Below are 144,179 nucleotides of genomic sequence, written 5' to 3'. Positions count from 1 at the left end.
ATGCGGTTTTCTGTAAGAATTTTGATGATTTCGTGCAGAATTCTGCTGTTTTCTTGCAATTCAGCCGTAGAATCTTGGTAAAAAGTGATGATTTTGTAGATCTCGTGCTCTTCTTTGCGAATTCAAGCCAGAAAACAACGAAAATCGGCGAGAAATCGTCGTTTTGCATCGAAATATGCGGTTTTCTGTTAGAATTTTGATGATTTCGTGCAGAATTTTGCTGTTTTCTTGCAATTCAGCCGTAGAATCTTGGTAAAAAGTGATGATTTTGTAAATTTCGTGCTCTTCTTTGCGAATTCAAGCCAGAAAACAACGAAAATCGGCAAGAAATCGTTGTTTTGCATCGAAATATGCGGTTTTCTGTAAGAATTTTGATGATTTCGTGCAGAATTTTGCTGTTTTCTTGCAATTCAGCCGTTGAATCTTGGTAAAAAGTCATGATTTTGTAGATTTCGTGCTCTTCTTTGCGAATTCAAGCCAGAAAACAACAAAAATCGGCGAGAAATCGTCGTTTTGCATCGAAAAATGCGGTTTTCTGTAAGAATTTTGATGATTTCGTGCAAATTCTGCTGTTTTCTTGCAATTCAGCCGTAGAATCTTGGTAAAAAGTGATGATTTTGTAGATTTCGTGCTCTTCTTTGCGAATTCAAGCCAGAAAACAACGAAAATCGGCGAGAAATCGTTGTTTTGCATCGAAATATGCGGTTTTCTGTAAGAATTTTGATGATTTCGTGCAAAATTCTGCTGTTTTCTTGCAATTCAGCTGTTAAATCTTGGTAAAAAGTCATGATTTTGTAGATTTCGTGCTCTACTTTGCGAATTCAAGCCAGAAAACAACGAAAATCGGCGAGAAATCGTCGTTTTGCATCGAAATATGCGGTTTTCTGTAAGAATTTTGATGATTTCGTGCAGAATTCTGCTGTTATCTTGCAATTCAGCCGTTGAAGCTTGGCGAAAAGTCATGATTTTGTAGATTTCGTGCTCTTCTTTGCGAATTCAAGCCAGAAAACAACGAAAATCGGCGAGAAATCGTCGTTTTGCATCGAAATATGCGGTTTTCTGTAAGAATTTTGATGATTTCGTGCAGAATTCTGCTGTTTTCTTGCAATTCAGCCGTAGAATCTTGGTAAAAAGTGATGATTTTGTAGATTTCGTGCTCTTCTTTGCGAATTCAACCCAGAAAACAACGAAAATCGGCGAGAAATCGTTGTTTTGCATCGAAATATGCGGTTTTCTGTAAGAATTTTGATGATTTCGTGCAGAATTCTGCTGTTTTCTTGCAATTCAGCCGTAGAATCTTGGTAAAAAGTGATGATTTTGTAGATCTCGTGCTCTTCTTTGCGAATTCAAGCCAGAAAACAACGAAAATCGGCGAGAAATCGTCGTTTTGCATCGAAATATGCGGTTTTCTGTAAGAATTTTGATGATTTCGTGCAGAATTCTGCTGTTATCTTGCAATTCAGCCGTTGAAGCTTGGCGAAAAGTCATGATTTTGTAGATTTCGTGCTCTTCTTTGCAAATTCAAGCCAGAAAACAACGAAAATCGGCGAGAAATAGTCGTTTTGCATCGAAATATGCGGTTTTCTGTAAGAATTTTGATGATTTCGTGCAGAATTCTGCTGTTTTCTTGCATTCAGCCGTTGAATCTTGGTAAAAAGTCATGATTTTGTAGATTTCGTGCTCCTCTTTGCGAATTCAAGCCTGAAAACAACGAAAATCGGCGAGAAATCGTCGTTTTGCATCGAAATATGCGGTTTTCTGTTAGAATTTTGATGATTTCGTGCAGAATTCTGCTGTTATCTTGCAATTCAGCCGTTGAATCTTGGTAAAAAGTCATGATTTTGTAGATTTCTTGCTCTTCTTTGCGAATTCAAACCAGAAAACAACGAAAATCGGCGAGAAATAATCGTTTTGCATCGAAATATGCGGTTTTCTGTAAGAATTTTGATGATTTCGTGCAGAATTCTGCTGTTTTCTTGCAATTCAGCCGTTGAATCTTGGTAAAAAGTCATGATTTTGTAGATTTCGTGCTCTTCTTTGCGAATTCAAGCCAGAAAACAACGAAAATCGGCGAGAAATCGTCGTTTTGCATCGAAATATGCGGTTTTCTGTAAGAATTTTGATGATTTCGTGCAGAATTCTGCTGTTATCTTGCAATTCAGCTGTTGAAACTTGGCAAAAAGTCATGATTTTGTAGATTTCGTGCTCTTCTTTGCGAATTCAAGCCAGAAAACAACGAAAATCGGCGAGAAATCGTCGTTTTGCATCGAAATATGCGGTTTTCTGTAAGAATTTTGATGATTTCGTGCAGAATTCTGCTGTTTTCTTGCAATTCAGCCGTAGAATCTTGGTAAAAAGTGATGATTTTGTAGATTTCGTGCTCTTTTTTGCGAATTCAAGCCAGAAAACAACGAAAATCGGCAAGAAATCGTTGTTTTGCATCGAAATATGCGGTTTTCTGTAAGAATTTTGATGATTTCGTGCAGAATTTTGCTGTTTTCTTGCAATTCAGCCGTTGAATCTTGGTAAAAAGTCATGATTTTGTAGATTTCGTGCTCTTCTTTGCGAATTCAAGCCAGAAAACAACGAAAATCGGCGAGAAATCGTCGTTTTGCATCGAAAAATGCGGTTTTCTGTAAGAATTTTGATGATTTCGTGCAGAATTCTGCTGTTTTCTTGCAATTCAGCCGTTGAATCTTGGTAAAAAGTCATGATTTTGTAGATTTCGTGCTCTTCTTTGCGAATTCAAGCCAGAAAACAACGAAAATCGGCGAGAAATCGTCGTTTTGCATCGAAATATGCGGTTTTCTGTAAGAATTTTGATGATTTCGTGCAGAATTCTGCTGTTTTCTTGCAATTCAGCTGTTGAATCTTGGTAAAAATCATGATTTTGTAGATTCCGTGCTCTTCTTTGCGAATTCAAGATAGAAAACAACGAAAATCAGCGAGAAATCGTCGTTTTGCATCGAAATATGCGGTTTTCTCTAAGAATTTTGATGATTTCGTGCAGAATTCTGCTGTTCTCTTGCAATTCAGCCGTTGAATTTTGGTAAAAAGTGATGATTTTGTAGATTTCGTGCTCTTCTTTGCGAATTCAAGCCAGAAAACAACGAAAATCGGCGAGAAATCGTCGTTTTGCATCGAAATATGCGGTTTTCTGTAAGAATTTTGATGATTTCGTGCAGAATTCTGCTGTTTTCTTGCAATTCAGCCGTAGAATCTTGGTAAAAAGTGATGATTTTGTAGATTTCGTGCTCTTCTTTGCGAATTCAAGCCAGAAAACAACGAAAATCGGCGAGAAATCATTGTTTTGCATCGAAATATGCGGTTTTCTGTAAGAATTTTGATGATTTCGTGCAGAATTCTGCTGTTTTCTTGCAATTCAGCCGTTAAATCTTGGTAAAAAGTTATGATTTTGTAGATTTCGTGCTCTTCTTTGCTAATTCAAGCCAGAAAACAACGATTTCTCGCCGATTTTCATTGTTTTCTATCTTGAATTCGCCAAGAAGAGCACGAAATCTACAAAATCATGACTTTTTACCTAGATTCAACGGCTGAATTGCAAGAAAACAGCAGAATTCTGCACGAAATCATCAAAATTCTTACAGAAAACCGCATATTTCGATGCAAAACAACGATTTCTTGCCGATTTTCGTTGTTTTCTATCTTGAATTCGCCAAGAAGAGCACGAAATCTACAAAATCATGACTTTTTACCTAGATTCAACGGCTGAACTGCAAGAAAACAGCAGAATTCTGCACGAAATCATCAAAATTCTTAGAGAAAACCGCATATTTCGATGCAAAACGACGATTTCTCGCTGATTTTCGTTGTTTTCTATCTTGAATTCGCAAAGAAGAGCACAAAATCTACAAAATCATGACTTTTTACCAAGATTCAACGGCTGAATTGCAAGAAAACAGCAGAATTCTGCACGAAATCGTCAAAATTCTTAGAGAAAACCGCATATTTCGATGCAAAACGACGATTTCTCACCGATTTTCGTTGTTTTCTGGCTTGAATTCGCAAAGAAAAGCACGAAATCTACAAAATCATTACTTTTTACTAAGATTCAACGGCTGAACTGCAAGAAAACAGCAGAATTCTGCACGAAATCATCAAAATTCTTACAGAAAACCGCATTTTTTGATGCAAAACGACGATTTCTCGCCGATTTTCGTTGTTTTCTGGCTTGAATTCGCAAAGAAGAGCACGAAATCTACAAAATCATGACTTTTCACCAAGATTCAACGGCTGAATTGCAAGAAAACAGCAGAATTCTGCACGAAATCATCAAAATTTTTACAGAAAACCGCATTTTTCGATGCAAAACGACGATTTCTCGCCGATTTTCGTTGTTTTCTGGCTTGAATTCGCAAAGAAGAGCACGAAATCTACAAAATCATCACTTTTTACCAAGATTCAACGGCTGAATTGCAAGAAAACAGCAGAATTCTGCACGAAATCATCAAAATTCTTACAGAAAACCGCATATTTCGATGCAAAACGACGATTTCTCGCCGATTCTCGTTGTATTCTGGCTTGAATTCGCAAAGAAGAGCACGAAATCTACAAAATCATGACTTTTTATCAAGATTCAACAGCTGAATTGCAAGAAAACAGCAGAATTCTGCACGAAATTATCAAAATTCTTACAGAAAACCGCATTCTTCGATGCAAAACGACGATTTCTCGCCGATTTTCGTTGTTTTCTGGCTTGAATTCGCAAAGAAGAGCACGAAATCTACAAAATCATCACTTTTTACCAAGATTCAACGGCTGAATTGCAAGAAAACAGCAGAATTATGCACGAAATCATCAAAATTCTTACAGAAAACCGCATATTTCGATGCAAAACAACGATTTCTCGCCGATTTTCGTTGTTTTCTGGCTTGAATTCGCAAAGAAGAGCACGAAATCTACAAAATCATCACTTTTTACCAAGATTCTACGGCTGAATTGCAAGAAAACAGCAGAATTCTGCACGAAATCATCAAAATTCTTACAGAAAACCGCATATTTCGATGCAAAACGACGATTTCTCGCCGATTTTCGATGTTTTCTGGCTTGAATTCGCAAAGAAGAGCACGAAATCTACAAAATCATGACTTTTTACCAAGATTCAACGGCTGAATTGCAAGAAAACAGCAGAAATCTGCACGAAATCATCAAAATTCTTAGAGAAAACTGCATATTTCGATGCAAAACAACGATTTCTCGCCGATTTTCGTTGTTTTCTATCTTGAATTTGCCAAGAAGAGCACGAAATCTACAAAATCATGACTTTTTACCTAGATTCAACGGCTGAATTGCAAGAAAACAGCAGAATTCTGCACGAAATCATCAAAATTCTTACAGAAAACCGCATATTTCGATGCAAAACAACGATTTCTCGCCGATTTTCGTTGTTTTCTATCTTGAATTTGCCAAGAAGAGCACGAAATCTACAAAATCATGACTTTTTACCTAGATTCAACGGCTGAATTGCAAGATAACAGCAGAATTCTGCACGAAATCATCAAAATTTTTACAGAAAACCGCATATTTCGATGCAAAACGACGATTTCTCGCCGATTTTCGTTGTTTTCTGGCTTGAATTCGCAAAGAAGAGCACGAAATCTACAAAATCATGACTTTTTAACAAGATTCAACGGCTGAATTGCAAGAAAACAGCAGAATTCTGCACGAAATCATCAAAATTCTTACAGAAAACCGCATATTTCGATGCAAAACGACAATTTCTCGCCGATTTTCGTTGTTTTCAGGCATGAATTTGCAAAGAAGAGCACGAAATCTACAAAATCATGACTTTTTACCAAGATTCAACGGCTGAATTGCAAGAAAACAGCAGAATTCTGCACGAAATCATCAAAATTCTTAGAGAAAACCGCATATTTCGATGCAAAACGACGATTTCTCGCTGATTTTCGTTGTTTTCTATCTTGAATTCGCAAAGAAGAGCACGGAATCTACAAAATCATGACTTTTTACCAAAATTCAACGGCTGAATTGCAAGAAAACAGCAGAATTCTGCACGAAATCATCAAAATTCTTACAGAAAACCGCATATTTCGATGCAAAACGACGATTTCTTGCCGATTTTCGTTGTTTTCTGGCTTGAATTCGCAAAGAAGAGCACGAAATCTACAAAATCATGACTTTTTACCAAGATTCAACGGCTGAATTGCAAGAAAACAGCAGAATTCTGCACGAAATCATCAAAATTCTTACAGAAAACCGCATTTTTCGATGCAAAACGACGATTTCTCGCCGATTTTCGTTGTTTTCTGGCTTGAATTCGCAAAGAAGAGCACGAAATCTACTAAATCATGACTTTTTACCAAGATTCAACGGCTGAATTGCAAGAAAACAGCAGAATTCTGCACGAAATCATCAAAATTCTTACAGAAAACCGCATATTTCGATGCAAAACTACGATTTCTCGCCGATTTTTGTTGTTTTCTGGCTTGAATTCGCAAAGAAGAGCACGAAATCTACAAAATCATGACTTTTTATCAAGATTCAACAGCTGAATTGCAAGAAAACAGCAGAATTCTGCACGAAATCATCAAAATTCTTACAGAAAACCGCATATTTCGATGCAAAACGACGATTTCTCGCGGATTTTCGTTGTTTTCTGGCTTGAATTCGCAAAGAAGAGCACGAAATCTACAAAATCATGACTTTTTATCAAGATTCAACGGCTGAATTGCAAGAAAACAGCAGAATTCTGCACAAAATCATCAAAATTCTTAGAGAAAACTGCATATTTCGATGCAAAACAACGATTTCTCGCCGATTTTCGTTGTTTTCTATCTTGAATTCGCCAAGAAGAGCACCAAATCTACAAAATCATGACTTTTTACCTAGATTCAACGGCTGAATTGCAAGAAAACAGCAGAATTCTGCACGAAATCATCAAAATTCTTACAGAAAACCGCATATTTCGATGCAGAACGACGATTTCTCGCCGATTTTCGTTGTTTTCTGGCATGAATTCGCAAAGAAGAGCACAAAATCTACAAAATCATGACTTTCTACCAAGATTCAACGGCTGAATTGCAAGAAAACAGCAGAATTCTGCACGAAATCATCAAAATTCTTAGAGAAAACCGCATATTTCGATGCAAAACGACGATTTCTCGCTGATTTTCGTTGTTTTCTATCTTGAATTCGCAAAGAAGAGCACGAAATCTATAAAATCATGACATTTTACCAAGATTCAACGGCTGAATTGCAAGAAAACAGCAGAATTCTGCACGAAATCATCAAAATTCTTAGAGAAAACCGCATATTTCGATGCAAAACGACGATTTCTCGCCGATTTTCGTGGTTTTCTGGCTTAAATTCGCAAAGAAGAGCACGAAATCTACAAAATCATGACTTTTTACCAAGATTCAACGGCTGAATTGCAAGAAAACAGCAGAATTCTGCACGAAATCATCAAAATTCTTACAGAAAACCGCATTTTTCGTTGCAAAACGACGATTTCTCGCCGATTTTCGTTGTTTTCTGGCTTGAATTCGCAAAGAAGAGCACGAAATCTACAAAATCATGACTTTTTACCAAGATTCAACGGCTGAATTGCAAGAAAACAGCAGAATTCTGCACGAAATCATCAAAATTCTTACAGAAAACCGCATTTTTCGATGCAAAACGACGATTTCTCGCCGATTTTCGTTGTTTTCTGGCTTGAATTCGCAAAGAAGAGCACGAAATCTACAAAATCATGACTTTTTACCAAGATTCAACGGCTGAATTGCAAGAAAACAGCAGAATTCTGCACGAAATCGTCAAAATTCTTAGAGAAAACCGCATATTTCGATGCAAAACGACGATTTCTCGCCGATTTTCGTTGTTTTCTGGCTTGAATTCGCAAAGAAGAGCACGAAATCTACAAAATCATCACTTTTTACCAAGATTCAACGGCTGAATTGCAAGAAAACAGCAGAATTCTGCACGAAATCATCAAAATTCTTACAGAAAACCGCATATTTCGATGCAAAACGACGATTTCTCGCCGATTTTCGTTGTATTCTGGCTTGAATTCGCAAAGAAGAGCACGAAATCTACAAAATCATGACTTTTTATCAAGATTCAACAGCTGAATTGCAAGAAAACAGCAGAATTCTGCACGAAATCATCAAAATTCTTACAGAAAACCGCATTCCTCAATGCAAAACGACGATTTCTCGCCGATTTTCGTTGTTTTCTGGCTTGAATTCGCAAAGAAGAGCACGAAATCTACAAAATCATCACTTTTTACCAAGATTCAACGGCTGAATTGCAAGAAAACAGCAGAATTATGCACGAAATCATCAAAATTCTTACAGAAAACCGCATATTTCGATGCAAAACAACGATTTCTCGCCGATTTTCGTTGTTTTCTGGCTTGAATTCGCAAAGAAGAGCACGAAATCTACAAAATCATCACTTTTTACCAAGATTCTACGGCTGAATTGCAAGAAAACAGCAGAATTCTGCACGAAATCATCAAAATTCTTACAGAAAACCGCATATTTCGATGCAAAACGACGATTTCTCGCCGATTTTCGTTGTTTTCTGGCTTGAATTCGCAAAGAAGAGCACGAAATCTACAAAATCATGACTTTTTACCAAGATTCAACGGCTGAATTGCAAGAAAACAGCAGAATTCTGCACGAAATCATCAAAATTCTTAGAGAAAACTGCATATTTCGATGCAAAACAACGATTTCTCGCCGATTTTCGTTGTTTTCTATCTTGAATTTGAAAAGAAGAGCACGAAATCTACAAAATCATGACTTTTTACCTAGATTCAACGGCTGAATTGCAAGAAAACAGCAGAATTCTGCACGAAATCGTCAAAATTCTTAGAGAAAACCGCATATTTCGATGCAAAACGACGATTTTTCGCCGATTTTCGTTGTTTTCTGGCTTGAATTCGCAAAGAAGAGCACGAAATCCACAAAATCATCACTTTTTACTAAGATTCAACAGCTGAATTGCAAGAAAACAGCAGAATTCTGCACGAAATCATCAGAATTCTTAGAGAAAACCACATATTTCGATGCAAAACGACAATTTCTCGCTGACTTTCGTTGCTTTCTATCTTGAATTCGCAAAGAAGAGCACGAAATCTACAAAATCATGACTTTTTAATAAGATTCAACGGCTGAATTGCAAGAAAACAGCAGAATTCTGCACGAAATCATCAAAATTCTTACAGAAAACCGCATATGTCGATGCAAAACGACGATTTCTCGCCGATTTTCGTTGTTTTCTGGCTTGAATTCGCAAAGAAGAGCACGAAATCTACAAAATCATGACTTTTTACCAAGATTCAACGGCTGAATTTCAAGAAAACAGCAGAATTCTGCACGAAATCATCAAAATTCTTACAGATAACCGCATATTTCGATGCAAAACGACGATTTCTCGCCGATTTTCGTTGTTTTCTGGCTTGAATTCGCAAAGAAGAGCACGAAATCCACAAAATCATCACTTTTTACCAAGATTCAACGGCTGAATTGCAAGAAAACAGCAGAATTCTGCACGAAATCATCAGAATTCTTAGAGAAAACCGCATATTTCGATGCAAAACGACGATTTCTCGCTGATTTTCGTGGTTTTCTATCTTGAATTCGCAAAGAAGAGCACGAAGTCTACAAAATCATGACTTTTTACCAAGATTCAACGACTGAATTGCAAGAAAACAGCAGAATTCTGCACGAAATCATCAAAATTCTCACAGAAAACCGCATATTTCGATGCAAAACGACGATTTCTCGCCGATTTTCGTTGTTTTCTGGCTTGAATTCGCAAAGAAGAGCACGAAATCTACAAAATCATGACTTTTTACCAAGATTCAACGGCTGAATTGCAAGAAAACAGCAGAATTCTGCACAAAATCATCAAAATTCTTACAGATAACCGCATATTTCGATGCAAAACGACGATTTCTCGCCGATTTTCGTTGTTTTCTGGCTTGAATTCGCAAAGAAGAGCACGAAATCTACAAAATCATGACTTTTTACCAAGATTCAACGGCTGAATTTCAAGAAAACAGCAGAATTCTGCACGAAATCATCAAAATTCTTACAGATAACCGCATATTTCGATGCAAAACGACGATTTCTCGCCGATTTTCGTTGTTTTCTGGCTTGAATTCGCAAAGAAGAGCACGAAATCCACAAAATCATCACTTTTTACCAAGATTCAACGGCTGAATTGCAAGAAAACAGCAGAATTCTGCACGAAATCATCAGAATTCTTAGAGAAAACCGCATATTTCGATGCAAAACGACGATTTCTCGCTGATTTTCGTGGTTTTCTATCTTGAATTCGCAAAGAAGAGCACGAAGTCTACAAAATCATGACTTTTTACCAAGATTCAACGACTGAATTGCAAGAAAACAGCAGAATTCTGCACGAAATCATCAAAATTCTCACAGAAAACCGCATATTTCGATGCAAAACGACGATTTCTCGCCGATTTTCGTTGTTTTCTGGCTTGAATTCGCAAAGAAGAGCACGAAATCTACAAAATCATGACTTTTTACCAAGATTCAACGGCTGAATTGCAAGAAAACAGCAGAATTCTGCACAAAATCATCAAAATTCTTACAGATAACCGCATATTTCGATGCAAAACGACGATTTCTCGCCGATTTTCGTTGTTTTCTGGCTTGAATTCGCAAAGAAGAGCACGAAATCTACAAAATCATGACTTTTTACTAAGATTCAACGGCTGAATTGCAAGAAAACAGCAGAATTATCCACGAAATCATCAAAATTCTTACAGAAAACCGCATATTTCGATGCAAAACGACGATTTCTCGCCGATTTTCGTTGTTTTCTGGCTTGAATTCGCAAAGAAGAGCACGAAATCGACAAAATCATGACTTTTTACCAAGATTCAACGGCTGAATTGCAAGAAAACAGCAGAATTCTGTACGAAATCATCAAAATTTTTACAGAAAACCGCATATTTCGATGCAAAACGACGATTTCCCGCCGATTTTCGTTGTTTTCAGGCTTTAATTCGCAAAGTAGAGCACGAAATCTACTAAATAATCACTTTTTACCAAAATTTAACGGCTGAATTCCAAGAAAACAGCAGAATTCTGCACCAAATCATTAGAATTCTTAGAGAAAACCGCATATTTCGATGCAAAACGACGATTTCTCGCTGATTTTCGTTGTTTTCTATCTTGAATTTTCAAAGAAGAGCACGAAATCTACAAAATCATGACTTTTTACCAAGATTCAACGGCTGAATTGCAAGAAAACAGCAGAATTCTGCACGAAATCATCAAAATTCTTACAGAAAACCGCATATTTCGATGCAAAACGAAGATTTCTCGCCGATTTTCGTTGTTTTCCGGCTTGAATTCGCAAAGAAGAGCACGAAATCTACAAAATCATGACTTTTTACCAAGATTCAACGGCTGAATTGCAAGAAAACAGCAGAATTCTGCACGATATCATCAAAATTCTCACAGAAAACCGCATTATTCGATGCAAAACGACGATTTCTCGCCGATTTTCGTTGTTTTCTGGCTTGAATTCGCAAAGAAGAGCACGAAATCTACTCAATAATCAATTTTTACCAAGATTCAACGGCTGAATTGCAAGAAAACAGCAGAATTCTGCACGAAATCGTCAAAATTCTTAGTCGTGCAGAATTCTGCTGTTATCTGTTATCTTGCAATTCAGCCGTTGAAGCTTGGCAAAAAGTCATGATTTTGTAGATTTCGTGCTCTTCTTTGCGAATTCAAGCCAGAAAACAACGAAAATCGGCGAGAAATCGTCGTTTTGCATCGAAATATGCGGTTTTCTGTAAGAATTTTGATGATTTCGTGCAGAATTCTGCTGTTTTCTTGCAATTCAGCCGTAGAATCTTGGTAAAAAGTGATGATTTTGTAGATTTCGTGCTCTTCTTTGCGAATTCAAGCCAGAAATCAACGAAAATCGGCAAGAAATCGTTGTTTTGCATCGAAATATGCGGTTTTCTGTAAGAATTTTGATGATTTCTTGCAGAATTTTGCTGTTTTCTTGCAATTCAGCCGTTGAATCTTGGTGAAATGTCATGATTTTGTAGATTTCGTGCTTTTCTTTGCGAATTCAAGCCAGAAAACAACGAAAATCGGCGAGAAATCGTCGTTTTGCATCGAAAAATGCGGTTTTCTGTAAGAATTTTGATGATTTCGTGCAGAATTCTGCTGTTTTCTTGCAATTCAGCCGTTGAATCTTGGTAAAAAGTCATGATTTTGTAGATTCCGTGCTCTTCTTTGCGAATTCAAGCCAGAAAACAACGAAAATCGGCGAGAAATCGTCGTTTTGCATCGAAATATGCGGTTTTCTGTAAGAATTTTGATGATTTCGTGCAGAATTCTGCTGTTTTCTTGCAATTCAGCCGTTGAATCTTGGTAAAAATCATGATTTTGTAGATTCCGTGCTCTTCTTTGCGAATTCAAGATAGAAAACAACGAAAATCAGCGAGAAATCGTCGTTTTGCATCGAAATATGCGGTTTTCTGTAAGAATTTTGATGATTTCGTGCAGAATTCTGCTGTTTTCTTGCAATTCAGCCGTAGAATCTTGGTAAAAAGTGATGATTTTGTAGATTTCGTGCTCTTCTTTGCGAATTCAAGCCAGAAAACAACGAAAATCGGCGAGAAATCGTTGTTTTGCATCGAAATATGCGGTTTTCTGTAAGAATTTTGATGATTTCTTGCAGAATTTTGCTGTTTTCTTGCAATTCAGCCGTTGAATCTTGGTGAAATGTCATGATTTTGTAGATTTCGTGCTTTTCTTTGCGAATTCAAGCCAGAAAACAACGAAAATCGGCGAGAAATCGTCGTTTTGCATCGAAAAATGCGGTTTTTTGTAAGAATTTTGATGATTTCGTGCAGAATTCTGCTGTTTTCTTGCAATTCAGCCGTTGAATCTTGGTAAAAAGTCATGATTTTGTAGATTCCGTGCTCTTCTTTGCGAATTCAAGCCAGAAAACAACGAAAATCGGCGAGAAATCGTCGTTTTGCATCGAAATATGCGGTTTTCTGTAAGAATTTTGATGATTTCGTGCAGAATTCTGCTGTTTTCTTGCAATTCAGCCGTTGAATCTTGGTAAAAATCATGATTTTGTAGATTCCGTGCTCTTCTTTGCGAATTCAAGATAGAAAACAACGAAAATCAGCGAGAAATCGTCGTTTTGCATCGAAATATGCGGTTTTCTGTAAGAATTTTGATGATTTCGTGCAGAATTCTGCTGTTTTCTTGCAATTCAGCCGTAGAATCTTGGTAAAAAGTGATGATTTTGTAGATTTCGTGCTCTTCTTTGCGAATTCAAGCCAGAAAACAACGAAAATCGGCGAGAAATCGTTGTTTTGCATCGAAATATGCAGTTTTCTGTAAGAATTTTGATGATTTCGTGCAGAATTCTGCTGTTTTCTTGCAATTCAGCCGTAGAATCTTGGTAAAAAGTGATGATTTTGTAGATTTCGTGCTCTTCTTTGCGAATTCAAGCCAGAAAACAACGAAAATCGGCGAGAAATCGTTGTTTTGCATCGAAATATGCGGTTTTCTGTAAGAATTTTGATGATTTCGTGCAGAATTCTGCTGTTTTCTTGCAATTCAGCTGTTAAATCTTGGTAAAAAGTCATGATTTTGTAGATTTCGTGCTCTACTTTGCGAATTCAAGCCAGAAAACAACGAAAATCGGCGAGAAATCGTCGTTTTGCATCGAAATATGCGGTTTTCTGTAAGAATTTTGATGATTTCGTGCAGAATTCTTCTGTTATCTTGCAATTCAGCCGTTGATGCTTGGCGAAAAGTCATGATTTTGTAGATTTCGTGCTCTTCTTTGCGAATTCAAGCCAGAAAACAACGAAAATCGGCGAGAAATCGTCGTTTTGCATCGAAATATGCGGTTTTCTGTAAGAATTTTGATGATTTCGTGCAGAATTCTGCTGTTTCCTTGCAATTCAGCCGTAGAATCTTGGTAAAAAGTGATGATTTTGTAGATTTCGTGCTCTTCTTTGCGAATTCAAGCCAGAAAACAACGAAAATCGGCGAGAAATCGTTGTTTTGCATCGAAATATGCGGTTTTCTGTAAGAATTTTGATGATTTCGTGCAGAATTCTGCTGTTTTCTTGCAATTCAGCCGTAGAATCTTGGTAAAAAGTGATGATTTTGTAGATCTCGTGCTCTTCTTTGCGAATTCAAGCCAGAAAACAACGAAAATCGGCGAGAAATCGTCGTTTTGCATCGAAATATGCGGTTTTCTGTTAGAATTTTGATGATTTCGTGCAGAATTCTGCTGTTTTCTTGCAATTCAGCCGTAGAATCTTGGTAAAAAGTGATGATTTTGTAAATTTCGTGCTCTTCTTTGCGAATTCAAGCCAGAAAACAACGAAAATCGGCAAGAAATCGTTGTTTTGCATCGAAATATGCGGTTTTCTGTAAGAATTTTGATGATTTCGTGCAGAATTTTGCTGTTTTCTTGCAATTCAGCCGTTGAATCTTGGTAAAAAGTCATGATTTTGTAGATTTCGTGCTCTTCTTTGCGAATTCAAGCCAGAAAACAACAAAAATCGGCGAGAAATCGTCGTTTTGCATCGAAAAATGCGGTTTTCTGTAAGAATTTTGATGATTTCGTGCAAATTCTGCTGTTTTCTTGCAATTCAGCCGTAGAATCTTGGTAAAAAGTGATGATTTTGTAGATTTCGTGCTCTTCTTTGCGAATTCAAGCCAGAAAACAACGAAAATCGGCGAGAAATCGTTGTTTTGCATCGAAATATGCGGTTTTCTGTAAGAATTTTGATGATTTCGTGCAGAATTCTGCTGTTTTCTTGCAATTCAGCTGTTAAATCTTGGTAAAAAGTCATGATTTTGTAGATTTCGTGCTCTACTTTGCGAATTCAAGCCAGAAAACAACGAAAATCGGCGAGAAATCGTCGTTTTGCATCGAAATATGCGGTTTTCTGTAAGAATTTTGATGATTTCGTGCAGAATTCTGCTGTTATCTTGCAATTCAGCCGTTGAAGCTTGGCGAAAAGTCATGATTTTGTAGATTTCGTGCTCTTCTTTGCGAATTCAAGCCAGAAAACAACGAAAATCGGCGAGAAATCGTCGTTTTGCATCGAAATATGCGGTTTTCTGTAAGAATTTTGATGATTTCGTGCAGAATTCTGCTGTTTTCTTGCAATTCAGCCGTAGAATCTTGGTAAAAAGTGATGATTTTGTAGATTTCGTGCTCTTCTTTGCGAATTCAACCCAGAAAACAACGAAAATCGGCGAGAAATCGTTGTTTTGCATCGAAATATGCGGTTTTCTGTAAGAATTTTGATGATTTCGTGCAGAATTCTGCTGTTTTCTTGCAATTCAGCCGTAGAATCTTGGTAAAAAGTGATGATTTTGTAGATCTCGTGCTCTTCTTTGCGAATTCAAGCCAGAAAACAACGAAAATCGGCGAGAAATCGTCGTTTTGCATCGAAATATGCGGTTTTCTGTAAGAATTTTGATGATTTCGTGCAGAATTCTGCTGTTATCTTGCAATTCAGCCGTTGAAGCTTGGCGAAAAGTCATGATTTTGTAGATTTCGTGCTCTTCTTTGCAAATTCAAGCCAGAAAACAACGAAAATCGGCGAGAAATAGTCGTTTTGCATCGAAATATGCGGTTTTCTGTAAGAATTTTGATGATTTCGTGCAGAATTCTGCTGTTTTCTTGCATTCAGCCGTTGAATCTTGGTAAAAAGTCATGATTTTGTAGATTTCGTGCTCCTCTTTGCGAATTCAAGCCTGAAAACAACGAAAATCGGCGAGAAATCGTCGTTTTGCATCGAAATATGCGGTTTTCTGTTAGAATTTTGATGATTTCGTGCAGAATTCTGCTGTTATCTTGCAATTCAGCCGTTGAATCTTGGTAAAAAGTCATGATTTTGTAGATTTCTTGCTCTTCTTAGCGAATTCAAACCAGAAAACAACGAAAATCGGCGAGAAATAATCGTTTTGCATCGAAATATGCGGTTTTCTGTAAGAATTTTGATGATTTCGTGCAGAATTCTGCTGTTTTCTTGCAATTCAGCCGTTGAATCTTGGTAAAAAGTCATGATTTTGTAGATTTCGTGCTCTTCTTTGCGAATTCAAGCCAGAAAACAACGAAAATCGGCGAGAAATCGTCGTTTTGCATCGAAATATGCGGTTTTCTGTAAGAATTTTGATGATTTCGTGCAGAATTCTGCTGTTATCTTGCAATTCAGCTGTTGAAGCTTGGCAAAAAGTCATGATTTTGTAGATTTCGTGCTCTTCTTTGCGAATTCAAGCCAGAAAACAACGAAAATCGGCGAGAAATCGTCGTTTTGCATCGAAATATGCGGTTTTCTGTAAGAATTTTGATGATTTCGTGCAGAATTCTGCTGTTTTCTTGCAATTCAGCCGTAGAATCTTGGTAAAAAAGTGATGATTTTGTAGATTTCGTGCTCTTCTTTGCGAATTCAAGCCAGAAAACAACGAAAATCGGCAAGAAATCGTTGTTTTGCATCGAAATATGCGGTTTTCTGTAAGAATTTTGATGATTTCGTGCAGAATTTTGCTGTTTTCTTGCAATTCAGCCGTTGAATCTTGGTAAAAAGTCATGATTTTGTAGATTTCGTGCTCTTCTTTGCGAATTCAAGCCAGAAAACAACGAAAATCGGCGAGAAATCGTCGTTTTGCATCGAAAAATGCGGTTTTCTGTAAGAATTTTGATGATTTCGTGCAGAATTCTGCTGTTTTCTTGCAATTCAGCCGTTGAATCTTGGTAAAAAGTCATGATTTTGTAGATTTCGTGCTCTTCTTTGCGAATTCAAGCCAGAAAACAACGAAAATCGGCGAGAAATCGTCGTTTTGCATCGAAATATGCGGTTTTCTGTAAGAATTTTGATGATTTCGTGCAGAATTCTGCTGTTTTCTTGCAATTCAGCTGTTGAATCTTGGTAAAAATCATGATTTTGTAGATTCCGTGCTCTTCTTTGCGAATTCAAGATAGAAAACAACGAAAATCAGCGAGAAATCGTCGTTTTGCATCGAAATATGCGGTTTTCTCTAAGAATTTTGATGATTTCGTGCAGAATTCTGCTGTTCTCTTGCAATTCAGCCGTTGAATTTTGGTAAAAAGTGATGATTTTGTAGATTTCGTGCTCTTCTTTGCGAATTCAAGCCAGAAAACAACGAAAATCGGCGAGAAATCGTCGTTTTGCATCGAAATATGCGGTTTTCTGTAAGAATTTTGATGATTTCGTGCAGAATTCTGCTGTTTTCTTGCAATTCAGCCGTAGAATCTTGGTAAAAAGTGATGATTTTGTAGATTTCGTGCTCTTCTTTGCGAATTCAAGCCAGAAAACAACGAAAATCGGCGAGAAATCATTGTTTTGCATCGAAATATGCGGTTTTCTGTAAGAATTTTGATGATTTCGTGCAGAATTCTGCTGTTTTCTTGCAATTCAGCCGTTAAATCTTGGTAAAAAGTTATGATTTTGTAGATTTCGTGCTCTTCTTTGCTAATTCAAGCCAGAAAACAACGATTTCTCGCCGATTTTCATTGTTTTCTATCTTGAATTCGCCAAGAAGAGCACGAAATCTACAAAATCATGACTTTTTACCTAGATTCAACGGCTGAATTGCAAGAAAACAGCAGAATTCTGCACGAAATCATCAAAATTCTTACAGAAAACCGCATATTTCGATGCAAAACAACGATTTCTTGCCGATTTTCGTTGTTTTCTATCTTGAATTCGCCAAGAAGAGCACGAAATCTACAAAATCATGACTTTTTACCTAGATTCAACGGCTGAACTGCAAGAAAACAGCAGAATTCTGCACGAAATCATCAAAATTCTTAGAGAAAACCGCATATTTCGATGCAAAACGACGATTTCTCGCTGATTTTCGTTGTTTTCTATCTTGAATTCGCAAAGAAGAGCACAAAATCTACAAAATCATGACTTTTTACCAAGATTCAACGGCTGAATTGCAAGAAAACAGCAGAATTCTGCACGAAATCGTCAAAATTCTTAGAGAAAACCGCATATTTCGATGCAAAACGACGATTTCTCACCGATTTTCGTTGTTTTCTGGCTTGAATTCGCAAAGAAAAGCACGAAATCTACAAAATCATTACTTTTTACTAAGATTCAACGGCTGAATTGCAAGAAAACAGCAGAATTCTGCACGAAATCATCAAAATTCTTACAGAAAACCGCATTTTTTGATGCAAAACGACGATTTCTCGCCGATTTTCGTTGTTTTCTGGCTTGAATTCGCAAAGAAGAGCACGAAATCTACAAAATCATGACTTTTCACCAAGATTCAACGGCTGAATTGCAAGAAAACAGCAGAATTCTGCACGAAATCATCAAAATTTTTACAGAAAACCGCATTTTTCGATGCAAAACGACGATTTCTCGCCGATTTTCGTTGTTTTCTGGCTTGAATTCGCAAAGAAGAGCACGAAATCTACAAAATCATCACTTTTTACCAAGATTCAACGGCTGAATTGCAAGAAAACAGCAGAATTCTGCACGAAATCATCAAAATTCTTACAGAAAACCGCATATTTCGATGCAAAACGACGATTTCTCGCCGATTCTCGTTGTATTCTGGCTTGAATTCGCAAAGAAGAGCACGAAATCTACAAAATCATGACTTTTTATCAAGATTCAACAGCTGAATTGCAAGAAAACAGCAGAATTCTGCACGAAATTATCAAAATTCTTACAGAAAACCGCATTCTTCGATGCAAAACGACGATTTCTCGCCGATTTTCGTTGTTTTCTGGCTTGAATTCGCAAAGAAGAGCACGAAATCTACAAAATCATCACTTTTTACCAAGATTCAACGGCTGAATTGCAAGAAAACAGCAGAATTATGCACGAAATCATCAAAATTCTTACAGAAAACCGCATATTTCGATGCAAAACAACGATTTCTCGCCGATTTTCGTTGTTTTCTGGCTTGAATTCGCAAAGAAGAGCACGAAATCTACAAAATCATCACTTTTTACCAAGATTCTACGGCTGAATTGCAAGAAAACAGCAGAATTCTGCACGATATCATCAAAATTCTCACAGAAAACCGCATTATTCGATGCAAAACGACGATTTCTCGCCGATTTTCGTTGTTTTCTGGCTTGAATTCGCTAAGAAGAGCACGAAATCTACTCAATAATCACTTTTTACCAAGATTCAACGGCTGAATTGCAAGAAAACAGCAGAATTCTGCACGAAATCGTCAAAATTCTTAGTCGTGCAGAATTCTGCTGTTATCTGTTATCTTGCAATTCAGCCGTTGAAGCTTGGCAAAAAGTCATGATTTTGTAGATTTCGTGCTCTTCTTTGCGAATTCAAGCCAGAAAACAACGAAAATCGGCGAGAAATCGTCGTTTTGCATCGAAATATGCGGTTTTCTGTAAGAATGTTGATGATTTCGTGCAGAATTCTGCTGTTTTCTTGCAATTCAGCCGTAGAATCTTGGTAAAAAGTGATGATTTTGTAGATTTCGTGCTCTTCTTTGCGAATTCAAGCCAGAAATCAACGAAAATCGGCAAGAAATCGTTGTTTTGCATCGAAATATGCGGTTTTCTGTAAGAATTTTGATGATTTCTTGCAGAATTTTGCTGTTTTCTTGCAATTCAGCCGTTGAATCTTGGTGAAATGTCATGATTTTGTAGATTTCGTGCTTTTCTTTGCGAATTCAAGCCAGAAAACAACGAAAATCGGCGAGAAATCGTCGTTTTGCATCGAAAAATGCGGTTTTCTGTAAGAATTTTGATGATTTCGTGCAGAATTCTGCTGTTTTCTTGCAATTCAGCCGTTGAATCTTGGTAAAAAGTCATGATTTTGTAGATTCCGTGCTCTTCTTTGCGAATTCAAGCCAGAAAACAACGAAAATCGGCGAGAAATCGTCGTTTTGCATCGAAATATGCGGTTTTCTGTAAGAATTTTGATGATTTCGTGCAGAATTCTGCTGTTTTCTTGCAATTCAGCCGTTGAATCTTGGTAAAAATCATGATTTTGTAGATTCCGTGCTCTTCTTTGCGAATTCAAGATAGAAAACAACGAAAATCAGCGAGAAATCGTCGTTTTGCATCGAAATATGCGGTTTTCTGTAAGAATTTTGATGATTTCGTGCAGAATTCTGCTGTTTTCTTGCAATTCAGCCGTAGAATCTTGGTAAAAAGTGATGATTTTGTAGATTTCGTGCTCTTCTTTGCGAATTCAAGCCAGAAAACAACGAAAATCGGCGAGAAATCGTTGTTTTGCATCGAAATATGCGGTTTTCTGTAAGAATTTTGATGATTTCTTGCAGAATTTTGCTGTTTTCTTGCAATTCAGCCGTTGAATCTTGGTGAAATGTCATGATTTTGTAGATTTCGTGCTTTTCTTTGCGAATTCAAGCCAGAAAACAACGAAAATCGGCGAGAAATCGTCGTTTTGCATCGAAAAATGCGGTTTTCTGTAAGAATTTTGATGATTTCGTGCAGAATTCTGCTGTTTTCTTGCAATTCAGCCGTTGAATCTTGGTAAAAAGTCATGATTTTGTAGATTCCGTGCTCTTCTTTGCGAATTCAAGCCAGAAAACAACGAAAATCGGCGAGAAATCGTCGTTTTGCATCGAAATATGCGGTTTTCTGTAAGAATTTTGATGATTTCGTGCAGAATTCTGCTGTTTTCTTGCAATTCAGCCGTTGAATCTTGGTAAAAATCATGATTTTGTAGATTCCGTGCTCTTCTTTGCGAATTCAAGATAGAAAACAACGAAAATCAGCGAGAAATCGTCGTTTTGCATCGAAATATGCGGTTTTCTGTAAGAATTTTGATGATTTCGTGCAGAATTCTGCTGTTTTCTTGCAATTCAGCCGTAGAATCTTGGTAAAAAGTGATGATTTTGTAGATTTCGTGCTCTTCTTTGCGAATTCAAGCCAGAAAACAACGAAAATCGGCGAGAAATCGTTGTTTTGCATCGAAATATGCGGTTTTCTGTAAGAATTTTGATGATTTCTTGCAGAATTTTGCTGTTTTCTTGCAATTCAGCCGTTGAATCTTGGTGAAATGTCATGATTTTGTAGATTTCGTGCTTTTCTTTGCGAATTCAAGCCAGAAAACAACGAAAATCGGCGAGAAATCGTCGTTTTGCATCGAAAAATGCGGTTTTTTGTAAGAATTTTGATGATTTCGTGCAGAATTCTGCTGTTTTCTTGCAATTCAGCCGTTGAATCTTGGTAAAAAGTCATGATTTTGTAGATTCCGTGCTCTTCTTTGCGAATTCAAGCCAGAAAACAACGAAAATCGGCGAGAAATCATTGTTTTGCATCGAAATATGCGGTTTTCTGTAAGAATTTTGATGATTTCGTGCAGAATTCTGCTGTTTTCTTGCAATTCAGCCGTTAAATCTTGGTAAAAAGTTATGATTTTGTAGATTTCGTGCTCTTCTTTGCTAATTCAAGCCAGAAAACAACGATTTCTCGCCGATTTTCATTGTTTTCTATCTTGAATTCGCCAAGAAGAGCACGAAATCTACAAAATCATGACTTTTTACCTAGATTCAACGGCTGAATTGCAAGAAAACAGCAGAATTCTGCACGAAATCATCAAAATTCTTACAGAAAACCGCATATTTCGATGCAAAACAACGATTTCTTGCCGATTTTCGTTGTTTTCTATCTTGAATTCGCCAAGAAGAGCACGAAATCTACAAAATCATGACTTTTTACCTAGATTCAACGGCTGAACTGCAAGAAAACAGCAGAATTCTGCACGAAATCATCAAAATTCTTAGAGAAAACCGCATATTTCGATGCAAAACGACGATTTCTCGCTGATTTTCGTTGTTTTCTATCTTGAATTCGCAAAGAAGAGCACAAAATCTACAAAATCATGACTTTTTACCAAGATTCAACGGCTGAATTGCAAGAAAACAGCAGAATTCTGCACGAAATCGTCAAAATTCTTAGAGAAAACCGCATATTTCGATGCAAAACGACGATTTCTCACCGATTTTCGTTGTTTTCTGGCTTGAATTCGCAAAGAAAAGCACGAAATCTACAAAATCATTACTTTTTACTAAGATTCAACGGCTGAATTGCAAGAAAACAGCAGAATTCTGCACGAAATCATCAAAATTCTTACAGAAAACCGCATTTTTTGATGCAAAACGACGATTTCTCGCCGATTTTCGTTGTTTTCTGGCTTGAATTCGCAAAGAAGAGCACGAAATCTACAAAATCATGACTTTTCACCAAGATTCAACGGCTGAATTGCAAGAAAACAGCAGAATTCTGCACGAAATCATCAAAATTTTTACAGAAAACCGCATTTTTCGATGCAAAACGACGATTTCTCGCCGATTTTCGTTGTTTTCTGGCTTGAATTCGCAAAGAAGAGCACGAAATCTACAAAATCATCACTTTTTACCAAGATTCAACGGCTGAATTGCAAGAAAACAGCAGAATTCTGCACGAAATCATCAAAATTCTTACAGAAAACCGCATATTTCGATGCAAAACGACGATTTCTCGCCGATTCTCGTTGTATTCTGGCTTGAATTCGCAAAGAAGAGCACGAAATCTACAAAATCATGACTTTTTATCAAGATTCAACAGCTGAATTGCAAGAAAACAGCAGAATTCTGCACGAAATTATCAAAATTCTTACAGAAAACCGCATTCTTCGATGCAAAACGACGATTTCTCGCCGATTTTCGTTGTTTTCTGGCTTGAATTCGCAAAGAAGAGCACGAAATCTACAAAATCATCACTTTTTACCAAGATTCAACGGCTGAATTGCAAGAAAACAGCAGAATTATGCACGAAATCATCAAAATTCTTACAGAAAACCGCATATTTCGATGCAAAACAACGATTTCTCGCCGATTTTCGTTGTTTTCTGGCTTGAATTCGCAAAGAAGAGCACGAAATCTACAAAATCATCACTTTTTACCAAGATTCTACGGCTGAATTGCAAGAAAACAGCAGAATTCTGCACGATATCATCAAAATTCTCACAGAAAACCGCATTATTCGATGCAAAACGACGATTTCTCGCCGATTTTCGTTGTTTTCTGGCTTGAATTCGCTAAGAAGAGCACGAAATCTACTCAATAATCACTTTTTACCAAGATTCAACGGCTGAATTGCAAGAAAACAGCAGAATTCTGCACGAAATCGTCAAAATTCTTAGTCGTGCAGAATTCTGCTGTTATCTGTTATCTTGCAATTCAGCCGTTGAAGCTTGGCAAAAAGTCATGATTTTGTAGATTTCGTGCTCTTCTTTGCGAATTCAAGCCAGAAAACAACGAAAATCGGCGAGAAATCGTCGTTTTGCATCGAAATATGCGGTTTTCTGTAAGAATGTTGATGATTTCGTGCAGAATTCTGCTGTTTTCTTGCAATTCAGCCGTAGAATCTTGGTAAAAAGTGATGATTTTGTAGATTTCGTGCTCTTCTTTGCGAATTCAAGCCAGAAATCAACGAAAATCGGCAAGAAATCGTTGTTTTGCATCGAAATATGCGGTTTTCTGTAAGAATTTTGATGATTTCTTGCAGAATTTTGCTGTTTTCTTGCAATTCAGCCGTTGAATCTTGGTGAAATGTCATGATTTTGTAGATTTCGTGCTTTTCTTTGCGAATTCAAGCCAGAAAACAACGAAAATCGGCGAGAAATCGTCGTTTTGCATCGAAAAATGCGGTTTTCTGTAAGAATTTTGATGATTTCGTGCAGAATTCTGCTGTTTTCTTGCAATTCAGCCGTTGAATCTTGGTAAAAAGTCATGATTTTGTAGATTCCGTGCTCTTCTTTGCGAATTCAAGCCAGAAAACAACGAAAATCGGCGAGAAATCGTCGTTTTGCATCGAAATATGCGGTTTTCTGTAAGAATTTTGATGATTTCGTGCAGAATTCTGCTGTTTTCTTGCAATTCAGCCGTTGAATCTTGGTAAAAATCATGATTTTGTAGATTCCGTGCTCTTCTTTGCGAATTCAAGATAGAAAACAACGAAAATCAGCGAGAAATCGTCGTTTTGCATCGAAATATGCGGTTTTCTGTAAGAATTTTGATGATTTCGTGCAGAATTCTGCTGTTTTCTTGCAATTCAGCCGTAGAATCTTGGTAAAAAGTGATGATTTTGTAGATTTCGTGCTCTTCTTTGCGAATTCAAGCCAGAAAACAACGAAAATCGGCGAGAAATCGTTGTTTTGCATCGAAATATGCGGTTTTCTGTAAGAATTTTGATGATTTCTTGCAGAATTTTGCTGTTTTCTTGCAATTCAGCCGTTGAATCTTGGTGAAATGTCATGATTTTGTAGATTTCGTGCTTTTCTTTGCGAATTCAAGCCAGAAAACAACGAAAATCGGCGAGAAATCGTCGTTTTGCATCGAAAAATGCGGTTTTTTGTAAGAATTTTGATGATTTCGTGCAGAATTCTGCTGTTTTCTTGCAATTCAGCCGTTGAATCTTGGTAAAAAGTCATGATTTTGTAGATTCCGTGCTCTTCTTTGCGAATTCAAGCCAGAAAACAACGAAAATCGGCGAGAAATCGTCGTTTTGCATCGAAATATGCGGTTTTCTGTAAGAATTTTGATGATTTCGTGCAGAATTCTGCTGTTTTCTTGCAATTCAGCCGTTGAATCTTGGTAAAAATCATGATTTTGTAGATTCCGTGCTCTTCTTTGCGAATTCAAGATAGAAAACAACGAAAATCAGCGAGAAATCGTCGTTTTGCATCGAAATATGCGGTTTTCTGTAAGAATTTTGATGATTTCGTGCAGAATTCTGCTGTTTTCTTGCAATTCAGCCGTAGAATCTTGGTAAAAAGTGATGATTTTGTAGATTTCGTGCTCTTCTTTGCGAATTCAAGCCAGAAAACAACGAAAATCGGCGAGAAATCGTTGTTTTGCATCGAAATATGCAGTTTTCTGTAAGAATTTTGATGATTTCGTGCAGAATTCTGCTGTTTTCTTGCAATTCAGCCGTAGAATCTTGGTAAAAAGTGATGATTTTGTAGATTTCGTGCTCTTCTTTGCGAATTCAAGCCAGAAAACAACGAAAATCGGCGAGAAATCGTTGTTTTGCATCGAAATATGCGGTTTTCTGTAAGAATTTTGATGATTTCGTGCAGAATTCTGCTGTTTTCTTGCAATTCAGCTGTTAAATCTTGGTAAAAAGTCATGATTTTGTAGATTTCGTGCTCTACTTTGCGAATTCAAGCCAGAAAACAACGAAAATCGGCGAGAAATCGTCGTTTTGCATCGAAATATGCGGTTTTCTGTAAGAATTTTGATGATTTCGTGCAGAATTCTTCTGTTATCTTGCAATTCAGCCGTTGATGCTTGGCGAAAAGTCATGATTTTGTAGATTTCGTGCTCTTCTTTGCGAATTCAAGCCAGAAAACAACGAAAATCGGCGAGAAATCGTCGTTTTGCATCGAAATATGCGGTTTTCTGTAAGAATTTTGATGATTTCGTGCAGAATTCTGCTGTTTCCTTGCAATTCAGCCGTAGAATCTTGGTAAAAAGTGATGATTTTGTAGATTTCGTGCTCTTCTTTGCGAATTCAAGCCAGAAAACAACGAAAATCGGCGAGAAATCGTTGTTTTGCATCGAAATATGCGGTTTTCTGTAAGAATTTTGATGATTTCGTGCAGAATTCTGCTGTTTTCTTGCAATTCAGCCGTAGAATCTTGGTAAAAAGTGATGATTTTGTAGATCTCGTGCTCTTCTTTGCGAATTCAAGCCAGAAAACAACGAAAATCGGCGAGAAATCGTCGTTTTGCATCGAAATATGCGGTTTTCTGTTAGAATTTTGATGATTTCGTGCAGAATTCTGCTGTTTTCTTGCAATTCAGCCGTAGAATCTTGGTAAAAAGTGATGATTTTGTAAATTTCGTGCTCTTCTTTGCGAATTCAAGCCAGAAAACAACGAAAATCGGCAAGAAATCGTTGTTTTGCATCGAAATATGCGGTTTTCTGTAAGAATTTTGATGATTTCGTGCAGAATTTTGCTGTTTTCTTGCAATTCAGCCGTTGAATCTTGGTAAAAAGTCATGATTTTGTAGATTTCGTGCTCTTCTTTGCGAATTCAAGCCAGAAAACAACAAAAATCGGCGAGAAATCGTCGTTTTGCATCGAAAAATGCGGTTTTCTGTAAGAATTTTGATGATTTCGTGCAAATTCTGCTGTTTTCTTGCAATTCAGCCGTAGAATCTTGGTAAAAAGTGATGATTTTGTAGATTTCGTGCTCTTCTTTGCGAATTCAAGCCAGAAAACAACGAAAATCGGCGAGAAATCGTTGTTTTGCATCGAAATATGCGGTTTTCTGTAAGAATTTTGATGATTTCGTGCAGAATTCTGCTGTTTTCTTGCAATTCAGCTGTTAAATCTTGGTAAAAAGTCATGATTTTGTAGATTTCGTGCTCTACTTTGCGAATTCAAGCCAGAAAACAACGAAAATCGGCGAGAAATCGTCGTTTTGCATCGAAATATGCGGTTTTCTGTAAGAATTTTGATGATTTCGTGCAGAATTCTGCTGTTATCTTGCAATTCAGCCGTTGAAGCTTGGCGAAAAGTCATGATTTTGTAGATTTCGTGCTCTTCTTTGCGAATTCAAGCCAGAAAACAACGAAAATCGGCGAGAAATCGTCGTTTTGCATCGAAATATGCGGTTTTCTGTAAGAATTTTGATGATTTCGTGCAGAATTCTGCTGTTTTCTTGCAATTCAGCCGTAGAATCTTGGTAAAAAGTGATGATTTTGTAGATTTCGTGCTCTTCTTTGCGAATTCAACCCAGAAAACAACGAAAATCGGCGAGAAATCGTTGTTTTGCATCGAAATATGCGGTTTTCTGTAAGAATTTTGATGATTTCGTGCAGAATTCTGCTGTTTTCTTGCAATTCAGCCGTAGAATCTTGGTAAAAAGTGATGATTTTGTAGATCTCGTGCTCTTCTTTGCGAATTCAAGCCAGAAAACAACGAAAATCGGCGAGAAATCGTCGTTTTGCATCGAAATATGCGGTTTTCTGTAAGAATTTTGATGATTTCGTGCAGAATTCTGCTGTTATCTTGCAATTCAGCCGTTGAAGCTTGGCGAAAAGTCATGATTTTGTAGATTTCGTGCTCTTCTTTGCAAATTCAAGCCAGAAAACAACGAAAATCGGCGAGAAATAGTCGTTTTGCATCGAAATATGCGGTTTTCTGTAAGAATTTTGATGATTTCGTGCAGAATTCTGCTGTTTTCTTGCATTCAGCCGTTGAATCTTGGTAAAAAGTCATGATTTTGTAGATTTCGTGCTCCTCTTTGCGAATTCAAGCCTGAAAACAACGAAAATCGGCGAGAAATTGTCGTTTTGCATCGAAATATGCGGTTTTCTGTTAGAATTTTGATGATTTCGTGCAGAATTCTGCTGTTATCTTGCAATTCAGCCGTTGAATCTTGGTAAAAAGTCATGATTTTGTAGATTTCTTGCTCTTCTTTGCGAATTCAAACCAGAAAACAACGAAAATCGGCGAGAAATAATCGTTTTGCATCGAAATATGCGGTTTTCTGTAAGAATTTTGATGATTTCGTGCAGAATTCTGCTGTTTTCTTGCAATTCAGCCGTTGAATCTTGGTAAAAAGTCATGATTTTGTAGATTTCGTGCTCTTCTTTGCGAATTCAAGCCAGAAAACAACGAAAATCGGCGAGAAATCGTCGTTTTGCATCGAAATATGCGGTTTTCTGTAAGAATTTTGATGATTTCGTGCAGAATTCTGCTGTTATCTTGCAATTCAGCTGTTGAAGCTTGGCAAAAAGTCATGATTTTGTAGATTTCGTGCTCTTCTTTGCGAATTCAAGCCAGAAAACAACGAAAATCGGCGAGAAATCGTCGTTTTGCATCGAAATATGCGGTTTTCTGTAAGAATTTTGATGATTTCGTGCAGAATTCTGCTGTTTTCTTGCAATTCAGCCGTAGAATCTTGGTAAAAAGTGATGATTTTGTAGATTTCGTGCTCTTCTTTGCGAATTCAAGCCAGAAAACAACGAAAATCGGCAAGAAATCGTTGTTTTGCATCGAAATATGCGGTTTTCTGTAAGAATTTTGATGATTTCGTGCAGAATTTTGCTGTTTTCTTGCAATTCAGCCGTTGAATCTTGGTAAAAAGTCATGATTTTGTAGATTTCGTGCTCTTCTTTGCGAATTCAAGCCAGAAAACAACGAAAATCGGCGAGAAATCGTCGTTTTGCATCGAAAAATGCGGTTTTCTGTAAGAATTTTGATGATTTCGTGCAGAATTCTGCTGTTTTCTTGCAATTCAGCCGTTGAATCTTGGTAAAAAGTCATGATTTTGTAGATTTCGTGCTCTTCTTTGCGAATTCAAGCCAGAAAACAACGAAAATCGGCGAGAAATCGTCGTTTTGCATCGAAATATGCGGTTTTCTGTAAGAATTTTGATGATTTCGTGCAGAATTCTGCTGTTTTCTTGCAATTCAGCTGTTGAATCTTGGTAAAAATCATGATTTTGTAGATTCCGTGCTCTTCTTTGCGAATTCAAGATAGAAAACAACGAAAATCAGCGAGAAATCGTCGTTTTGCATCGAAATATGCGGTTTTCTCTAAGAATTTTGATGATTTCGTGCAGAATTCTGCTGTTCTCTTGCAATTCAGCCGTTGAATTTTGGTAAAAAGTGATGATTTTGTAGATTTCGTGCTCTTCTTTGCGAATTCAAGCCAGAAAACAACGAAAATCGGCGAGAAATCGTCGTTTTGCATCGAAATATGCGGTTTTCTGTAAGAATTTTGATGATTTCGTGCAGAATTCTGCTGTTTTCTTGCAATTCAGCCGTAGAATCTTGGTAAAAAGTGATGATTTTGTAGATTTCGTGCTCTTCTTTGCGAATTCAAGCCAGAAAACAACGAAAATCGGCGAGAAATCATTGTTTTGCATCGAAATATGCGGTTTTCTGTAAGAATTTTGATGATTTCGTGCAGAATTCTGCTGTTTTCTTGCAATTCAGCCGTTAAATCTTGGTAAAAAGTTATGATTTTGTAGATTTCGTGCTCTTCTTTGCTAATTCAAGCCAGAAAACAACGATTTCTCGCCGATTTTCATTGTTTTCTATCTTGAATTCGCCAAGAAGAGCACGAAATCTACAAAATCATGACTTTTTACCTAGATTCAACGGCTGAATTGCAAGAAAACAGCAGAATTCTGCACGAAATCATCAAAATTCTTACAGAAAACCGCATATTTCGATGCAAAACAACGATTTCTTGCCGATTTTCGTTGTTTTCTATCTTGAATTCGCCAAGAAGAGCACGAAATCTACAAAATCATGACTTTTTACCTAGATTCAACGGCTGAACTGCAAGAAAACAGCAGAATTCTGCACGAAATCATCAAAATTCTTAGAGAAAACCGCATATTTCGATGCAAAACGACGATTTCTCGCTGATTTTCGTTGTTTTCTATCTTGAATTCGCAAAGAAGAGCACAAAATCTACAAAATCATGACTTTTTACCAAGATTCAACGGCTGAATTGCAAGAAAACAGCAGAATTCTGCACGAAATCGTCAAAATTCTTAGAGAAAACCGCATATTTCGATGCAAAACGACGATTTCTCACCGATTTTCGTTGTTTTCTGGCTTGAATTCGCAAAGAAAAGCACGAAATCTACAAAATCATTACTTTTTACTAAGATTCAACGGCTGAATTGCAAGAAAACAGCAGAATTCTGCACGAAATCATCAAAATTCTTACAGAAAACCGCATTTTTTGATGCAAAACGACGATTTCTCGCCGATTTTCGTTGTTTTCTGGCTTGAATTCGCAAAGAAGAGCACGAAATCTACAAAATCATGACTTTTCACCAAGATTCAACGGCTGAATTGCAAGAAAACAGCAGAATTCTGCACGAAATCATCAAAATTTTTACAGAAAACCGCATTTTTCGATGCAAAACGACGATTTCTCGCCGATTTTCGTTGTTTTCTGGCTTGAATTCGCAAAGAAGAGCACGAAATCTACAAAATCATCACTTTTTACCAAGATTCAACGGCTGAATTGCAAGAAAACAGCAGAATTCTGCACGAAATCATCAAAATTCTTACAGAAAACCGCATATTTCGATGCAAAACGACGATTTCTCGCCGATTCTCGTTGTATTCTGGCTTGAATTCGCAAAGAAGAGCACGAAATCTACAAAATCATGACTTTTTATCAAGATTCAACAGCTGAATTGCAAGAAAACAGCAGAATTCTGCACGAAATTATCAAAATTCTTACAGAAAACCGCATTCTTCGATGCAAAACGACGATTTCTCGCCGATTTTCGTTGTTTTCTGGCTTGAATTCGCAAAGAAGAGCACGAAATCTACAAAATCATCACTTTTTACCAAGATTCAACGGCTGAATTGCAAGAAAACAGCAGAATTATGCACGAAATCATCAAAATTCTTACAGAAAACCGCATATTTCGATGCAAAACAACGATTTCTCGCCGATTTTCGTTGTTTTCTGGCTTGAATTCGCAAAGAAGAGCACGAAATCTACAAAATCATCACTTTTTACCAAGATTCTACGGCTGAATTGCAAGAAAACAGCAGAATTCTGCACGAAATCATCAAAATTCTTACAGAAAACCGCATATTTCGATGCAAAACGACGATTTCTCGCCGATTTTCGATGTTTTCTGGCTTGAATTCGCAAAGAAGAGCACGAAATCTACAAAATCATGACTTTTTACCAAGATTCAACGGCTGAATTGCAAGAAAACAGCAGAAATCTGCACGAAATCATCAAAATTCTTAGAGAAAACTGCATATTTCGATGCAAAACAACGATTTCTCGCCGATTTTCGTTGTTTTCTATCTTGAATTTGCCAAGAAGAGCACGAAATCTACAAAATCATGACTTTTTACCTAGATTCAACGGCTGAATTGCAAGAAAACAGCAGAATTCTGCACGAAATCATCAAAATTCTTACAGAAAACCGCATATTTCGATGCAAAACAACGATTTCTCGCCGATTTTCGTTGTTTTCTATCTTGAATTTGCCAAGAAGAGCACGAAATCTACAAAATCATGACTTTTTACCTAGATTCAACGGCTGAATTGCAAGATAACAGCAGAATTCTGCACGAAATCATCAAAATTTTTACAGAAAACCGCATATTTCGATGCAAAACGACGATTTCTCGCCGATTTTCGTTGTTTTCTGGCTTGAATTCGCAAAGAAGAGCACGAAATCTACAAAATCATGACTTTTTAACAAGATTCAACGGCTGAATTGCAAGAAAACAGCAGAATTCTGCACGAAATCATCAAAATTCTTACAGAAAACCGCATATTTCGATGCAAAACGACAATTTCTCGCCGATTTTCGTTGTTTTCAGGCATGAATTTGCAAAGAAGAGCACGAAATCTACAAAATCATGACTTTTTACCAAGATTCAACGGCTGAATTGCAAGAAAACAGCAGAATTCTGCACGAAATCATCAAAATTCTTAGAGAAAACCGCATATTTCGATGCAAAACGACGATTTCTCGCTGATTTTCGTTGTTTTCTATCTTGAATTCGCAAAGAAGAGCACGGAATCTACAAAATCATGACTTTTTACCAAGATTCAACGGCTGAATTGCAAGAAAACAGCAGAATTCTGCACGAAATCATCAAAATTCTTACAGAAAACCGCATATTTCGATGCAAAACGACGATTTCTTGCCGATTTTCGTTGTTTTCTGGCTTGAATTCGCAAAGAAGAGCACGAAATCTACAAAATCATGACTTTTTACCAAGATTCAACGGCTGAATTGCAAGAAAACAGCAGAATTCTGCACGAAATCATCAAAATTCTTACAGAAAACCGCATTTTTCGATGCAAAACGACGATTTCTCGCCGATTTTCGTTGTTTTCTGGCTTGAATTCGCAAAGAAGAGCACGAAATCTACTAAATCATGACTTTTTACCAAGATTCAACGGCTGAATTGCAAGAAAACAGCAGAATTCTGCACGAAATCATCAAAATTCTTACAGAAAACCGCATATTTCGATGCAAAACTACGATTTCTCGCCGATTTTTGTTGTTTTCTGGCTTGAATTCGCAAAGAAGAGCACGAAATCTACAAAATCATGACTTTTTATCAAGATTCAACAGCTGAATTGCAAGAAAACAGCAGAATTCTGCACGAAATCATCAAAATTCTTACAGAAAACCGCATATTTCGATGCAAAACGACGATTTCTCGCGGATTTTCGTTGTTTTCTGGCTTGAATTCGCAAAGAAGAGCACGAAATCTACAAAATCATGACTTTTTATCAAGATTCAACGGCTGAATTGCAAGAAAACAGCAGAATTCTGCACAAAATCATCAAAATTCTTAGAGAAAACTGCATATTTCGATGCAAAACAACGATTTCTCGCCGATTTTCGTTGTTTTCTATCTTGAATTCGCCAAGAAGAGCACCAAATCTACAAAATCATGACTTTTTACCTAGATTCAACGGCTGAATTGCAAGAAAACAGCAGAATTCTGCACGAAATCATCAAAATTCTTACAGAAAACCGCATATTTCGATGCAGAACGACGATTTCTCGCCGATTTTCGTTGTTTTCTGGCATGAATTCGCAAAGAAGAGCACAAAATCTACAAAATCATGACTTTCTACCAAGATTCAACGGCTGAATTGCAAGAAAACAGCAGAATTCTGCACGAAATCATCAAAATTCTTAGAGAAAACCGCATATTTCGATGCAAAACGACGATTTCTCGCTGATTTTCGTTGTTTTCTATCTTGAATTCGCAAAGAAGAGCACGAAATCTATAAAATCATGACATTTTACCAAGATTCAACGGCTGAATTGCAAGAAAACAGCAGAATTCTGCACGAAATCATCAAAATTCTTAGAGAAAACCGCATATTTCGATGCAAAACGACGATTTCTCGCCGATTTTCGTGGTTTTCTGGCTTAAATTCGCAAAGAAGAGCACGAAATCTACAAAATCATGACTTTTTACCAAGATTCAACGGCTGAATTGCAAGAAAACAGCAGAATTCTGCACGAAATCATCAAAATTCTTACAGAAAACCGCATTTTTCGTTGCAAAACGACGATTTCTCGCCGATTTTCGTTGTTTTCTGGCTTGAATTCGCAAAGAAGAGCACGAAATCTACAAAATCATGACTTTTTACCAAGATTCAACGGCTGAATTGCAAGAAAACAGCAGAATTCTGCACGAAATCATCAAAATTCTTACAGAAAACCGCATTTTTCGATGCAAAACGACGATTTCTCGCCGATTTTCGTTGTTTTCTGGCTTGAATTCGCAAAGAAGAGCACGAAATCTACAAAATCATGACTTTTTACCAAGATTCAACGGCTGAATTGCAAGAAAACAGCAGAATTCTGCACGAAATCGTCAAAATTCTTAGAGAAAACCGCATATTTCGATGCAAAACGACGATTTCTCGCCGATTTTCGTTGTTTTCTGGCTTGAATTCGCAAAGAAGAGCACGAAATCTACAAAATCATCACTTTTTACCAAGATTCTACGGCTGAATTGCAAGAAAACAGCAGAATTCTGCACGAAATCATCAAAATTCTTACAGAAAACCGCATATTTCGATGCAAAACGACGATTTCTCGCCGATTTTCGTTGTTTTCTGGCTTGAATTCGCAAAGAAGAACACGAAATCTACAAAATCATGACTTTTTACCAAGATTCAACGGCTGAATTGCAAGAAAACAGCAGAATTCTGCACGAAATGATCAAAATTCTTACAGAAAACCGCATATTTCGATGCAAAACGACAATTTCTCGCCGATTTTCGTTGTTTTCAGGCATGAATTTGCAAAGAAGAGTACGAAATCTACAAAATCATGACTTTTTACCAAGATTCAACGGCTGAATTGCAAGAAAACAGCAGAATTCTGCACGAAATCATCAAAATTCTTACAGAAAACCGCATTTTTCGTTGCAAAACGACGATTTCTCGCCGATTTTCGTTGTTTTCTGGCTTGAATTCGCAAAGAAGAGCACGAAATCTACAAAATCATCACTTTTTACCAAGATTCAACGGCTGAATTGCAAGAAAACAGCAGAATTCTGCACGAAATCATCAAAATTCTTACAGAAAACCGCATATTTCGATGCAAAACGACGATTTCTCGCCGATTTTCGTTGTATTCTGGCTTGAATTCGCAAAGAAGAGCACGAAATCTACAAAATCATGACTTTTTATCAAGATTCAACAGCTGAATTGCAAGAAAACAGCAGAATTCTGCACGAAATCATCAAAATTCTTACAGAAAACCGCATTCCTCAATGCAAAACGACGATTTCTCGCCGATTTTCGTTGTTTTCTGGCTTGAATTCGCAAAGAAGAGCACGAAATCTACAAAATCATCACTTTTTACCAAGATTCAACGGCTGAATTGCAAGAAAACAGCAGAATTATGCACGAAATCATCAAAATTCTTACAGAAAACCGCATATTTCGATGCAAAACAACGATTTCTCGCCGATTTTCGTTGTTTTCTGGCTTGAATTCGCAAAGAAGAGCACGAAATCTACAAAATCATCACTTTTTACCAAGATTCTACGGCTGAATTGCAAGAAAACAGCAGAATTCTGCACGAAATCATCAAAATTCTTACAGAAAACCGCATATTTCGATGCAAAACGACGATTTCTCGCCGATTTTCGTTGTTTTCTGGCTTGAATTCGCAAAGAAGAGCACGAAATCTACAAAATCATGACTTTTTACCAAGATTCAACGGCTGAATTGCAAGAAAACAGCAGAATTCTGCACGAAATCATCAAAATTCTTAGAGAAAACTGCATATTTCGATGCAAAACAACGATTTCTCGCCGATTTTCGTTGTTTTCTATCTTGAATTTGAAAAGAAGAGCACGAAATCTACAAAATCATGACTTTTTACCTAGATTCAACGGCTGAATTGCAAGAAAACAGCAGAATTCTGCACGAAATCATCAAAATTCTTACAGAAAACCGCATATTTCGATGCAAAACAACGATTTCTCGCCGATTTTCGTTGTTTTCTATCTTGAATTTGCCAAGAAGAGCACGAAATCTACAAAATCATGACTTTTTACCTAGATTCAACGGCTGAATTGCAAGATAACAGCAGAATTCTGCACGAAATCATCAAAATTCTTACAGAAAACCGCATATTTCGATGCAAAACGACGATTTCTCGCCGATTTTCGTTGTTTTCTGGCTTGAATTCGCAAAGAAGAACACGAAATCTACAAAATCATGACTTTTTACCAAGATTCAACGGCTGAATTGCAAGAAAACAGCAGAATTCTGCACGAAATGATCAAAATTCTTACAGAAAACCGCATATTTCGATGCAAAACGACAATTTCTCGCCGATTTTCGTTGTTTTCAGGCATGAATTTGCAAAGAAGAGTACGAAATCTACAAAATCATGACTTTTTACCAAGATTCAACGGCTGAATTGCAAGAAAACAGCAGAATTCTGCACGAAATCATCAAAATTCTTAGAGAAAACCGCATATTTCGATGCAAAACGACGATTTCTCGCTGATTTTCGTTGTTTTCTATATTGAATTCGCAAAGAAGAGCACGAAATCTACAAAACCATGACTTTTTACCAAGATTCAACGGCTGAATTGCAAGAAAACAGCAGAATTCTGCACGAGATCGTCAAAATTCTTAGAGAAAACCGCATATTTCGATGCAAAACGACGATTTCTCGCCGATTTCCGTTGTTTTCTGGCTTGAATTCGCAAAGAAGAGCACGAAATCTACAAAATCATCACTTTTTACCAAGATTCAACGGCTGAATTGCAAGAAAACAGTAGAATTCTGCACGAAATCATCAAAATTCTTAGAGAAAACCGCATATTTCGATGCAAAACGACGATTTCTCGCTGATTTTCGTTGTTTTCTATCTTGAATTCGCAAAGAAGAGCACGGAATCTACAAAATCATGACTTTTTACCAAGATTCAACGGCTGAATTGCAAGAAAACAGCAGAATTCTGCACGAAATCATCAAAATTCTTACAGAAAACCGCATATTTCGATGCAAAACGACGATTTCTTGCCGATTTTCGTTGTTTTCTGGCTTGAATTCGCAAAGAAGAGCACGAAATCTACAAAATCATGACTTTTTACCAAGATTCAACAGCTGAATTGCAAGAAAACAGCAGAATTCTGCACGAAATCATCAAAATTCTTACAGAAAACCGCATTTTTCGATGCAAAACGACGATTTCTCGCCGATTTTCGTTGTTTTCTGGCTTGAATTCGCAAAGAAGAGCACGAAATCTACTAAATCATGACTTTTTACCAAGATTCAACGGCTGAATTGCAAGAAAACAGCAGAATTCTGCACGAAATCATCAAAATTCTTACAGAAAACCGCATATTTCGATGCAAAACTACGATTTCTCGCCGATTTTTGTTGTTTTCTGGCTTGAATTCGCAAAGAAGAGCACAAAATCTACAAAATCATCACTTTTTACCAAGATTCTACTGCTGAATTGCAAGAAAACAGCAGAATTCTGCACGAAATCATCAAAATTCTTACAGAAAACCGCATATTTCGATGCAAAACGACGATTTCTCGCGGATTTTCGTTGTTTTCTGGCTTGAATTCGCAAAGAAGAGCACGAAATCTACAAAATCATGACTTTTTATCAAGATTCAACGGCTGAATTGCAAGAAAACAGCAGAATTCTGCACAAAATCATCAAAATTCTTAGAGAAAACTGCATATTTCGATGCAAAACAACGATTTCTCGCCGATTTTCGTTGTTTTCTATCTTGAATTCGCCAAGAAGAGCACGAAATCTACAAAATCATGACTTTTTACCTAGATTCAACGGCTGAATTGCAAGAAAACAGCAGAATTCTGCACGAAATCATCAAAATTCTTACAGAAAACCGCATATTTCGATGCAGAACGACGATTTCTCGCCGATTTTCGTTGTTTTCTGGCATGAATTCGCAAAGAAGAGCACAAAATCTACAAAATCATGACTTTCTACCAAGATTCAACGGCTGAATTGCAAGAAAACAGCAGAATTCTGCACGAAATCATCAAAATTCTTAGAGAAAACCGCATATTTCGATGCAAAACGACGATTTCTCGCTGATTTTCGTTGTTTTCTATCTTGAATTCGCAAAGAAGAGCACGAAATCTATAAAATCATGACATTTTACCAAGATTCAACGGCTGAATTGCAAGAAAACAGCAGAATTCTGCACGAAATCATCAAAATTCTTAGAGAAAACCGCATATTTCGATGCAAAACGACAATTTCTCGCCGATTTTCGTGGTTTTCTGGCTTAAATTCGCGAAGAAGAGCACGAAATCTACAAAATCATGACTTTTTACCAAGATTCAACGGCTGAATTGCAAGAAAACAGCAGAATTCTGCACGAAATCATCAAAATTCTTACAGAAAACCGCATTTTTCGATGCAAAACGACGATTTCTCGCCGATTTTCGTTGTTTTCTGGCTTGAATTCGCAAAGAAGAGCACGAAATCTACAAAATCATGACTTTTTACCAAGATTCAACGGCTGAATTGCAAGAAAACAGCAGAATTCTGCACGAAATCATCAAAATTCTTAGAGAAAACCGCATATTTCGATGCAAAACGACGATTTCTCGCCGATTTTCGTTGTTTTCTGGCTTGAATTCGCAAAGAAGAGCACGAAATCTACAAAATCATGACTTTTTACCAAGATTCAACGGCTGAATTGCAAGAAAACAGCAGAATTCTGCACGAAATCGTCAAAATTCTTAGAGAAAACCGCATATTTCGATGCAAAACGACGATTTCTCGCCGATTTTCGTTGTTTTCTGGCTTGAATTCGCAAAGAAGAGCACGAAATCTACAAAATCATGACTTTTTACCAAGATTCAACGGCTGAATTGCAAGAAAACAGCAGAATTCTGCACGAAATCATCAAAATTCTTAGAGAAAACTGCATATTTCGATGCAAAACAACGATTTCTCGCCGATTTTCGTTGTTTTCTATCTTGAATTTGAAAAGAAGAGCACGAAATCTACAAAATCATGACTTTTTACCTAGATTCAACGGCTGAATTGCAAGAAAACAGCAGAATTCTGCACGAAATCATCAAAATTCTTACAGAAAACCGCATATTTCGATGCAAAACAACGATTTCTCGCCGATTTTCGTTGTTTTCTATCTTGAATTTGCCAAGAAGAGCACGAAATCTACAAAATCATGACTTTTTACCTAGATTCAACGGCTGAATTGCAAGATAACAGCAGAATTCTGCACGAAATCATCAAAATTCTTACAGAAAACCGCATATTTCGATGCAAAACGACGATTTCTCGCCGATTTTCGTTGTTTTCTGGCTTGAATTCGCAAAGAAGAACACGAAATCTACAAAATCATCACTTTTTACCAAGATTCAACGGCTGAATTGCAAGAAAACAGTAGAATTCTGCACGAAATCATCAAAATTCTTAGAGAAAACCGCATATTTCGATGCAAAACGACAATTTCTCGCCGATTTTCGTTGTTTTCAGGCATGAATTTGCAAAGAAGAGTACGAAATCTACAAAATCATGACTTTTTACCAAGATTCAACGGCTGAATTGCAAGAAAACAGCAGAATTCTGCACGAAATCATCAAAATTCTTACAGAAAACCGCATATTTCGATGCAAAACGACGATTTCTTGCCGATTTTCGTTGTTTTCTGGCTTGAATTCGCAAAGAAGAGCACGAAATCTACAAAATCATGACTTTTTACCAAGATTCAACAGCTGAATTGCAAGAAAACAGCAGAATTCTGCACGAAATCATCAAAATTCTTACAGAAAACCGCATTTTTCGGTGCAAAACGACGATTTCTCGCCGATTTTCGTTGTTTTCTGGCTTGAATTCGCAAAGAAGAGCACGAAATCTACTAAATCATGACTTTTTACCAAGATTCAACGGCTGAATTGCAAGAAAACAGCAGAATTCTGCACGAAATCATCAAAATTCTTACAGAAAACCGCATATTTCGATGCAAAACTACGATTTCTCGCCGATTTTTGTTGTTTTCTGGCTTGAATTCGCAAAGAAGAGCACAAAATCTACAAAATCATCACTTTTTACCAAGATTCTACTGCTGAATTGCAAGAAAACAGCAGAATTCTGCACGAAATCATCAAAATTCTTACAGAAAACCGCATATTTCGATGCAAAACGACGATTTCTCGCGGATTTTCGTTGTTTTCTGGCTTGAATTCGCAAAGAAGAGCACGAAATCTACAAAATCATGACTTTTTATCAAGATTCAACGGCTGAATTGCAAGAAAACAGCAGAATTCTGCACAAAATCATCAAAATTCTTAGAGAAAACTGCATATTTCGATGCAAAACAACGATTTCTCGCCGATTTTCGTTGTTTTCTATCTTGAATTCGCCAAGAAGAGCACGAAATCTACAAAATCATGACTTTTTACCTAGATTCAACGGCTGAATTGCAAGAAAACAGCAGAATTCTGCACGAAATCATCAAAATTCTTACAGAAAACCGCATATTTCGATGCAGAACGACGATTTCTCGCCGATTTTCGTTGTTTTCTGGCATGAATTCGCAAAGAAGAGCACAAAATCTACAAAATCATGACTTTCTACCAAGATTCAACGGCTGAATTGCAAGAAAACAGCAGAATTCTGCACGAAATCATCAAAATTCTTAGAGAAAACCGCATATTTCGATGCAAAACGACGATTTCTCGCTGATTTTCGTTGTTTTCTATCTTGAATTCGCAAAGAAGAGCACGAAATCTATAAAATCATGACATTTTACCAAGATTCAACGGCTGAATTGCAAGAAAACAGCAGAATTCTGCACGAAATCATCAAAATTCTTAGAGAAAACCGCATATTTCGATGCAAAACGACGATTTCTCGCCGATTTTCGTGGTTTTCTGGCTTAAATTCGCGAAGAAGAGCACGAAATCTACAAAATCATGACTTTTTACCAAGATTCAACGGCTGAATTGCAAGAAAACAGCAGAATTCTGCACGAAATCATCAAAATTCTTACAGAAAACCGCATTTTTCGATGCAAAACGACGATTTCTCGCCGATTTTCGTTGTTTTCTGGCTTGAATTCGCAAAGAAGAGCACGAAATCTACAAAATCATGACTTTTTACCAAGATTCAACGGCTGAATTGCAAGAAAACAGCAGAATTCTGCACGAAATCATCAAAATTCTTAGAGAAAACCGCATATTTCGATGCAAAACGACGATTTCTCGCCGATTTTCGTTGTTTTCTGGCTTGAATTCGCAAAGAAGAGCACGAAATCTACAAAATCATGACTTTTTACCAAGATTCAACGGCTGAATTGCAAGAAAACAGCAGAATTCTGCACGAAATCGTCAAAATTCTTAGAGAAAACCGCATATTTCGATGCAAAACGACGATTTCTCGCCGATTTTCGTTGTTTTCTGGCTTGAATTCGCAAAGAAGAGCACGAAATCTACAAAATCATCACTTTTTACCAAGATTCAACGGCTGAATTGCAAGAAAACAGCAGAATTCTGCACGAAATCATCAAAATTCTTAGAGAAAACCGCATATTTCGATGCAAAACGACGATTTCTCGCCGATTTTCGTGGTTTTCTGGCTTAAATTCGCAAAGAAGAGCACGAAATCTACAAAATCATGACTTTTTACCAAGATTCAACGGCTGAATTGCAAGAAAACAGCAGAATTCTGCACGAAATCATCAAAATTCTTACAGAAAACCGCATTTTTCGATGCAAAACAACGATTTCTCGCCGATTTTCGTTGTTTTCTGGCTTGAATTCGCAAAGAAGAGCACGAAATCTACAAAATCATCACTTTTTACCAAGATTCAACGGCTGAATTGCAAGAAAACAGCAGAATTCTGCACGAAATCATCAAAATTCTTAGAGAAAACCGCATATTTCGATGCAAAACGACGATTTCTCGCCGATTTTCGTGGTTTTCTGGCTTAAATTCGCAAAGAAGAGCACGAAATCTACAAAATCATGACTTTTCACCAAGATTCAACGGCTGAATTGCAAGAAAACAGCAGAATTCTGCACGAAATTATCAAAATTCTTACAGAAAACCGCATTTTTCGATGCAAAACAACGATTTTTCGCCGATTTTCGTTGTTTTCTGGCTTGAATTCGCAAAGAAGAGCACGAAATCTACAAAATCATGACTTTTTACCAAGATTCAACATCTGAATTGCAAGAAAACAGCAGAATTCTGCACGAAATCATCAAAATTCTTAGAGAAAACTGCATATTTCGATGCAAAACAACGATTTCTCGCCGATTTTCGTTGTTTTCTATTTTGAATTCGCAAAGAAGAGCACGAAATCTACAAAATCATCACTTTTTACCAAGATTCTACGGCTGAATTGCAAGAAAACAGCAGAATTCTGCACGAAATCATCAAAATTCTTACAGAAAACCGCATATTTCGATGCAAAACGACGATTTCTCGCCGATTTTCGTTGTTTTCTGGCTTGAATTCGCAAAGAAGAGCCCGAAATCTACAAAATCATGACTTTTTACCAAGATTCAACGGCTGAATTGCAAGAAAACAGCAGAATTGTGCACGAAATCATCAAAATTCTTACAGAAAACCGCATTTTTCGATGCAAAACGACGATTTCTCGCCGATTTTCGTTGTTTTCTGGCTTGAATTCGCAAAGAAGAGCACGAAATCTACAAAATCATGACTTTTTACCAAGATTCAACGGCTGAATTGCAAGAAAACAGCAGAATTCTGCACGAAATCGTCAAAATTCTTAGAGAAAACCGCATATTTCGATGCAAAACGACGATTTCTCGCCGATTTTCGTTGTTTTCTGGCTTGAATTCGCAAAGAAGAGCACGAAATCTACAAAATCATCACTTTTTACCAAGATTCAACGGCTGAATTGCAAGAAAACAGCAGAATTCTGCACGAAATCATCAAAATTCTTAGAGAAAACCGCATATTTCGATGCAAAACGACGATTTCTCGCCGATTTTCGTTGTTTTCTGGCTTGAATTCGCAAAGAAGAGCACGAAATCTACAAAATCATGACTTTTTACCAAGATTCAACGGCTGAATTGCAAGAAAACAGCAGAATTCTGCACGAAATCGTCAAAATTCTTAGAGAAAACCGCATATTTCGATGCAAAACGACGATTTCTCGCCGATTTTCGTTGTTTTCTGGCTTGAATTCGCAAAGAAGAGCACGAAATCTACAAAATCATGACTTTTTACACAGATTCAACGGCTGAATTGCAAGAAAACAGCAGAATTCTGCACGAAATCGTCAAAATTCTTAGAGAAAACCGCATATTTCGATGCAAAACGACGATTTCTCGCCGATTTTCGTTGTTTTCTGGCTTGAATTCGCAAAGAAGAGCACGAAATCTACAAAATCATCACTTTTTACCAAGATTCAACGGCTGAATTGCAAGAAAACAGCAGAATTCTGCACGAAATCATCAAAATTCTTAGAGAAAACCGCATATTTCATTGCAAAACGACGATTTCTCGCCGATTTTCGTGGTTTTCTGGCTTAAATTCGCAAAGAAGAGCACGAAATCTACAAAATCATGACTTTTTACCAAGATTCAACGGCTGAATTGCAAGAAAACAGCAGAATTCTGCACGAAATCATCAAAATTCTTACAGAAAACCGCATTTTTCGATGCAAAACAACGATTTCTCGCCGATTTTCGTTGTTTTCTGGCTTGAATTCGCAAAGAAGAGCACGAAATCTACAAAATCATCACTTTTTACCAAGATTCAACGGCTGAATTGCAAGAAAACAGCAGAATTCTGCACGAAATCATCAAAATTCTTAGAGAAAACCGCATATTTCAATGCAAAACGACGATTTCTCGCCGATTTTCGTGGTTTTCTGGCTTAAATTCGCAAAGAAGAGCACGAAATCTACAAAATCATGACTTTTCACCAAGATTCAACGGCTGAATTGCAAGAAAACAGCAGAATTCTGCACGAAATCATCAAAATTCTTACAGAAAACCGCATTTTTCGATGCAAAACAACGATTTCTCTTCTCTTCTTTGCGAATTCAAGCCAGAAAAAAACGAAAATCGGCGAGAAATCGTCGTTTTGCATCGAAATATGCGGTTTTCTGTAAGAATTTTGATGATTTCGTGCAGAATTCTGCTGTTTTCTTGCAATTCAGCCGTAGAATCTTGGTAAAAAGTGATGATTTTGTAGATTTCGTGCTCTTCTTTGCGAATTCAAAATAGAAAACAACGAAAATCGGCGAGAAATCGTTGTTTTGCATCGAAATATGCGGTTTTCTGTAAGAATTTTGATGATTTCGTGCAGAATTCTGCTGTTTTCTTGCAACTCAGCCGTAGAATCTTGGTAAAAAGTGATGAGTTTGTAGATTTCGTGCTCTTCTTTGCGAATTCAAGCCAGAAAACAACGAAAATCGGCGAGAAATCGTCGTTTTGCATCGAAATATGCGGTTTTCTGTAAGAATTTTGATGATTTCGTGCAGAATTCTGCTGTTTTCTTGCAATTCAGCCGTTGAATCTTAGTAAAAAGTCATGATTTTGTAGATTTCGTGCTCTTCTTTGCGAATTCAAGCCAGAAAACAACGAAAATCGGCGAGAAATCGTCGTTTTGCATCGAAATATGCGGTTTTCTGTAAGAATTTTGATGGTTTCGTGCAGAATTCTGCTGTTTTCTTGCAATTCAGCTGTTGAATCTTGGTAAAAAGTCATGATTTTGTAGATTTCGTGCTCTTCTTTGCGAATTCAAGCCAGAAAACAACGAAAATCGGCGAGAAATCGTCGTTTTGCATCGAAATATGCGGTTTTCTCTAAGAATTTTGATGATTTCGTGCAGAATTCTGCTGTTTTCTTGCAATTCAGCCGTTGAATCTTGTTAAAAAGTGATGATTTTGTTGATTTCGTGCTCTTCTTTGCGAATTCAAGCCAGAAAACAACGAAAATCGGCGAGAAATCGTCGTTTTGCATCGAAATATGCGGTTTTCTTTAAGAATTTTGATGATTTCGTGCAGAATTCTGCTGTTTTCTTGCAATTCAGCAGTTGAATCTTGGTAAAAAGTCATGATTTTGTAGATTTCGTGCTCTTCCTTGCGAATTCAAGCCAGAAAACAACGAAAATCGGCGAGAAATCGTCGTTTTGCATCGAAAAATGCGGTTTTCTGTAAGAATTTTGATGATTTCGTGCAGAATTCTGCTGTTATCTTGCAATTCAGCCGTTGAATCTTGGTAAAAAGTCATGATTTTGTAGATTTCGTGCTCTTCTTTGCGAATTCAAGCCAGAAAACAACGAAAATCGGCGAGAAATAATCGTTTTGCATCGAAATATGCGGTTTTCTGTAAGAATTTTGATGATTTCGTGCAGAATTCTGCTGTTTTCTTGCAATTCAGCCGTTGAATCTTGGTAAAAAGTCATGATTTTGTAGATTTCGTGCTCTTTTTTGCGAATTCAAGCCAGAAAACCACAAAAATCGGCGAGAAATCGTCGTTTTGCATCGAAATATGCGGTTTTCTCTAAGAAATTTGATGATTTCGTTCAGAATTCTGCTGTTTTCTTGCAATTCAGCCGTTGAATCTTGGTAAAAAGTGATGATTTTGTAGATTTCGTGCTCTTCTTTGCGAATTCTAGCCAGAAAACAACGAAAATCGGCGAGAAATCGTCGTTTTGCATCGAAATATGCGGTTTTCTCTAAGAATTTTGACGATTTCGTGCAGAATTCTGCTGTTTTCTTGCAATTCAGCCGTTGAATCTTGGTAAAAAGTCATGATTTTGTAGATTTCGTGCTCTTCTTTGCGAATTCAAGATAGAAAACAACGAAAATCAGCGAGAAATCGTCGTTTTGCATCGAAATATGCGGTTTTCTCTAAGAATTTTGATGATTTCGTGCAGAATTCTGCTGTTTTCTTGCAATTCAGCAGTTGAATCTTCGTAAAAAGTCATGATTTTGTAGATTTCGTGCTCTTCTTTGCGAATTCATGCCAGAAAACAACGAAAATCGGCGAGAAATAATCGTTTTGCATCGAAATATGCGGTTTTCTGTAAGAATTTTGATGATTTCGTGCAGAATTCTGCTGTTTTCTTGCAATTCAGCAGTTGAATCTTGGTAAAAAGTCATGATTTTGTAGATTTCGTGTACTTTTTTGCGAATTCAAGCCAGAAAACCACAAAAATCGGCGAGAAATCGTCGTTTTGCATCGAAATATGCGGTTTTCTCTAAGAATTTTGAAGATTTCGTGCAGAATTCTGCTGTTTTCTTGCAATTCAGCCGTTGAATCTTGGTAAAAAGTGATGATTTTGTAGATTTCGTGCTCTTCTTTGCGAATTCAAGCCAGAAAACAACGAAAATCGGCGAGAAATCGTCGTTTTGCATCGAAATATGCGGTTTTCTGTAAGAATTTTGATGATTTCGTGCAGAATTCTGCTGTTTTCTTGCAATTCAGCCGTAGAATCTTGGTAAAAAGTGATGATTTTGTAGATTTCGTGCTCTTCTTTGCGAATTCAAGCCAGAAAACAACGAAAATCGGCGAGAAATCGTTGTTTTGCATCGAAATATGCGGTTTTCTGTAAGAATTTTGATGATTTCGTGCAGAATTCTGCTGTTTTCTTGCAATTCAGCTGTAGAATCTTGGTAAAAAGTGATGATTTTGTAGATTTCGTGCTCTTCTTTGCGAATTCAAGCCAGAAAACAACGAAAATCGGCGAGAAATCGTCGTTTTGCATCGAAATATGCGGTTTTCTGTAAGAATTTTGATGATTTCGTTCAGAATTCTGCTGTTTTCTTGAAATTCAGCCGTAGAATCTTGGTAAAAAAGTGATGATTTTGTAGATTTCGTGCTCTTCTTTGCGAATTCAAGCCAGAAAACAACGAAAATCGGCAAGAAATCGTTGTTTTGCATCGAAATATGCGGTTTTCTGTAAGAATTTTGATGATTTCGTGCAGAATTCTGCTGTTTTCTTGCAATTCAGCCGTTGAATCTTTGTAAAAAGTGTTGATTTTGTAGATTTCGTGCTCTTCTTTGCGAATTCAAGCCAGAAAACAACGAAAATCGGCGAGAAATCGTCGTTTTGCATCGAAATATGCGGTTTTCTCTAAGAATTTTGACGATTTCGTGCAGAATTCTGCTGTTTTCTTGCAATTCAGCCGTTGAATCTTGTTAAAAAGTGATGATTTTGTTGATTTCGTGCTCTTCTTTGCGAATTCAAGCCAGAAAACAACGAAAATCGGCGAGAAATCGTCCTTTTGCATCGAAATATGCGGTTTTCTCTAAGAATTTTGATGATTTCGTGCAGAATTCTGCTGTTTTCTTGCAATTCAGCCGTTGAATCTTGGTAAAAAGTCATGATTTTGTAGATTTCGTGCTCTTCTTTGCGAATTCAAGCCAGAAAACAACGAAAATCGGCGAGAAATAATCGTTTTGCATCGAAATATGCGGTTTTCTGTAAGAATTTTGATGATTTCGTGCAGAATTCTGCTGTTTTCTTGCAATTCAGCCGTTGAATCTTGGTAAAAAGTCATGATTTTGTAGATTTCGTGCTCTTTTTTGCGAATTCAAGCCAGAAAACCACAAAAATCGGCGAGAAATCGTCGTTTTGCATCGAAATATGCGGTTTTCTCTAAGAATTTTGATGATTTCGTTCAGAATTCTGCTGTTTTCTTGCAATTCAGCCGTTGAATCTTGGTAAAAAGTGATGATTTTGTAGATTTCGTGCTCTTCTTTGCGAATTCTAGCCAGAAAACAACGAAAATCGGCGAGAAATCGTCGTTTTGCATCGAAATATGCGGTTTTCTCTAAGAATTTTGACGATTTCGTGCAGAATTCTGCTGTTTTCTTGCAATTCAGCCGTTGAATCTTGGTAAAAAGTCATGATTTTGTAGATTTCGTGCTCTTCTTTGCGAATTCAAGATAGAAAACAACGAAAATCAGCGAGAAATCGTCGTTTTGCATCGAAATATGCGGTTTTCTCTAAGAATTTTGATGATTTCGTGCAGAATTCTGCTGTTTTCTTGCAATTCAGCAGTTGAATCTTCGTAAAAAGTCATGATTTTGTAGATTTCGTGCTCTTCTTTGCGAATTCAAGCCAGAAAACAACGAAAATCGGCGAGAAATAATCGTTTTGCATCGAAATATGCGGTTTTCTGTAAGAATTTTGATGATTTCGTGCAGAATTCTGCTGTTTTCTTGCAATTCAGCAGTTGAATCTTGGTAAAAAGTCATGATTTTGTAGATTTCGTGTACTTTTTTGCGAATTCAAGCCAGAAAACCACAAAAATCGGCGAGAAATCGTTGTTTTGCATCGAAATATGCAGTTTTCTCTAAGAATTTTGATGATTTCGTGGAGAATTCTGCTGTTTTCTTGCAATTCAGCCGTTGAATCTTGGTAAAAAGTCATGATTTTGTAGATTTCGTGCTCTTCTTTGCGAATTCAAGCCAGAAAACAACGAAAATCGGCGAGAAATCGTCGTTTTGCATCGAAATATGCGGTTTTCTGTAAGAATTTTGATGATTTCGTGCAGAATTCTGCTGTTTTCTTGCAATTCAGCAGTAGAATCTTGGTAAAAAGTGATGATTTTGTAGATTTCGTGCTCTTCTTTGCGAATTCAAGCCAGAAAACAACGAAAATCGGCGAGAAATCGTTGTTTTGCATCGAAATATGCGGTTTTCTGTAAGAATTTTGATGATTTCGTGCAGAATTCTGCTGTTTTCTTGCAATTCAGCTGTAGAATCTTGGTAAAAAGTGATGATTTTGTAGATTTCGTGCTCTTCTTTGCGAATTCAAGCCAGAAAACAACGAAAATCGGCGAGAAATCGTCGTTTTGCATCGAAATATGCGGTTTTCTGTAAGAATTTTGATGATTTCGTTCAGAATTCTGCTGTTTTCTGGAAATTCAGCCGTAGAATCTTGGTAAAAATTGATGATTTTGTAGATTTCGTGCTCTTCTTTGCGAATTCAAGCCAGAAAACAACGAAAATCGGCAAGAAATCGTTGTTTTGCATCGAAATATGCGGTTTTCTGTAAGAATTTTGATGGTTTCGTGCAGAATTCTGCTGTTTTCTTGCAATTCAGCTGTTGAATCTTGGTAAAAAGTCATGATTTTGTAGATTTCGTGCTCTTCTTTGCGAATTCAAGCCAGAAAACAACGAAAATCGGCGAGAAATCGTCGTTTTGCATCGAAATATGCGGTTTTCTCTAAGAATTTTGATGATTTCGTGCAGAATTCTGCTGTTTTCTTGCAATTCAGCCGTAGAATCTTGGTAAAAAGTGATGAGTTTGTAGATTTCGTGCTCTTCTTTGCGAATTCAAGCCAGAAAACAACGAAAATCAGCGAGAAATCGTCGTTTTGCATCGAAATATACGGTTTTCTCTAAGAATTTTGAAATATGCGGTTTTTCGATGCAAAACGACGATTTCTCGCCGATTTTCGTGGTTTTCTGGCTTAAATTCGCAAAGAAGAGCACGAAATCTACAAAATCATGACTTTTCACCAAGATTCAACGGCTGAATTGCAAGAAAACAGCAGAATTCTGCACGAAATCATCAAAATTCTTACAGAAAACCGCATTTTTCGATGCAAAACAACGATTTCTCTTCTCTTCTTTGCGAATTCAAGCCAGAAAAAAACGAAAATCGGCGAGAAATCGTCGTTTTGCATCGAAATATGCGGTTTTCTGTAAGAATTTTGATGATTTCGTGCAGAATTCTGCTGTTTTCTTGCAATTCAGCCGTAGAATCTTGGTAAAAAGTGATGATTTTGTAGATTTCGTGCTCTTCTTTGCGAATTCAAAATAGAAAACAACGAAAATCGGCGAGAAATCGTTGTTTTGCATCGAAATATGCGGTTTTCTGTAAGAATTTTGATGATTTCGTGCAGAATTCTGCTGTTTTCTTGCAATTCAGCCGTAGAATCTTGGTAAAAAGTGATGAGTTTGTAGATTTCGTGCTCTTCTTTGCGAATTCAAGCCAGAAAACAACGAAAATCGGCGAGAAATCGTCGTTTTGCATCGAAATATGCGGTTTTCTGTAAGAATTTTGATGATTTCGTGCAGAATTCTGCTGTTTTCTTGCAATTCAGCCGTTGAATCTTAGTAAAAAGTCATGATTTTGTAGATTTCGTGCTCTTCTTTGCGAATTCAAGCCAGAAAACAACGAAAATCGGCGAGAAATCGTCGTTTTGCATCGAAATATGCGGTTTTCTGTAAGAATTTTGATGGTTTCGTGCAGAATTCTGCTGTTTTCTTGCAATTCAGCTGTTGAATCTTGGTAAAAAGTCATGATTTTGTAGATTTCGTGCTCTTCTTTGCGAATTCAAGCCAGAAAACAACGAAAATCGGCGAGAAATCGTCGTTTTGCATCGAAATATGCGGTTTTCTCTAAGAATTTTGATGATTTCGTGCAGAATTCTGCTGTTTTCTTGCAATTTAGCCGTTGAATCTTGTTAAAAAGTGATGATTTTGTTGATTTCGTGCTCTTCTTTGCGAATTCAAGCCAGAAAACAACGAAAATCGGCGAGAAATCGTCCTTTTGCATCGAAATATGCGGTTTTCTCTAAGAATTTTGATGATTTCGTGCAGAATTCTGCTGTTTTCTTGCAATTCAGCAGTTGAATCTTGGTAAAAAGTCATGATTTTGTAGATTTCGTGCTCTTCTTTGCGAATTCAAGCCAGAAAACAACGAAAATCGGCGAGAAATCGTCGTTTTGCATCGAAATATGCGGTTTTCTGTAAGAATTTTGATGATTTCGTGCAGAATTCTGCTGTTATCTTGCAATTCAGCCGTTGAATCTTGGTAAAAAGTCATGATTTTGTAGATTTCGTGCTCTTCTTTGCGAATTCAAGCCAGAAAACAACGAAAATCGGCGAGAAATAATCGTTTTGCATCGAAATATGCGGTTTTCTGTAAGAATTTTGATGATTTCGTGCAGAATTCTGCTGTTTTCTTGCAATTCAGCCGTTGAATCTTGGTAAAAAGTCATGATTTTGTAGATTTCGTGCTCTTTTTTGCGAATTCAAGCCAGAAAACCACAAAAATCGGCGAGAAATCGTCGTTTTGCATCGAAATATGCGGTTTTCTCTAAGAATTTTGATGATTTCGTTCAGAACTCTGCTGTTTTCTTGCAATTCAGCCGTTGAATCTTGGTAAAAAGTGATGATTTTGTAGATTTCGTGCTCTTCTTTGCGAATTCTAGCCAGAAAACAACGAAAATCGGCGAGAAATCGTCGTTTTGCATCGAAATATGCGGTTTTCTCTAAGAATTTTGACGATTTCGTGCAGAATTCTGCTGTTTTCTTGCAATTCAGCCGTTGAATCTTGGTAAAAAGTCATGATTTTGTAGATTTCGTGCTCTTCTTTGCGAATTCAAGATAGAAAACAACGAAAATCAGCGAGAAATCGTCGTTTTGCATCGAAATATGCGGTTTTCTCTAAGAATTTTGATGATTTCGTGCAGAATTCTGCTGTTTTCTTGCAATTCAGCAGTTGAATCTTCGTAAAAAGTCATGATTTTGTAGATTTCGTGCTTTTCTTTGCGAATTCAAGCCAGAAAACAACGAAAATCGGCGAGAAATAATCGTTTTGCATCGAAATATGCGGTTTTCTGTAAGAATTTTGATGATTTCGTGCAGAATTCTGCTGTTTTCTTGCAATTCAGCAGTTGAATCTTGGTAAAAAGTCATGATTTTGTAGATTTCGTGTACTTTTTTGCGAATTCAAGCCAGAAAACCACAAAAATCGGCGAGAAATCGTCGTTTTGCATCGAAATATGCGGTTTTCTCTAAGAATTTTGATGATTTCGTGCAGAATTCTGCTGTTTTCTTGCAATTCAGCCGTTGAATCTTGGTAAAAAGTGATGATTTTGTAGATTTCGTGCTCTTCTTTGCGAATTCAAGCCAGAAAACCACGAAAATCGGCGAGAAATCGTCGTTTTGCATCGAAATATGCGGTTTTCTCTAAGAATTTTGACGATTTCGTGCAGAATTTTGCTGTTTTCTTGCAATTCAGCCGTTGAATCTTGGTAAAAAGTCATGATTTTGTAGATTTCGTGCTCTTCTTGGCGAATTCAAGATAGAAAACAACGAAAATCGGCGAGAAATCGTTGTTTTGCATCGAAATATGCAGTTTTCTCTAAGAATTTTGATGATTTCGTGGAGAATTCTGCTGTTTTCTTGCAATTCAGCCGTTGAATCTTGGTAAAAAGTCATGATTTTGTAGATTTCGTGCTCTTCTTTGCGAATTCAAGCCAGAAAACAACGAAAATCGGCGAGAAATCGTCGTTTTGCATCGAAATATGCGGTTTTCTGTAAGAATTTTGATGATTTCGTGCAGAATTCTGCTGTTTTCTTGCAATTCAGCCGTAGAATCTTGGTAAAAAGTGATGATTTTGTAGATTTCGTGCTCTTCTTTGCGAATTCAAGCCAGAAAACAACGAAAATCGGCGAGAAATCGTTGTTTTGCATCGAAATATGCGGTTTTCTGTAAGAATTTTGATGATTTCGTGCAGAATTCTGCTGTTTTCTTGCAATTCAGCTGTAGAATCTTGGTAAAAAGTGATGATTTTGTAGATTTCGTGCTCTTCTTTGCGAATTCAAGCCAGAAAACAACGAAAATCGGCGAGAAATCGTCGTTTTGCATCGAAATATGCGGTTTTCTGTAAGAATTTTGATGATTTCGTTCAGAATTCTGCTGTTTTCTGGAAATTCAGCCGTAGAATCTTGGTAAAAAGTGATGATTTTGTAGATTTCGTGCTCTTCTTTGCGAATTCAAGCCAGAAAACAACGAAAATCGGCAAGAAATCGTTGTTTTGCATCGAAATATGCGGTTTTCTGTAAGAATTTTGATGATTTCGTGCAGAATTCTGCTGTTTTCTTGCAATTCAGCAGTTGAATCTTGGTAAAAAGTCATGATTTTGTAGATTTCGTGTACTTTTTTGCGAATTCAAGCCAGAAAACCACAAAAATCGGCGTGAAATCGTCGTTTTGCATCGAAATATGCGGTTTTCTCTAAGAATTTTGACGATTTCGTGCAGAATTTTGCTGTTTTCTTGCAATTCAGCCGTTGAATCTTGGTAAAAAGTCATGATTTTGTAGATTTCGTGCTCTTCTTTGCGAATTCAAGCCAGAAAACAACGAAAATCGGCGAGAAATCGTCGTTTTGCATCGAAATATGCGGTTTTCTGTAAGAATTTTGATGATTTCGTGCAGAATTCTGCTGTTTTCTTGCAATTCAGCCGTAGAATCTTGGTAAAAAGTGATGATTTTGTAGATTTCGTGCTCTTCTTTGCGAATTCAAGCCAGAAAACAACGAAAATCGGCGAGAAATCGTTGTTTTGCATCGAAATATGCGGTTTTCTGTAAGAATTTTGATGATTTCGTGCAGAATTCTGCTGTTTTCTTGCAATTCAGCTGTAGAATCTTGGTAAAAAGTGATGATTTTGTAGATTTCGTGCTCTTCTTTGCGAATTCAAGCCAGAAAACAACGAAAATCGGCGAGAAATCGTCGTTTTGCATCGAAATATGCGGTTTTCTGTAAGAATTTTGATGATTTCGTTCAGAATTCTGCTGTTTTCTGGAAATTCAGCCGTAGAATCTTGGTAAAAAGTGATGATTTTGTAGATTTCGTGCTCTTCTTTGCGAATTCAAGCCAGAAAACAACGAAAATCGGCAAGAAATCGTTGTTTTGCATCGAAATATGCGGTTTTCTGTAAGAATTTTGATGATTTCGTGTAGAATTTTGCTGTTTTCTTGCAATTCAGCCGTTGAATCTTGGTAAAAAGTCATGATTTTGGAGATTTCGTGCTCTTCTTTGCGAATTCAAGCCAGAAAACAACGAAAATCGGCGAGAAATCGTCGTTTTGCATCGAAAAATGCGGTTTTCTGTAAGAATTTTTATGATTTCGTGCAGAATTCTGCTGTTTTCTTGCAATTCAGCCGTTGAATCTTGGTAAAAAGTCATGATTTTGTAGATTTCGTGCTCTTCTTTGCGAATTCAAGCCAGAAAACAACGAAAATCGGCGAGAAATCGTCGTTTTGCATCGAAATATGCGGTTTTCTGTAAGAATTTTGATGATTTCGTGCAGAATTCTGCTGTTTTCTTGCAATTCAGCCGTTGAATCTTGGTAAAAAGTCATGATTTTGTAGATTTCGTGCTCCTCTTTGCGAATTCAAGCCAGAAAACAACGAAAATCGGCGAGAAATCGTCGTTTTGCATCGAAACATGCGGTTTTCTGTAAGAATTTTGATGATTTCGTGCAGAATTCTGCTGTTATCTTGCAATTCAGCCGTTGAAGCTTGGTAAAAAGTCATGATTTTGTAGATTTCGTGCTCTTCTTTGCGAATTCAAGCCAGAAAACAACGAAAATCGGCGAGAAATCGTTGTTTTGCATCGAAATATGCGGTTTTCTGTAAGAATTTTGATGATTTCGTGCAGAATTCTGCTGTTTTCTTGCAATTCAGCCGTTGAATCTTGGTAAAAAGTGTTGATTTTGTAGATTTCGTGCTCTTCTTTGCGAATTCAAGCCAGAAAACAACGAAAATCGGCGAGAAATCGTCGTTTTGCATCGAAATATGCGGTTTTCTCTAAGAATTTTGACGATTTCGTGCAGAATTCTGCTGTTTACTTGCAATTCAGCCGTTGAATCTTGGTAAAAAGTCATGATTTTGTAGATTTCGTGCTCTTCTTTGCGAATTCAAGATAGAAAACAACGAAAATCAGCGAGAAATCGTCGTTTTGCATCGAAATATGCGGTTTTCTCTAAGAATTTTGATGAGAATTTTGACGATTTCGTGCAGAATTCTGCTGTTTACTTGCAATTCAGCCGTTGAATCTTGGTAAAAAGTCATGATTTTGTAGATTTCGTGCTCTTCTTTGCGAATTCAAGATAGAAAACAACGAAAATCAGCGAGAAATCGTCGTTTTGCATCGAAATATGCGGTTTTCTCTAAGAATTTTGATGATTTCGTGCAGAATTCTGCTGTTTTCTTGCAATTCAGCCGTTGAATCTTGGTAAAAAGTCATGATTTTGTAGATTTCGTGCTCTTCTTTGCAAATTCATGCCAGAAAACAACGAAAATCGGCGAGAAATCGTCGTTTTGCATCGAAATATGCGGTTTTCTGTAAGAATTTTGATGATTTCGTGCAGAATTCTGCTGTTTTCTTGCAATTCAGCCGTTGAATCTTGGTAAAAAGTGTTGATTTTGTAGATTTCGTGCTCTTCTTTGCGAATTCAAGCCAGAAAACAACGAAAATCGGCGAGAAATCGTCGTTTTGCATCGAAATATGCGGTTTTCTCTAAGAATTTTGACGATTTCGTGCAGAATTCTGCTGTTTACTTGCAATTCAGCCGTTGAATCTTGGTAAAAAGTCATGATTTTGTAGATTTCGTGCTCTTCTTTGCGAATTCAAGATAGAAAACAACGAAAATCAGCGAGAAATCGTCGTTTTGCATCGAAATATACGGTTTTCTCTAAAAATTTTGATGATTTCGTGCAGAATTCTGCTGTTTTCTTGCAATTCAGCCGTTGAATCTTGGTAGAAAACAGCAGAATTCTGCACGAAATCATCAAAATTCTTACAGAAAACCGCATATTTCGATGCAAAACAACGATTTCTCGCCGATTTTCGTTGTTTTCTGGCTTGAATTCGCAAAGAAGAGCACGAAATCTACAAAATCATGACTTTTTACCAAGCTTCAACGGCTGAATTGCAAGATAACAGCAGAATTCTGCACGAAATCATCAAAATTCTTACAGAAAACCGCATATTTCGATGCAAAACGACGATTTCTCGCCGATTTTCGTTGTTTTCTGGCTTGAATTCGCAAAGAGGAGCACGAAATCTACAAAATCATGACTTTTTACCAAGATTCAACGGCTGAATTGCAAGAAAACAGCAGAATTCTGCACGAAATCATCAAAATTCTTACAGAAAACCGCATATTTCGATGCAAAACGACGATTTCTTGCTGATTTTCGTTGTTTTCTATCTTGAATTCGCAAAGAAGAGCACAAAATCTACAAAATCATGACTTTTTACCAAGATTCAACGGCTGAATTGCAAGAAAACAGCAGAATTCTGCACGAAATCGTCAAAATTCTTAGAGAAAACCGCATATTTCGATGCAAAACGACGATTTCTCGCCGATTTTCGTTGTTTTCTAGCTTGAATTCGCAAAGAAGAGCACGAAATCTACAAAATCATTACTTTTTACCAAGATTCAACGGCTGAATTTCAAGAAAACAGCAGAATTCTGCACGAAATCATCAAAATTCTTACAGAAAACCTCGTATTTCGATGCAAAACAACGATTTCTCGCCGATTTTCGTTGTTTTCTGGCTTGAATTCGCAAAGAAGAGCATGAAATCTACAAAATCATCACTTTTTACCAAGATTCTACGGCTGAATTGCAAGAAAACAGCAGAATTCTGCACGAAATCATCAAAATTCTTACAGAAAACTGCATATTTCGATGCAAAACAACGATTTCTCGCCGATTTTCCTTGTTTTCTATCTTGAATTCGCCAAGAAGAGCACGAAATCTACAAAATCATGACTTTTTACCTAGATTCAACGGCTGAATTGCAAGAAAACAGCAGAATTCTGCACGAAATCATCAAAATTCCTACAGAAAACCGCATATTTCGATGCAAAACGACGATTTCTCGCCGATTTTCGTTGTTTTCTGGCTTGAATTTGCAAAGAAGAGCACGAAATCTACAAAATCATGACTTTTTACCAAGATTCAACGGCTGAATTGCAAGAAAACAGCAGAATTCTGCACGAAATCATCAAAATTTTTAGAGAAAACCGTATATTTCGATGCAAAACGACGTTTTCTCGCTGATTTTCGTTGTTTTCTATCTTGAATTCGCAAAGAAGAGCACGAAATCTACAAAATCATGACTTTTTACCAAGATTCAACGGCTGAATTGCAAGAAAACAGCAGAATTCTGCACGAAATCATCAAAATTCTTAAAGAAAACTGCATATTTCGATGCAAAACAACGATTTCTCGCCGATTTTCGTTGTTTTCTATCTTGAATTCGCCAAGAAGAGCACGAAATCTACAAAATCATAACTTTTTACCTAGATTTAACGGATGAATTGCAAGAAAACAGAAGAATTCTGCACGAAATCATCAAAATTCTTACAGAAAACCGCATATTTCGATGCAAAACAACGATTTCTCGGCGATTTTCGTTGTTTCCTGGCTTGAATTCGCAAAGAAGAGCACGAAATCTACAAAATCATGACTTTTTACCAAGATTCAACGGCTGAATTGCAAGAAAACAGCAGAATTCTGCACGAAATCATCAAAATTCTTACAGAAAACCGCATATTTCGATGCAAAGCGACGATTTTTCGCCGATTGTCGTTGTTTTCTGGCATGAATTTGCAAAGAAGAGCACGAAATCTACAAAATCATGACTTTTTACCAAGATTCAACGGCTGAATTGCAAGAAAACAGCAGAATTCTGCACGAAATCATCAAAATTCTTAGAGAAAACCGCATATTTCGATGCAAAACGACGATTTCTCGCTGATTTTCGTTGTTTTCTATCTTGAATTCGCAAAGAAGAGCACGGAATCTACAAAATCATGACTTTTTACCAAGATTCAACGGCTGAATTGCAAGAAAACAGCAGAATTCTGCACGAAATCATCAAAATTCTTACAGAAAACCGCATATTTCGATGCAAAACGACGATTTCACGCCGATTTTCGTTGTTTTCTGGCTTGAATTCGCAAAGAAGAACACGAAATCTACAAAATCATGACTTTTTACCAAGATTCAACGGCTGAATTGCAAGAAAACAGCAGAATTCTGCACGAAATTATCAAAATTCTTACAGAAAACCGCATTTTTCGATGCAAAACGACGATTTCTCGCCGATTTTCGTTGTTTTCTGGCTTGAATTCGCAAAGAAGAGCACTAAATCTACAAAATCATGACTTTTTACCAAGATTCAACGGCTGAATTGCAAGAAAACAGCAGAATTCTGCACGAAATCATCAAAATTCTTACAGAAAACCGCATATTTCGATGCAAAACAACGATTTCTCGCCGATTTTCGTTGTTTTCTGGCTTGAATTCGCAAAGAAGAGCACGAAATCTACAAAATCATCACTTTTTACCAAGGTTCTACAGCTGAATTGCAAGAAAACAGTAGAATTCTGCACGAAATCATCAAAATTCTTACAGAAAACCGCATATTTCGATGCAAAACGACGATTTCTCGCTGATTTTCGTTGTTTTCTGGCTTGAATTCGCAAAGAAAAGCACAAAATCTACAAAATCATGACTTTTAACCAAGATTCAACGGCTGATTTGCAAGAAAACAGCAGAATTCTGCACGAAATCATCAAAATTCTTAGAGAAAACTGCATATTACGATGCAAAACAACGATTTCTCGCCGATTTTCGTTGTTTTCTATTTTGAATTCGCCGAGAAGAGCACGAAATCTACAAAATCATGACTTTTTACCTAGATTCAACGGCTGAATTGCAAGAAAACAGCAGAATTCTGCACGAAATCATCAAAATTCTTACAGAAAACCGCATATTTCGATGCAAAACGACGATTTCTCGCCGATTTTCGTTGTTTTCTGGCTTGAATTTGCAAAGAAGAGCACGAAATCTACAAAATCATGACTTTTTACCAAGATTCAACGGCTGAATTGCAAGAAAACAGCAGAATTCTGCACGAAATCATCAAAATTCTTACAGAAAACCGCATATTTCGATGCAAAACGACGATTTCTCGCCGATTTTCGTTGTTTTCTGGCATGAATTCGCAAAGAAGAGCACGAAATCTACAAAATCATGACTTTTTACCAAGATTCAACGACTGAATTGCAAGAAAACAGCAGAATTCTGCACGAAATCATCAAAATTCTTAGAGAAAACCGCATATTTCGATGCAAAACGACGATTTCTCGCTGATTTTCGTTGTTTTCTATCTTGAATTCGCAAAGAAGAGCACGAAATCTACAAAATCATGACTTTTTACCAAGATTCAACTGCTGAATTGCAAGAAAACAGCAGAATTCTGCACGAAATCGTCAAAATTTTTAGAGAAAACCGCATATTTCGATGCAAAACGACGATTTCTCGCCGATTTTCGTTGTTTTCTGGCTTGAATTCGCAAAGAAGAGCACGAAATCTACAAAATCATGATTTTTTACCTAGATTCAACGGCTGAATTGCAAGAAAACAGCAGAATTCTGCACGAAATCATCAAAATTCTTACAGAAAACCGCATATTTCGATGCAAAACAACGATTTCTCGCCGATTTTCGTTGTTTTCTGGCTTGAATTCGCAAAGAAGAGCACGAAATCTACAAAATCATGACTTTTTACCAAGATTCAACGGCTGAATTGCAAGAAAACAGCAGAATTCTGCACGAAATCATCAAAATTCTTACAGAAAACCGCATATTTCGATGCAAAACGACGATTTCTCGCCGATTTTCGTTGTTTTCTGGCATGAATTTGCAAAGAAGAGCACGAAATCTACAAAATCATGACTTTTTACCAAGATTCAACGGCTGAATTGCAAGAAAACAGCAGAATTCTGCACGAAATCATCAAAATTCTTAGAGAAAACCGCATATTTCGATGCAAAACGACGATTTCTTGCTGATTTTCGTTGTTTTCTATCTTGAATTCGCAAAGAAGACCACAAAATCTACAAAATCATGACTTTTTACCAAGATTCAACGGCTGAATTGCAAGAAAACAGCAGAATTCTGCACGAAATCGTCAAAATTCTTAGAGAAAACCGCATATTTCGATGCAAAACGACGATTTCTCGCCGATTTTCGTTGTTTTCTAGCTTGAATTCGCAAAGAAAAGCACGAAATCTACAAAATCATTACTTTTTACCAAGATTCAACGGCTGAATTTCAAGAAAACAGCAGAATTCTGCACGAAATCATCAAGACGACGATTTCTCGCTGATTTTCGTTGTTTTCTATCTTGAATTCGCAAAGAAGAGCACCGAATCTACAAAATCATGACTTTTTACCAAGATTCAACGGCTGAATTGCAAGAAAACAGCAGAATTCTGCACGAAATCATCAAAATTCTTACAGAAAACCGCATATTTCGATGCAAAACGACGATTTCTCGCCGATTTTCGTTGTTTTCTGGCTTGAATTCGCAAAGAAGAGCACGAAATCTACAAAATCATGACTTTTTACCAAGATTCAACGGCTGAATTGCAAGAAAACAGCAGAATTCTGCACGAAATCATCAAAATTCTTACAGAAAACCGCATATTTCGATGCAAAACAACGATTTCTCGCCGATTTTCGTTGTTTTCTGGCTTGAATTCGCAAAGAAGAGCACGAAATCTACAAAATCATCACTTTTTACCAAGATTCTACGGCTAAATTGCAAGAAAACAGCAGAATTCTGCACGAAATCATCAAAATTTTTACAGAAAACCGCATATTTCGATGCAAAACGACGATTTCTCGCCGATTTTCGTTGTTTTCTGGCTTGAATTCGCAAAGAAGAGCACAAAATCTACAAAATCATGACTTTTTACCAAGATTCAACGGCTGAATTGCAAGAAAACAGCAGAATTCTGCACGAAATCATCAGAATTCTTAGAGAAAACTGCATATTTCGATGCAAAACAACGATTTCTCGCCGATTTTCGATGTTTTCTATCTTGAATTCGCCAAGAAGAGCACAAAATCTACAAAATCATGACTTTTTACCTAGATTCAACGGCTGAATTGCAAGAAAACAGCAGAATTCTGCACGAAATCATCAAAATTCTTACAGAAAACCGCATATTTCGATGCAAAACAACGATTTCTCGCCGATTTTCGTTGTTTTCTATCTTGAATTCGCCAAGAAGAGCACGAAATCTACAAAATCATGACTTTTTACCTAGATTCAACGGCTGAATTGCAAGAAAACAGCAGAATTCTGCACGAAATCATCAAAATTCTTACAGAAAACCGCATATTTCGATGCAAAACGACGATTTTTCGCCGATTTTCGTTGTTTTCTGGCTTGAATTCGCAAAGAAGAGCACGAAATCTACAAAATCATGACTTTTTACCAAGATTCAACGGCTGAATTGCAAGAAAACAGCAGAATTCTGCACGAAATCATCAAAATTCTTACAGAAAACCGCATATTTCGATGCAAAACGACGATTTCTCGCCGATTTTCGTTGTTTTCTGGCATGAATTTGCAAAGAAGAGAACGAAATCCACAAAATCATGACTTTTTACCAAGATTCAACGGCTGAATTGCAAGAAAACAGCAGAATTCTGCACGAAATCATCAGAATTCTTAGAGAAAACTGCATATTTCGATGCAAAACAACGATTTCTCGCCGATTTTCGTTGTTTTCTATCTTGAATTCGCCAAGAAGAGCACAAAATCTACAAAATCACGACTTTTTACCTAGATTCAACGGCTGAATTGCAAGAAAACAGCAGAATTCTGCACGAAATCATCAAAATTCTTACAGAAAACCGCATATTTCGATGCAAAACGACGATTTTTCGCTGATTTTCGTTGTTTTCTATCTTGAATTCGCAAAGAAGAGCACGGAATCTACAAAATCATGACTTTTTACCAAGATTCAACGGCTGAATTGCAAGAAAACAGCAGAATTCTGCACGAAATCATCAAAATTCTTACAGAAAACCGCATATTTCGATGCAAAACGACGATTTCACGCCGATTTTCGTTGTTTTCTGGCTTGAATTCGCAAAGAAAAACACGAAATCTACAAAATCATGACTTTTTACCAAGATTCAACGGCTGAATTGCAAGAAAACAGCAGAATTCTGCACGAAATTATCAAAATTCTTACAGAAAACCGCATTTTTCGATGCAAAACGACGATTTCTCGCCGATTTTCGTTGTTTTCTGGCTTGAATTCGCAAAGAAGAGCACTAAATCTACAAAATCATGACTTTTTACCAAGATTCAACGGCTGAATTGCAAGAAAACAGCAGAATTCTGCACGAAATCATCAAAATTCTTACAGAAAACCGCATATTTCGATGCAAAACAACGATTTCTCGCCGATTTTCGTTGTTTTCTGGCTTGAATTCGCAAAGAAGAGCACGAAATCTACAAAATCATCACTTTTTACCAAGGTTCTACAGCTGAATTGCAAGAAAACAGCAGAATTCTGCACGAAATCATCAAAATTCTTACAGAAAACCGCATATTTCGATGCAAAACGACGATTTCTCGCTGATTTTCGTTGTTTTCTGGCTTGAATTCGCAAAGAAAAGCACAAAATCTACAAAATCATGACTTTTTACCAAGATTCAACGGCTGAATTGCAAGAAAACAGCAGAATTCTGCACGAAATCATCAAAATTCTTAGAGAAAACTGCATATTACGATGCAAAACAACGATTTCTCGCCGATTTTCGTTGTTTTCTATCTTGAATTCGCCGAGAAGAGCACGAAATCTACAAAATCATGACTTTTTACCTAGATTCAACGGCTGAATTGCAAGAAAACAGCAGAATTCTGCACGAAATCATCAAAATTCTTACAGAAAACCGCATATTTCGATGCAAAACGACGATTTCTCGCCGATTTTCGTTGTTTTCTGGCTTGAATTTGCAAAGAAGAGCACGAAATCTACAAAATCATGACTTTTTACCAAGATTCAACGGCTGAATTGCAAGAAAACAGCAGAATTCTGCACGAAATCATCAAAATTCTTACAGAAAACCGCATATTTCGATGCAAAACGACGATTTCTCGTCGATTTTCGTTGTTTTCTGGCATGAATTCGCAAAGAAGAGCACGAAATCTACAAAATCATGACTTTTTACCAAGATTCAACGACTGAATTGCAAGAAAACAGCAGAATTCTGCACGAAATCATCAAAATTCTTAGAGAAAACCGCATATTTCGATGCAAAACGACGATTTCTCGCTGATTTTCGTTGTTTTCTATCTTGAATTCGCAAAGAAGAGCACGAAATCTACAAAATCATGACTTTTTACCAAGATTCAACTGCTGAATTGCAAGAAAACAGCAGAATTCTGCACGAAATCGTCAAAATTTTTGGAGAAAACCGCATATTTCGATGCAAAACGACGATTTCTCGCCGATTTTCGTTGTTTTCTGGCTTGAATTCGCAAAGAAGAGCACGAAATCTACAAAATCATGACTTTTTACCTAGATTCAACGGCTGAATTGCAAGAAAACAGCAGAATTCTGCACGAAATCATCAAAATTCTTACAGAAAACCGCATATTTCGATGCAAAACAACGATTTCTCGCCGATTTTCGTTGTTTTCTGGCTTGAATTCGCAAAGAAGAGCACGAAATCTACAAAATCATGACTTTTTACCAAGATTCAACGGCTGAATTGCAAGAAAACAGCAGAATTCTGCACGAAATCATCAAAATTCTTACAGAAAACCGCATATTTCGATGCAAAACGACGATTTCTCGCCGATTTTCGTTGTTTTCTGGCATGAATTTGCAAAGAAGAGCACGAAATCTACAAAATCATGACTTTTTACCAAGATTCAACGGCTGAATTGCAAGAAAACAGCAGAATTCTGCACGAAATCATCAAAATTCTTAGAGAAAACCGCATATTTCGATGCAAAACGACGATTTCTTGCTGATTTTCGTTGTTTTCTATCTTGAATTCGCAAAGAAGACCACTAAATCTACAAAATCATGACTTTTTACCAAGATTCAACGGCTGAATTGCAAGAAAACAGCAGAATTCTGCACGAAATCGTCAAAATTCTTAGAGAAAACCGCATATTTCGATGCAAAACGACGATTTCTCGCCGATTTTCGTTGTTTTCTAGCTTGAATTCGCAAAGAAAAGCACGAAATCTACAAAATCATTACTTTTTACCAAGATTCAACGGCTGAATTTCAAGAAAACAGCAGAATTCTGCACGAAATCATCAAAACGACGATTTCTCGCTGATTTTCGTTGTTTTCTATCTTGAATTCGCAAAGAAGAGCACCGAATCTACAAAATCATGACTTTTTACCAAGATTCAACGGCTGAATTGCAAGAAAACAGCAGAATTCTGCACGAAATCATCAAAATTCTTACAGAAAACCGCATATTTCGATGCAAAACGACGATTTCTCGCCGATTTTCGTTGTTTTCTGGCTTGAATTCGCAAAGAAGAGCACGAAATCTACAAAATCATGACTTTTTACCAAGATTCAACGGCTGAATTGCAAGAAAACAGCAGAATTCTGCACGAAATCATCAAAATTCTTACAGAAAACCGCGTATTTCGATGCAAAACAACGATTTCTCGCCGATTTTCGTTGTTTTCTGGCTTGAATTCGCAAAGAAGAGCACGAAATCTACAAAATCATCACTTTTTACCAAGATTCTACGGCTAAATTGCAAGAAAACAGCAGAATTCTGCACGAAATCATCAAAATTCTTACAGAAAACCGCATATTTCGATGCAAAACGACGATTTCTCGCCGATTTTCGTTGTTTTCTGGCATGAATTCGCAAAGAAGAGCACGAAATCTACAAAATCATGACTTTTTACCAAGATTCAACGACTGAATTGCAAGAAAACAGCAGAATTCTGCACGAAATCATCAAAATTCTTAGAGAAAACCGCATATTTCGATGCAAAACGACGATTTCTCGCTGATTTTCGTTGTTTTCTATCTTGAATTCGCAAAGAAGAGCACGAAATCTACAAAATCATGACTTTTTACCAAGATTCAACTGCTGAATTGCAAGAAAACAGCAGAATTCTGCACGAAATCGTCAAAATTTTTAGAGAAAACCGCATATTTCGATGCAAAACGACGATTTCTCGCCGATTTTCGTTGTTTTCTGGCTTGAATTCGCAAAGAAGAGCACGAAATCTACAAAATCATGACTTTTTACCTAGATTCAACGGCTGAATTGCAAGAAAACAGCAGAATTCTGCACGAAATCATCAAAATTCTTACAGAAAACCGCATATTTTGATGCAAAACAACGATTTCTCGCCGATTTTCGTTGTTTTCTGGCTTGAATTCGCAAAGAAGAGCACGAAATCTACAAAATCATGACTTTTTACCAAGATTCAACGGCTGAATTGCAAGAAAACAGCAGAATTCTGCACGAAATCATCAAAATTCTTACAGAAAACCGCATATTTCGATGCAAAACGACGATTTCTCGCCGATTTTCGTTGTTTTCTGGCATGAATTTGCAAAGAAGAGCACGAAATCTACAAAATCATGACTTTTTACCAAGATTCAACGGCTGAATTGCAAGAAAACAGCAGAATTCTGCACGAAATCATCAAAATTCTTAGAGAAAACCGCATATTTCGATGCAAAACGACGATTTCTTGCTGATTTTCGTTGTTTTCTATCTTGAATTCGCAAAGAAGACCACAAAATCTACAAAATCATGACTTTTTACCAAGATTCAACGGCTGAATTGCAAGAAAACAGCAGAATTCTGCACGAAATCGTCAAAATTCTTAGAGAAAACCGCATATTTCGATGCAAAACGACGATTTCTCGCCGATTTTCGTTGTTTTCTAGCTTGAATTCGCAAAGAAAAGCACGAAATCTACAAAATCATTACTTTTTACCAAGATTCAACGGCTGAATTTCAAGAAAACAGCAGAATTCTGCACGAAATCATCAAAACGACGATTTCTCGCTGATTTTCGTTGTTTTCTATCTTGAATTCGCAAAGAAGAGCGCCGAATCTACAAAATCATGACTTTTTACCAAGATTCAACGGCTGAATTGCAAGAAAACAGCAGAATTCTGCACGAAATCATCAAAATTCTTACAGAAAACCGCATATTTCGATGCAAAACGACGATTTCTCGCCGATTTTCGTTGTTTTCTGGCATGAATTCGCAAAGAAGAGCACGAAATCTACAAAATCATGACTTTTTACCAAGATTCAACGGCTGAATTGCAAGAAAACAGCAGAATTCTGCACGAAATCATCAAAATTCTTACAGAAAACCGCATATTTCGATGCAAAACAACGATTTCTCGCCGATTTTCGTTGTTTTCTGGCTTGAATTCGCAAAGAAGAGCACGAAATCTACAAAATCATCACTTTTTACCAAGATTCTACGGCTAAATTGCAAGAAAACAGCAGAATTCTGCACGAAATCATCAAAATTCTTACAGAAAACCGCATATTTCGATGCAAAACGACGATTTCTCGCCGATTTTCGTTGTTTTCTGGCTTGAATTCGCAAAGAAGAGCACAAAATCTACAAAATCATGACTTTTTACCAAGATTCAACGGCTGAATTGCAAGAAAACAGCAGAATTCTGCACGAAATCATCAGAATTCTTAGAGAAAACTGCATATTTCGATGCAAAACAACGATTTCTCGCCGATTTTCGTTGTTTTCTATCTTGAATTCGCCAAGAAGAGCACAAAATCTACAAAATCATGACTTTTTACCTAGATTCAACGGCTGAATTGCAAGAAAACAGCAGAATTCTGCACGAAATCATCAAAATTCTTACAGAAAACCGCATATTTCGATGCAAAACAACGATTTCTCGCCGATTTTCGTTGTTTTCTATCTTGAATTCGCCAAGAAGAGCACGAAATCTACAAAATCATGACTTTTTACCTAGATTCAACGGCTGAATTGCAAGAAAACAGCAGAATTCTGCACGAAATCATCAAAATTCTTACAGAAAACCGCATATTTCGATGCAAAACGACGATTTCGCGCCGATTTTCATTGTTTTCTGGCATGAATTTGCAAAGAAGAGAACGAAATCCACAAAATCATGACTTTTTACCAAGATTCAACGGCTGAATTGCAAGAACACAGCAGAATTCTGCACGAAATCATCAAAATTCTTACAGAAAACCTCATATTTCGATGCAAAACGACGATTTCTCGCCGATTTTCGTTGTTTTCTGGCTTGAATTCGCAAAGAAGAGCACGAAATCTACAAAATCATGACTTTTTACCAAGATTCAACGGCTGAATTGCAAGAAAACAGCAGAATTCTGCACGAAATCATCAAAATTCTTACAGAAAACCGCATTTTTCGATGCAAAACGACGATTTCTTGCCGATTTTCGTTTTCTGGCTTGAATTCGCAAAGAAGAGCACGAAATCTACAAAATCATCACTTTTGACCAAGATTCTACGGCTGAATTGCAAGAAAACAGCAGAATTCTGCACGAAATCATCAAAATTCTTACAGAAAACCGCATATTTCGATGCAAAACGACGATTTATCGCCGATTTTCGTTGTTTTCTGGCTTGAATTTGCAAAGAAGAGCACGAAATCTACAAAATCATGACTTTTTACCAAGATTCATCGGCTGAATTGCAAGAAAACAGCAGAATTCTGCACGAAATCATCAAAATTCTTAGAGAAAACTGCATATTTCGATGCAAAACAACGATTTCTCGCCGATTTTCGTTGTTTTCTATCTTGAATTCGCCAAGAAGAGCACGAAATCCACAAAATCATGACTTTTTACATAGATTCAACGGCTGAATTGCAAGAAAACAGCAGAATTCTGCACGAAATTATCAAAATTCTTACAGAAAACCGCATATTTCTATGCAAAACAACGATTTCTCGCCGATTTTCGTTGTTTTCTATCTTGAATTCGCCAAGAAGAGCACGAAATCTACAAAATCATGACTTTTTACCTAGATTCAACGGCTGAATTGCAAGAAAACAGCAGAATTCTGCACGAAATCATCAAAATTCTTACAGAAAACCGCATATTTCGATGCAAAACGACGATTTCTCGCCGATTTTCGTTTTTTTCTGGCTTGAATTCGCAAAGAAGAGAACGAAATCTACAAAATCATGACTTTTTACCAAGATTCAACGGCTGAATTGCAAGAAAACAGCAGAATTCTGCACGAAATCATCAAAATTCTTACAGAAAACCGCATATTTCGATGCAAAACGACGATTTTTCGCCGATTTTCGTTGTTTTCTGGCAAGAATTTGCAAAGAAGAGCACGAAATCTACAAAATCATGACTTTTTACCAAGATTCAACGGCTGAATTGCAAGAAAACAGCAGAATTCTGCACGAAATCATCAAAATTCTTAGAGAAAACCGCATATTTCGATGCAAAACGACGATTTCTCGCTGATTTTCGTTGTTTTCTATCTTGAATTCGCAAAGAAGAGCACGAAATCTACAAAATCATGACTTTTTACCAAGATTCAACGGCTGAATTGCAAGAAAACAGCAGAATTCTGCACGAAATCGTCAAAATTCTTACAGAAAACCGCATATTTCGATGCAAAACGACGATTTCTCGCCGATTTTCGTTGTTTTCTGGCTTGAATTCGCAAAGAAGAGCACAAAATCTACAAAATCATGACTTTTTACCAAGATTCAACGGCTGAATTGCAAGAAAACAGCAGAATTCTGCACGAAATCATCAGAATTCTTAGAGAAAACTGCATATTTCGATGCAAAACAACGATTTCTCGCCGATTTTCGTTGTTTTCTATCTTGAATTCGCCAAGAAGAGCACAAAATCTACAAAATCATGACTTTTTACCTAGATTCAACGGCTGAATTGCAAGAAAACAGCAGAATTCTGCACGAAATCATCAAAATTCTTACAGAAAACCGCATATTTCGATGCAAAACAACGATTTCTCGCCGATTTTCGTTGTTTTCTATCTTGAATTCGCCAAGAAGAGCACGAAATCTACAAAATCATGACTTTTTACCTAGATTCAACGGCTGAATTGCAAGAAAACAGCAGAATTCTGCACGAAATCATCAAAATTCTTACAGAAAACCGCATATTTCGATGCAAAACGACGATTTCGCGCCGATTTTCATTGTTTTCTGGCATGAATTTGCAAAGAAGAGAACGAAATCCACAAGATCATGACTTTTTACCAAGATTCAACGGCTGAATTGCAAGAACACAGCAGAATTCTGCACGAAATCATCAAAATTCTTACAGAAAACCTCATATTTCGATGCAAAACGACGATTTCTCGCCGATTTTCGTTGTTTTCTGGCTTGAATTCGCAAAGAAGAGCACGAAATCTACAAAATCATGACTTTTTACCAAGATTCAACGGCTGAATTGCAAGAAAACAGCAGAATTCTGCACGAAATCATCAAAATTCTTACAGAAAACCGCATTTTTCGATGCAAAACGACGATTTCTTGCCGATTTTCGTTTTCTGGCTTGAATTCGCAAAGAAGAGCACGAAATCTACAAAATCATCACTTTTGACCAAGATTCTACGGCTGAATTGCAAGAAAACAGCAGAATTCTGCACGAAATCATCAAAATTCTTACAGAAAACCGCATATTTCGATGCAAAACGACGATTTATCGCCGATTTTCGTTGTTTTCTGGCTTGAATTTGCAAAGAAGAGCACGAAATCTACAAAATCATGACTTTTTACCAAGATTCATCGGCTGAATTGCAAGAAAACAGCAGAATTCTGCACGAAATCATCAAAATTCTTAGAGAAAACTGCATATTTCGATGCAAAACAACGATTTCTCGCCGATTTTCGTTGTTTTCTATCTTGAATTCGCCAAGAAGAGCACGAAATCCACAAAATCATGACTTTTTACATAGATTCAACGGCTGAATTGCAAGAAAACAGCAGAATTCTGCACGAAATTATCAAAATTCTTACAGAAAACCGCATATTTCTATGCAAAACAACGATTTCTCGCCGATTTTCGTTGTTTTCTATCTTGAATTCGCCAAGAAGAGCACGAAATCTACAAAATCATGACTTTTTACCTAGATTCAACGGCTGAATTGCAAGAAAACAGCAGAATTCTGCACGAAATCATCAAAATTCTTACAGAAAACCGCATATTTCGATGCAAAACGACGATTTCTCGCCGATTTTCGTTTTTTTCTGGCTTGAATTCGCAAAGAAGAGAACGAAATCTACAAAATCATGACTTTTTACCAAGATTCAACGGCTGAATTGCAAGAAAACAGCAGAATTCTGCACGAAATCATCAAAATTCTTACAGAAAACCGCATATTTCGATGCAAAACGACGATTTTTCGCCGATTTTCGTTGTTTTCTGGCAAGAATTTGCAAAGAAGAGCACGAAATCTACAAAATCATGACTTTTTACCAAGATTCAACGGCTGAATTGCAAGAAAACAGCAGAATTCTGCACGAAATCATCAAAATTCTTAGAGAAAACCGCATATTTCGATGCAAAACGACGATTTCTCGCTGATTTTCGTTGTTTTCTATCTTGAATTCGCAAAGAAGAGCACGAAATCTACAAAATCATGACTTTTTACCAAGATTCAACGGCTGAATTGCAAGAAAACAGCAGAATTCTGCACGAAATCGTCAAAATTCTTAGAGAAAACCGCATATTTCGATGCAAAACGACGATTTCTCGCTGATTTTCGTTGTTTTCTATCTTGAATTCGCAAAGAAGAGCACGGAATCTACAAAATCATGACTTTTTACCAAGATTCAACAGCTGAATTGCAAGAAAACAGCAGAATTCTGCACGAAATCATCAAAATTCTTACAGAAAACCGCATATTTCGATGCAAAACGACGATTTCCCGCCGATTTTCGTTGTTTTCTGGCTTGAATTCGCAAAGAAGGGCACGAAATCTACAAAATCATGACTTTTTACCAAGATTCAACAGCTGAATTGCAAGAAAACAGCAGAATTCTGCACGAAATCATCAAAATTCTTACAGAAAACCGCATTCTTCGATGCAAAACGACGATTTCTCGCCGATTTTCGTTGTTTTCTGGCTTGAATTCGCAAAGAAGAGCACGAAATCTACAAAATCATCACTTTTTACCAAGATTCAACGGCTGAATTGCAAGAAAACAGCAGAATTATGCACGAAATCATCAAAATTCTTACAGAAAACCGCATATTTCGATGCAAAACAACGATTTCTCGCCGATTTTCGTTGTTTTCTGGCTTGAATTCGCAAAGAAGAGCACGAAATCTACAAAATCATCACTTTTTACCAAGATTCTACGGCTGAATTGCAAGAAAACAGCAGAATTCTGCACGAAATCATCAAAATTCTTACAGAAAACCGCATATTTCGATGCAAAACGACGATTTCTCGCCGATTTTCCATGTTTTCTGGCTTGAATTCGCAAAGAAGAGCACGAAATCTACAAAATCATGACTTTTTACCAAGATTCAACGGCTGAATTGCAAGAAAACAGCAGAATTCTGCACGAAATCATCAAAATTCTTAGAGAAAACTGCATATTTCGATGCAAAACAACGATTTCTCGCCGATTTTCGTTGTTTTCTATCTTGAATTTGCCAAGAAGAGCACGAAATCTACAAAATCATGACTTTTTACCTAGATTCAACGGCTGAATTGCAAGAAATCAGCAGAATTCTGCACGAAATCATCAAAATTCTTACAGAAAACCGCATATTTCGATGCAAAACAACGATTTCTCGCCGATTTTCGTTGTTTTCTATCTTGAATTTGCCAAGAAGAGCACGAAATCCACAAAATCATGACTTTTTACCTAGATTCAACGGCTGAATTGCAAGAAAACAGCAGAATTCTGCACGAGATCGTCAAAATTCTTAGAGAAAACCGCATATTTCGATGCAAAACGACGATTTCTCGCCGATTTCCGTTGTTTTCTGGCTTGAATTCGCAAAGAAGAGCACGAAATCTACAAAATCATGACTTTTTACCAAGATTCAACGGCTGAATTGCAAGAAAACAGCAGAATTCTGCACGAAATCATCAAAATTCTTAGAGAAAACCGCATATTTCGATGCAAAACGACGATTTCTCGCCGATTTTCGTTGTTTTCAGGCATGAATTTGCAAAGAAGAGTACGAAATCTACAAAATCATGACTTTTTACCAAGATTCAACGGCTGAATTGCAAGAAAACAGCAGAATTCTGCACGAAATCATCAAAATTCTTAAAGAAAACCGCATATTTCGATGCAAAACGACGATTTCTCGCTGATTTTCGTTGTTTTCTATCTTGAATTCGCAAAGAAGAGCACGAAATCTACAAAATCATGACTTTTTACCAAGATTCAACGGCTGAATTGCAAGAAAACAGCAGAATTCTGCACGAGATCGTCAAAATTCTTAGAGAAAACCGCATATTTCGATGCAAAACGACGATTTCTCGCCGATTTCCGTTGTTTTCTGGCTTGAATTCGCAAAGAAGAGCACGAAATCTACAAAATCATCACTTTTTACCAAGATTCAACGGCTGAATTGCAAGAAAACAGTAGAATTCTGCACGAAATCATCAAAATTCTTAGAGAAAACCGCATATTTCGATGCAAAACGACGATTTCTCGCTGATTTTCGTTGTTTTCTATCTTGAATTCGCAAAGAAGAGCACGGAATCTACAAAACATGACTTTTTACCAAGATCCAACGGCTGAATTGCAAGAAAACAGCAGAATTCTGCACGAAATCATCAAAATTCTTACAGAAAACCGCATATTTCGATGCAAAACGACGATTTCTTGCCGATTTTCGTTGTTTTCTGGCTTGAATTCGCAAAGAAGAGCACGAAATCTACAAAATCATGACTTTTTACCAAGATTCAACAGCTGAATTGCAAGAAAACAGCAGAATTCTGCACGAAATCATCAAAATTCTTACAGAAAACCGCATATTTCGATGCAGAACGACGATTTCTCGCCGATTTTCGTTGTTTTCTGGCATGAATTCGCAAAGAAGAGCACAAAATCTACAAAATCATGACTTTCTACCAAGATTCAACGGCTGAATTGCAAGAAATCAGCAGAATTCTGCACGAAATCATCAAAATTCTTACAGAAAACCGCATATTTCGATGCAAAACAACGATTTCTCGCCGATTTTCGTTGTTTTCTATCTTGAATTTGCCAAGAAGAGCACGAAATCTACAAAATCATGACTTTTTACCTAGATTCAACGGCTGAATTGCAAGATAACAGCAGAATTCTGCACGAAATCATCAAAATTCTTACAGAAAACCGCATATTTCGATGCAAAACGACGATTTCTCGCCGATTTTCGTTGTTTTCTGGCTTGAATTCGCAAAGAAGAGCACGAAATCTACAAAATCATGACTTTTTACCAAGATTCAACGGCTGAATTGCAAGAAAACAGCAGAATTCTGCACGAGATCGTCAAAATTCTTAGAGAAAACCGCATATTTCGATGCAAAACGACGATTTCTCGCCGATTTCCGTTGTTTTCTGGCTTGAATTCGCAAAGAAGAGCACGAAATCTACAAAATCATGACTTTTTACCAAGATTCAACGGCTGAATTGCAAGAAAACAGCAGAATTCTGCACGAAATCATCAAAATTCTTAGAGAAAACCGCATATTTCGATGCAAAACGACGATTTCTCGCCGATTTTCGTTGTTTTCAGGCATGAATTTGCAAAGAAGAGTACGAAATCTACAAAATCATGACTTTTTACCAAGATTCAACGGCTGAATTGCAAGAAAACAGCAGAATTCTGCACGAAATCATCAAAATTCTTAGAGAAAACCGCATATTTCGATGCAAAACGACGATTTCTCGCTGATTTTCGTTGTTTTCTATCTTGAATTCGCAAAGAAGAGCACGAAATCTACAATATCATGACTTTTTACCAAGATTCAACGGCTGAATTGCAAGAAAACAGCAGAATTCTGCACGAGATCGTCAAAATTCTTAGAGAAAACCGCATATTTCGATGCAAAACGACGATTTCTCGCCGATTTCCGTTGTTTTCTGGCTTGAATTCGCAAAGAAGAGCACGAAATCTACAAAATCATCACTTTTTACCAAGATTCAACGGCTGAATTGCAAGAAAACAGTAGAATTCTGCACGAAATCATCAAAATTCTTAGAGAAAACCGCATATTTCGATGCAAAACGACGATTTCTCGCTGATTTTCGTTGTTTTCTATCTTGAATTCGCAAAGAAGAGCACGGAATCTACAAAATCATGACTTTTTACCAAGATCCAACGGCTGAATTGCAAGAAAACAGCAGAATTCTGCACGAAATCATCAAAATTCTTACAGAAAACCGCATATTTCGATGCAAAACGACGATTTCTTGCCGATTTTCGTTGTTTTCTGGCTTGAATTCGCAAAGAAGAGCACGAAATCTACAAAATCATGACTTTTTACCAAGATTCAACGGCTGAATTGCAAGAAAACAGCAGAATTCTGCACGAGATCGTCAAAATTCTTAGAAAAAACCGCATATTTCGATGCAAAACGACGATTTCTCGCCGATTTCCGTTGTTTTCTGGCTTGAATTCGCAAAGAAGAGCACGAAATCTACAAAATCATCACTTTTTACCAAGATTCAACGGCTGAATTGCAAGAAAACAGTAGAATTCTGCACGAAATCATCAAAATTCTTAGAGAAAACCGCATATTTCGATGCAAAACGACGATTTCTCGCTGATTTTCGTTGTTTTCTATCTTGAATTCGCAAAGAAGAGCACGGAATCTACAAAATCATGACTTTTTACCAAGATCCAACGGCTGAATTGCAAGAAAACAGCAGAATTCTGCACGAAATCATCAAAATTCTTACAGAAAACCGCATATTTCGATGCAAAACGACGATTTCTTGCCGATTTTCGTTGTTTTCTGGCTTGAATTCGCAAAGAAGAGCACGAAATCTACAAAATCATGACTTTTTACCAAGATTCAACGGCTGAATTGCAAGAAAACAGCAGAATTCTGCACGAAATCATCAAAATTCTTACAGAAAACCGCATATTTCGATGCAGAACGACGATTTCTCGCCGATTTTCGTTGTTTTCTGGCATGAATTCGCAAAGAAGAGCACAAAATCTACAAAATCATGACTTTCTACCAAGATTCAACAGCTGAATTGCAAGAAAACAGCAGAATTCTGCACGAAATCATCAAAATTCTTAGAGAAAACCGCATATTTCGATGCAAAACGACGATTTCTCGCTGATTTTCGTTGTTTTCTATCTTGAATTCGCAAAGAAGAGCACGAAATCTATAAAATCATGACATTTTACCAAGATTCAACGGCTGAATTGCAAGAAAACAACAGAATTCTGCACGAAATCATCAAAATTCTTAGAGAAAACCGCATATTTCGATGCAAAACGACGATTTCTCGCCGATTTTCGTGGTTTTCTGGCTTAAATTCGCAAAGAAGAGCACGAAATCTACAAAATCATGACTTTTTACCAAGATTCAACGGCTGAATTGCAAGAAAACAGCAGAATTCTGCTCGAAATCATCAAAATTCTTACAGAAAACCGCATTTTTCGATGCAAAACGACGATTTCTCGCTGATTTTCGTTGTTTTCTGGCTTGAATTCGCAAAGAAGAGCACGAAATCTACAAAATCATGACTTTTTACCAAGATTCAACGGCTTAATTGCAAGAAAACAGCAGAATTCTGCACGAAATCATCAAAATTCTTACAGAAAACCGCATTTTTCGATGCAAAACGACGATTTCTCGCCGATTTTCGTTGTTTTCTGGCTTGAATTCGCAAAGAAGAGCACGAAATCTACAAAATCATGACTTTTTACCAAGATTCAACTGCTGAATTGCAAGAAAACAGCAGAATTCTGCACGAAATCGTCAAAATTCTTAGAGAAAACCGCATATTTCGATGCAAAACGACGATTTCTCGCCGATTTTCGTTGTTTTCAGGCATGAATTTGCAAAGAAGAGTACGAAATCTACAAAATCATGACTTTTTACCAAGATTCAACGGCTGAATTGCAAGAAAACAGCAGAATTCTGCACGAAATCATCAAAATTCTTAGAGAAAACCGCATATTTCGATGCAAAACGACGATTTCTCGCTGATTTTCGTTGTTTTCTATCTTGAATTCGCAAAGAAGAGCACGAAATCTACAATATCATGACTTTTTACCAAGATTCAACGGCTGAATTGCAAGAAAACAGCAGAATTCTGCACGAGATCGTCAAAATTCTTAGAGAAAACCGCATATTTCGATGCAAAACGACGATTTCTCGCCGATTTCCGTTGTTTTCTGGCTTGAATTCGCAAAGAAGAGCACGAAATCTACAAAATCATCACTTTTTACCAAGATTCAACGGCTGAATTGCAAGAAAACAGTAGAATTCTGCACGAAATCATCAAAATTCTTAGAGAAAACCGCATATTTCGATGCAAAACGACGATTTCTCGCTGATTTTCGTTGTTTTCTATCTTGAATTCGCAAAGAAGAGCACGGAATCTACAAAATCATGACTTTTTACCAAGATCCAACGGCTGAATTGCAAGAAAACAGCAGAATTCTGCACGAAATCATCAAAATTCTTACAGAAAACCGCATATTTCGATGCAAAACGACGATTTCTTGCCGATTTTCGTTGTTTTCTGGCTTGAATTCGCAAAGAAGAGCACGAAATCTACAAAATCATGACTTTTTACCAAGATTCAACGGCTGAATTGCAAGAAAACAGCAGAATTCTGCACGAGATCGTCAAAATTCTTAGAAAAAACCGCATATTTCGATGCAAAACGACGATTTCTCGCCGATTTCCGTTGTTTTCTGGCTTGAATTCGCAAAGAAGAGCACGAAATCTACAAAATCATCACTTTTTACCAAGATTCAACGGCTGAATTGCAAGAAAACAGTAGAATTCTGCACGAAATCATCAAAATTCTTAGAGAAAACCGCATATTTCGATGCAAAACGACGATTTCTCGCTGATTTTCGTTGTTTTCTATCTTGAATTCGCAAAGAAGAGCACGGAATCTACAAAATCATGACTTTTTACCAAGATCCAACGGCTGAATTGCAAGAAAACAGCAGAATTCTGCACGAAATCATCAAAATTCTTACAGAAAACCGCATATTTCGATGCAAAACGACGATTTCTTGCCGATTTTCGTTGTTTTCTGGCTTGAATTCGCAAAGAAGAGCACGAAATCTACAAAATCATGACTTTTTACCAAGATTCAACGGCTGAATTGCAAGAAAACAGCAGAATTCTGCACGAAATCATCAAAATTCTTACAGAAAACCGCATATTTCGATGCAGAACGACGATTTCTCGCCGATTTTCGTTGTTTTCTGGCATGAATTCGCAAAGAAGAGCACAAAATCTACAAAATCATGACTTTCTACCAAGATTCAACAGCTGAATTGCAAGAAAACAGCAGAATTCTGCACGAAATCATCAAAATTCTTAGAGAAAACCGCATATTTCGATGCAAAACGACGATTTCTCGCTGATTTTCGTTGTTTTCTATCTTGAATTCGCAAAGAAGAGCACGAAATCTATAAAATCATGACATTTTACCAAGATTCAACGGCTGAATTGCAAGAAAACAACAGAATTCTGCACGAAATCATCAAAATTCTTAGAGAAAACCGCATATTTCGATGCAAAACGACGATTTCTCGCCGATTTTCGTGGTTTTCTGGCTTAAATTCGCAAAGAAGAGCACGAAATCTACAAAATCATGACTTTTTACCAAGATTCAACGGCTGAATTGCAAGAAAACAGCAGAATTCTGCTCGAAATCATCAAAATTCTTACAGAAAACCGCATTTTTCGATGCAAAACGACGATTTCTCGCTGATTTTCGTTGTTTTCTGGCTTGAATTCGCAAAGAAGAGCACGAAATCTACAAAATCATGACTTTTTACCAAGATTCAACGGCTTAATTGCAAGAAAACAGCAGAATTCTGCACGAAATCATCAAAATTCTTACAGAAAACCGCATTTTTCGATGCAAAACGACGATTTCTCGCCGATTTTCGTTGTTTTCTGGCTTGAATTCGCAAAGAAGAGCACGAAATCTACAAAATCATGACTTTTTACCAAGATTCAACTGCTGAATTGCAAGAAAACAGCAGAATTCTGCACGAAATCGTCAAAATTCTTAGAGAAAACCGCATATTTCGATGCAAAACGACGATTTCTCGCCGATTTTCGTTGTTTTCTGGCTTGAATTCGCAAAGAAGAGCACGAAATCTACAAAATCATCACTTTTTACCAAGATTCAACGGCTGAATTGCAAGAAAACAGCAGAATTCTGCACGAGATCGTCAAAATTCTTAGAGAAAACCGCATATTTCGATGCAAAACGACGATTTCTCGCCGATTTCCGTTGTTTTCTGGCTTGAATTCGCAAAGAAGAGCACGAAATCTACAAAATCATGACTTTTTACCAAGATTCAACGGCTGAATTGCAAGAAAACAGCAGAATTCTGCACGAAATCATCAAAATTCTTAGAGAAAACCGCATATTTCGATGCAAAACGACGATTTCTCGCCGATTTTCGTTGTTTTCAGGCATGAATTTGCAAAGAAGAGTACGAAATCTACAAAATCATGACTTTTTACCAAGATTCAACGGCTGAATTGCAAGAAAACAGCAGAATTCTGCACGAAATCATCAAAATTCTTAGAGAAAACCGCATATTTCGATGCAAAACGACGATTTCTCGCTGATTTTCGTTGTTTTCTATCTTGAATTCGCAAAGAAGAGCACGAAATCTACAAAATCATGACTTTTTACCAAGATTCAACGGCTGAATTGCAAGAAAACAGCAGAATTCTGCACGAGATCGTCAAAATTCTTAGAGAAAACCGCATATTTCGATGCAAAACGACGATTTCTCGCCGATTTCCGTTGTTTTCTGGCTTGAATTCGCAAAGAAGAGCACGAAATCTACAAAATCATCACTTTTTACCAAGATTCAACGGCTGAATTGCAAGAAAACAGTAGAATTCTGCACGAAATCATCAAAATTCTTAGAGAAAACCGCATATTTCGATGCAAAACGACGATTTCTCGCCGATTTTCGTTGTTTTCAGGCATGAATTTGCAAAGAAGAGTACGAAATCTACAAAATCATGACTTTTTACCAAGATTCAACGGCTGAATTGCAAGAAAACAGCAGAATTCTGCACGAAATCATAAAAAATTCTTAGAGAAAACCGCATATTTCGATGCAAAACGACGATTTCTTGCCGATTTTCGTTGTTTTCTGGCTTGAATTCGCAAAGAAGAGCACGAAATCTACAAAATCATCACTTTTTACCAAGATTCAACGGCTGAATTGCAAGAAAACAGTAGAATTCTGCACGAAATCATCAAAATTCTTAGAGAAAACCGCATATTTCGATGCAAAACGACGATTTCTCGCTGATTTTCGTTGTTTTCTATCTTGAATTCGCAAAGAAGAGCACGGAATCTACAAAATCATGACTTTTTACCAAGATCCAACGGCTGAATTGCAAGAAAACAGCAGAATTCTGCACGAAATCATCAAAATTCTTACAGAAAACCGCATATTTCGATGCAAAACGACGATTTCTTGCCGATTTTCGTTGTTTTCTGGCTTGAATTCGCAAAAAAGAGCACGAAATCTACAAAATCATGACTTTTTACCAAGATTCAACGGCTGAATTGCAAGAAAACAGCAGAATTCTGCACGAAATCATCAAAATTCTTACAGAAAACCGCATATTTCGATGCAGAACGACGATTTCTCGCCGATTTTCGTTGTTTTCTGGCATGAATTCGCAAAGAAGAGCACAAAATCTACAAAATCATGACTTTCTACCAAGATTCAACAGCTGAATTGCAAGAAAACAGCAGAATTCTGCACGAAATCATCAAAATTCTTAGAGAAAACCGCATATTTCGATGCAAAACGACGATTTCTCGCCGATTTTCGTTGTTTTCTGGCATGAATTCGCAAAGAAGAGCACGGAATCTACAAAATCATGACTTTTTACCAAGATCCAACGGCTGAATTGCAAGAAAACAGCAGAATTCTGCACGAAATCATCAAAATTCTTACAGAAAACCGCATATTTCGATGCAAAACGACGATTTCTTGCCGATTTTCGTTGTTTTCTGGCTTGAATTCGCAAAGAAGAGCACGAAATCTACAAAATCATGACTTTTTACCAAGATTCAACGGCTGAATTGCAAGAAAACAGCAGAATTCTGCACGAAATCATCAAAATTCTTACAGAAAACCGCATATTTCGATGCAGAACGACGATTTCTCGCCGATTTTCGTTGTTTTCTGGCATGAATTCGCAAAGAAGAGCACAAAATCTACAAAATCATGACTTTCTACCAAGATTCAACAGCTGAATTGCAAGAAAACAGCAGAATTCTGCACGAAATCATCAAAATTCTTAGAGAAAACCGCATATTTCGATGCAAAACGACGATTTCTTGCCGATTTTCGTTGTTTTCTGGCTTGAATTCGCAAAGAAGAGCACGAAATCTACAAAATCATGACTTTTTACCAAGATTCAACGGCTGAATTGCAAGAAAACAGCAGAATTCTGCACGAGATCGTCAAAATTCTTAGAGAAAACCGCATATTTCGATGCAAAACGACGATTTCTCGCCGATTTCCGTTGTTTTCTGGCTTGAATTCGCAAAGAAGAGCACGAAATCTACAAAATCATCACTTTTTACTAAGATTCAACGGCTGAATTGCAAGAAAACAGTAGAATTCTGCACGAAATCATCAAAATTCTTAGAGAAAACCGCATATTTCGATGCAAAACGACGATTTCTCGCTGATTTTCGTTGTTTTCTATCTTGAATTCGCAAAGAAGAGCACGGAATCTACAAAATCATGACTTTTTACCAAGATCCAACGGCTGAATTGCAAGAAAACAGCAGAATTCTGCACGAAATCATCAAAATTCTTACAGAAAACCGCATATTTCGATGCAAAACGACGATTTCTCGCTGATTTTCGTTGTTTTCTATCTTGAATTCGCAAAGAAGAGCACGGAATCTACAAAATCATGACTTTTTACCAAGATCCAACGGCTGAATTGCAAGAAAACAGCAGAATTCTGCACGAAATCATCAAAATTCTTACAGAAAACCGCATATTTCGATGCAAAACGACGATTTCTTGCCGATTTTCGTTGTTTTCTGGCTTGAATTCGCAAAGAAGAGCACGAAATCTACAAAATCATGACTTTTTACCAAGATTCAACGGCTGAATTGCAAGAAAACAGCAGAATTCTGCACGAAATCATCAAAATTCTTAGAGAAAACCGCATATTTCGATGCAAAACGACGATTTCTCGCTGATTTTCGTTGTTTTCTATCTTGAATTCGCAAAGAAGAGCACGAAATCTACAAAATCATGACTTTTTACCAAGATTCAACGGCTGAATTGCAAGAAAACAGCAGAATTCTGCACGAAATCATCAAAATTCTTAGAGAAAACCGCATATTTCGATGCAAAACGACGATTTCTCGCTGATTTTCGTTGTTTTCTATCTTGAATTCGCAAAGAAGAGCACGAAATCTACAAAATCATGACTTTTTACCAAGATTCAACGGCTGAATTGCAAGAAAACAGCAGAATTCTGCACGACATCGTCAAAATTCTTAGAGAAAACCGCATATTTCGATGCAAAACGACGATTTCTCGCCGATTTCCGTTGTTTTCTGGCTTGAATTCGCAAAGAAGAGCACGAAATCTACAAAATCATCACTTTTTACCAAGATTCAACGGCTGAATTGCAAGAAAACAGTAGAATTCTGCACGAAATCATCAAAATTCTTAGAGAAAACCGCATATTTCGATGCAAAACGACGATTTCTCGCTGATTTTCGTTGTTTTCTATCTTGAATTCGCAAAGAAGAGCACGGAATCTACAAAATCATGACTTTTTACCAAGATCCAACGGCTGAATTGCAAGAAAACAGCAGAATTCTGCACGAAATCATCAAAATTCTTACAGAAAACCGCATATTTCGATGCAAAACGACGATTTCTTGCCGATTTTCGTTGTTTTCTGGCTTGAATTCGCAAAGAAGAGCACGAAGTCTACAAAATCATGACTTTTTACCAAGATTCAACAGCTGAATTGCAAGAAAACAGCAGAATTCTGCACGAAATCATCAAAATTCTTACAGAAAACCGCATATTTCGATGCAGAACGACGATTTCTCGCCGATTTTCGTTGTTTTCTGGCATGAATTCGCAAAGAAGAGCACAAAATCTACAAAATCATGACTTTCTACCAAGATTCAACGGCTGAATTGCAAGAAAACAGCAGAATTCTGCACGAAATCATCAAAATTCTTAGAGAAAACCGAATATTTCGATGCAAAACGACGATTTCTCGCTGATTTTCGTTGTTTTCTATCTTGAATTCGCAAAGAAGAGCACGAAATCTATAAAATCATGACATTTTACCAAGATTCAACTGCTGAATTGCAAGAAAACAGCAGAATTCTGCACGAAATCATCAAAATTCTTAGAGAAAACCGCATATTTCGATGCAAAACGACGATTTCTCGCCGATTTTCGTGGTTTTCTGGCTTAAATTCGCAAAGAAGAGCACGAAATCTACAAAATCATGACTTTTTACCAAGATTCAACGGCTGAATTGCAAGAAAACAGCAGAATTCTGCTCGAAATCATCAAAATTCTTACAGAAAACCGCATTTTTCGATGCAAAACGACGATTTCTCGCTGATTTTCGTTGTTTTCTGGCTTGAATTCGCAAAGAAGAGCACGAAATCTACAAAATCATGACTTTTTACCAAGATTCAACGGCATAATTGCAAGAAAACAGCAGAATTCTGCACGAAATCATCAAAATTCTTACAGAAAACCGCATTTTTCGATGCAAAACGACGATTTCTCGCCGATTTTCGTTGTTTTCTGGCTTGAATTCGCAAAGAAGAGCACGAAATCTACAAAATCATCACTTTTTACCAAGATTCAACGGCTGAATTGCAAGAAAACAGCAGAATTCTGCACGAAATCATCAAAATTCTTAGAGAAAACCGCATATTTCGATGCAAAACGACGATTTCTCGCCGATTTTCGTTGTTTTCTGGCTTGAATTCGCAAAGAAGAGCACGAAATCTACAAAATCATGACTTTTTACCAAGATTCAACGGCCGAATTGCAAGAAAACAGCAGAATTCTGCACGAAATCGTCAAAATTCTTAGAGAAAACCGCATATTTCGATGCAAAACGACGATTTCTCGCCAATTTTCGTTGTTTTCTGGCTTGAATTCGCAAAGAAGAGCACGAAATCTACAAAATCATGACTTTTTACCAAGATTCAACAGCTGAATTGCAAGAAAACAGCAGAATTCTGCACGAAATCGTCAAAATTCTTAGAGAAAACCGCATATTTCGATGCAAAACGACGATTTCTCGCCGATTTTCGTTGTTTTCTGGCTTGAATTCGCAAAGAAGAGCACGAAATCTACAAAATCATGACTTTTTACCAAGATTCAACGGCTGAATTGCAAGATAACAGCAGAATTCTGCACGAAATCATCAAAATTCTTAGAGAAAACCGCATATTTCGATGCAAAACGACGATTTCTCGCCGATTTTCGTTGTTTTCTGGCTTGAATTCGCAAAGAAGAGCACGAGATCTACAAAATCATGACTTTTTACCAAGATTCAACGGCTGAATTGCAAGAAAACAGCAGAATTCTGCACGAAATCGTCAAAATTCTTAGAGAAAACCGCATATTTCGATGCAAAACGACGATTTCTCGCCGATTTTCGTTGTTTTCTGGCTTGAATTCGCAAAGAAGAGCACGAAATCTACAAAATCATGACTTTTTACCAAGATTCAACGGCCGAATTGCAAGAAAACAGCAGAATTCTGCACGAAATCGTCAAAATTCTTAGAGAAAACCGCATATTTCGATGCAAAACGACGATTTCTCGCCGATTTTCGTTGTTTTCTGGCTTGAATTCGCAAAGAAGAGCACGAAATCTACAAAATCATGACTTTTTACCAAGATTCAACGGCTGAATTGCAAGAAAACAGCAGAATTCTGCACGAAATCGTCAAAATTCTTAGAGAAAACCGCATATTTCGATGCAAAACGACGATTTCTCGCCGATTTTCGTTGTTTTCTGGGTTGAATTCGCAAAGAAGAGCACGAAATCTACAAAATCATCACTTTTTACCAAGATTCAACGGCTGAATTGCAAGAAAACAGCAGAATTCTGCACGAAATCATCAAAATTCTTAGAGAAAACCGCATATTTCGATGCAAAACGACGATTTCTCGCCGATTTTCGTTGTTTTCTGGCTTGAATTCGCAAAGAAGAGCACGAAATCTACAAAATCATCACTTTTTACCAAGATTCAACGGCTGAATTGCAAGAAAACAGCAGAATTCTGCACGAAATCATCAAAATTCTTAGAGAAAACCGCATATTTCGATGCAAAACGACGATTTCTCGCCGATTTTCGTTGTTTTCTGGCTTGAATTCGCAAAGAAGAGCACGAAATCTACAAAATCATGACTTTTTACCAAGATTCAACGGCCGAATTGCAAGAAAACAGCAGAATTCTGCACGAAATCGTCAAAATTCTTAGAGAAAACCGCATATTTCGATGCAAAACGACGATTTCTCGCCGATTTTCGTTGTTTTCTGGCTTGAATTCGCAAAGAAGAGCACGAAATCTACAAAATCATGACTTTTTACCAAGATTCAACGGCTGAATTGCAAGAAAACAGCAGAATTCTGCACGAAATCGTCAAAATTCTTAGAGAAAACCGCATATTTCGATGCAAAACGACGATTTCTCGCCGATTTTCGTTGTTTTCTGGCTTGAATTCGCAAAGAAGAGCACGAAATCTACAAAATCATGACTTTTTACCAAGATTCAACAGGTGAATTGCAAGAAAACAGCAGAATTCTGCACGAAATCATCAAAATTCTTAGAGAAAACCGCATATTTCGATGCAAAACGACGATTTCTCGCCGATTTTCGTTGTTTTCTGGCTTGAATTCGCAAAGAAGAGCACGAGATCTACAAAATCATGACTTTTTACCAAGATTCAACGGCTGAATTGCAAGAAAACAGCAGAATTCTGCACGAAATCGTCAAAATTCTTAGAGAAAACCGCATATTTCGATGCAAAACGACGATTTCTCGCCGATTTTCGTTGTTTTCTGGCTTGAATTCGCAAAGAAGAGCACGAAATCTACAAAATCATGACTTTTTACCAAGATTCAACGGCCGAATTGCAAGAAAACAGCAGAATTCTGCACGAAATCGTCAAAATTCTTAGAGAAAACCGCATATTTCGATGCAAAACGACGATTTCTCGCCGATTTTCGTGGTTTTCTGGCTTAAATTCGCAAAGAAGAGCACAAAATCTACAAAATCATCACTTTTTACCAAGATTCAACGGCTGAATTGCAAGAAAACAGCAGAATTCTGCACGAAATCATCAAAATTCTTAGAGAAAACCGCATATTTCGATGCAAAACGACGATTTCTCGCCGATTTTCGTGGTTTTCTGGATTAAATTCGCAAAGAAGAGCACGAAATCTACAAAATCATGACTTTTTACCAAGATTCAACGGCTGAATTGCAAGAAAACAGCAGAATTCTGCACGAAATCATCAAAATTCTTAGAGAAAACTGCATATTTCGATGCAAAACAACGATTTCTCGCCGATTTTCGTTGTTTTCTATTTTGAATTCGCAAAGAAGAGCACGAAATCTACAAAATCATCACTTTTTACCAAGATTCTACGGCTGAATTGCAAGAAAACAGCAGAATTCTGCACGAAATCATCAAAATTCTTACAGAAAACCGCATATTTCGATGCAAAACGACGATTTCTCGCCGATTTTCGTTGTTTTCTGGCTTGAATTCGCAAAGAAGAGACCGAAATCTACAAAATCATGACTTTTTACCAAGATTCAACGGCTGAATTGCAAGAAAACAGCAGAATTCTGCACGAAATCATCAAAATTCTTAGAGAAAACCGCATTTTTCGATGCAAAATGATTATTTCTCGCCGATTTTCGTTGTTTTCTGGCTTGAATTTGCAAAGAAGAGCACGAAATCTACAAAATCATGACTTTTTACCAAGATTCAACGGCTGAATTGCAAGAAAACAGCAGAATTCTGCACGAAATCATCAAAATTCTTACAGAAAACCGCATATTTCGATGCAAAACGACGATTTCTCGCCGATTTTCGTTGTTTTCTGGCTTGAATTTGCAAAGAAGAGCACGAAATCTACAAAATCATGACTTTTTACCAAGATTCAACGGCTGAATTGCAAGAAAACAGCAGAATTCTGCACGAAATCATCAAAATTCTTACAGAAAACCGCATATTTCGATGCAAAACGACGATTTCTCGCCGATTTTCGTTGTTTTCTGGCATGAATTTGCAAAGAAGAGCACGAATTTTTGATGATTTCGTGCAGAATTCTGCTGCTATCTTGCAATTCAGCCGTTGAATCTTGGTAAAAAGTCATGATTTTGTAGATTTCGTGCTCTTCTTTGCGAATTCAAGCCAGAAAACAACGAAAATCGGCGAGAAATAATCGTTTTGCATCGAAATATGCGGTTTTCTGTAAGAATTTTGATGATTTCGTGCAGAATTCTGCTGTTTTCTTGCAATTCAGCCGTTGAATCTTGGTAAAAAGTCATGATTTTGTAGATTTCGTGCTCTTTTTTGCGAATTCAAGGCAGAAAACCACAAAAATCGGCGAGAAATCGTCGTTTTGCATCGAAATATGCGGTTTTCTCTAAGAATTTTGATGATTTCGTTCAGAATTCTGCTGTTTTCTTGCAATTCAGCCGTTGAATCTTGGTAAAAAGTGATGATTTTGTAGATTTCGTGCTCTTCTTTGCGAATTCTAGCCAGAAAACAACGAAAATCGGCGAGAAATCGTCGTTTTGCATCGAAATATGCGGTTTTCTCTAAGAATTTTGACGATTTCGTGCAGAATTCTGCTGTTTTCTTGCAATTCAGCCGTTGAATCTTGGCAAAAAGTCATGATTTTGTAGATTTCGTGTTCTTCTTTGCGAATTCAAGATAGAAAACAACGAAAATCAGGGAGAAATCGTCGTTTTGCATTGAAATATGCGGTTTTCTCTAAGAATTTTGATGATTTCGTGCAGAATTCTGCTGTTTTCTTGCAATTCAGCAGTTGAATCTTCGTAAAAAGTCATGATTTTGTAGATTTCGTGCTCTTCTTTGCGAATTCAAGCCAGAAAACAACGAAAATCGGCGAGAAATAATCGTTTTGCATCGAAATATGCGGTTTTCTGTAAGAATTTTGATGATTTCGTGCAGAATTCTGCTGTTTTCTTGCAATTCAGCAGTTGAATCTTGGTAAAAAGTCATGATTTTGTAGATTTCGTGTACTTTTTTGCGAATTCAAGCCAGAAAACCACAAAAATCGGCGAGAAATCGTCGTTTTGCATCGAAATATGCGGTTTTCTCTAAGAATTTTGATGATTTCGTGCAGAATTCTGCTGTTTTCTTGCAATTCAGCCGTTGAATCTTGGTAAAAAGTGATGATTTTGTAGATTTCGTGCTCTTCTTTGCGAATTCAAGCCAGAAAACAACGAAAATCGGCGAGAAATCGTCGTTTTGCATCGAAATATGCGGTTTTCTCTAAGAATTTTGACGATTTCGTGCAGAATTTTGCTGTTTTCTTGCAATTCAGCCGTTGAATCTTGGTAAAAAGTCATGATTTTGTAGATTTCGTGCTCTTCTTGGCGAATTCAAGATAGAAAACAACGAAAATCGGCGAGAAATCGTTGTTTTGCATCGAAATATGCAGTTTTCTCTAAGAATTTTGATGATTTCGTGCAGAATTCTGCTGTTTTCTTGCAATTCAGCCGTTGAATCTTGGTAAAAAGTCATGATTTTGTAGATTTCGTGCTCTTCTTTGCGAATTCAAGCCAGAAAACAACGAAAATCGGCGAGAAATCGTCGTTTTGCATCGAAATATGCGGTTTTCTGTAAGAATTTTGATGATTTCGTGCAGAATTCTGCTGTTTTCTTGCAATTCAGCCGTAGAATCTTGGTAAAAAGTGATGATTTTGTAGATTTCGTGCTCTTCTTTGCGAATTCAAGCCAGAAAACAACGAAAATCGGCGAGAAATCGTTGTTTTGCATCAAAATATGCGGTTTTCTGTAAGAATTTTGATGATTTCGTGCAGAATTCTGCTGTTTTCTTGCAATTCAGCTGTAGAATCTTGGTAAAAAGTGATGATTTTGTAGATTTCGTGCTCTTCTTTGCGAATTCAAGCCAGAAAACAACGAAAATCGGCGAGAAATCGTCGTTTTGCATCGAAATATGCGGTTTTCTGTAAGAATTTTGATGATTTCGTGCAGAATTCTGCTGTTTTCTTGCAATTCAGCCGTAGAATCTTGGTAAAAAGTGATGATTTTGTAGATTTCGTGCTCTTCTTTGCGAATTCAAGCCAGAAAACAACGAAAATCGGCAAGAAATCGTTGTTTTGCATCGAAATATGCGGTTTTCTGTAAGAATTTTGATGATTTCGTGCAGAATTTTGCTGTTTTCTTGCAATTCAGCAGTTGAATCTTGGTAAAAAGTCATGATTTTGTAGATTTCGTGCTCTCCTTTGCGAATCCAAGCCAGAAAACAACGAAAATCGGCGAGAAATCGTCGTTTTGCATCGAAAAATGCGGTTTTCTGTAAGAATTTTTATGATTTCGTGCAGAATTCTGCTGTTTTCTTGCAATTCAGCCGTTGAATCTTGGTAAAAAGTCATGATTTTGTAGATTTCGTGCTCTTCTTTGCAAATTCAAGCCAGAAAACAACGAAAATCGGCGAGAAATCGTCGTTTTGCATCGAAATATGCGGTTTTCTGTAAGAATTTTGATGATTTTGTGCAGAATTCTGCTGTTTTCTTGCAATTCAGCCGTTGAATCTTGGTAAAAAGTCATGATTTTGTAGATTTCGTGCTCCTCTTTGCGAATTCAAGCCAGAAAACAACGAAAATCGGCGAGAAATCGTCGTTTTGCATCGAAATATGCGGTTTTCTGTAAGAATTTTGATGATTTCGTGCAGAATTCTGCTGTTATCTTGCAATTCAGCCGTTGAAGCTTGGTAAAAAGTCATGATTTTGTAGATATCGGGCTCTTCTTTGCGAATTCAAGCCAGAAAACAACGAAAATCGGCGAAAAATAATCGTTTTGCATCGAAATATGCGGTTTTCTGTAAGAATTTTGATGATTTCGTGCAGAATTCTGCTGTTTTCTTGCAATTCAGCCGTTGAATCTTGGTAAAAAGTGATGATTTTGTAGATTTCGTGCTCTTCTTTGCGAATTCAAGCCAGAAAACAACGAAAATCGGCGAGAAATCGTCGTTTTGCATCGAAATATGCGGTTTTCTGTAAGAATTTTGATGATTTCGTGCAGAATTCTGCTGTTTTCTTGCAATTCAGCCGTAGAATCTTGGTAAAAAGTGATGATTTTGTAGATTTCGTGCTCTTCTTTGCGAATTCAAGCCAGAAAACAACGAAAATCGGCAAGAAATCGTTGTTTTGCATCGAAATATGCGGTTTTCTGTAAGAATTTTGATGATTTCGTGCAGAATTTTGCTGTTTTCTTGCAATTCAGCCGTTGAATCTTGGTAAAAAGTCATGATTTTGTAGATTTTGTGCTCTTCTTTGCGAATTCAAGCCAGAAAACAACGAAATTCGGCAAGAAATCGTCGTTTTGCATCGAAAAATGCGGTTTTCTGTAAGAATTTTGATGATTTCGTGCAGAATTCTGCTGTTTTCTTGCAATTCAGCCGTTGAATCTTGGTAAAAAGTCATGATTTTGTAGATTTCGTGCTCTTCTTTGCGAATTCAAGCCAGAAAACAACGAAAATCGGCGAGAAATCGTCGTTTTGCATCGAAATATGCGGTTTTCTGTAAGAATTTTGATGATTTCGTGCAGAATTCTGCTGTTTTCTTGCAATTCAGCCGTTGAATCTTGGTAAAAATCATGATTTTGTAGATTCCGTGCTCTTCTTTGCGAATTTAAGATAGAAAACAACGAAAATCAGCGAGAAATCGTCGTTTTGCATCAAAATATGCGGTTTTCTCTAAGAATTTTGATAATTTCGTGCAGAATTCTGCTGTTTTCTTGCAATTCAGCCGTTGAATCTTGGTAAAAAAGTGATGATTTTGTAGATTTCGTGCTCTTCTTTGCTAATTCAAGCCAGAAAACAATGAAAATCGGCGAGAAATCGTCGTTTTGCATCGAAATATGCGGTTTTCTTTAAGAATTTTGATGATTTCGTGCAGAATTCTGCTGTTTTCTTGCAATTCAGCCGTTGAATCTTGGTAAAAAGTGATGATTTTGTAGATTTCGTGCTCCTCTTTGCGAATTCAAGCCAGAAAACAACGAAAATCGGCGAGAAATCGTCGTTTTGCATCGAAATATGCGGTTTTCTCTAAGAATTTTGACGATTTCGTGCAGAATTCTGCTGTTTACTTGCAATTCAGCCGTTGAATCTTGGTATAAAGTCATGATTTTGTAGATTTCGTGCTCTTCTTTGCGAATTCAAGATAGAAAACAACAAAAATCAGCGAGAAATCGTCGTTTTGCATCGAAATATGCGGTTTTCTCTAAGAATTTTGACGATTTCGTGCAGAATTCTGCTGTTTTCTTGCAATTCAGCCCTTGAATCTTGGTAAAAAGTGATGATTTTGTAGATTTCGTGCTCTTCTTTGCGAATTCAAGCCAGAAAACAACGAAAATCGGCGAGAAATCGTCGTTTTGCATCGAAATATGCGGTTTTCTGTAAGAATTTTGATGATTTCGTGCAGAATTCTGCTGTTTTCTTGCAATTCAGCCGTAGAATCTTGGTAAAAAGTGATGATTTTGTAGATTTCGTGCTCTTCTTTGCGAATTCAAGCCAGAAAACAACGAAAATCGGCAAGAAATCGTTGTTTTGCATCGAAATATGCGGTTTTCTGTAAGAATTTTGATGATTTCGTGCAGAATTTTGCTGTTTTCTTGCAATTCAGCCGTTGAATCTTGGTAAAAAGTCATGATTTTGTAGATTTCGTGCTCTTCTTTGCGAATTCAAGCCAGAAAACAACGAAAATCGGCAAGAAATCGTCGTTTTGCATCGAAAAATGCGGTTTTCTGTAAGAATTTTGATGATTTCGTGCAGAATTCTGCTGTTTTCTTGCAATTCAGCCGTTGAATCTTGGTAAAAAGTCATGATTTTGTAGATTTCGTGCTCTTCTTTGCGAATTCAAGCCAGAAAACAACGAAAATCGGCGAGAAATCGTCGTTTTGCATCGAAATATGCGGTTTTCTGTAAGAATTTTGATGATTTCGTGCAGAATTCTGCTGTTTTCTTGCAATTCAGCCGTTGAATCTTGGTAAAAATCATGATTTTGTAGATTTCGTGCTCTTTTTTGCGAATTCAAGATAGAAAACAACGAAAATCAGCGAGAAATCGTCGTTTTGCATCGAAATATGCGGTTTTCTCTAAGAATTTTGATGATTTCGTGCAGAATTTTGCTGTTTTCTTGCAATTCAGCCGTTGAATCTTGGTAAAAAGTCATGATTTTGTAGATTTCGTGCTCTTCTTTGCGAATTTAAGCCAGAAAACAACGAAAATCGGCAAGAAATCGTCGTTTTGCATCGAAAAATGCGGTTTTCTGTAAGAATTTTGATGATTTCGTGCAGAATTCTGCTGTTTTCTTGCAATTCAGCCGTTGAATCTTGGTAAAAAGTCATGATTTTGTAGATTTCGTGCTCTTCTTTGCGAATTCAAGCCAGAAAACAACGAAAATCGGCGAGAAATCGTCGTTTTGCATCGAAATATGCGGTTTTCTGTAAGAATTTTGATGATTTCGTGCAGAATTCTGCTGTTTTCTTGCAATTCAGCCGTTGAATCTTGGTAAAAAGTGATGATTTTGTAGATTTCGTGCTCTTCTTTGCGAATTTAAGCCAGAAAACAATGAAAATCGGCGAGAAATCGTCGTTTTGCATCGAAATATGCGGTTTTCTTTAAGAATTTTGATGATTTCGTGCAGAATTCTGCTGTTTTCTTGCAATTCAGCCGTTGAATCTTGGTAAAAAGTGATGATTTTGTAGATTTCGTGCTCCTCTTTGCGAATTCAAGCCAGAAAACAACGAAAATCGGCGAGAAATCGTCGTTTTGCATCGAAATATGCGGTTTTCTCTAAGAATTTTGACGATTTCGTGCAGAATTCTGCTGTTTACTTGCAATTCAGCCGTTGAATCTTGTATAAAGTCATGATTTTGTAGATTTCGTGCTCTTCTTTGCGAATTCAAGATAGAAAACAACGAAAATCAGCGAGAAATCGTCGTTTTGCATCGAAATATGCGGTTTTCTCTATGAATTTTGATGATTTCGTGCAGAATTCTGCTGTTTTCTTGCAATTCAGCCGTTGAATTTTGGTAAAAAGTCATGATTTTGTAGATTTCGTGCTCATCTTTGCAAATTTATGCCAGAAAACAACGAAAATCGGCGAGAAATCGTCGTTTTGCATCGAAATATGCGGTTTTCTGTAAGAATTTTGATGATTTCGTGCAGAATTCTGCTGTTTTCTTGCAATTCAGCTGTAGAATCTTGGTAAAAAGTGATGATTTTGTACATTTCGTGCTCTTCTTTGCGAATTCAAGCCAGAAAACAACGAAAATCGGCGAGAAATCGTTGTTTTGCATCGAAATATGCGGTTTTCTGTAAGAATTTTGATGATTTCGTGCAGAATTCTGCTGTTTTCTTGCAATTCAGCCGTTGAATCTTGGTAAAAAGTCATGATTTTGTAGATTTCGTGCTCTTCTTTGCGAATTCAAGCCAGAAAACAACGAAAATCGGTGAGAAATCGTCGATTTGCATCGAAAAATGCGGTTTTCTGTAAGAATTTTGATGATTTCGTGCAGAATTCTGCTGTTTTCTTGCAATTCAGCCGTAGAATCTTGGTAAAAAGTGATGATTTTGTAGATTTCGTGCTCTTCTTTGCAAATTTAAGGCAGAAAACAACGAAAATCGGCGAGAAATCGTCGTTTTGCATCGAAAAATGCGGTTTTCTGTAAGAATTTTGATGATTTCGTGCAGAATTCTGCTGTTTTCTTGCAATTCAGCCGTTGAATCTTGGTAAAAAGTTATGATTTTGTAGATTTCGTGCTCTTCTTTGCGAATTCAAGCCAGAAAACAACGAAAATCGGCGAGAAATCGTCGTTTTGCATCGAAATATGCGGTTTTCTGTAAGAATTTTGATGATTTCGTGCAGAATTCTGCTGTTTTCTTGCAATTCAGCCTTTGAATCTTGGTAAAAATCATGATTTTGTAGATTCCGTGCTCTTCTTTGCGAATTCAAGATAGAAAACAACGAAAATCAGCGAGAAATCGTCGTTTTGCATCGAAATATGCGGTTTTCTCTAAGAATTTTGATGATTTCGTGCAGAATTCTGCTGTTTTCTTGCAATTCAGCCGTTGAATCTTGGTAAAAAGTGATGATTTTGTAGATTTCGTGCTCTTCTTTGCGAATTCAAGCCAGAAAACAACGAAAATCGGCGAGAAATTGTCGTTTTGCATCGAAATATGCGGTTTTCTTTAAGAATTTTGATGATTTCGTGCAGAATTCTGCTGTTTACTTGCAATTCAGCCGTTGAATCTTGGTAAAAAGTCATGATTTTGTAGATTTCGTCCTCTTCTTTGCGAATTCAAGATAGAAAACAACGAAAATCAGCGAGAAGGAGAGCACAAAATCTACAAAATCATGACTTTTTACCAAGATTCAACGGCTGAATTGCAAAAAAACAGCAGAATTCTGCACGAAATCGTCAAAATTCTTAGAGAAAACCGCATATTTCGATGCAAAACGACGATTTCTCGCCGATTTTCGTTGTTTTCTAGCTTGAATTCGCAAAGAAGAGCACGAAATCTACAAAATCATTACTTTTTACCAAGATTCAACGGCTGAATTTCAAGAAAACAGCAGAATTCTGCACGAAATCATCAAAATTCTTACAGAAAACCTCGTATTTCGATGCAAAACAACGATTTCTCGCCGATTTTCGTTGTTTTCTGGCTTGAATTCGCAAAGAAGAGCATGAAATCTACAAAATCATCACTTTTTACCAAGATTCTACGGCTGAATTGCAAGAAAACAGCAGAATTCTGCACGAAATCATCAAAATTCTTACAGAAAACTGCATATTTCGATGCAAAACAACGATTTCTCGCCGATTTTCCTTGTTTTCTATCTTGAATTCGCCAAGAAGAGCACGAAATCTACAAAATCATGACTTTTTACCTAGATTCAACGGCTGAATTGCAAGAAAACAGCAGAATTTTGCACGAAATCATCAAAATTCCTACAGAAAACCGCATATTTCGATGCAAAACGACGATTTCTCGCCGATTTTCGTTGTTTTCTGGCTTGAATTTGCAAAGAAGAGCACGAAATCTACAAAATCATGACTTTTTACCAAGATTCAACGGCTGAATTGCAAGAAAACAGCAGAATTCTGCACGAAATCATCAAAATTCTTAGAGAAAACCGTATATTTCGATGCAAAACGACGTTTTCTCGCTGATTTTCGTTGTTTTCTATCTTGAATTCGCAAAGAAGAGCACGAAATCTACAAAATCATGACTTTTTACCAAGATTCAACGGCTGAATTGCAAGAAAACAGCAGAATTCTGCACAAAATCATCAAAATTCTTAGAGAAAACTGCATATTTCAATGCAAAACAACGATTTCTCGCCGATTTTCGTTGTTTTTTATCTTGAATTCGCCAAGAAGAGCACGAAATCTACAAAATCACGACTTTTTACCTAGATTCAACGGCTGAATTGCAAGAAAACAGCAGAATTCTGCACGAAATCAACAAAATTCTTACAGAAAACCGCATATTTCATTGCAAAACAACGATTTCTCGCCGATTTTTGTTGTTTTCTGGCTTGAATTCGCAAAGAAGAGCACGAAATCTACAAAATCATGACTTTTTACCAAGATTCAACGGCTGAATTGCAAGAAAACAGCAGAATTCTGCACGAAATCATCAAAATTCTTAGAGAAAACTGCATATTTCGATGCAAAACAACGATTTCTCGCCGATTTTCGTTGTTTTCTATCTTGAATTCGCCAAGAAGAGCACGAAATCTACAAAATCATGAGTTTTTACCTAGATTCAACGGCTGAATTGCAAGAAAACAGCAGAATTCTGCACGAAATCATCAAAATTCTTACAGAAAACCGCATATTTCGATGCAAAACAACGATTTGTCGGCGATTTTCGTTGTTTTCTGGCTTGAATTCGCAAAGAAGAGCACGAAATCTACAAAATCATGACTTTTTACCAAGATTCAACGGCTGAATTGCAAGAAAACAGCAGAATTCTGCACGAAATCATCAAAATTCTTACAGAAAACCGCATATTTCGATGCAAAGCGACGATTTTTCGCCGATTGTCGTTGTTTTCTGGCATGAATTTGCAAAGAAGAGCACGAAATCTACAAAATCATGACTTTTTACCAAGATTCAACGGCTGAATTGCAAGAAAACAGCAGAATTCTGCACGAAATCATCAAAATTCTTAGAGAAAACCGCATATTTCGATGCAAAACGACGATTTCTCGCTGATTTTCGTTGTTTTCTATCTTGAATTCGCAAAGAAGAGCACAAAATCTACAAAATCATGACTTTTTACCAAGATTCAACGGCTGAATTGCAAGAAAACAGCAGAAATCTGCACGAAATCGTCAAAATTCTTAGAGAAAACCGCATATTTCGATGCAAAACGACGATTTCTCGCCGATTTTCGTTGTTTTCTGGCTTGAATTCGCAAAGAAGAGCACGAAATCTACAAAATCATCACTTTTTACCAAGATTCAACGGCTGAATTGCAAGAAAACAGCAGAATTCTGCACGAAATCATCAAAATTCTTAGAGAAAACCGCATATTTCGATGCAAAACGACGATTTCTCGCCGATTTTTGTTGTTTTCTGGCTTGAATTCGCAAAGAAGAGCACGAAATCTACAAAATCATGACTTTTTACCTAGATTCAACGGCTGAATTGCAAGAAAACAGCAGAATTCTGCACGAAATCATCAAAATTCTTACAGAAAACCGCATATTTCGATGCAAAACAACGATTTCTCGCCGATTTTCGTTGTTTTCTATCTTGAATTCGCAAAGAAGAGCACGAAATCTACAAAATCATGACTTTTTACCAAGATTCAACGGCTGAATTGCAAGAAAACAGCAGAATTCTGCACGAAATTATCAAAATTCTTACAGAAAACCGCATTTTTCGATGCAAAACGACGATTTCTCGCCGATTTTCGTTGTTTTCTGGCTTGAATTCGCAAAGAAGAGCACTAAATCTACAAAATCATGACTTTTTACCAAGATTCAACGGCTGAATTGCAAGAAAACAGCAGAATTCTGCACGAAATCATCAAAATTCTTACAGAAAACCGCATATTTCGATGCAAAACGACGATTTCTCGCTGATTTTCGTTGTTTTCTGGCTTGAATTCGCAAAGAAAAGCACAAAATCTACAAAATCATGACTTTTTACCAAGATTCAACGGCTGAATTGCAAGAAAACAGCAGAATTCTGCACGAAATCATCAAAATTCTTAGAGAAAACTGCATATTACGATGCAAAACAACGATTTCTCGCCGATTTTCGTTGTTTTCTATCTTGAATTCGCCAAGAAGAGCACGAAATCTACAAAATCATGACTTTTTACCTAGATTCAACGGCTGAATTGCAAGAAAACAGCAGAATTCTGCACGAAATCATCAAAATTCTTACAGAAAACCGCATATTTCGATGCAAAACGACGATTTCACGCCGATTTTCGTTGTTTTCTGGCTTGAATTCGCAAAGAAGAGCACGAAATCTACAAAATCATGACTTTTTACCAAGATTCAACGGCTGAATTGCAAGAAAACAGCAGAATTCTGCACGAAATTATCAAAATTCTTACAGAAAACCGCATTTTTCGATGCAAAACGACGATTTCTCGCCGATTTTCGTTGTTTTCTGGCTTGAATTCGCAAAGAAGAGCACGAAATCTACAAAATCATCACTTTTTACCAAGGTTCTACGGCTGAATTGCAAGAAAACAGCAGAATTCTGCACGAAATCATCAAAATTCTTACAGAAAACCGCATATTTCGATGCAAAACGACGATTTCTCGCTGATTTTCGTTGTTTTCTGGCTTGAATTCGCAAAGAAAAGCACAAAATCTACAAAATCATGACTTTTTACCAAGATTCAACGGCTGAATTGCAAGAAAACAGCAGAATTCTTCACGAAATCATCAAAATTCTTAGAGAAAACTGCATATTACGATGCAAAACAACGATTTCTCGCCGATTTTCGTTGTTTTCTATCTTGAATTCGCCAAGAAGAGCACGAAATCTACAAAATCATGACTTTTTACCTAGATTCAACGGCTGAATTGCAAGAAAACAGCAGAATTCTGCACGAAATCATCAAAATTCTTACAGAAAACCGCATATTTCGATGCAAAACGACGATTTCCCGCCGATTTTCGTTGTTTTCTGGCTTGAATTTGCAAAGAAGAGCACGAAATCTACAAAATCATGACTTTTTACCAAGATTCAACGGCTGAATTGCAAGAAAACAGCAGAATTCTGCACGAAATCATCAAAATTCTTACAGAAAACCGCATATTTCGATGCAAAACGACGATTTCTCGCCGATTTTCGTTGTTTTTTGGCATGAATCCGCAAAGAAGAGCACGAAATCTACAAAATCATGACTTTTTACCAAGATTCAACGGCTGAATTGCAAGAAAACAGCAGAATTCTGCACGAAATCATCAAAATTCTTACAGAAAACCGCATATTTCGATGCAAAACGACGATTTCTCGCCGATTTTCGTTGTTTTCTGGCTTGAATTCGCAAAGAAGAGCACGAAATCTACAAAATCATGACTTTTTACCAAGATTCAACGGCTGAATTGCAAGAAAACAGCAGAATTCTGCACGAAATCGTCAAAATTCTTAGAGAAAACCGCATATTTCGATGCAAAACGACGATTTCTCGCCGATTTTCGTTGTTTTCTAGCTTGAATTCGCAAAGAAGAGCACGAAATCCTCAAAATCATTACTTTTTACCAAGATTCAACAGCTGAATTTCAAGAAAACAGCAGAATTCTGCACGAAATCATCAAAATTCTTAGAGAAAACCGCATATTTCGATGCAAAACGACGATTTCTCGCTGATTTTCGTTGTTTTCTATCTTGAATTCGCCAAGAAGAGCACGAAATCTACAAAATCATGACTTTTTACCAAGATTCAACGGCTGAATTGCAAGAAAACAGCAGAATTCTGCACGAAATCGTCAAAATTCTTAGAGAAAACCGCATATTTCGATGCAAAACGACGATTTCTCGCCGATTTTCGTTGTTTTCTAGCTTGAATTCGCAAAGAAGAGCACGAAATCTACAAAATCATTACTTTTTACCAAGATTCAACAGCTGAATTTCAAGAAAACAGCAGAATTCTGCACGAAATCATCAAAATTCTTAGAGAAAACCGCATATTTCGATGCAAAACGACGATTTCTCGCTGATTTTCGTTGTTTTCTATCTTGAATTCGCCAAGAAGAGCACGAAATCTACAAAATCATGACTTTTTACCTAGATTCAACGGCTGAATTGCAAGAAAACAGCAGAATTCTGCACGAAATCATCAAAATTCTTACAGAAAACCGCATATTTCGATGCAAAACGACGATTTCTCGCCGATTTTCGTTGTTTTCTGGCTTGAATTTGCAAAGAAGAGCACGAAATCTACAAAATCATGACTTTTTACCAAGATTCAACGGCTGAATTGCAAGAAAACAGCAGAATTCTGCACGAAATCATCAAAATTCTTACAGAAAACCGCATATTTCGATGCAAAACGACGATTTCTCGCCGATTTTCGTTGTTTTCTGGCTTGAATTCGCAAAAAAGAGCACGAAATCTACAAAATCATGACTTTTTACCAAGATTCAACGGCTTAATTGCAAGAAAACAGCAGAATTCTGCACGAAATCATCAAAATTCTTACAGAAAACCGCATTTTTCGATGCAAAACGACGATTTCTCGCCGATTTTCGTTGTTTTCTGGCTTGAATTCGCAAAGAAGAGCACGAAATCTACAAAATCATGACTTTTTACCAAGATTCAACGGCTGAATTGCAAGAAAACAGCAGAATTCTGCACGAAATCGTCAAAATTCTTAGAGAAAACCGCATATTTCGATGCAAAACGACGATTTCTCGCCGATTTTCGTTGTTTTCTGGCTTGAATTCGCAAAGAAGAGCACGAAATCTACAAAATCATCACTTTTTACCAAGATTCAACGGCTGAATTGCAAGAAAACAGCAGAATTCTGCACGAAATCATCAAAATTCTTAGAGAAAACCGCATATTTCGATGCAAAACGACGATTTCTCGCCGATTTTCGTTGTTTTCTGGCTTGAATTCGCAAAGAAGAGCACGAAATCTACAAAATCATGACTTTTTACCAAGATTCAACGGCCGAATTGCAAGAAAACAGCAGAATTCTGCACGAAATCGTCAAAATTCTTAGAGAAAACCGCATATTTCGATGCAAAACGACGATTTCTCGCCGATTTTCGTTGTTTTCTGGCTTGAATTTGCAAAGAAGAGCACGAAATCTACAAAATCATGACTTTTTACCAAGATTCAACAGCTGAATTGCAAGAAAACAGCAGAATTCTGCACGAAATCGTCAAAATTCTTAGAGAAAACCGCATATTTCGATGCAAAACGACGATTTCTCGCCGATTTTCGTTGTTTTCTGGCTTGAATTCGCAAAGAAGAGCACGAAATCTACAAAATCATGACTTTTTACCAAGATTCAACGGCTGAATTGCAAGAAAACAGCAGAATTCTGCACGAAATCATCAAAATTCTTAGAGAAAACCGCATATTTCGATGCAAAACGACGATTTCTCGCCGATTTTCGTTGTTTTCTGGCTTGAATTCGCAAAGAAGAGCACGAGATCTACAAAATCATGACTTTTTACCAAGATTCAACGGCTGAATTGCAAGAAAACAGCAGAATTCTGCACGAAATCGTCAAAATTCTTAGAGAAAACCGCATATTTCGATGCAAAACGACGATTTCTCGCCGATTTTCGTTGTTTTCTGGCTTGAATTCGCAAAGAAGAGCACGAAATCTACAAAATCATGACTTTTTACCAAGATTCAACGGCCGAATTGCAAGAAAACAGCAGAATTCAGCACGAAATCGTCAAAATTCTTAGAGAAAACCGCATATTTCGATGCAAAACGACGATTTCTCGCCGATTTTCGTTGTTTTCTGGCTTGAATTCGCAAAGAAGAGCACGAAATCTACAAAATCATGACTTTTTACCAAGATTCAACGGCTGAATTGCAAGAAAACAGCAGAATTCTGCACGAAATCGTCAAAATTCTTAGAGAAAACCGCATATTTCGATGCAAAACGACGATTTCTCGCCGATTTTCGTTGTTTTCTGGGTTGAATTCGCAAAGAAGAGCACGAAATCTACAAAATCATCACTTTTTACCAAGATTCAACGGCTGAATTGCAAGAAAACAGCAGAATTCTGCACGAAATCATCAAAATTCTTAGAGAAAACCGCATATTTCGATGCAAAACGACGATTTCTCGCCGATTTTCGTGGTTTTCTGGCTTAAATTCGCAAAGAAGAGCACAAAATCTACAAAATCATCACTTTTTACCAAGATTCAACGGCTGAATTGCAAGAAAACAGCAGAATTCTGCACGAAATCATCAAAATTCTTAGAGAAAACCGCATATTTCGATGCAAAACGACGATTTCTCGCCGATTTTCGTGGTTTTCTGGATTAAATTCGCAAAGAAGAGCACGAAATCTACAAAATCATGACTTTTCACCAAGATTCAACGGCTGAATTGCAAGAAAACAGCAGAATTCTGCACGAAATCATCAAAATTCTTACAGAAAACCGCATTTTTCGATGCAAAACAACGATTTCTCGCCGATTTTCGTTGTTTTCTGGCTTGAATTCGCAAAGAAGAGCACGAAATCTACAAAATCATGACTTTTTACCAAGATTCAACATCTGAATTGCAAGAAAACAGCAGAATTCTGCACGAAATCATCAAAATTCTTAGAGAAAACTGCATATTTCGATGCAAAACAACGATTTCTCGCCGATTTTCGTTGTTTTCTATTTTGAATTCGCAAAGAAGAGCACGAAATCTACAAAATCATCACTTTTTACCAAGATTCTACGGCTGAATTGCAAGAAAACAGCAGAATTCTGCACGAAATCATCAAAATTCTTAGAGAAAACCGCATATTTCGATGCAAAACGACGATTTCTCGCCGATTTTCGTTGTTTTCTGGCTTGAATTCGCAAAGAAGAGCCCGAAATCTACAAAATCATGACTTTTTACCAAGATTCAACGGCTGAATTGCAAGAAAACAGCAGAATTCTGCACGAAATCATCAAAATTCTTAGAGAAAACCGCATTTTTCGATGCAAAATGATTATTTCTCGCCGATTTTCGTTGTTTTCTGGCTTGAATTTGCAAAGAAGAGCACGAAATCTACAAAATCATGACTTTTTACCAAGATTCAACGGCTGAATTGCAAGAAAACAGCAGAATTCTGCACGAAATCATCAAAATTCTTACAGAAAACCGCATATTTCGATGCAAAACGACGATTTCTCGCCGATTTTCGTTGTTTTCTGGCTTGAATTTGCAAAGAAGAGCACGAAATCTACAAAATCATGACTTTTTACCAAGATTCAACGGCTGAATTGCAAGAAAACAGCAGAATTCTGCACGAAATCATCCAAATTCTTACAGAAAACCGCATATTTCGATGCAAAACGACGATTTCTCGCCGATTTTCGTTGTTTTCTGGCATGAATTTGCAAAGAAGAGCACGAATTTTTGATGATTTCGTGCAGAATTCTGCTGCTATCTTGCAATTCAGCCGTTGAATCTTGGTAAAAAGTCATGATTTTGTAGATTTCGTGCTCTTCTTTGCGAATTCAAGCCAGAAAACAACGAAAATCGGCGAGAAATAATCGTTTTGCATCGAAATATGCGGTTTTCTGTAAGAATTTTGATGATTTCGTGCAGAATTCTGCTGTTTTCTTGCAATTCAGCCGTTGAATCTTGGTAAAAAGTCATGATTTTGTAGATTTCGTGCTCTTTTTTGCGAATTCAAGCCAGAAAACCACAAAAATCGGCGAGAAATCGTCGTTTTGCATCGAAATATGCGGTTTTCTCTAAGAATTTTGATGATTTCGTTCAGAATTCTGCTGTTTTCTTGCAATTCAGCCGTTGAATCTTGGTAAAAAGTGATGATTTTGTAGATTTCGTGCTCTTCTTTGCGAATTCTAGCCAGAAAACAACGAAAATCGGCGAGAAATCGTCGTTTTGCATCGAAATATGCGGTTTTCTCTAAGAATTTTGACGATTTCGTGCAGAATTCTGCTGTTTTCTTGCAATTCAGCCGTTGAATCTTGGCAAAAAGTTATGATTTTGTAGATTTCGTGCTCTTCTTTGCGAATTCAAGATAGAAAACAACGAAAATCAGCGAGAAATCGTCGTTTTGCATCGAAATATGCGGTTTTCTCTAAGAATTTTGATGATTTCGTGCAGAATTCTGCTGTTTTCTTGCAATTCAGCAGTTGAATCTTCGTAGAAAGTCATGATTTTGTAGATTTCGTGCTCTTCTTTGCGAATTCAAGCCAGAAAACAACGAAAATCGGCGAGAAATAATCGTTTTGCATCGAAATATGCGGTTTTCTGTAAGAATTTTGATGATTTCGTGCAGAATTCTGCTGTTTTCTTGCAATTCAGCAGTTGAATCTTGGTAAAAAGTCATGATTTTGTAGATTTCGTGTACTTTTTTGCGAATTCAAGCCAGAAAACCACAAAAATCGGCGAGAAATCGTCGTTTTGCATCGAAATATGCGGTTTTCTCTAAGAATTTTGATGATTTCGTGCAGAATTCTGCTGTTTTCTTGCAATTCAGCCGTTGAATCTTGGTAAAAAGTGATGATTTTGTAGATTTCGTGCTCTTCTTTGCGAATTCAAGCCAGAAAACAACGAAAATCGGCGAGAAATCGTCGTTTTGCATCGAAATATGCGGTTTTCTCTAAGAATTTTGACGATTTCGTGCAGAATTTTGCTGTTTTCTTGCAATTCAGCCGTTGAATCTTGGTAAAAAGTCATGATTTTGTAGATTTCGTGCTCTTCTTGGCGAATTCAAGATAGAAAACAACGAAAATCGGCGAGAAATCGTTGTTTTGCATCGAAATATGCAGTTTTCTCTAAGAATTTTGATGATTTCGTGCAGAATTCTGCTGTTTTCTTGCAATTCAGCCGTTGAATCTTGGTAAAAAGTCATGATTTTGTAGATTTCGTGCTCTTCTTTGCGAATTCAAGCCAGAAAACAACGAAAATCGGCGAGAAATCGTCGTTTTGCATCGAAATATGCGGTTTTCTGTAAGAATTTTGATGATTTCGTGCAGAATTCTGCTGTTTTCTTGCAATTCAGCCGTAGAATCTTGGTAAAAAGTGATGATTTTGTAGATTTCGTGCTCTTCTTTGCGAATTCAAGCCAGAAAACAACGAAAATCGGCGAGAAATCGTTGTTTTGCATCGAAATATGCGGTTTTCTGTAAGAATTTTGATGATTTCGTGCAGAATTCTGCTGTTTTCTTGCAATTCAGCTGTAGAATCTTGGTAAAAAGTGATGATTTTGTAGATTTCGTGCTCTTCTTTGCGAATTCAAGCCAGAAAACAACGAAAATCGGCGAGAAATCGTCGTTTTGCATCGAAATATGCGGTTTTCTGTAAGAATTTTGATGATTTCGTGCAGAATTCTGCTGTTTTCTTGCAATTCAGCCGTAGAATCTTGGTAAAAAGTGATGATTTTGTAGATTTCGTGCTCTTCTTTGCGAATTCAAGCCAGAAAACAACGAAAATCGGCAAGAAATCGTTGTTTTGCATCGAAATATGCGGTTTTCTGTAAGAATTTTGATGATTTCGTGCAGAATTTTGCTGTTTTCTTGCAATTCAGCAGTTGAATCTTGGTAAAAAGTCATGATTTTGTAGATTTCGTGCTCTCCTTTGCGAATCCAAGCCAGAAAACAACGAAAATCGGCGAGAAATCGTCGTTTTGCATCGAAAAATGCGGTTTTCTGTAAGAATTTTTATGATTTCGTGCAGAATTCTGCTGTTTTCTTGCAATTCAGCCGTTGAATCTTGGTAAAAAGTCATGATTTTGTAGATTTCGTGCTCTTCTTTGCGAATTCAAGCCAGAAAACAACGAAAATCGGCGAGAAATCGTCGTTTTGCATCGAAATATGCGGTTTTCTGTAAGAATTTTGATGATTTCGTGCAGAATTCTGCTGTTTTCTTGCAATTCAGCCGTTGAATCTTGGTAAAAAGTTATGATTTTGTAGATTTCGTGCTCCTCTTTGCGAATTCAAGCCAGAAAACAACGAAAATCGGCGAGAAATCGTCGTTTTGCATCGAAATATGCGGTTTTCTGTAAGAATTTTGATGATTTCGTGCAGAATTCTGCTGTTATCTTGCAATTCAGCCGTTGAAGCTTGGTAAAAAGTCATGATTTTGTAGATATCGGGCTCTTCTTTGCGAATTCAAGCCAGAAAACAACGAAAATCGGCGAGAAATAATCGTTTTGCATCGAAATATGCGGTTTTCTGTAAGAATTTTGATGATTTCGTGCAGAATTCTGCTGTTTTCTTGCAATTCAGCCGTTGAATCTTGGTAAAAAGTGATGATTTTGTAGATTTCGTGCTCTTCTTTGCGAATTCAAGCCAGAAAACAACGAAAATCGGCGAGAAATCGTCGTTTTGCATCGAAATATGCGGTTTTCTCTAAGAATTTTGAAGATTTCGTGCAGAATTCTGCTGTTTTCTTGCAATTCAGCCGTTGAATCTTGGTAAAAAGTCATGATTTTGTAGATTTCGTGCTCTTCTTGGCAAATTCAAGATAGAAAACAACGAAAATCGGCGAGAAATCGTTGTTTTGCATCGAAATATGCAGTTTTCTCTAAGAATTTTGATGATTTCGTGCAGAATTCTGCTGTTTTCTTGCAATTCAGCCGTAGAATCTTGGTAAAAAGTCATGATTTTGTAGATTTCGTGCTCTTCTTTGCGAATTCAAGCCAGAAAACAACGAAAATCGGCGAGAAATCGTCGTTTTGCATCGAAATATGCGGTTTTCTGTAAGAATTTTGATGATTTCGTGCAGAATTCTGCTGTTTTCTTGCAATTCAGCCGTAGAATCTTGGTAAAAAGTGATGATTTTGTAGATTTCGTGCTCTTCTTTGCGAACTCAAACCAGAAAACAACGAAAATCGGCGAGAAATCGTTGTTTTGCATCGAAATATGCGGTTTTCTGTAAGAATTTTGATGATTTCGTGCAGAATTCTGCTGTTTTCTTGCAATTCAGCTGTTGAATCTTAGTAAAAAGTCATGATTTTGTAGATTTCGTGCTCTTCTTTGCGAATTCAAGCCAGAAAACAACGAAAATCGGCGAGAAATCGTCGTTTTGCATCGAAATATGCGGTTTTCTGTAAGAATTTTGATGATTTCGTGCAGAATTCTGCTGTTATCTTGCAATTCAGCAGTTGAAGCTTGGTAAAAAGTCATGATTTTGTAGATTTCGTGCTCTTCTTTGCGAATTCAAGCCAGAAAACAACGAAAATCGGCGAGAAATAATCGTTTTGCATCGAAATATGCGGTTTTCTGTAAGAATTTTGATGATTTCGTGCAGAATTCTGCTGTTTTCTTGCAATTCAGCCGTTGAATCTTGGTAAAAAGTGATGATTTTGTAGATTTCGTGCTCTTCTTTGCGAATTCAAGCCAGAAAACAACGAAAATCGGCGAGAAATTGCCGTTTTGCATCGAAATATGCGGTTTTCTCTAAGAATTTTGACGATTTCGTGCAGAATTCTGCTGTTTTCTTGCAATTCAGCCGTTGAATCTTGGTAAAAAGTCATGATTTTGTAGATTTCGTGCTCTTCTTGGCGAATTCAAGATAGAAAACAACGAAAATCGGCGAGAAATCGTTGTTTTGCATCGAAATATGCAGTTTTCTCTAAGAATTTTGATGATTTCCTGCAGAATTCTGCTGTTTTCTTGCAATTCAGCCGTTGAATCTTGGTAAAAAGTCATGATTTTGTAGATTTCGTGCTCTTCTTTGCGAATTCAAGCCAGAAAACAACGAAAATCGGCGAGAAATCGTCGTTTTGCATCGAAATATGCGGTTTTCTGTAAGAATTTTGATGATTTCGTGCAGAATTCTGCTGTTTTCTTGCAATTCAGCCGTAGAATCTTGGTAAATAGTGATGATTTTGTAGATTTCGTGCTCTTCTTTGCGAATTCAAGCCAGAAAACAACGAAAATCGGCGAGAAATCGTTGTTTTGCATCGAAATATGCGATCTTCTGTAAGAATTTTGATGATTTCGTGCAGAATTCTGCTGTTTTCTTGCAATTCAGCCGTAGAATCTTGGTAAAAAGTGATGATTTTGTAGATTTCGTGCTCTTCTTTGCGAATTCAAGCCAGAAAACAACGAAAATCGGCGAGAAATCGTCGTTTTGCATCGAAATATGCGGTTTTCTGTAAGAATTTTGATGATTTCGTGCAGAATTCTGCTGTTTTCTTGCAATTCAGCCGTAGAATCTTGGTAAAAAGTGATGATTTTGTAGATTTCGTGCTCTTCTTTGCGAATTCAAGCCAGAAAACAACGAAAATCGGCAAGAAATCGTTGTTTTGCATCGAAATATGCGGTTTTCTGTAAGAATTTTGATGATTTCGTGCAGAATTTTGCTGTTTTCTTGCAATTCAGCCGTTGAATCTTGGTAAAAAGTCATGATTTTGTAGATTTTGTGCTCTTCTTTGCGAATTCAAGCCAGAAAACAACGAAAATCGGCAAGAAATCGTCGTTTTGCATCGAAAAATGCGGTTTTCTGTAAGAATTTTGATGATTTCGTGCAGAATTCTGCTGTTTTCTTGCAATTCAGCCGTTGAATCTTGGTAAAAAGTCATGATTTTGTAGATTTCGTGCTCTTCTTTGCGAATTCAAGCCAGAAAACAACGAAAATCGGCGAGAAATCGTCGTTTTGCATCGAAATATGCGGTTTTCTGTAAGAATTTTGATGATTTCGTGCAGAATTCTGCTGTTTTCTTGCAATTCAGCCGTTGAATCTTGGTAAAAATCATGATTTTGTAGATTCCGTGCTCTTCTTTGCGAATTTAAGATAGAAAACAACGAAAATCAGCGAGAAATCGTCGTTTTGCATCGAAATATGCGGTTTTCTCTAAGAATTTTGATGATTTCGTGCAGAATTCTGCTGTTTTCTTGCAATTCAGCCGTTGAATCTTGGTAAAAAGTGATGATTTTGTAGATTTCGTGCTCTTCTTTGCTAATTCAAGCCAGAAAACAATGAAAATCGGCGAGAAATCGTCGTTTTGCATCGAAATATGCGGTTTTCTTTAAGAATTTTGATGATTTCGTGCAGAATTCTGCTGTTTTCTTGCAATTCAGCCGTTGAATCTTGGTAAAAAGTGATGATTTTGTAGATTTCGTGCTCCTCTTTGCGAATTCAAGCCAGAAAACAACGAAAATCGGCGAGAAATCGTCGTTTTGCATCGAAATATGCGGTTTTCTCTAAGAATTTTGACGATTTCGTGCAGAATTCTGCTGTTTACTTGCAATTCAGCCGTTGAATCTTGGTATAAAGTCATGATTTTGTAGATTTCGTGCTCTTCTTTGCGAATTCAAGATAGAAAACAACGAAAATCAGCGAGAAATCGTCGTTTTGCATCGAAATATGCGGTTTTCTCTAAGAATTTTGACGATTTCGTGCAGAATTCTGCTGTTTTCTTGCAATTCAGCCGTTGAATCTTGGTAAAAAGTCATGATTTTGTAGATTTCGTGCTCTTCTTGGCGAATTCAAGATAGAAAACAACGAAAATCGGCGAGAAATCGTTGTTTTGCATCGAAATATGCAGTTTTCTCTAAGAATTTTGATGATTTCCTGCAGAATTCTGCTGTTTTCTTGCAATTCAGCCGTTGAATCTTGGTAAAAAGTCATGATTTTGTAGATTTCGTGCTCTTCTTTGCGAATTCAAGCCAGAAATCAACGAAAATCGGCGAGAAATCGTCGTTTTGCATCGAAATATGCGGTTTTCTGTAAGAATTTTGATGATTTCGTGCAGAATTCTGCTGTTTTCTTGCAATTCAGCCGTAGAATCTTGGTAAAAAGTGATGATTCTGTAGATTTCGTGCTCTTCTTTGCGAATTCAAGCCAGAAAACAACGAAAATCGGCGAGAAATCGTTGTTTTGCATCGAAATATGCGATCTTCTGTAAGAATTTTGATGATTTCGTGCAGAATTCTGCTGTTTTCTTGCAATTCAGCCGTAGAATCTTGGTAAAAAGTTATGATTTTGTAGATTTCGTGCTCTTCTTTGCGAATTCAAGCCAGAAAACAACGAAAATCGGCGAGAAATCGTCGTTTTGCATCGAAATATGCGGTTTTCTGTAAGAATTTTGATGATTTCGTGCAGAATTCTGCTGTTTTCTTGCAATTCAGCCGTAGAATCTTGGTAAAAAGTGATGATTTTGTAGATTTCGTGCTCTTCTTTGCGAATTCAAGCCAGAAAACAACGAAAATCGGCAAGAAATCGTTGTTTTGCATCGAAATATGCGGTTTTCTGTAAGAATTTTGATGATTTCGTGCAGAATTTTGCTGTTTTCTTGCAATTCAGCCGTTGAATCTTGGTAAAAAGTCATGATTTTGTAGATTTCGTGCTCTTCTTTGCGAATTCAAGATAGAAAACAACGAAAATCAGCGAGAAATCGTCGTTTTGCATCGAAATATGCGGTTCTCTCTAAGAATTTTGATGATTTCGTGCAGAATTCTGCTGTTTTCTTGCAATTCAGCCGTTGAATTTTGGTAGAAAGTCATGATTTTGTAGATTTCGTGCTCATCTTTGCAAATTTATGCCAGAAAACAACGAAAATCGGCGAGAAATCGTCGTTTTGCATCGAAATATGCGGTTTTCTGTAAGAATTTTGATGATTTCGTGCAGAATTCTGCTGTTTTCTTGCAATTCAGCCGTAGAATCTTGGTAAAAAGTGATGATTTTGTAGATTTCGTGCTCTTCTTTGCGAATTTAAGGCAGAAAACAACGAAAATCGGCGAGAAATCGTCGTTTTGCATCGAAAAATGCGGTTTTCTGTAAGAATTTTGATGATTTCGTGCAGAATTCTGCTGTTTTCTTGCAATTCAGCCGTTGAATCTTGGTAAAAAGTTATGATTTTGTAGATTTCGTGCTCTTCTTTGCGAATTCAAGCCAGAAAACAACGAAAATCGGCGAGAAATCGTCGTTTTGCATCGAAATATGCGGTTTTCTGTAAGAATTTTGATGATTTCGTGCAGAACTCTGCTGTTTTCTTGCAATTCAGCCGTTGAATCTTGGTAAAAATCATGATTTTGTAGATTCCGTGCTCTTCTTTGCGAATTCAAGATAGAAAACAACGAAAATCAGCGAGAAATCGTCGTTTTGCATCGAAATATGCGGTTTTCTCTAAGAATTTTGATGATTTCGTGCAGAATTCTGCTGTTTACTTGCAATTCAGCCGTTGAATCTTGGTAAAAAGTCATGATTTTGTAGATTTCGTGCTCTTCTTTGCGAATTCAAGATAGAAAACAACGAAAATCAGCGAGAAGGAGAGCACAAAATCTACAAAATCATGACTTTTTACCAAGATTCAACGGCTGAATTGCAAAAAAAACAGCAGAATTCTGCACGAAATCGTCAAAATTCTTAGAGAAAACCGCATATTTCGATGCAAAACGACGATTTCTCGCCGATTTTCGTTGTTTTCTAGCTTGAATTCGCAAAGAAGAGCACGAAATCTACAAAATCATTACTTTTTTCCAAGATTCAACGGCTGAATTTCAAGAAAACAGCAGAATTCTGCACGAAATCATCAAAATTCTTACAGAAAACCTCGTATTTCGATGCAAAACAACGATTTCTCGCCGATTTTCGTTGTTTTCTGGCTTGAATTCGCAAAGAAGAGCATGAAATCTACAAAATCATCACTTTTTACCAAGATTCTACGGCTGAATTGCAAGAAAACAGCAGAATTCTGCACGAAATCATCAAAATTCTTACAGAAAACTGCATATTTCGATGCAAAACAACGATTTCTCGCCGATTTTCCTTGTTTTCTATCTTGAATTCGCCAAGAAGAGCACGAAATCTACAAAATCATGACTTTTTACCTAGATTCAACGGCTGAATTGCAAGAAAACAGCAGAATTCTGCACGAAATCATCAAAATTCCTACAGAAAACCGCATATTTCGATGCAAAACGACGATTTCTCGCCGATTTTCGTTGTTTTCTGGCTTGAATTTGCAAAGAAGAGCACGAAATCTACAAAATCATGACTTTTTACCAAGATTCAACGGCTGAATTGCAAGAAAACAGCAGAATTCTGCACGAAATCATCAAAATTCTTAGAGAAAACCGTATATTTCGATGCAAAACGACGTTTTCTCGCTGATTTTCGTTGTTTTCTATCTTGAATTCGCAAAGAAGAGCACGAAATCTACAAAATCATGACTTTTTACCAAGATTCAACGGCTGAATTGCAAGAAAACAGCAGAATTCTGCACAAAATCATCAAAATTCTTAGAGAAAACTGCATATTTCAATGCAAAACAACGATTTCTCGCCGATTTTCGTTGTTTTTTATCTTGAATTCGCCAAGAAGAGCACGAAATCTACAAAATCACGACTTTTTACCTAGATTCAACGGCTGAATTGCAAGAAAACAGCAGAATTCTGCACGAAATCAACAAAATTCTTACAGAAAACCGCATATTTCATTGCAAAACGACGATTTCTCGCCGATTTTTGTTGTTTTCTGGCTTGAATTCGCAAAGAAGAGCACGAAATCTACAAAATCATGACTTTTTACCAAGATTCAACGGCTGAATTGCAAGAAAACAGCAGAATTCTGCACGAAATCATCAAAATTCTTAGAGAAAACTGCATATTTCGATGCAAAACAACGATTTCTCGCCGATTTTCGTTGTTTTCTATCTTGAATTCGCCAAGAAGAGCACGAAATCTACAAAATCATGAGTTTTTACCTAGATTCAACGGCTGAATTGCAAGAAAACAGCAGAATTCTGCACGAAATCATCAAAATTCTTACAGAAAACCGCATATTTCGATGCAAAACAACGATTTGTCGGCGATTTTCGTTGTTTTCTGGCTTGAATTCGCAAAGAAGAGCACGAAATCTACAAAATCATGACTTTTTACCAAGATTCAACGGCTGAATTGCAAGAAAACAGCAGACTTCTGCACGAAATCATCAAAATTCTTACAGAAAACCGCATATTTCGATGCAAAGCGACGATTTTTCGCCGATTGTCGTTGTTTTCTGGCATGAATTTGCAAAGAAGAGCACGAAATCTACAAAATCATGACTTTTTACCAAGATTCAACGGCTGAATTGCAAGAAAACAGCAGAATTCTGCACGAAATCATCAAAATTCTTAGAGAAAACCGCATATTTCGATGCAAAACGACGATTTCTCGCTGATTTTCGTTGTTTTCTATCTTGAATTCGCAAAGAAGAGCACAAAATCTACAAAATCATGACTTTTTACCAAGATTCAACGGCTGAATTGCAAGAAAACAGCAGAAATCTGCACGAAATCGTCAAAATTCTTAGAGAAAACCGCATATTTCGATGCAAAACGACGATTTCTCGCCGATTTTCGTTGTTTTCTGGCTTGAATTCGCAAAGAAGAGCACGAAATCTACAAAATCATCACTTTTTACCAAGATTCAACGGCTGAATTGCAAGAAAACAGCAGAATTCTGCACGAAATCATCAAAATTCTTAGAGAAAACTGCATATTTCGATGCAAAACAACGATTTCTCGCCGATTTTCGTTGTTTTCTATCTTGAATTCGCCAAGAAGAGCACGAAATCTACAAAATCATGACTTTTTACCTAGATTCAACGGCTGAATTGCAAGAAAACAGCAGAATTCTGCACGAAATCATCAAAATTCTTACAGAAAACCGCATATTTCGATGCAAAACAACGATTTCTCGGCGATTTTCGTTGTTTTCTGGCTTGAATTCGCAAAGAAGAGCACGAAATCTACAAAATCATGACTTTTTACCAAAATTCAACAGCTGAATTGCAAGAAAACAGCAGAATTCTGCACGAAATCATCAAAATTCTTACAGAAAACCGCATATTTCGATGCAAAGCGACGATTTTTCGCCGATTGTCGTTGTTTTCTGGCATGAATTTGCAAAGAAGAGCACGAAATCTACAAAATCATGACTTTTTACCAAGATTCAACGGCTGAATTGCAAGAAAACAGCAGAATTCTGCACGAAATCATCAAAATTCTTAGAGAAAACCGCATATTTCGATGCAAAACGACGATTTCTCGCTGATTTTCGTTGTTTTCTATCTTGAATTCGCAAAGAAGAGCACAAAATCTACAAAATCATGACTTTTTACCAAGATTCAACGGCTGAATTGCAAGAAAACAGCAGAAATCTGCACGAAATCGTCAAAATTCTTAGAGAAAACCGCATATTTCGATGCAAAACGACGATTTCTCGCCGATTTTCGTTGTTTTCTAGCTTGAATTCGCAAAGAAGAGCACGAAATCTACAAAATCATTACTTTTTACCAAGATTCAACGGCTGAATTTCAAGAAAACAGCAGAATTCTGCACGAAATCATCAAAATTCTTACAGAAAACCTCGTATTTCGATGCAAAACAACGATTTCTCGCCGATTTTCGTTGTTTTCTGGCTTGAATTCGCAAAGAAGAGCATGAAATCTACAAAATCATCACTTTTTACCAAGATTCTACGGCTGAATTGCAAGAAAACAGCAGAATTCTGCACGAAATCATCAAAATTCTTACAGAAAACTGCATATTTCGATGCAAAACAACGATTTCTCGCCGATTTTCCTTGTTTTCTATCTTGAATTCGCCAAGAAGAGCACGAAATCCACAAAATCATGACTTTTTACCTAGATTCAACGGCTGAATTGCAAGAAAACAGCAGAATTCTGCACGAAATCATCAAAATTCCTACAGAAAACCGCATATTTCGATGCAAAACGACGATTTCTCGCCGATTTTCGTTGTTTTCTGGCTTGAATTTGCAAAGAAGAGCACGAAATCTACAAAATCATGACTTTTTACCAAGATTCAACGGCTGAATTGCAAGAAAACAGCAGAATTCTGCACGAAATCATCAAAATTCTTAGAGAAAACCGTATATTTCGATGCAAAACGACGTTTTCTCGCTGATTTTCGTTGTTTTCTATCTTGAATTCGCAAAGAAGAGCACGAAATCTACAAAATCATGACTTTTTACCAAGATTCAACGGCTGAATTGCAAGAAAACAGCAGAATTCTGCACAAAATCATCAAAATTCTTAGAGAAAACTGCATATTTCAATGCAAAACAACGATTTCTCGCCGATTTTCGTTGTTTTTTATCTTGAATTCGCCAAGAAGAGCACGAAATCTACAAAATCACGACTTTTTACCTAGATTCAACGGCTGAATTGCAAGAAAACAGCAGAATTCTGCACGAAATCAACAAAATTCTTACAGAAAACCGCATATTTCATTGCAAAACAACGATTTCTCGCCGATTTTTGTTGTTTTCTGGCTTGAATTCGCAAAGAAGAGCACGAAATCTACAAAATCATGACTTTTTACCAAGATTCAACGGCTGAATTGCAAGAAAACAGCAGAATTCTGCACGAAATCATCAAAATTCTTAGAGAAAACTGCATATTTCGATGCAAAACAACGATTTCTCGCCGATTTTCGTTGTTTTCTATCTTGAATTCGCCAAGAAGAGCACGAAATCTACAAAATCATGAGTTTTTACCTAGATTCAACGGCTGAATTGCAAGAAAACAGCAGAATTCTGCACGAAATCATCAAAATTCTTACAGAAAACCGCATATTTCGATGCAAAACAACGATTTGTCGGCGATTTTCGTTGTTTTCTGGCTTGAATTCGCAAAGAAGAGCACGAAATCTACAAAATCATGACTTTTTACCAAGATTCAACGGCTGAATTGCAAGAAAACAGCAGAATTCTGCACGAAATCATCAAAATTCTTACAGAAAACCGCATATTTCGATGCAAAGCGACGATTTCTCGCTGATTTTCGTTGTTTTCTATCTTGAATTCGCAAAGAAGAGCACAAAATCTACAAAATCATGACTTTTTACCAAGATTCAACGGCTGAATTGCAAGAAAACAGCAGAAATCTGCACGAAATCGTCAAAATTCTTGGAGAAAACCGCATATTTCGATGCAAAACGACGATTTCTCGCCGATTTTCGTTGTTTTCTGGCTTGAATTCGCAAAGAAGAGCACGAAATCTACAAAATCATCACTTTTTACCAAGATTCAACGGCTGAATTGCAAGAAAACAGCAGAATTCTGCACGAAATCATCAAAATTCTTAGAGAAAACCGCATATTTCGATGCAAAACGACGATTTCTCGCCGATTCTTGTTGTTTTCTGGCTTGAATTCGCAAAGAAGAGCACGAAATCTACAAAATCATGACTTTTTACCAAGATTCAACGGCTGAATTGCAAGAAAACAGCAGAATTCTGCACGAAATCATCAAAATTCTTAGAGAAAACTGCATATTTCGATGCAAAACAACGATTTCTCGCCGATTTTCGTTGTTTTCTATCTTGAATTCGCTAAGAAGAGCACGAAATCTACAAAATCATGACTTTTTACCTAGATTCAACGGCTGAATTGCAAGAAAACAGCAGAATTCTGCACGAAATCATCAAAATTCTTACAGAAAACCGCATATTTCGATGCAAAACAACGATTTCTCGGCGATTTTCGTTGTTTTCTGGCTTGAATTCGCAAAGAAGAGCACGAAATCTACAAAATCATGACTTTTTACCAAGATTCAACAGCTGAATTGCAAGAAAACAGCAGAATTCTGCACGAAATCATCAAAATTCTTACAGAAAACCGCATATTTCGATGCAAAGCGACGATTTTTCGCCGATTGTCGTTGTTTTCTGGCATGAATTTGCAAAGAAGAGCACGAAATCTACAAAATCATGACTTTTTACCAAGATTCAACGGCTGAATTGCAAGAAAACAGCAGAATTCTGCACGAAATCATCAAAATTCTTAGAGAAAACCGCATATTTCGATGCAAAACGACGATTTCTCGCTGATTTTCTTTGTTTTCTATCTTGAATTCGCAAAGAAGAGCACAAAATCTACAAAATCATGACTTTTTACCAAGATTCAACGGCTGAATTGCAAGAAAACAGCAGAAATCTGCACGAAATCGTCAAAATTCTTAGAGAAAACCGCATATTTCGATGCAAAACGACGATTTCTCGCCGATTTTCGTTGTTTTCTGGCTTGAATTCGCAAAGAAGAGCACGAAATCTACAAAATCATCACTTTTCGTTGTTTTCTAGCTTGAATTCGCAAAGAAGAGCACGAAATCTACAAAATCATTACTTTTTACCAAGATTCAACGGCTGAATTTCAAGAAAACAGCAGAATTCTGCACGAAATCATCAAAATTCTTACAGAAAACCTCGTATTTCGATGCAAAACAACGATTTCTCGCCGATTTTCGTTGTTTTCTGGCTTGAATTCGCAAAGAAGAGCATGAAATCTACAAAATCATCACTTTTTACCAAGATTCTACGGCTGAATTGCAAGAAAACAGCAGAATTCTGCACGAAATCATCAAAATTCTTACAGAAAACTGCATATTTCGATGCAAAACAACGATTTCTCGCCGATTTTCCTTGTTTTCTATCTTGAATTCGCCAAGAAGAGCACGAAATCTACAAAATCATGACTTTTTACCCAGATTCAACGGCTGAATTGCAAGAAAACAGCAGAATTCTGCACGAAATCATCAAAATTCCTACAGAAAACCGCATATTTCGATGCAAAACGACGATTTCTCGCCGATTTTCGTTGTTTTCTGGCTTGAATTTGCAAAGAAGAGCACGAAATCTACAAAATCATGACTTTTTACCAAGATTCAACGGCTGAATTGCAAGAAAACAGCAGAATTCTGCACGAAATCATCAAAATTCTTAGAGAAAACCGTATATTTCGAAGCAAAACGACGTTTTCTCGCTGATTTTCGTTGTTTTCTATCTTGAATTCGCAAAGAAGAGCACGAAATCTACAAAATCATAACTTTTTACCAAGATTCAACGGCTGAATTGCAAGAAAACAACAGAATTCTGCACAAAATCATCAAAATTCTTAGAGAAAACTGCATATTTCAATGCAAAACAACGATTTCTCGCCGATTTTCGTTGTTTTTTATCTTGAATTCGCCAAGAAGAGCACGAAATCTACAAAATCACGACTTTTTACCTAGATTCAACGGCTGAATTGCAAGAAAACAGCAGAATTCTGCACGAAATCAACAAAATTCTTACAGAAAACCGCATATTTCATTGCAAAACAACGATTTCTCGCCGATTTTTGTTGTTTTCTGGCTTGAATTCGCAAAGAAGAGCACGAAATCTACAAAATCATGACTTTTTACCAAGATTCAACGGCTGAATGCAAGAAAACAGCAGAATTCTGCACGAAATCATCAAAATTCTTAGAGAAAACTGCATATTTCGATGCAAAACAACGATTTCTCGCCGATTTTCGTTGTTTTCTATCCTGAATTCGCCAAGAAGAGCACGAAATCTACAAAATCATGACTTTTTACCTAGATTCAACGGCTGAATTGCAAGAAAACAGCAGAATTCTGCACGAAATCATCAAAATTCTTACAGAAAACCGCATATTTCGATGCAAAACAACGATTTCTCGGCGATTTTCGTTGTTTTCTGGCTTGAATTCGCAAAGAAGAGCACGAAATCTACAAAATCATGACTTTTTACCAAGATTCAACAGCTGAATTGCAAGAAAACAGCAGAATTCTGCACGAAATCATCAAAATTCTTACAGAAAACCGCATATTTCGATGCAAAGCGACGATTTTTCGCCGATTGTCGTTGTTTTCTGGCATGAATTTGCAAAGAAGAGCACGAAATCTACAAAATCATGACTTTTTACCAAGATTCAACGGCTGAATTGCAAGAAAACAGCAGAATTCTGCACGAAATCATCAAAATTCTTAGAGAAAACCGCATATTTCGATGCAAAACGACGATTTCTCGCTGATTTTCGTTGTTTTCTATCTTGAATTCGCAAAGAAGAGCACAAAATCTACAAAATCATGACTTTTTACCAAGATTCAACGGCTGAATTGCAAGAAAACAGCAGAAATCTGCACGAAATCGTCAAAATTCTTAGAGAAAACCGCATATTTCGATGCAAAACGACGATTTCTCGCCGATTTTCGTTGTTTTCTGGCTTGAATTCGCAAAGAAGAGCACGAAATCTACAAAATCATCACTTTTCGTTGTTTTCTAGCTTGAATTCGCAAAGAAGAGCACGAAATCTACAAAATCATTACTTTTTACCAAGATTCAACGGCTGAATTTCAAGAAAACAGCAGAATTCTGCACGAAATCATCAAAATTCTTACAGAAAACCTCGTATTTCGATGCAAAACAACGATTTCTCGCCGATTTTCGTTGTTTTCTGGCTTGAATTCGCAAAGAAGAGCATGAAATCTACAAAATCATCACTTTTTACCAAGATTCTACGGCTGAATTGCAAGAAAACAGCAGAATTCTGCACGAAATCATCAAAATTCTTACAGAAAACTGCATATTTCGATGCAAAACAACGATTTCTCGCCGATTTTCCTTGTTTTCTATCTTGAATTCGCCAAGAAGAGCACGAAATCTACAAAATCATGACTTTTTACCCAGATTCAACGGCTGAATTGCAAGAAAACAGCAGAATTCTGCACGAAATCATCAAAATTCCTACAGAAAACCGCATATTTCGATGCAAAACGACGATTTCTCGCCGATTTTCGTTGTTTTCTGGCTTGAATTTGCAAAGAAGAGCACGAAATCTACAAAATCATGACTTTTTACCAAGATTCAACGGCTGAATTGCAAGAAAACAGCAGAATTCTGCACGAAATCATCAAAATTCTTAGAGAAAACCGTATATTTCGAAGCAAAACGACGTTTTCTCGCTGATTTTCGTTGTTTTCTATCTTGAATTCGCAAAGAAGAGCACGAAATCTACAAAATCATAACTTTTTACCAAGATTCAACGGCTGAATTGCAAGAAAACAACAGAATTCTGCACAAAATCATCAAAATTCTTAGAGAAAACTGCATATTTCAATGCAAAACAACGATTTCTCGCCGATTTTCGTTGTTTTTTATCTTGAATTCGCCAAGAAGAGCACGAAATCTACAAAATCACGACTTTTTACCTAGATTCAACGGCTGAATTGCAAGAAAACAGCAGAATTCTGCACGAAATCAACAAAATTCTTACAGAAAACCGCATATTTCATTGCAAAACAACGATTTCTCGCCGATTTTTGTTGTTTTCTGGCTTGAATTCGCAAAGAAGAGCACGAAATCTACAAAATCATGACTTTTTACCAAGATTCAACGGCTGAATGCAAGAAAACAGCAGAATTCTGCACGAAATCATCAAAATTCTTAGAGAAAACTGCATATTTCGATGCAAAACAACGATTTCTCGCCGATTTTCGTTGTTTTCTATCCTGAATTCGCCAAGAAGAGCACGAAATCTACAAAATCATGACTTTTTACCTAGATTCAACGGCTGAATTGCAAGAAAACAGCAGAATTCTGCACGAAATCATCAAAATTCTTACAGAAAACCGCATATTTCGATGCAAAACAACGATTTCTCGGCGATTTTCGTTGTTTTCTGGCTTGAATTCGCAAAGAAGAGCACGAAATCTACAAAATCATGACTTTTTACCAAGATTCAACGGCTGAATTGCAAGAAAACAGCAGAATTCTGCACGAAATCATCAAAATTCTTACAGAAAACCGCATATTTCGATGCAAAGCGACGATTTTTCGCCGATTGTCGTTGTTTTCTGGCATGAATTTGCAAAGAAGAGCACGAAATCTACAAAATCATGACTTTTTACCAAGATTCAACGGCTGAATTGCAAGAAAACAGCAGAATTCTGCACGAAATCATCAAAATTCTTAGAGAAAACCGCATATTTCGATGCAAAACGACGATTTCTCGCTGATTTTCGTTGTTTTCTATCTTGAATTCGCAAAGAAGAGCACAAAATCTACAAAATCATGACTTTTTACCAAGATTCAACGGCTGAATTGCAAGAAAACAGCAGAAATCTGCACGAAATCGTCAAAATTCTTAGAGAAAACCGCATATTTCGATGGAAAACGACGATTTCTCGCCGATTTTCGTTGTTTTCTGGCTTGAATTCGCAAAGAAGAGCACGAAATCTACAAAATCATCACTTTTTACCAAGATTCAACGGCTGAATTGCAAGAAAACAGCAGAATTCTGCACGAAATCATCAAAATTCTTAGAGAAAACCGCATATTTCGATGCAAAACGACGATTTCTCGCCGATTTTTGTTGTTTTCTGGCTTGAATTCGCAAAGAAGAGCACGAAATCTACAAAATCATGCCTTTTTACCAAGATTCAACGGCTGAATTGCAAGAAAACAGCAGAATTCTGCACGAAATCATCAAAATTCTTAGAGAAAACTGCATATTTCGATGCAAAACAACGATTTCTCGCCGATTTTCGTTGTTTTCTATCTTGAATTCGCCAAGAAGAGCACGAAATCTACAAAATCATGACTTTTTACCTAGATTCAACGGCTGAATTGCAAGAAAACAGCAGAATTCTGCACGAAATCATCAAAATTCTTACAGAAAACCGCATATTTCGATGCAAAACAACGATTTCTCGGCGATTTTCGTTGTTTTCTGGCTTGAATTCGCAAAGAAGAGCACGAAATCTACAAAATCATGACTTTTTACCAAGATTCAACAGCTGAATTGCAAGAAAACAGCAGAATTCTGCACGAAATCATCAAAATTCTTACAGAAAACCGCATATTTCGATGCAAAGCGACGATTTTTCGCCGATTGTCGTTGTTTTCTGGCATGAATTTGCAAAGAAGAGCACGAAATCTACAAAATCATGACTTTTTACCAAGATTCAACTGCTGAATTGCAAGAAAACAGCAGAATTCTGCACGAAATTATCAAAATTCTTAGAGAAAACCGCATATTTCGATGCAAAACGACGATTTCTCGCTGATTTTTGTTGTTTTCTATCTTGAATTCGCAAAGAAGAGCACAAAATCTACAAAATCATGACTTTTTACCAAGATTCAACGGCTGAATTGCAAGAAAACAGCAGAAATCTGCACGAAATCGTCAAAATTCTTAGAGAAAACCGCATATTTCGATGCAAAACGACGATTTCTCGCCGATTTTCGTTGTTTTCTGGCTTGAATTCGCAAAGAAGAGCACGAAATCTACAAAATCATTACTTTTTACCAAGATTCAACGGCTGAATTGCAAGAAAACAGCAGAAGTCTGCACGAAATCATCAAAATTCTTAGAGAAAACCGCATATTTCGATGCAAAACGACGATTTCTCGCTGATTTTCGTTGTTTTCTATCTTGAATTCGCAAAGAAGAGCACGGAATCTACAAAATCATGACTTTTTACCAAGATTCAACGGCTGAATTGCAAGAAAACAGCAGAATTCTGCACGAAATCATCAAAATTCTTACAGAAAACCGCATATTTCGATGCAAAACGACGATTTCACGCCGATTTTCGTTGTTTTCTGGCTTGAATTCGCAAAGAAGAGCATGAAATCTACAAAATCATCACTTTTTACCCAGATTCTACGGCTGAATTGCAAGAAAACAGCAGAATTCTGCACGAAATCATCAAAATTCTTACAGAAAACTGCATATTTCGATGCAAAACAACGATTTCTCGCCGATTTTCCTTGTTTTCTATCTTGAATTCGCCAAGAAGAGCACGAAATCTACAAAATCATGACTTTTTACCTAGATTTAACGGCTGAATTGCAAGAAAACAGCAGAATTCTGCACGAAATCATCAAAATTCTTACAGAAAACCGCATATTTCGATGCAAAACAACGATTTCTCGGCGATTTTCGTTGTTTTCTGGCTTGAATTCGCAAAGAAGAGCACGAAATCTACAAAATCATGACTTTTTACCAAGATTCAACGGCTGAATTGCAAGAAAACAGCAGAATTCTGCACGAAATCATCAAAATTCTTACAGAAAACCGCATATTTCGATGCAAAGCGACGATTTTTCGCCGATTGTCGTTGTTTTCTGGCATGAATTTGCAAAGAAGAGCACGAAATCTACAAAATCATGACTTTTTACCAAGATTCAACGGCTGAATTGCAAGAAAACAGCAGAATTCTGCACGAAATCATCAAAATTCTTAGAGAAAACCGCATATTTCGATGCAAAACGACGATTTCTCGCTGATTTTCGTTGTTTTCTATCTTGAATTCGCAAAGAAGAGCACAAAATCTACAAAATCATGACTTTTTACCAAGATTCAACGGCTGAATTGCAAGAAAACAGCAGAAATCTGCACGAAATCGTCAAAATTCTTAGAGAAAACCGCATATTTCGATGGAAAACGACGATTTCTCGCCGATTTTCGTTGTTTTCTGGCTTGAATTCGCAAAGAAGAGCACGAAATCTACAAAATCATCACTTTTTACCAAGATTCAACGGCTGAATTGCAAGAAAACAGCAGAATTCTGCACGAAATCATCAAAATTCTTAGAGAAAACCGCATATTTCGATGCAAAACGACGATTTCTCGCCGATTTTTGTTGTTTTCTGGCTTGAATTCGCAAAGAAGAGCACGAAATCTACAAAATCATGCCTTTTTACCAAGATTCAACGGCTGAATTGCAAGAAAACAGCAGAATTCTGCACGAAATCATCAAAATTCTTAGAGAAAACTGCATATTTCGATGCAAAACAACGATTTCTCGCCGATTTTCGTTGTTTTCTATCTTGAATTCGCCAAGAAGAGCACGAAATCTACAAAATCATGACTTTTTACCTAGATTCAACGGCTGAATTGCAAGAAAACAGCAGAATTCTGCACGAAATCATCAAAATTCTTACAGAAAACCGCATATTTCGATGCAAAACAACGATTTCTCGGCGATTTTCGTTGTTTTCTGGCTTGAATTCGCAAAGAAGAGCACGAAATCTACAAAATCATGACTTTTTACCAAGATTCAACAGCTGAATTGCAAGAAAACAGCAGAATTCTGCACGAAATCATCAAAATTCTTACAGAAAACCGCATATTTCGATGCAAAGCGACGATTTTTCGCCGATTGTCGTTGTTTTCTGGCATGAATTTGCAAAGAAGAGCACGAAATCTACAAAATCATGACTTTTTACCAAGATTCAACTGCTGAATTGCAAGAAAACAGCAGAATTCTGCACGAAATTATCAAAATTCTTAGAGAAAACCGCATATTTCGATGCAAAACGACGATTTCTCGCTGATTTTTGTTGTTTTCTATCTTGAATTCGCAAAGAAGAGCACAAAATCTACAAAATCATGACTTTTTACCAAGATTCAACGGCTGAATTGCAAGAAAACAGCAGAAATCTGCACGAAATCGTCAAAATTCTTAGAGAAAACCGCATATTTCGATGCAAAACGACGATTTCTCGCCGATTTTCGTTGTTTTCTGGCTTGAATTCGCAAAGAAGAGCACGAAATCTACAAAATCATTACTTTTTACCAAGATTCAACGGCTGAATTGCAAGAAAACAGCAGAAGTCTGCACGAAATCATCAAAATTCTTAGAGAAAACCGCATATTTCGATGCAAAACGACGATTTCTCGCTGATTTTCGTTGTTTTCTATCTTGAATTCGCAAAGAAGAGCACGGAATCTACAAAATCATGACTTTTTACCAAGATTCAACGGCTGAATTGCAAGAAAACAGCAGAATTCTGCACGAAATCATCAAAATTCTTACAGAAAACCGCATATTTCGATGCAAAACGACGATTTCACGCCGATTTTCGTTGTTTTCTGGCTTGAATTCGCAAAGAAGAGCATGAAATCTACAAAATCATCACTTTTTACCCAGATTCTACGGCTGAATTGCAAGAAAACAGCAGAATTCTGCACGAAATCATCAAAATTCTTACAGAAAACTGCATATTTCGATGCAAAACAACGATTTCTCGCCGATTTTCCTTGTTTTCTATCTTGAATTCGCCAAGAAGAGCACGAAATCTACAAAATCATGACTTTTTACCTAGATTTAACGGCTGAATTGCAAGAAAACAGCAGAATTCTGCACGAAATCATCAAAATTCCTACAGAAAACCGCATATTTCGATGCAAAACGACGATTTCTCGACGATTTTCGTTGTTTTCTGGCTTGAATTTGCAAAGAAGAGCACGAAATCTACAAAATCATGACTTTTTACCAAGATTCAACGGCTGAATTGCAAGAAAACAGCAGAATTCTGCACGAAATCATCAAAATTCTTAGAGAAAACCGTATATTTCGATGCAAAACGACGTTTTCTCGCTGATTTTCGTTGTTTTCTATCTTGAATTCGCAAAGAAGAGCACGAAATCTACAAAATCATGACTTTTTACCAAGATTCAACGGCTGAATTGCAAGAAAACAGCAGAATTCTGCACAAAATCATCAAAATTCTTAGAGAAAACTGCATATTTCAATGCAAAACAACGATTTCTCGCCGATTTTCGTTGTTTTTTATCTTGAATTCGATAAGAAGAGCACGAAATCTACAAAATCACGACTTTTTACCTAGATTCAACGGCTGAATTGCAAGAAAACAGCAGAATTCTGCACGAAATCAACAAAATTCTTACAGAAAACCGCATATTTCGATGCAAAACAACGATTTCTCGCCGATTTTTGTTGTTTTCTGGCTTGAATTCGCAAAGAAGAGCACGAAATCTACAAAATCATGACTTTTTACCAAGATTCAACGGCTGAATTGCAAGAAAACAGCAGAATTCTGCACGAAATCATCAAAATTCTTAGAGAAAACTGCATATTTCGATGCAAAACAACGATTTCTCGCCGATTTTCGTTGTTTTCTATCTTGAATTCGCCAAGAAGAGCACGAAATCTACAAAATCATGACTTTTTACCTAGATTCAACGGCTGAATTGCAAGAAAACAGCAGAATTCTGCACGAAATCATCAAAATTCTTACAGAAAACCGCATATTTCGATGCAAAACAACGATTTCTCGGCGATTTTCGTTGTTTTCTGGCTTGAATTCGCAAAGAAGAGCACGAAATCTACAAAATCATGACTTTTTACCAAGATTCAACGGCTGAATTGCAAGAAAACAGCAGAATTCTGCACGAAATCATCAAAATTCTTACAGAAAACCGCATATTTCGATGCAAAGCGACGATTTTTCGCCGATTGTCGTTGTTTTCTGGCATGAATTTGCAAAGAAGAGCACGAAATCTACAAAATCATGACTTTTTACCAAGATTCAACGGCTGAATTGCAAGAAAACAGCAGAATTCTGCACGAAATCATCAAAATTCTTAGAGAAAACCGCATATTTCGATGCAAAACGACGATTTCTCGCTGATTTTCGTTGTTTTCTATCTTGAATTCGCAAAGAAGAGCACAAAATCTACAAAATCATGACTTTTTACCAAGATTCAACGGCTGAATTGCAAGAAAACAGCAGAAATCTGCACGAAATCGTCAAAATTCTTAGAGAAAACCGCATATTTCGATGCAAAACGACGATTTCTCGCCGATTTTCGTTGTTTTCTGGCTTGAATTCGCAAAGAAGAGCACGAAATCTACAAAATCATCACTTTTTACCAAGATTTAACGGCTGAATTGCAAGAAAACAGCAGAATTCTGCACGAAATCATCAAAATTCTTAGAGAAAACCGCATATTTCGATGCAAAACGACGATTTCTCGCCGATTTTCGTTGTTTTCTGGCTTGAATTCGCAAAGAAGAGCACGAAATCTACAAAATCATTACTTTTTACCAAGATTCAACGGCTGAATTGCAAGAAAACAGCAGAAGTCTGCACGAAATCATCAAAATTCTTAGAGAAAACCGCATATTTCGATGCAAAACGACGATTTCTCGCTGATTTTCGTTGTTTTCTATCTTGAATTCGCAAAGAAGAGCACGAAATCTACAAAATCATGACTTTTTACCAAGATTCAACGGCTGAATTGCAAGAAAACAGCAGAATTCTGCACGAAATTATCAAAATTCTTACAGAAAACCGCATTTTTCGATGCAAAACGACGATTTCTCGCCGATTTTCGTTGTTTTCTGGCTTGAATTCGCAAAGAAGAGCACTAAATCTACAAAATCATGACTTTTTACCAAGATTCAACGGCTGAATTGCAAGAAAACAGCAGAATTCTGCACGAAATCATCAAAATTCTTACAGAAAACCGCATATTTCGATGCAAAACGACGATTTCTCGCTGATTTTCGTTGTTTTCTGGCTTGAATTCGCAAAGAAAAGCACAAAATCTACAAAATCATGACTTTTTACCAAGATTCAACGGCTGAATTGCAAGAAAACAGCAGAATTCTGCACGAAATCATAAAAATTCTTAGAGAAAACTGCATATTACGATGCAAAACAACGATTTCTCGCCGATTTTCGTTGTTTTATATCTTGAATTCGCCAAGAAGAGCACGAAATCTACAAAATCATGACTTTTTACCTAGATTCAACGGCTGAATTGCAAGAAAACAGCAGAATTCTGCACGAAATCATCAAAATTCTTACAGAAAACCGCATATTTCGATGCAAAACGACGATTTCACGCCGATTTTCGTTGTTTTCTGGCTTGAATTCGCAAAGAAGAGCACGAAATCTACAAAATCATGACTTTTTACCAAGATTCAACGGCTGAATTGCAAGAAAACAGCAGAATTCTGCACGAAATTATCAAAATTCTTACAGATAACTGCATTTTTCGATGCAAAACGACGATTTCTCGCCGATTTTCGTTGTTTTCTGGCTTGAATTCGCAAAGAAGAGCACGAAATCTACAAAATCATCACTTTTTACCAAGGTTCTACGGCTGAATTGCGAGAAAACAGCAGAATTCTGCACGAAATCATCAAAATTCTTACAGAAAACCGCATATTTCGATGCAAAACGACGATTTCTCGCTGATTTTCGTTGTTTTCTGGCTTGAATTCGCAAAGAAAAGCACAAAATCTACAAAATCATGACTTTTTACCAAGATTCAACGGCTGAATTGCAAGAAAACAGCAGAATTCTGCACGAAATCACCAAAATTCTTAGAGAAAACTGCATATTACGATGCAAAACAACGATTTCTCGCCGATTTTCGTTGTTTTCTATCTTGAATTCGCCAAGAAGAGCACGAAATCTACAAAATCATGACTTTTTACCTAGATTCAACGGCTGAATTGCAAGAAAACAGCAGAATTCTGCACGAAATCATCAAAATTCTTACAGAAAACCGCATATTTCGATGCAAAACGACGATTTCCCGCCGATTTTCGTTGTTTTCTGGCTTGAATTTGCAAAGAAGAGCACGAAATCTACAAAATCATGACTTTTTACCAAGATTCAACGGCTGAATTGCAAGAAAACAGCAGAATTCTGCACGAAATCATCAAAATTCTTACAGAAAACCGCATATTTCGATGCAAAACGACGATTTCTCGCCGATTTTCGTTGTTTTTTGGCATGAATTCGCAAAGAAGAGCACGAAATCTACAAAATCATGACTTTTTACCAAGATTCAACGGCTGAATTGCAAGAAAACAGCAGAATTCTGCACGAAATCATCAAAATTCTTAGAGAAAACCGCATATTTCGATGCAAAACGACGATTTCTCGCTGATTTTCGTTGTTTTCTATCTTGAATTCGCAAAGAAGAGCACGAAATCTACAAAATCATGACTTTTTACCAAGATTCAACTGCTGAATTGCAAGAAAACAGCAGAATTCTGCACGAAATTGTCAAAATTTTTAGAGAAAACCGCATATTTCGATGCAAAACGACGATTTCTCGCCGATTTTCGTTGTTTTCTGGCTTGAATTCGCAAAGAAGAGCACGAAATCTACAAAATCATGACTTTTTACCAAGATTCAACGGCTGAATTGCAAGAAAACAGCAGAATTCTGCACGAAATCGTCAAAATTCTTAGAGAAAACCGCATATTTCGATGCAAAACGACGATTTCTCGCCGATTTTCGTTGTTTTCTAGCTTGAATTCGCAAAGAAGAGCACGAAATCTACAAAATCATTACTTTTTACCAAGATTCAACAGCTGAATTTCAAGAAAACAGCAGAATTCTGCACGAAATCATCAAAATTCTTAGAGAAAACCGCATATTTCGATGCAAAACGACGATTTCTCGCTGATTTTCGTTGTTTTCTATCTTGAATTCGCCAAGAAGAGCACGAAATCTACAAAATCATGACTTTTTACCTAGATTCAACGGCTGAATTGCAAGAAAACAGCAGAATTCTGCACGAAATCATCAAAATTCTTACAGAAAACCGCATATTTCGATGCAAAACGACGATTTCTCGCCGATTTTCGTTGTTTTCTGGCTTGAATTTGCAAAGAAGAGCACGAAATCTACAAAATCATGACTTTTTACCAAGATTCAACGGCTGAATTGCAAGAAAACAGCAGAATTCTGCACGAAATCATCAAAATTCTTACAGAAAACCGCATATTTCGATGCAAAACGACGATTTCTCGCCGATTTTCGTTGTTTTCTGGCATGAATTCGCAAAGAAGAGCACGAAATCTACAAAATCATGACTTTTTACCAAGATTCAACGGCTGAATTGCAAGAAAACAGCAGAATTCTGCACGAAATCATCAAAATTCTTAGAGAAAACCGCATTTTTCGATGCAAAACGACGATTTCTCGCTGATTTTCGTTGTTTTCTACCTTGAATTCGCAAAGAAGAGCACGAAATCTACAAAATCATGACTTTTTACCAAGATTCAACTGCTGAATTGCAAGAAAACAGCAGAATTCAGCACGAAATCGTCAAAATTTTTAGAGAAAACCGCATATTTCGATGCAAAACGACGATTTCTCGCCGATTTTCGTTGTTTTCTGGCTTGAATTCGCAAAGAAGAGCACGAAATCTACAAAATCATGACTTTTTACCAAGATTCAACGGCTGAATTGCAAGAAAACAGCAGAATTCTGCACGAAATCATTAAAATTCTTAGAGAAAACTGCATATTTCGATGCAAAACAACGATTTCTCGCCGATTTTCGTTGTTTTCTATCTTGAATTTGCCAAGAAGAGCACGAAATCTACAAAATCATGACTGTTTACCAAGATTCAACGGCTGAATTGCAAGAAAACAGCAGAATTCTGCACGAAATCATCAAAATTCTTACAGAAAACCGCATATTTCGATGCAAAACAACGATTTCTCGCCGATTTTCGTTGTTTTATATCTTGAATTCGCCAAGAAGAGCACGAAATCTACAAAATCATGACTTTTTACCTAGATTCAACGGCTGAATTGCAAGAAAACAGCAGAATTCTGCACGAAATCATCAAAATTCTGACAGAAAACCGCATATTTCGATGCAAAACGACGATTTCTCGCCGATTTTCGTTGTTTTCTGGCATGAATTTGCAAAGAAGAGCACGAAATCTACAAAATCATGACTTTTTACAAAGATTCAACGGCTGAATTGCAAGAAAACAGCAGAATTCTGCACGAAATCATCAAAATTCTTAGAGAAAACCGCATATTTCGATGCAAAACGACGATTTCTTGCTGATTTTCGTTGTTTTCTATCTTGAATTCGCAAAGAAGACCACAAAATCTACAAAATCATGACTTTTTACCAAGATTCAACGGCTGAATTGTAAGAAAACAGCAGAATTCTGCACGAAATCGTCAAAATTCTTAGAGAAAACCGCATATTTCGATGCAAAACGACGATTTCTCGCCGATTTTCGTTGTTTTCTAGCTTGAATTCGCAAAGAAGAGCACGAAATCTACAAAATCATTACTTTTTACCAAGATTCAACAGCTGAATTTCAAGAAAACAGCAGAATTTTGCACGAAATCATCAAAATTCTTAGAGAACACCGCATTTTTCGATGCAAAACGACGATTTCTCGCTGATTTTCGTTGTTTTCTATCTTGAATTCGCAAAGAAGAGCGCGGAATCTACAAAATCATGACTTTTTACCAAGATTCAACGGCTGAATTGCAAGAAAACACCAGAATTCTGCACGAAATCATCAAAATTCTTACAGAAAACCGCATATTTCGATGCAAAACGACGATTTCTCGCCGATTTTCGTTGTTTTCTGGCTTGAATTCGCAAAGAAGAGCACGAAATCTACAAAATCATGACTTTTTACCAAGATTCAACGGCTGAATTGCAAGAAAACAGCAGAATTCTGCACGAAATCATCAAAATTCTTACAGAAAACCGCATATTTCGATGCAAAACAACGATTTCTCGCCGATTTTCGTTGTTTTCTGGCTTGAATTCGCAAAGAAGAGCACGAAATCTACAAAATCATCACTTTTTACCAAGATTCTACGGCTAAATTGCAAGAAAACAGCAGAATTCTGCACGAAATCATCAAAATTCTTACAGAAAACCGCATATTTCGTTGCAAAACGACGATTTCTCGCCGATTTTCGTTGTTTTCTAGCTTGAATTCGCAAAGAAGAGCACGAAATCTACAAAATCATGACTTTTTACCAAGATTCAACGGCTGAATTGCAAGAAAACAGCAGAATTCTGCACGAAATCGTCAAAATTCTTAGAGAAAACCGCATATTTCGATGCAAAACGACGATTTCTCGCCGATTTTCGTTGTTTTCTAGCTTGAATTCGCAAAGAAGAGCACGAAATCTACAAAATCATTACTTTTTACCAAGATTCAACAGCTGAATTTCAAGAAAACAGCAGAATTCTGCACGAAATCATCAAAATTCTTAGAGAAAACCGCATATTTCGATGCAAAACGACGATTTCTCGCTGATTTTCGTTGTTTTCTATCTTGAATTCGCAAAGAAGAGCACGGAATCTACAAAATCATGACTTTTTACCAAGATTCAACGGCTGAATTGCAAGAAAACAGCAGAATTCTGCACGAAATCATCAAAATTCTTACAGAAAACCGCATATTTCGATGCAAAACGACGATTTCTCGCCGATTTTCGTTGTTTTCTGGCTTGAATTCGCAAAGAAGAGCACGAAATCTACAAAATCATGACTTTTTACCAAGATTCAACGGCTGAATTGCAAGAAAACAGCAGAATTCTGCACGAAATCATCAAAATTCTTACAGAAAACCGCATATTTCGATGCAAAACAACGATTTCTCGCCGATTTTCGTTGTTTTCTGGCTTGAATTCGCAAAGAAGAGCACGAAATCTACAAAATCATCACTTTTTACCAAGATTCTACGGCTAAATTGCAAGAAAACAGCAGAATTCTGCACGAAATCATCAAAATTCTTACAGAAAACCGCATATTTCGTTGCAAAACGACGATTTCTCGCCGATTTTCGTTGTTTTCTAGCTTGAATTCGCAAAGAAGAGCACGAAATCTACAAAATCATTACTTTTTACCAAGATTCAACAGCTGAATTTCAAGAAAACAGCAGAATTCTGCACGAAATCATCAAAATTCTTAGAGAAAACCGCATATTTCGATGCAAAACGACGATTTCTCGCCGATTTTCGTTGTTTTCTGGCTTGAATTCGCAAAGAAGAGCACGAAATCTACAAAATCATGACTTTTTACCAAGATTCAACGGCTGAATTGCAAGAAAACAGCAGAATTCTGCACGAAATCGTCAAAATTCTTAGAGAAAACCGCATATTTCGATGCAAAACGACGATTTCTCGCCGATTTTCGTTGTTTTCTAGCTTGAATTCGCAAAGAAGAGCACGAAATCTACAAAATCATTACTTTTTACCAAGATTCAACAGCTGAATTTCAAGAAAACAGCAGAATTCTGCACGAAATCATCAAAATTCTTAGAGAAAACCGCATATTTCGATGCAAAACGACGATTTCTCGCTGATTTTCGTTGTTTTCTATCTTGAATTCGCAAAGAAGAGCACGAAATCTACAAAATCATGACTTTTTACCAAGATTCAACGGCTGAATTGCAAGAAAACAGCAGAATTCTGCACAAAATCATCAAAATTCTTAGAGAAAACTGCATATTTCAATGCAAAACAACGATTTCTCGCCGATTTTCGTTGTTTTTTATCTTGAATTCGATAAGAAGAGCACGAAATCTACAAAATCACGACTTTTTACCTAGATTCAACGGCTGAATTGCAAGAAAACAGCAGAATTCTGCACGAAATCAACAAAATTCTTACAGAAAACCGCATATTTCGATGCAAAACAACGATTTCTCGCCGATTTTTGTTGTTTTCTGGCTTGAATTCGCAAAGAAGAGCACGAAATCTACAAAATCATGACTTTTTACCAAGATTCAACGGCTGAATTGCAAGAAAACAGCAGAATTCTGCACGAAATCATCAAAATTCTTAGAGAAAACTGCATATTTCGATGCAAAACAACGATTTCTCGCCGATTTTCGTTGTTTTCTATCTTGAATTCGCCAAGAAGAGCACGAAATCTACAAAATCATGACTTTTTACCTAGATTCAACGGCTGAATTGCAAGAAAACAGCAGAATTCTGCACGAAATCATCAAAATTCTTACAGAAAACCGCATATTTCGATGCAAAACAACGATTTCTCGGCGATTTTCGTTGTTTTCTGGCTTGAATTCGCAAAGAAGAGCACGAAATCTACAAAATCATGACTTTTTACCAAGATTCAACGGCTGAATTGCAAGAAAACAGCAGAATTCTGCACGAAATCATCAAAATTCTTACAGAAAACCGCATATTTCGATGCAAAGCGACGATTTTTCGCCGATTGTCGTTGTTTTCTGGCATGAATTTGCAAAGAAGAGCACGAAATCTACAAAATCATGACTTATTACCAAGATTCAACGGCTGAATTGCAAGAAAACAGCAGAATTCTGCACGAAATCATCAAAATTCTTAGAGAAAACCGCATATTTCGATGCAAAACGACGATTTCTCGCTGATTTTCGTTGTTTTCTATCTTGAATTCGCAAAGAAGAGCACAAAATCTACAAAATCATGACTTTTTACCAAGATTCAACGGCTGAATTGCAAGAAAATAGCAGAAATCTGCACGAAATCGTCAAAATTCTTAGAGAAAACCGCATATTTCGATGGAAAACGACGATTTCTCGCCGATTTTCGTTGTTTTCTGGCTTGAATTCGCAAAGAAGAGCACGAAATCTACAAAATCATCACTTTTTACCAAGATTCAACGGCTGAATTGCAAGAAAACAGCAGAATTCTGCACGAAATCATCAAAATTCTTAGAGAAAACCGCATATTTCGATGCAAAACGACGATTTCTCGCCGATTTTTGTTGTTTTCTGGCTTGAATTCGCAAAGAAGAGCACGAAATCTACAAAATCATGACTTTTTACCAAGATTCAACGGCTGAATTGCAAGAAAACAGCAGAATTCTGCACGAAATCATCAAAATTCTTAGAGAAAACTACATATTTCGATGCAAAACAACGATTTCTCGCCGATTTTCGTTGTTTTCTATCTTGAATTCGCCAAGAAGAGCACGAAATCTACAAAATCATGACTTTTTACCTAGATTCAACGGCTGAATTGCAAGAAAACAGCAGAATTCTGCACGAAATCATCAAAATTCTTACAGAAAACCGCATATTTCGATGCAAAACAACGATTTCTCGGCGATTTTCGTTGTTTTCTGGCTTGAATTCGCAAAGAAGAGCACGAAATCTACAAAATCATGACTTTTTACCAAGATTCAACAGCTGAATTGCAAGAAAACAGCAGAATTCTGCACGAAATCATCAAAATTCTTACAGAAAACCGCATATTTCGATGCAAAGCGACGATTTTTCGCCGATTGTCGTTGTTTTCTGGCATGAATTTGCAAAGAAGAGCACGAAATCTACAAAATCATGACTTTTTACCAAGATTCAACGGCTGAATTGCAAGAAAACAGCAGAATTCTGCACGAAATTATCAAAATTCTTAGAGAAAACCGCATATTTCGATGCAAAACGACGATTTCTCGCCGATTTTCGTTGTTTTCTGGCTTGAATTCGCAAAGAAGAGCACGAAATCTACAAAATCATGACTTTTTACCAAGATTCAACGGCTGAATTGCAAGAAAACAGCAGAATTCTGCACGAAATCATCAAAATTCTTAGAGAAAACCGTATATTTCGATGCAAAACGACGTTTTCTCGCTGATTTTCGTTGTTTTCTGTCTTGAATTCGCAAAGAAGAGCACGAAATCTACAAAATCATGACTTTTTACCAAGATTCAACGGCTGAATTGCAAGAAAACAGCAGAATTCTGCACGAAATTATCAAAATTCTTAGAGAAAACCGCATATTTCGATGCAAAACGACGATTTCTCGACGATTTTCGTTGTTTTCTGGCTTGAATTTGCAAAGAAGAGCACGAAATCTACAAAATCATGACTTTTTACCAAGATTCAACGGCTGAATTGCAAGAAAACAGCAGAATTCTGCACGAAATCATCAAAATTCTTAGAGAAAACCGTATATTTCGATGCAAAACGACGTTTTCTCGCTGATTTTCGTTGTTTTCTGTCTTGAATTCGCAAAGAAGAGCACGAAATCTACAAAATCATGACTTTTTACCAAGATTCAACGGCTGAATTGCAAGAAAACAGCAGAATTCTGCACGAAATTATCAAAATTCTTACAGAAAACCGCATTTTTCGATGCAAAACGACGATTTCTCGCCGATTTTCGTTGTTTTCTGGCTTGAATTCGCAAAGAAGAGCACTAAATCTACAAAATCATGACTTTTTACCAAGATTCAACGGCTGAATTGCAAGAAAACAGCAGAAATCTGCACGAAATCGTCAAAATTCTTAGAGAAAACCGCATATTTCGATGCAAAACGACGATTTCTCGCCGATTTTCGTTGTTTTCTGGCTTGAATTCGCAAAGAAGAGCACGAAATCTACAAAATCATCACTTTTTACCAAGATTTAACGGCTGAATTGCAAGAAAACAGCAGAATTCTGCACGAAATCATCAAAATTCTTAGAGAAAACCGCATATTTCGATGCAAAACGACGATTTCTCGCCGATTTTCGTTGTTTTCTGGCTTGAATTCGCAAAGAAGAGCACGAAATCTACAAAATCATTACTTTTTACCAAGATTCAACGGCTGAATTGCAAGAAAACAGCAGAAGTCTGCACGAAATCATCAAAATTCTTAGAGAAAACCGCATATTTCGATGCAAAACGACGATTTCTCGCTGATTTTCGTTGTTTTCTATCTTGAATTCGCAAAGAAGAGCACGAAATCTACAAAATCATGACTTTTTACCAAGATTCAACGGCTGAATTGCAAGAAAACAGCAGAATTCTGCACGAAATTATCAAAATTCTTACAGAAAACCGCATTTTTCGATGCAAAACGACGATTTCTCGCCGATTTTCGTTGTTTTCTGGCTTGAATTCGCAAAGAAGAGCACTAAATCTACAAAATCATGACTTTTTACCAAGATTCAACGGCTGAATTGCAAGAAAACAGCAGAATTCTGCACGAAATCATCAAAATTCTTACAGAAAACCGCATATTTCGATGCAAAACGACGATTTCTCGCTGATTTTCGTTGTTTTCTGGCTTGAATTCGCAAAGAAAAGCACAAAATCTACAAAATCATGACTTTTTACCAAGATTCAACGGCTGAATTGCAAGAAAACAGCAGAATTCTGCACGAAATCATAAAAATTCTTAGAGAAAACTGCATATTACGATGCAAAACAACGATTTCTCGCCGATTTTCGTTGTTTTATATCTTGAATTCGCCAAGAAGAGCACGAAATCTACAAAATCATGACTTTTTACCTAGATTCAACGGCTGAATTGCAAGAAAACAGCAGAATTCTGCACGAAATCATCAAAATTCTTACAGAAAACCGCATATTTCGATGCAAAACGACGATTTCACGCCGATTTTCGTTGTTTTCTGGCTTGAATTCGCAAAGAAGAGCACGAAATCTACAAAATCATGACTTTTTACCAAGATTCAACGGCTGAATTGCAAGAAAACAGCAGAATTCTGCACGAAATTATCAAAATTCTTACAGATAACTGCATTTTTCGATGCAAAACGACGATTTCTCGCCGATTTTCGTTGTTTTCTGGCTTGAATTCGCAAAGAAGAGCACGAAATCTACAAAATCATCACTTTTTACCAAGGTTCTACGGCTGAATTGCGAGAAAACAGCAGAATTCTGCACGAAATCATCAAAATTCTTACAGAAAACCGCATATTTCGATGCAAAACGACGATTTCTCGCTGATTTTCGTTGTTTTCTGGCTTGAATTCGCAAAGAAAAGCACAAAATCTACAAAATCATGACTTTTTACCAAGATTCAACGGCTGAATTGCAAGAAAACAGCAGAATTCTGCACGAAATCACCAAAATTCTTAGAGAAAACTGCATATTACGATGCAAAACAACGATTTCTCGCCGATTTTCGTTGTTTTCTATCTTGAATTCGCCAAGAAGAGCACGAAATCTACAAAATCATGACTTTTTACCTAGATTCAACGGCTGAATTGCAAGAAAACAGCAGAATTCTGCACGAAATCATCAAAATTCTTACAGAAAACCGCATATTTCGATGCAAAACGACGATTTCCCGCCGATTTTCGTTGTTTTCTGGCTTGAATTTGCAAAGAAGAGCACGAAATCTACAAAATCATGACTTTTTACCAAGATTCAACGGCTGAATTGCAAGAAAACAGCAGAATTCTGCACGAAATCATCAAAATTCTTACAGAAAACCGCATATTTCGATGCAAAACGACGATTTCTCGCCGATTTTCGTTGTTTTTTGGCATGAATTCGCAAAGAAGAGCACGAAATCTACAAAATCATGACTTTTTACCAAGATTCAACGGCTGAATTGCAAGAAAACAGCAGAATTCTGCACGAAATCATCAAAATTCTTACAGAAAACCGCATATTTCGATGCAAAACGACGATTTCTCGCCGATTTTCGTTGTTTTCTGGCATGAATTCGCAAAGAAGAGCACGAAATCTACAAAATCATGACTTTTTACCAAGATTCAACGGCTGAATTGCAAGAAAACAGCAGAATTCTGCACGAAATCGTCAAAATTCTTAGAGAAAACCGCATATTTCGATGCAAAACGACGATTTCTCGCCGATTTTCGTTGTTTTCTAGCTTGAATTCGCAAAGAAGAGCACGAAATCTACAAAATCATTACTTTTTACCAAGATCCAACAGCTGAATTTCAAGAAAACAGCAGAATTCTGCACGAAATCATCAAAATTCTTAGAGAAAACCGCATATTTCGATGCAAAACGACGATTTCTCGCTGATTTTCGTTGTTTTCTATCTTGAATTCGCCAAGAAGAGCACGAAATCTACAAAATCATGACTTTTTACCTAGATTCAACGGCTGAATTGCAAGAAAACAGCAGAATTCTGCACGAAATCATCAAAATTCTTACAGAAAACCGCATATTTCGATGCAAAACGACGATTTCTCGCCGATTTTCGTTGTTTTCTGGCTTGAATTTGCAAAGAAGAGCACGAAATCTACAAAATCATGACTTTTTACCAAGATTCAACGGCTGAATTGCAAGAAAACAGCAGAATTCTGCACGAAATCATCAAAATTCTTACAGAAAACCGCATATTTCGATGCAAAACGACGATTTCTCGCCGATTTTCGTTGTTTTCTGGCATGAATTCGCAAAGAAGAGCACGAAATCTACAAAATCATGACTTTTTACCAAGATTCAACGGCTGAATTGCAAGAAAACAGCAGAATTCTGCACGAAATCATCAAAATTCTTAGAGAAAACCGCATTTTTCGATGCAAAACGACGATTTCTCGCTGATTTTCGTTGTTTTCTACCTTGAATTCGCAAAGAAGAGCACGAAATCTACAAAATCATGACTTTTTACCAAGATTCAACTGCTGAATTGCAAGAAAACAGCAGAATTCAGCACGAAATCGTCAAAATTTTTAGAGAAAACCGCATATTTCGATGCAAAACGACGATTTCTCGCCGATTTTCGTTGTTTTCTGGCTTGAATTCGCAAAGAAGAGCACGAAATCTACAAAATCATGACTTTTTACCAAGATTCAACGGCTGAATTGCAAGAAAACAGCAGAATTCTGCACGAAATCATTAAAATTCTTAGAGAAAACTGCATATTTCGATGCAAAACAACAATTTCTCGCCGATTTTCGTTGTTTTCTATCTTGAATTCGCCAAGAAGAGCACGAAATCTACAAAATCATGACTGTTTACCAAGATTCAACGGCTGAATTGCAAGAAAACAGCAGAATTCTGCACGAAATCATCAAAATTCTTACAGAAAACCGCATATTTCGATGCAAAACAACGATTTCTCGCCGATTTTCGTTGTTTTATATCTTGAATTCGCCAAGAAGAGCACGAAATCTACAAAATCATGACTTTTTACCTAGATTCAACGGCTGAATTGCAAGAAAACAGCAGAATTCTGCACGAAATCATCAAAATTCTTACAGAAAACCGCATATTTCGATGCAAAACGACGATTTCTCGCCGATTTTCGTTGTTTTCTGGCATGAATTTGCAAAGAAGAGCACGAAATCTACAAAATCATGACTTTTTACAAAGATTCAACGGCTGAATTGCAAGAAAACAGCAGAATTCTGCACGAAATCATCAAAATTCTTAGAGAAAACCGCATATTTCGATGCAAAACGACGATTTCTTGCTGATTTTCGTTGTTTTCTATCTTGAATTCGCAAAGAAGACCACAAAATCTACAAAATCATGACTTTTTACCAAGATTCAACGGCTGAATTGCAAGAAAACAGCAGAATTTTGCACGAAATCGTCAAAATTCTTAGAGAAAACCGCATATTTCGATGCAAAACGACGATTTCTCGCCGATTTTCGTTGTTTTCTAGCTTGAATTCGCAAAGAAGAGCACGAAATCTACAAAATCATTACTTTTTACCAAGATTCAACAGCTGAATTTCAAGAAAACAGCAGAATTTTGCACGAAATCATCAAAATTCTTAGAGAACACCGCATTTTTCGATGCAAAACGACGATTTCTCGCTGATTTTCGTTGTTTTCTATCTTGAATTCGCAAAGAAGAGCGCGGAATCTACAAAATCATGACTTTTTACCAAGATTCAACGGCTGAATTGCAAGAAAACACCAGAATTCTGCACGAAATCATCAAAATTCTTACAGAAAACCGCATATTTCGATGCAAAACGACGATTTCTCGCCGATTTTCGTTGTTTTCTGGCTTGAATTCGCAAAGAAGAGCACGAAATCTACAAAATCATGACTTTTTACCAAGATTCAACGGCTGAATTGCAAGAAAACAGCAGAATTCTGCACGAAATCATCAAAATTCTTACAGAAAACCGCATATTTCGATGCAAAACAACGATTTCTCGCCGATTTTCGTTGTTTTCTGGCTTGAATTCGCAAAGAAGAGCACGAAATCTACAAAATCATCACTTTTTACCAAGATTCTACGGCTAAATTGCAAGAAAACAGCAGAATTCTGCACGAAATCATCAAAATTCTTACAGAAAACCGCATATTTCGTTGCAAAACGACGATTTCTCGCCGATTTTCGTTGTTTTCTAGCTTGAATTCGCAAAGAAGAGCACGAAATCTACAAAATCATGACTTTTTACCAAGATTCAACGGCTGAATTGCAAGAAAACAGCAGAATTCTGCACGAAATCGTCAAAATTCTTAGAGAAAACCGCATATTTCGATGCAAAACGACGATTTCTCGCCGATTTTCGTTGTTTTCTAGCTTGAATTCGCAAAGAAGAGCACGAAATCTACAAAATCATTACTTTTTACCAAGATTCAACAGCTGAATTTCAAGAAAACAGCAGAATTCTGCACGAAATCATCAAAATTCTTAGAGAAAACCGCATATTTCGATGCAAAACGACGATTTCTCGCTGATTTTCGTTGTTTTCTATCTTGAATTCGCAAAGAAGAGCACGGAATCTACAAAATCATGACTTTTTACCAAGATTCAACGGCTGAATTGCAAGAAAACAGCAGAATTCTGCACGAAATCATCAAAATTCTTACAGAAAACCGCATATTTCGATGCAAAACGACGATTTCTCGCCGATTTTCGTTGTTTTCTGGCTTGAATTCGCAAAGAAGAGCACGAAATCTACAAAATCATGACTTTTTACCAAGATTCAACGGCTGAATTGCAAGAAAACAGCAGAATTCTGCACGAAATCATCAAAATTCTTACAGAAAACCGCATATTTCGATGCAAAACAACGATTTCTCGCCGATTTTCGTTGTTTTCTGGCTTGAATTCGCAAAGAAGAGCACGAAATCTACAAAATCATCACTTTTTACCAAGATTCTACGGCTAAATTGCAAGAAAACAGCAGAATTCTGCACGAAATCATCAAAATTCTTACAGAAAACCGCATATTTCGTTGCAAAACGACGATTTCTCGCCGATTTTCGTTGTTTTCTAGCTTGAATTCGCAAAGAAGAGCACGAAATCTACAAAATCATTACTTTTTACCAAGATTCAACAGCTGAATTTCAAGAAAACAGCAGAATTCTGCACGAAATCATCAAAATTCTTAGAGAAAACCGCATATTTCGATGCAAAACGACGATTTCTCGCCGATTTTCGTTGTTTTCTGGCTTGAATTCGCAAAGAAGAGCACGAAATCTACAAAATCATGACTTTTTACCAAGATTCAACGGCTGAATTGCAAGAAAACAGCAGAATTCTGCACGAAATCGTCAAAATTCTTAGAGAAAACCGCATATTTCGATGCAAAACGACGATTTCTCGCCGATTTTCGTTGTTTTCTAGCTTGAATTCGCAAAGAAGAGCACGAAATCTACAAAATCATTACTTTTTACCAAGATTCAACAGCTGAATTTCAAGAAAACAGCAGAATTCTGCACGAAATCATCAAAATTCTTAGAGAAAACCGCATATTTCGATGCAAAACGACGATTTCTCGCTGATTTTCGTTGTTTTCTATCTTGAATTCGCAAAGAAGAGCACGGAATCTACAAAATCATGACTTTTTACCAAGATTCAACGGCTGAATTGCAAGAAAACAGCAGAATTCTGCACGAAATCATCAAAATTCTTACAGAAAACCGCATATTTCGATGCAAAACGACGATTTCTCGCCGATTTTCGTTGTTTTCTGGCTTGAATTCGCAAAGAAGAGCACGAAATCTACAAAATCATGACTTTTTACCAAGATTCAACGGCTGAATTGCAAGAAAACAGCAGAATTCTGCACGAAATCATCAAAATTCTTACAGAAAACCGCATATTTCGATGCAAAACAACGATTTCTCGCCGATTTTCGTTGTTTTCTGGCTTGAATTCGCAAAGAAGAGCACGAAATCTACAAAATCTTCACTTTTTACCAAGATTCTACGGCTAAATTGCAAGAAAACAGCAGAATTCTGCACGAAATCATCAAAATTCTTACAGAAAACCGCATATTTCGTTGCAAAACGACGATTTCTCGCCGATTTTCGTTGTTTTCTGGCTTGAATTCGCAAAGAAGAGCACGAAATCTACAAAATCATGACTTTTTACCAAGATTCAACGGCTGAATTGCAAGAAAGCAGCAGAATTCTGCACGAAATCATCAGAATTCTTAGAGAAAACTGCATATTTCGATGCAAAACAACGATTTCTCGCCGATTTTCGTTGTTTTCTATCTTGAATTCGCCAAGAAGAGCACGAAATCTACAAAATCATGACTTTTTACCTAGATTCAACGGCTGAATTGCAAGAAAACAGCAGAATTCTGCACGAAATCATCAAAATTCTTACAGAAAACCGCATATTTCGATGCAAAACGACGATTTTTCGCCGATTTTCGTTGTTTTCTGGCTTGAATTCGCAAAGAAGAGCACGAAATCTACAAAATCATGACCTTTTACCAAGATTCAACGGCTGAATTGCAAGAAAACAGCAGAATTCTGCACGAAATCATCAAAATTCTTACAGAAAACCGCATATTTCGATGCAAAACGACGATTTCTCGCCGATTTTCGTTGTTTTCTATCTTGAATTCGCCAAGAAGAGCACGAAATCTACAAAATCATGACTTTTTACCTAGATTCAACGGCTGAATTGCAAGAAAACAGCAGAATTCTGCACGAAATCATCAAAATTCTTACAGAAAACCGCATATTTCGATGCAAAACGACGATTTTTCGCCGATTTTCGTTGTTTTCTGGCTTGAATTCGCAAAGAAGAGCACGAAATCTACAAAATCATGACCTTTTACCAAGATTCAACGGCTGAATTGCAAGAAAACAGCAGAATTCTGCACGAAATCATCAAAATTCTTACAGAAAACCGCATATTTCGATGCAAAACGACGATTTCTCGCCGATTTTCGTTGTTTTCTGGCATGAATTTGCAAAGAAGAGAACAAAATCCACAAAATCATGACTTTTTACCAAGATTCAACGGCTGAATTGCAAGAAACCAGCAGAATTCTGCACGAAATCATCAGAATTCTTAGAGAAAACTGCATATTTCGATGCAAAACAACGATTTCTCGCCGATTTTCGTTGTTTTCTATCTTGAATTTGCCAAGAGGAGCACGAAATCTACAAAATCACGACTTTTTACCTAGATTCAAGGGCTGAATTGCAAGAAAACAGCAGAATTCTGCACGAAATCATCAAAATTCTTACAGAAAACCGCATATTTCGATGCAAAACAACGATTTCTCGCCGATTTTCGTTGTTTTCTATCTTGAATTCGCCAAGAAGAGCACGAAATCTACAAAATCATAACTTTTTACCTAGATTCAACGGCTGAATTGCAAGAAAACAGCAGAATTCTGCACGAAATCATCAAAATTCTTACAAAAAATCGCATATTTTGATGCAAAAAGACGATTTTTCGCCGATTTTCGTTGTTTTCTGGCTTGAATTCGCAAAGAAGAGCACGAAATCTACAAAATCATGACTTTTTACCAAGATTCAACGGCTGAATTGCAAGAAAACAGCAGAATTCTGCACGAAATCATCAAAATTCTTACAGAAAACCGCATATTTCGATGCAAAACGACGATTTCGCGCCGATTTTCATTGTTTTCTGGCATGAATTTGCAAAGAAGAGAACGAAATCCACAAAATCATGACTTTTTACCAAGATTCAACGGCTGAATTGCAAGAACACAGCAGAATTCTGCACGAAATCATCAAAATTCTTACAGAAAACCGCATATTTCGATGCAAAACGACGATTTCTCGCCGATTTTCGTTGTTTTCTGGCTTGAATTCGCAAAGAAGAGCACGAAATCTACAAAATCATGACTTTTTACCAAGATTCAACGGCTGAATTGCAAGAAAACAGCAGAATTCTGCACGAAATCATCAAAATTCTTACAGAAAACCGCATTTTTCGATGCAAAACGACGATTTCTCGCCGATTTTCGTTTTCTGGCTTGAATTCGCAAAGAAGAGCACGAAATCTACAAAATCATGACTTTTTACCAAGATTCAACGGCTGAATTGCAAGAAAACAGCAGAATTCTGCACGAAATCATCAAAATTCTTACAGAAAACCGCATATCTCGATGCAAAACAACGATTTCTCGCCGATTTTTGTTGTTTTCTGGCTTGAATTCGCAAAGAAGAGCACGAAATCTACAAAATCATCACTTTTGACCAAGATTCTACGGCTGAATTGCAAGAAAACAGCAGAATTCTGCACGAAATCATCAAAATTCTTACAGAAAACCGCATATTTCGATGCAAAACGACGATTTCTCGCCGATTTTCGTTGTTTTCTGGCTTGAATTCGCAAAGAAGAGCACGAAATCTACAAAATCATGACTTTTTACCAAGATTCAACGGCTGAATTGCAAGAAAACAGCAGAATTCTGCACAAAATCATCAAAATTCTCAGAGAAAACTGCATATTTCGATGCAAAACAACGATTTCTCGCCGATTTTCGTTGTTTTCTATCTTGAATTCGCCAAGAAGAGCACGAAATCCACAAAATCATGACTTTTTACATAGATTCAACGGCTGAATTGCAAGAAAACAGCAGAATTCTGCACGAAATCATCAAAATTCTTACAGAAAACCGCATATTTCGATGCAAAACAACGATTTCTCGCCGATTTTCGTTGTTTTCTATCTTGAATTCGCCAAGAAGAGCACGAAATCTACAAAATCATGACTTTTTACCTAGATTCAACGGCTGAATTGCAAGAAAACAGCAGAATTCTGCACGAAATCATCAAAATTCTTACAGAAAACCGCATATTTCGATGCAAAACGACGATTTCCCGCCGATTTTCGTTGTTTTCTGGCTTGAATTCGCAAAGAAGGGCACGAAATCTACAAAATCATGACTTTTTACCAAGATTCAACGGCTGAATTGCAAGAAAACTGCAGAATTCTGCACGAAATCATCAAAATTCTTACAGAAAACCGCATTTTTCGATGCAAAACGACGATTTCTCGCCGATTTTCGTGGTTTTCTGGCTTGAATTCGCAAAGAAGAGCACGAAATCTACAAAATCATGACTTTCTGCACGAAATCATCAAAATTCTTACAGAAAACCGCATTTTTCGATGCAAAACGACGATTTCTCGCCGATTTTCGTTGTTTTCTGGCTTGAATTCGCAAAGAAGAGCACGAAATCTACAAAATCATGACTTTTTACCAAGATTCAACGGCTGAATTGCAAGAAAACAGCAGAATTCTGCACGAAATCATCAAAATTCTTAGAGAAAACTGCATATTTCGATGCAAAACAACGATTTCTCGCCGATTTTTGTTGTTTTCTATCTTGAATTCGCCAAGAAGAGCACGAAATCCACAAAATCATGACTTTTTACATAGATTCAACGGCTGAATTGCAAGAAAACAGCAGAATTCTGCACGAAATCATCAAAATTCTTACAGAAAACCGCATATTTCGATGCAAAACAACGATTTCTCGCCGATTTTCGTTGTTTTCTATCTTGAATTCGCCAAGAAGAGCACGAAATCTACAAAATCATGACTTTTTACCTAGATTCAACAGCTGAATTGCAAGAAAACAGCAGAATTCTGCACGAAATCATCAAAATTCTTACAGAAAACCGCATATTTCGATGCAAAACGACGATTTCTCGCCGATTTTCGTTTTTTTCTGGCTTGAATTCGCAAAGAAGAGAACGAAATCTACAAAATCATGACTTTTTACCAAGATTCAACGGCTGAATTGCAAGAAAACAGCAGAATTCTGCACGAAATCATCAAAATTCTTACAGAAAACCGCATATTTCGATGCAAAACAACGATTTCTCGCCGATCTTCGTTGTTTTCTGGCAAGAATTTGCAAAGAAGAGCACGAAATCTACAAAATCATGACTTTTTATCAAGATTCAACGGCTGAATTGCAAGAAAACAGCAGAATTCTGCACGAAATCATCAAAATTCTTAGAGAAAACCGCATATTTTGATGCAAAACGACGATTTCTCGCTGATTTTCGTTGTTTTCTATCTTGAATTCGCAAAGAAGAACACGAAATCTACAAAATCATGACTTTTTACCAAGATTCAACGGCTGAATTGCAAGAAAACAGCAGAATTCTGCACGAAATCGTCAAAATTCTTAGAGAAAACCGCATATTTCGATGCAAAACGACGATTTCTCGCTGATTTTCGTTGTTTTCTATCTTGAATTCGCAAAGAAGAGCACGGAATTTACAAAATCATGACTTTTTACCAAGATTCAACAGCTGAATGCAAGAAAACAGCAGAATTCTGCACGAAATCATCAAAATTCTTACAGAAAACCGCATATTTCGATGCAAAAGGACGATTTCCCGCCGATTTTCGTTGTTTTCTGGCTTGAATTCGCAAAGAAGGGCACGAAATCTACAAAATCATGACTTTTTACCAAGATTCAACGGCTGAATTGCAAGAAAACTGCAGAATTCTGCACGAAATCATCAAAATTCTTACAGAAAACCGCATTTTTCGATGCAAAACGACGATTTCTCGCCGATT

Source organism: Gnatocerus cornutus, unplaced genomic scaffold (assembly GCF_029298725.1).
Source record: "Gnatocerus cornutus isolate USDA-ARS CGAHR unplaced genomic scaffold, icGnaCorn1.1 ctg00000043.1, whole genome shotgun sequence".
In the NCBI taxonomy this organism is placed as follows: Eukaryota; Metazoa; Arthropoda; class Insecta; order Coleoptera; family Tenebrionidae; genus Gnatocerus; species Gnatocerus cornutus.
This window is presented reverse-complemented; position numbering follows the sequence as displayed.